The sequence below is a fragment of the Hypanus sabinus genome, chromosome 3, assembly GCF_030144855.1.
Source record: "Hypanus sabinus isolate sHypSab1 chromosome 3, sHypSab1.hap1, whole genome shotgun sequence".
NCBI lineage: Eukaryota > Metazoa > Chordata > Chondrichthyes > Myliobatiformes > Dasyatidae > Hypanus > Hypanus sabinus.
In genome coordinates, this window is record NC_082708.1 from 180,358,318 (window position 1) to 180,502,496 (window position 144,179).

A 144,179-nucleotide genomic window follows, 5' to 3' on the forward strand; every position below is an offset into this window, starting at 1 on the left:
GACCCTTGTCTCATGTTCTTGATGTTTATTGTATTTTTTTTCTTTTTGTATTTGCAGTTTGTTGTCTTTTGCACATTGGTTGTTTGGCCATCTTGCTGTGTATGTTTTTTTCTTAATTGATTCTATTGTGTTCCTTTGTATTTACTGTGTAAGCAAATGATTATCAAGGTTGTATATGGTGGTGTGTACGTACTTTGATAATAAATCTACTTTGAACTTACTGAACTTTGAAAGTAAGTGCAAAGTGAATTCATGCTAAGGAAACAATCCACAAAATATGCTGTCCCAGCAGAATCTGACCCAAATCTGCCTGTGTGGGTGGTGGAGGCAGGTTCTTTCAGAACTTGATTCAAGCAAGCACTTGAATCACCAAGCACAGAAGGGATAGGAGCATGAAGTGGCAAATGGGAAAAATAGGGTTGGTTCCTGAGCATAGATGATCATGATGGAGAAGGTGGGCTGAATGGCCTATTTAGCGTTGGATAACTCTATCACTAAAATTAATACTTTTTGAGAATTAGCATAAATTCTGTCAAGATCTGATGGCTAGGTACAACACAGAGAGTGCTATTCTGCAGTACTGACAATTGCAAATACATATTTAAAATATTTTTATTAATATTTATATTTGCCAGTCAAAATTTAAAGCCTAATTAAACTTTAATGTCCATTTAATATAACATTATGGGTTCTGATTGTTCAGGCTCATGTGAAGTTAGGGTCATTCATTATGAATATCCATTACGTGAGTGCTAAACTCGGTTCAATGCGGCTTCAATAGAACAGCTTCCCTGGTACAAGAAGTTCCTTTCATGACTATTTTTTTAACCACAAATGAATTACCGTCTGGAGGGCTCTGCTCTCAACAGTGGTTGCTTCCTGTGGCCTTCTCTAATCACCAGCAGCTTTGAAAATGAAAGATATAATGGTTTAAGATGATCGGACCTGTCAGAAACAAAGTGGCTCATTCACACACTTACTTTATTGAGTGGTATGACTGCGGGATACAGTAATATGTATCAGGTTTGATGGTTTTGTATAATGCACTGACAGACATCAAGGGTCCAATAATATCACTAGCTACGGATTAGAAATTGTATCTAAGCAGGGTGATGTCTGGTGCTTCGCTATGCCTTTGTCAACACATTTTCAATTTTAGGTACCGCCACGGGGAATTATGATGTTATGATGATCGTCTAGGAAGAGAGAATAGAGAGCTTTCCACTTTGCAGTGCATTTAGAATGTTACAGCATAGTCCTGGCCCTTCAGCCCACGATGTTGTGCTGACCTCTTAACCTACTCTAAGACCAATCTAACTCTTCCCTTCCAAATTGCCCTCCATTCTTCTATCACCCATGTGCCTATCTAAGAGTTTCTTAACAGTAAGTACTGTGCAAAAGTCTAAGGCATATATAGTCTTAGATATCCTAGCTATATATAGCCTCCACCATCACCTCTGGCATTGTGATCAACATCCCCATTTAAATGTCCCTAATGTATCTACCTCCAATATCTTTAATGTACCTGCCTTAAGTGTCCCTGATATATCTGCCTCCACCATTTGCGTTCTGCACACCCATTTGAGGTTCCAGTGTGGGAAGTGAGGGGAGGAAGGAGATGCAAATGGGCTGGGTGATCAACAGAGTCATTATCAACATCTGGAGTAATGGAGCAGTCTGATGGCATCAAAACACAAGCAAGGATAAAGAACACTCTGTTTTAAAACACAGATTAGTAGCAAACAAGTTCCTGGAGGAACTCAGTGAATCAGGCAGTATCTGTGAAGGGAAATGAACAGTTGACATTTACTATTAAGACCCTTCAACTGGTTATTCTCAAACTCCATGTTCCATAGAACTCATCCCAATTTTCCTGTTAGCTTATTACTATTATAAAAACAAAAACGTAGATAGATTATAGAAATAAGAACACTACAGCATGGTACAGACCCTTCAGCACACAATGTTGTGCTGACCCTTTAACCTAGTCCAAGATCAATCTAACTCATCCCTCACACATTGCCCTCAATTCTTCCATCATCCATGTGCCTGTTAAAGAGTGTCAAAAGCCATTGCTTCAAGAAGGCAGCACCCATCATTAAGGAAGCTCATTCATCCAGCACGTGCCCTCTTCCTGATATACTATCAAGGCAGAGGTACAGGAGCCTGAAGACACATCATCATTGATTTAGGAACAGCTTTTTCCCACCGTCATCAGATTTCAGAATGGTCCATAAATTCATGAATACTACCTCACTATTCCTCTTTTTTAGAACATAGAACATACAGCAGAGTACTGGCACTTAGGCCTGTGATTTGGTGCTAAACTTTTAACCAGTTCTAAGATCAACCTAACCCTTTCCTCCCACATCACCATCCACTTTTCTATCATCCGTGTGCCAATCTAAGAGTCTACATAGAAACTTAGAAAACCTACAGCACAATACGAGCCCTTCAGCCCACAAAGTTGTGCCAAACACATCCCTACCTTAGAAATTACTATGATTACCCATAGCCATCTATTTTTCTAAGCTCCATGTAGCTATCCAAAAGTCTCTTAAAAGATCCTATCATATCCGCCTCCACCACCATTGCCGGCAGCCCATTCCACACACTCACCACTCTCTGAGTAAAAAACTTATCCCTGATATCTCCTCTGTACCTACTTCCAAGCACCTTAAACTTATGCCCTTTTCTGTTAGCCATTTCAGCTCTGGAAAAAAGCCTCTAACTATCGACACGATCAATGCCTCTCATCATCTCATACACCTCTATCAGGTCACCACTCATCCTCCGTCACTCCAAGGAGAAAAGGCCAAGTTCGCTCAACCTATTCTCATAAGGCATGATCCCCAGTCCAGGCAACATCCTTGTAAATCTCTGCACCCTTTCTATAATCTCCACATCCTTCCTGTAGTGGGGTGACCAGAATTGAGCACAGTACTCCAAGTGGGGTCTGACCAGGGTCCTATATAGCTGCAACATTATCTCTCCGCTCCTGAATTAAATTCCATGATTGATGAAGGCCAATACACTGTTTGCCTTCTTACCCACAGAGTCAACCTGCTCAGCTACTTTGAGCGTCCTATGGACTTGGACCCCAAGATCCCTCTGATCCTCCACACAGCAAGAGTCTTACCATTAATACTATATTTTGCCATCATATTTGACCTACCAAAATGAACCACTTCTCACTTTTCTGGGTTGAACTCCATCAGCTGCTTCTCAGCCTAGTTTTGCATCCTATCAAAACTGTAACTGTCAGAGGCTGTAACCTCTGACAGCCCTCCACACTATCCACACTATCCACAACTCCCCTGACGTTTGTGTTATCAGCAAACTTCCTAACCCATCCCTCCACCCTCATCCAGGTCATTTATAAAAATCATGAAGAGTAAGGGTCCCAGAACAGATCCCTGAGGCATACCACTGGTTACTGACCTCCATGCAGAATATGACCCGACTATAGCCACTCTTTGCCTTCTGTGGGCAAGCCAGTTCTGGATCCACAAAGCAATGTCCCCTTGGATCCCATGCCTCCTTACTTTCTCAATAAGCCTTGCATGGGGTAGCTTATCAAATGCTTTGATGAAATCCATATACACTACATCTATTGCTCTTCGTTCATCAATGTGTTTAGTCACATCCTCAAAAAAATTCAATCAGGCTCGTAAGGCATGACCTGCCCTTTACAAAGCCATGCTGACTATTCCTAATCATATTATACCTCTCCAAATATTCATAAATCCTGCCTCTCAAGATCTTCTCCATCAACTTATCAACCACTGAAGTAAGATTCACTGGTCTATAATTTCCTGGGCTATCTCTGCTCCCTTTCTTGAATAAGAGAACAACATCCACAACCCCCCAGTCCTCCGGAAACTGTTCTGTCCCCATTGATGATGCAGAGATTATCACCAGAGGCTCATCAATCTCCACCCTCACCTCCCACAGTAGCCTGGGGTATATCTCATCCAGTCCCGGCAACTTATCCAACTTGTTGCTTTCCAGAAGCTCTAGCACACCCTCTTTCTTAATATCTACATGCTCAAGCTTTTCAGTCCACTGCAAGTCATCACTATAATCACCAAGATCCTTTTCCATAGTGAATACTGAAGTAAATTATTCATTAAGTACCTCAGCTATTTCCTCGGGTTCCATACACACTTTCCCACTGTCACACTTGATAGGTCCTATTCTTTCACGGCTTATTCTCTTGCTCTTCATATACTTGTAGAATGCCTTGAGGTCTTCCTTAATCCTGCCCGCCAAGTCCTTCTCATGGCCCCTTCTGGCTCTCCTAATTTCCTTCTCAAGCTGCTTCCTGTTAGCCTTATAATCTTCTAGATCTCTAACATTACCTAGCTCTCTGAACCTTTTGTAACCTTTTCTTTTCTTGACTAGATTTACTGCAGCCTTTGTACACTACGGTTCCTGCACCCTACCATAACTTCCCTGTCTCATTGGAACGTACCTATACAGAACTCCACACAAATATCCCCTGAAGATTTGCCACATTTCTTCCATACCTTTCCCTGAGAACGTCTGTTCCCTATTCAAGCTTCCAAGTTCCTGCCTGATAGCCTCATAATGCCCCTTACTTCAATTAAACACTTTTCTAATTTGTCTGTTCCTATCTCTCTCCAATGCTATTGTAAAGGAGATAGAATTATGATCACTATCTCCAAAATGCTCTCCCACTGAGAGACCTGAAATCTGACCAGGTTCATTTCCCAATTCCATTCAAGTACAGCCTCTCCTCTTGTAGGCTTATCTACATATTGTGTCAAGAAACCTTCCTGAACACACCTAACAAACTCCACTCCATCTAAAACCTCGCCCTAGGGAGATGCCAATCGATATTTAGGAAATTAAAATCTCCTACCACGACAACTTTTTTATTATTACAGTTTTCCAGGATCTGTTTCCCTATCTGCTCCTCGATATCCCTGTTACTATTGAGTGGCCTATAAAAAACACCCAGTAAAGTTATTGACCCCTTCCTATTCCTAACCTCCAACCACAAAGACCCCGTAGACAATCCCTCCATGACGTCCACCTTTTCTGCAGTCATGACACTATCTCTGATCAACAGTGCTATGCCTCCACCTCTTTTGCCTCCCTCCCTGTGCTTTCTAAAACATCTAAAACCCAGCACTTGAATTAACCATTCCTGTCCCTGAGCCATCCAAGTCTCTTATGTGTCCCTAATGTTTCTGCCTCTGCTATCACCCCTGGCAGGGCATTTTTGCACCACACATGTACCTGTGACAATCCCCTTTGATAGCTTCCTCCAAGCATCTTAATGTCATGCCTTCTTGTATCAGTCATTTCTGCCCTGGGGAAAAAGAAGAAGGTCTCCAGCTATCTAGAGACCGTGCTTCACAGTATGGTTACAAGAAAAACAAATTGTCCTGGGAGACAGAATCTGGCTCTCCACTTGATTCAAGTTTGTTAAAGAGTAGAAACTCCCTTTGTTAGGAATGACTGCAGGATACTGTCATTGGATTTCCCTGCAACACATCTCTCCCTGGTGAAACAACAGGAGAACCCAATGCAGAATTTACAAGGCAGACCTTTATTAGACCAGGAGATGATCTTTCCTCAGGGTAAACTTAAACACTCCACTAGCATTGACCTACTTTGAGAAATCCCCGTACCATGTACTGGACAAAGCATCCAAGCTAACAACCCCTAACAGGTCGCTAATGCAACTAACTGACATTGTCTTAAACATATTACACGAGATAGATTTTTGCAATCCTTGAACTGACAGAATGACGGTTTGGCTTTCCACAGCTTTGATGATGTGGGAGAACATTTCACTGGAAAGGTGTAGGCAGAGTAGTCCAGCATAGAAACGGGCCCAACTCATCCAAGCTGGTCCTATTTATCTACATTTTATCCATATCTCTGTTATTTTGTCAGATCCAAGTTTCTGTCCAAATGTCCTTTAAACATTGTACTTCAACTTGCCTCAATCCACTTTCTCTGGCAGTTCATTCCGTACACACACCACACTCTGCTTCCCCTCTGGTCCTGTGGTCCCTTTTGAATCCCTTGTGTCTGAAGTAATTGTATAGATAAATTAATGAAGATAATTAGTCAGATCTCAGAAAAACTTGTGAGGGTAACTTGTGCAATATATCTTTGTGAGGGCAACATTTGCAGATATTACAGATTATGCTCAATGTATTCTTTTGTTCAGTTTACTGTCATCCGGTTTCCCCTGCTGTCTGTCTTCTCTGCACTGTGGGAAGTATGGTTACCACACTCTCTGCGAAAGGCGGTTTCTCCTAAATCACCTGTTGACTCTGTGCTTATATTGATTAGGACACTTCCACATATAAGAAAGGAAAGTTTGCACCTTAATAGAACTTACCATGTTATGATGTGCACTGGCAATATCGGAACCCAAGTGCAGAGGAAAGAGAGACTCCGATGAAGAGACGTCAACAAGAGTTTATTCATAATAATTCCAAAAGAGCATCAGTGGCCTGGCTGAGTGGCACCACGAGACGTAACATTCTCAAAACTTGGACCCCGCGACTAATGCATTCAGGCATTCGCTTAAATAATACAAGTAACACAGAGTCCCTGAGCCTATCAACATAAACTTAACAAACTTAAACAGAAAACACCAGGAGACCGCATTACAAAGAGTGAACTTTAGGATGCAAGGAACTCTAAATGATCAATGACTCTCATTAACTCATAGACAAGAGAGCAATTTAGGTGCTCTAAAAACCACAGAGCCCAACACTCTCTGGCATCCTGCACAAGCCCCAAGAGCTCATTACTTTCCAACTCCTTTCCAGAAAGATCACAATCAGCAAAATACCTTAAAAGCTATTGTAGAGTGGTACAGTAGCTTAATGCTTTACAGAACCAGCTGTAAGATCAGGGTTCAATTCCTGCTGCTGTCTTAATAAGGTTGTATGTTCTTCCCATGACTGCTTGGAATTCCTCCAGATGCCCTGGTTTTCTCCCACATTCCAAAGACATGCAAGTTAGGGTTAATAACTTGTAGACGTGCTATGTTGGCCCCAAAAGCGTGGTAGCACTTGTGAGATGCCTCAGATCATCCAGGACTGAGCTTGTCGCTGACACAAACAATGGATATTTTACTGAAGGTTTCAGTGTTCACTGACAAACAAAGCTAATCTTTATTATAGAAAATACAGTCACCAATCTTTACACAGTTGGCTCTCACTAACAGCACTGTGAAAATGACCAGATAATTTGTTTTATATTTGGTTAGTAATGTAATATTTATACTTGTCAGGACACTTGGGATAATGTTTATTAAATAACACCATGACATCTTTTATGTTCTCCTGAAAGAGAGCAAATGCTGCCCTAGTTTAAGATCTTGTCCAAACGATGGAAATTCCAACTGCGCAATACTTCATCCCTATGGCTTTGCATTCTAAACCTTTGTCTTATCTAAGCCTTAGGTGAGACATGACCTTGTGAATCGGAGTAGTGGGTGTAATCATCTGTTCACAGCTAACACTGTTGATTTCAAATTAGAGGGGTTTCCTTTGTGACTCGGTTTTCAAGCTCTTCCACAAGTTGGAAGAATTCTTGTCAGGTCACTCTTCACTCTTCACTCTGACTTTGTCAGGACTCTGTTGAATTACTTGCCCTATTTTCTTCTGGCATGGTTTAATTTTAATGTTTGTTTTAAGATGCTGCAGTGCATTTGATAAATATTTTATAAATTCTGTCATTCCTTGTTACATTGAGTTAAGCTCAATCTACAAAGTACACCTGCAAGGAGACTTGCTGTAAGGAAACAGTGTCTATCATCAAGGAGTCCATCTATCCAGACTATGCACTCTTCTCTCACTACTACCATCAGAAAGGAGATGCAAGAGCCTTAGGCCCCACACCACCTGGTTCAGGAACAGTAATTACTCTTCAACCAGTAGCTGATAACTTCATTTACTGATTCTACAGCCTACGGACTCATTTTCAAGGACCCTACAACACATGTTCGTAGTATTAGTCCATAAGACCAGAAGACTAAAGCCTATAAGAGCATCATTGGGCCATTGGAGTCTGCTCTGTTATTTCATCATGGCTGATCTATTTTCCCTCTCAGACACATTCTCTTGCCTTCTACCCATATCGCTTCATGCCCAGACCAATCAAGAGTCTATCAACCTCTGCCTTAAATATACCCAAAAACTTGGCCTCCACAAGCGTATGTGGTAACGAATTCCACAGATTCTCCATTTTCTAGCTGAAGCAATTCCTCCTCATCTCCATTCTAAATGGACTTCCCTCTATTCTGAGGCTGTGTCACACAAGCAGGACTGCTATTCACCAACTGCTCATATGACTATCTGCCGTCTGCTCCCATGGCTTCATGTCGGCCTATCGGTTGGGGGGGGCGGGGTGGGGTGGGAAGGCTAAGCAGATGCTACACCTTGCTGAGGAGTAACCTGCAGACTAGCAGAGAGAAGGAAAGCCTTACACCTCCTTCAGTAGGGACGTATCTCCACCCCACCACCCAGATATTTATGTTCTTTGATAATAAATGTACTTTGAACCTTGAAGCTCAGTAAATTGTCTGGGAAACTTTTGCGACTTAAGTCATACAGTTACAGAGCCAAGCAGCATGAAAACATACCTGTTGGCCTAAATCATTCATGCTGTTCAAATGTCTATCTGACCGAGTCCCCTTTGTCTGTATTTGGCACATACAGCTCGAAGTCTTTTATAGCCATGTACCTGTCGTTGTGGCATCATGGTCAGCACAGACATCATGGGTCAGAGAGCCTGTTCCTGTGCCAAATTCTTTCATGTCTTGAGGATAATAGTTTTCACTACAGTTATCCTAGTCATTGCTTGGAACACCTGGTCCATTCTGCAGAACAGACACATCATGATTAATGGAAAGGAATAAAGAGTACTTGGCAGAAACAACACCCAATTGCGCACCTCGACTGGTGACGAGGCGTTTGTGGGCTAACCTCCAGGCATGGCAAACAATCCTACTACCAAACAATAAAGATTAGTCATATCAACTGTTTCTTTCACTCCACAGATCTGCCTGAACTGCTGACTTCCTCCAGCATTTTGTGTACGTCCCTCAAGATTTCCAGCATCATAATGAAGATTACATTGCATAACATTTTCTTTAGCCAGAAGGCATTGGATCTGTGGAATTCATTGCAGGCCATGTCATTGGGTATATTTATTGTTTTTATTTATTTAAAGGTACAGCACAGTGCCCTTCGAGCACACCAGCCAGCAACCCCCAATTTAAACCTCACCTATATTCATGAAACAACCTACAATGACCAATTAACCACTAACCAGAATGTTTTTGTCTGTGTGAGGAAAGCAGAGCTTCTGGAGAATACCCATTCTTTCCACCAGGAGAATGTTCGAACTCCTTACAGAGGAGGCTGGGATTGAATGCTGAACTCTGACGCTGCAGTCGGTAATGGTGTCACACAAACTGCAATGCTACCTTGGCTTAAGGCAGAAGCTCTTAGATTCTTCGTGAGTAAGGGTGTCAAAGGTTACAGGGAGAAGACTGAAATAAGGCGAGATGGAATAGTGGGGTAGACTTGATGGGCCAAATGGCCTATTCCTGTTCCTCTGTCTAATGGTCTATAAGTCTTATTACAACACAGCAACAGGCTCTTCGGCTCATGATATTTGTGTTGACCACACATTTACCTGCACAGATCCCTCTGTTCCTTGCTTGTTCATCTGATCATCCAAATCCTTCTTGTATGTTACTGTTGCATCTACAGTATTGTGCCATGTCTTAGGCACATATGTTATTTTTCTTATTTCTCACCCTTAAGGGTGGTGTGTATGCATGTGTATTTTTCTCTCACTCTCAAGTCCTTTACCAGAGGCCTGGGAGTTTGAAGTTTCAGAGCATCAGCCTGGCTGTTCCCAGTAGTTCACTCTTCTGGACTGAGATCTCAGATGTTCCTGCGATTTGTTGGAGCCACTCTCGCAGTCCACGTGTCACAGCCCCAAGTGCTTCTGTCACCACTGGGGTTACTCTGGTTTTAACCTTCCACATCCTTTCTAGCTGCTCTTTCAAGCCCTGGTATTTCTCCAGCTTCTCATATTCTTTCTTCCTGATGTTACTGTATACATGCATACAAGACTTTTGCACAGTACTATGCTTGTCAACGTGCAGCAGAAAGCAAGTTTGTAAATCTGGTGGGTGCAAAAGTTGTTGGGAATAGTGAGGATAGAGCACTGTGGGAGGGGTGTGGGACAGGTGGCAGAGAAGGAATACCAGGGGGTGGGGTTGGCACGAGTGCAGACACACCCAGCCCTGAGACACCAGGCAGGGTCATTTGATTCCGAACAATTGGTTTATTAATCATTACAGAATGTTTCTCCGGTGCATCCTGCTCCCTCCCCTTTTCCCAACCATGAATCTCCTCTCCCTGACCCCTTGCCATTCTCTGTCCACAATAGAGACCTATATTAGAATCAAGTTTATCATCACTCACATATGTCATGATTTTTCTTCGCAACAACAGTTCATTACATTAAATTACTACAGTACTGTGCAAAGGTCTTAGATGCCCTAGCTATGTATACGTGCCTAAGACTTTTGCAACGTACTATACTTCCAGTCACGTACCACTCTCCGTTTAAAACACTTGCCCCTCTTTATCCTTCACTCCCTCATCTTAACCTTTTGCTATGCTGGTCTTCTGCAGTCCTTCACCTTCAATTTTGAACCCCAAACCCTTTACTGGTAGAGGGCATACAGGAGTGAGATATGCCAACTAGTGGAGTGGTGTCGCAGCAACAACCTGACACTCAATGTCAGTAAGACGAAAGAGCTGATTGTGAACTTCAGGAAGGGTAAGACGAAGGAACACATACCAATCCTCATAGAGGGATCGGAAGTGGAGAGAGTGAGCAGTTTCAAGTTCCTGGGTGTCAAAATCTTTAAGAATCGAACTTGGTCCCAATATATCGATGTAGATACAAAGAAAGCAAAACAGCGACTATACTTCATTAGGAGTTTGAAGAGATTCGGCATGTCAACAAATACACTCAAAAACTTCTATAGTTGTACCGTGGAGAGCATTCTGACAGGCTACATCACTGTCTGCTATGGGGAGGGGCTTCTGCACAGGACCAAAAGAAGCTGCAGAGGGATGTAAATTTAGTTGGCTCCATTTGGGTACTAGCCAACAAGGTACCCAGGACATCTTCAAGAAGTGGTGTCTCAGAAAGGCAGCGTCCATTATTAAGGACCTCCAGCACCCAGAACATGCCCTTTTCTCACTGTTACCATCAGGTAGGGGGTACAGAAGCCTGAAGACACACACTCAGTGATTCAGGAACAGCTTCTTCCCCTCTGCCATCCAATTCCTAAATAGAGATCGAACCCTTGAACACTACCTCACTTTTTAAGTATATATTATTTCTGTGTTTTGCATGATTTTAATTTATTCAATTTATGTATACTGCAATTGATTTACTTATTTATTTATTATTAGTAGTATTTTATTTTGTGTTTTTATTTCTATATTATGTATTGCCTTGAACTGATGCTAAGTTAACAAATTTCATGTCATATGCTGGTGATAATAAACCTGATTCTGATTCTGGTGTTGACCTTTACACAACCATTTTAGTACCTTCTCTTTTGTTCAACCCAGATTTTAATGGTTGTACTTTAGTAAAGATAATTTCAACTGCAAAGTTCCACAATTCCTTCCATGAGCACTTCACTCCTTGATCCTGTCTTGCTCAGGACATTTCTCTTTCACCATGTTCTGGGTCAATTGAATGGTTCCTTACTCTTCATCCCTCTCCTAAGGTGAGAGGGGAAAAATTTCAAAGGGACCCAAGGAGTAACATCTTCACACAAAGTGTGATGCATTTGCAGAATATACTCCTAGAGAAGGTGGTTAGTGTCAAGGAGTACTGAACAGCTCATCTAGTCCTTTGGCCCATCTAGTCCACGCCAAACTATTATCTACTTAACTTGGACCATAGCCCACCACACCACTCCCAACCATTACTTATTCAAACTTCTCTTAGATGTTGAAGTCAAACCCATATCCATCACTTCTACTGACAGCTCATTCCACACTCCCACTAGGGAAGAAGTTCCCCTTAAATATTTTACCTTTCACCCTTAACGCATGACCTCTAGTTCTAGTCTCACCTAACCTCAGTGGGGAAAATGCCTGTTGTGTTAATCCTATGTACTGGAGGAGCATGGAAAGATGGCACCAGCAGCTTTTGCAGACCCAGGCGACTTCTTCCAGTTCATGCATAAAACGGCTCATTCTTCTCTTTGTCAGTTTGCTCTGATATGACCTGATTGCAGAGAGAGAGAGAGAGAGAGAGAGAGAGAGACATTGAATCAGGTCGATAGTTCACAGAGACTTCAATGCAAACAGGATTTTAAGGGAAAAGAAAACAATAAACCCACAGCCAAGCAGGGCCACTAACTAAAACTCTTAAATTGAAAACTGGATGCCAACACTGTGTCCAAAAGGAAGATTTAAATATAAAACAAGTACAGCTAGTCTTCAGTGTCAGTCAACACCATTGTCCATTTTCTCAGTCAAGGCCAAATGCAAACTTGCAGCACAGTGTTGCTGTACTTTGCTCAAGTCTATTCAAGTGCTACAATGAAATTAAGGGAGTTAAATACCAACATAATGAAATAATAATTAGCTGATGCATATTCATGAGTGCAATTGCTGGAACTGCTGCGCAGCCTACCCTATTGTGGTGACTCCTTCCATTTCATGGTGGCTGGGGTTCTGTCGGAGTCTGTGATCTACAGTGTAAGCTACTGTTCTTTGTAAGCAGTGGGTTTTCGGACCTAGCACTTCACTGTCTCCGGGAACAGCCTAGAAGACGTGCATCCTTGGGGAGCAGCCATGTGGATGACCCAGTTCCTCACCAATTTCACCGACTGAAACGTCATGGGAGGCTGAAACATCGAGATAGCAGGCGGTGGGTTTGCTAATTGCCCACTGCTGTCAGAAGGAGGTCCCTGTACTCGAATGATCCCCCTTTCTCTTTCTCTCTCTCCTTTGATGGCGAGTGAGAGCGGGCAGTTCCTGAGAGAGTTGGGGGCTTGGAGGAGCAACATTAGAAGAGTGCGTTCAGGTGTCTGCTCTTGCTGCGAGGGCGGCCGCTCTCTCTCCCTTGCTGGAGAGTGGGAGTCTGTCTGAGATTCCGAAGTGTTGGGTTATAGACGGTAGTTTTGATGGACTGTAGATTAAGGTCACTTTGGGGGCTTTTGCTGTTCCTTGCATGGTGGGAGGGGTGTGGGGGGGGGTCGGTGGTTCTGCCAGCATGAGTTTCATGCTTTCGCTGCTGTTTGTGCGAAGAGTGAGCAGAGGGGGCTTTGGGGCTTTGATGTTCTATCATTCATTCTACAAGGTCTCTTGTTTTGTAGATGTCTGTGAAGAGTACAAATTTCAGGTTGTATACTGTATGCATTCTTTTATAATAAGTTAATCTTTAATCTATAAACCTCATAAATTTGAATGCATTTATCATATCTCCCCTCATTCTCTACACTACAGAGATAAATTCCTAATCTATCCAACTTTTCTCTATAGCTCAGGTCACAAAGTCAGGTCCTTCTCCCACAAAGCCAATGTCAAATCCAACTTACTGGCCACCTCTTTTGAAGAGATGGGAGCACTCATTTTCCCTTTGTTAAATGCTGAGTTTTCTGGGTCAGACATTTTTCTCATCTTCAAGGAGCGATGCCTCAGAAACTATCATTAAGTGCCCTAACACTCAGGACTTGACGTCTTCTCATTGCCGCCGTCAGGGAGGAGGTAGAGGAGCCGAAAGGTACACACTCAATGATTCAGGAACAGTTTCTTCCTCTCTGCTATCAGATTTCTGCATGGACACTACCTCACTATTTTCTTTTCTCTCTAGATAGATGGATACTGATACTGATTTATGACTACTAATCATAAAGAAATCAATAACACTTTTCAAGATTTTTATAAATCTTTATATCAGTCAGAATTTGACGGCGATCTGTCCATGATGGATAACTTTTTTAACAATTTGAATATTCCCAAACTGACAGATGAAGATCGTAGCTTGTTTGATGCTCCTATCTCTCTGGCCGAAATAGGAGAGGCCATCTCATCAATGAATTCAGGGAAAGCTCCTGGTCCTGATGGTTTTATTATAGAATTTTTAAAAACTTTTTCTTCTTTGCTTTCCCCTTGGCTATGTGAAATTTTTAATGATGCATTTGTTAAGAAGAGATTACCTCAGTCTTTTTATGAAGCTACTATCTCTCTAATTCTTAAAAAAGATAAGGATCCCACTCTATGTGCATCCTATCACCCTATATCACTATTAAATGTAGATTCTAAGATTCTGGTCCTGATTTTGCATGCCATCCAGCAGATTATTTCAAAGAGTGCAAATGTAAACAATAACAGAATGCAGAATAAAGTGTTATGGTTACAGGGGAAGTGCAGTGGAGGCACTCAATACAATGAGGTAGACTGTGAGGTCAAGGGTCCATCTAATTGTACTGGCAACCACTCACTAGTCATTGATTATGCTGGCTGGTTTGCCGAGGGTGTAAGAAGTGTAGACTCAGTCCATGGAGAGAGTCTTGTTCAGCTGCTTGCTTATACCCCAGGGAAGCAAAAGAGAAGATCAGAATTTTCAGGGGGCATCTGAAAGTCATCAGTATGTGATGATGAATGCTGCCTCAGGAGTAACAGATTCATGGTTCACCTCATGCTGATCGTCACTGCACATCCATTGGTGAAAACGAAGGACACATAATGAGATCCGATAATCTATGTTTTGGGCTGGAAAATTAAACTAATTTGAAGAAGAATCCCTGGTGAGGTGTTTTCCTCCATTAGAACCTGTCACTTAGGTTCACTTTGAGTGCAGGATGGAGGCAAAGGGAGTCCATGTGGAAAATGCTCAGCTCAGTGACCGACCTAGTGACTCGGTCACAGTCCTTGTCAGAACGACAGTACTTCACAGTGGGAATACTAAAGCAGTAGACCAGCTCACTTCAACAGTTCTAACGCACTTGAAATATTGCTCTTACTTTGACGTTCAGAGTCTCCGGAGGCACTGTTAAATCAAGTGTTTGTTGTCCATCCCTAACTGTTGACCTATAAACTTCAGAGGGCCTGCAAGAGTCAAGCACGTGGATTGGAGTTAGGGATCACATACATGTAGGTCAGACTGGCTAATGATGGAAGGCGTCCTGTGAAAAAGATGTTTTTTTCCCCCAATAATTTGACACCGTTTTCAGTTTTGAAAGTTGTGTTATTTTTTCAAATCTCAGTTTATTTACTGATTTTAAATTCCACTTACTGGGATTTGAAATCCGATCTACAGATTGTTAGTCTAGCCCTCATGATTACTAGTCCAGTAATTTAACCACTTTAAATACATTCTAAGATTTGTATAACTAGATGAACATCTTGTGTATCTAAGTATGGTTCTGATAATTTGAGTTTTCAATTTCAAACCTCAAGGTTGTTTCAGAATTGGAACAGTTTCAAAAATAGCTGGAAATAAAAAAAAATACTCTAAACTGTCAAATTGTTCAAAAGGCTGAAAGAGTTTAATAATGTCCCTTAGGGAGAAAAACCTGTCACCTCATCAGGTTTGGCAACCCACAGCCACTCTAAGCAGTCTCTGAAATAGCCTGACAGCAGTTCAGGGTTCACACTATCTCAGGACATTGTGAGAAAGCTAATGAGCACCAGCCTCAGCACATGATCCACATCCATTTAAAGGATATACTCGCACCATAGTGAGCCAAGGGCGGCAGACCAGAATCAGAATCAGGTTTATTATCACCGGCATGTGATGTGAAATTTGTTACCTTAGCAGCAGCAGTTCAATGAAGGACATAATCTAGCAGAAAAAAAATGATAATAAGTAAATAAGTAAATCTATTACATACATTGAAAACATGCAAAAACAGAAATACTGTATATTTTTAAAAAAGTGAGGTGGTGTCCAAAGATTCAATATCCATTTAGGAATCAGATGGCAGAGGGAAGAAGCTGTTCCTGAATTGCTGAGTGTGTGCCTTCAGGCTTCTGTACCTCCTATCTGATGGTAACAGTGAGGAAAGGGCATGCCCTGGGTGCTGGAGGTTCTTAATAATGGACGCTGCCTTTCTGAGACACCACTCCTTGAAGATGTCCTGGGTACTTTAAGGCTAGTACCCAAATTTACAACCTTCTGCAGCTTCTTTCAGTCCTGTCCAGTAGTCCCTCCATACCAGTGATGCAGCCTGTCAGAATGTTCTCCACTGTACATCTATAGAAGTTTTTGAGTGTATTTGTTGGCGTGCCAAAACTCTTCAAACTCCTAATAAAGTATAGCCACTGTCTTGCCTTCTTTACAACTACGTGGATATGTTGGGAGCAGGTTAGATCCTCAGCGATCTTGACACCCAGGAACTTGAAGCTGCTCACTCTCTCTACTTCTGATCCCTCTATGAGGATTGGTATGTGTTCCTTCATCTTACCCTTCCTGAAGTCCACAATCAGTTCTTTTGTCTTACTGACATTGAGTGCCAGGATGTAGCTGTGGGACCATTCCACTAGTTGGCATATCTCACTCCTGTACACCCTCTCGTCACCAACTGAGATTCTACCAACAACGGTTGTATCATCAGCAAATTTGTAGATGGTATTTGAGCTATGCCTAGCCACACAGTCATGTGTATACAGACAGTAGAGCTGTAGGCTAAGCACACACCCTTGAGGTGCACCAGTGTTGTTCATCAGCAAGGAGGATCTGTTATCACCAATGCACACAGATTGTGGTCTTCTAGTTAGAAAGCTGAGGATCCAACTGCAGAAGGAGGTACAGAGGCCCAGGTTCTGCAACTTTTCAATCAGGATTATGGGTATGATGGTATTAAATGCTGAGCTATAATCGATGAACAACATCCCAACGTAGGTGCTTGTGTTGTCCAGGTGGTCTGAAGACATGTGGAGAGACATTGAGATTGTGTCTGCTGTTGACCTATTGTGGTGATAGGCAAATTGCAATGGGTCCAGGTCCTTGCTGATGCAGCAATTCAGTCCAGTCATGACCAACTTCTCAAAGCATTGCATCACCATCGATGTGAGTGCTACCGGGCAATAGTCATTAAGGCAGCTCACATTATTCTTCTTAGGCACTGGTATAGTTGTTGCCTTTTTGAAGCAAGTGGGAACTTCCACCCATAGCAGTGAGAGGTTGAAAATGTTTTTGAATACTCCTGCTAGTTGATTGGCACAGGTTTTCAGAGCCTTACCAGGTACTCCATCAAGACTTTCTGCCTTTCAAGGGTTCACTCTCTTTAAAGACAGTCTAACATTGGCCTCGGAGACGGAGATCACAGGGTCACCAGGTGCAGCAGGGATCTTCACAGCTGTAGTTGTGTTGTCCCTTTCAAAGCGGGCATAGAAGCTGTTGAGTTCATCTGGTAGTGAAGCATCTCTGCCATTCATGCTTCTGGGTTTCGCTTTGTAGGAAGTAATGTCTTGTAGATTCTGCCAGAGTTGCCATGCATCCAACGTTGCCTCCAACCTCATTCAAAATTATCTCTTCACCCTTGAAATAGCCCTCCACAAATCATACCTGGTTCTCTGGTACAGGCCTGGGTTGCCAGACTTGAAGGTCACATATCTAGCCTTCAGCAGAGCATGTACCTCCTGGTTCATCCACGGTTTTTGGTTTGGGAATGTACAGTAAGTCCTTGTGGGCACACACTCATCCACACAGGTTTTAATGAAGTTGGTAACAACTGCAGCATACTCATCTAGATTTGAAGATGAATCCCTGAATACAGACCAGTCCATCGATTCAAAGCAGTCCCATAGGTGCTCCTGTGCTTCCCTTGTCCAAACCTTCTTGGTCCTCACTGCTGGTGTTGCAGTCTTCAGTCTCTGCCTATACTCAGGGAGTAGAAGTACAGCCAGGTGATCAGACTTCCCAAGGTGAGGATGTGGAATAGCACAGTAGGCATTCTTGATGGTGGTGTAGCAGTGGTCCAGTGTGTTGTTTCCTCTGGTATTGCAAGTGATCTGTTGATTGTAGTTGCTTAGTGATTTTTTTCAGACTGGCCTGGTTAAAATCTCCCAAAATGGTGGTGAAGGCATTAGGGTGCACTCTTTTATGCATGTTGATCCCATTACTCAGATCAATTAAAGCCTGCTTGATATTGGCCTGAGATAACATTTAGTTTCACAATGACAGTAAATGAGCTGCAGAGGAGGTGGTTGAGGCAGTTATGACACAATTTAGCAGCAGGGAGAGGTAAATGGAGGGAATGGGGCTTTGAAAAATATAGGGCAAATGTAGGAAGCATTGCATTGTGAGCCGAAGAGCCTGTATTGTGCTGTAGTTTTTCTATGTTTCTATGAAATTAGGATTAACTGGATTGGGCATTGTGGTCTGCAAGGACTCATTGGGCCGAAGGGCCTGTATTTATGCTGTATTGTTCTAAGAGTTTAAGAACTCAAGGGATCAGGAGTAGGAATAGTTCATCAGGCCCCTCGAGCAAAAACCATTCAAGCATGAAGCCTCATCATTCAATATGATCTCAAGCTCAAATCTTCTTCCACGCCAGTTCACTAGAACCCCAAATTCCTGAATTATTTTAATGCATTTATCTGTCTCAACCTCAAACTACATTTAATCATCTGGAATCTATCACACTCTGGGGCAGAGAATTACAGACAGACGCTATCATCTGAGAGAAGAGATTTCTCGAGTTTATTATAGTATGCACAATAAATGCAGTAGCATCACAGGCACAGAGCATTCGATAAGCGGGTTATATAAAATTTCATTGACATCAATTTTTTACAAGAGGAAACACAATTAGAACAAAAGTAAACAAACTCCATTGTAATGCAAGGTAGTCATTTTGTTTTTTTTAAATGAAGCCATACTGCATGCATTGTAAATATCTGTTATGCTTGGACTGGAGCAGCACCACAATCTTCTTGTCTTGCGCAATGACGACAAAGTTTGATTCTATTCTAAAGATTACAAACACATACAACAAGCACATTCCTAGGTGTGTTGTTTGTTAATGCACTTTTCTGCATGTTTCGATGCACCTGTGATAAAATACACTTAGTGGCCACTTTCTCAGGTATGCAAGCATTCCTGCTCGTTCATGCAAATATCTAATCAGCCAATCATGTGCCAGCAACTCAACACATAGAAGCATGCAGACATTGTCAAGAGGTTCAGTTGTTGTTCAGACAAAATAGCAGAATGATGAAGAAATGTGATCTAAGTGACTTTGATTGTGGATTGATTGCTAATTGGTGAGCTCTCAGAAACTGCTGATTTCCTGGGATTTTCATGCACGATAATCTCATGAAAGACCCATCCCTTCCTGGACACTGTCTGTTCATTCTTTGCCATATGGCAGGAGATAAAGAAACATCTTAGCCAAGAAGGGCTGTTGAGCAGCTGAATAATGCTACATTCCGGCTTGAAAATGGCCTTTGAGTATTATGGACTTTCAAAGTCACTTGTTCTTTTTAAAATTAAGCCATGCTGTATGCATTGTAAATATCTTTTTGCACAGAGAAGTACTGTATTCTCGTTGCCTTGAGCAATGACAATAATGTTTTATTCTATTCTACAGTACACTGGGGTACTCAATGGGTTTCAAAAGTTTATTTCTTACTCAGAAATTCTTCTCCAGATAGACACAAAACCAAGAAACAAAAGAACGGTAGCAAGGTCGTCAATCCACAAATCCTCCTCCCCCCACACACAAAAAATTAGAAAGATCAGGCGAAAAACACAGAATATTAAAAAAAACTATAAGACTGAAAAAAAGTCCATAATCCAAGTCCATATCCAAAACACAAAACAGCTGGGTAACATTCTATGGGAAAAGTGGTAGGCCTTTCCCTCAGTGGCAGCGACCAACAGGCAGCCTCCCCTATCCCCTATTAGCGCAATTGCCCAGCAATCAAAAGGCAGTCTCCCCTCTCTGTGGCAGAGTGATCCCACCAGTGATCAAAAGGCAGTCTCCCCTCTCCGTGACAGAGTGATCCCCCCAGTGATCAAAAGGCAGTCTCCCCTCTCTGTAGCAGAGCGATCCCACCAGTGATCAAAAGGCAGTCTCCCCTCTCAGTAGCAGAGGTAGCCAGCGTTCTCCTTCTCCATTCTCCTTGATGTTTCAAACTCTCTCCTTACTTTAATTGGCAAAAAATGGAAGCTGTAATTGGCAAAATGGAGTTTAACATCAGCTCACACCCTGCAGTCATCCCACAGCTTTCTTGCCACAAGGTTTCCACACTCTGCCTTCCGGAATCAATTACTTTATGTATTTGCTTAGTTTTGTGTTCGAGACCTATTACTTGGTTGTGCTGTCTGTCTGCCTTGCACATTCTCTCTATGTGACCTTGTCTGTGATACTTCCTGCACACTTTTTCTTTGAACCTACAGTCATTTGCATCACGGGAGGATTTGCCACATCGATAACATTTTTGGCTTTTTGCATCATTCAGGGACATTTTGTGCTTTTCACGTTCTAACCTCCTTCTCTGTCGTTCTGCTGCATCCTTTGCTGCAGTCTCTAATGATATTCCAGTGGTCAATGCCCATTCTAAGGTTAGGTCTCTTTTGGAGAGTAGCCTCTTTTGATTGCTTTGACTATGCATAGAACAGACAAGCCCGTCTCTTAATGAATCAGAAAGTCCATCTCTAAAGTCACAGTACTGAAAGTTTGCACAGTTCTGCAATGGATTCAGAAATGCTTTCAGTTTTGACTGGTTCTTTTTGCACCCATTTGCTGCTATGGCATCAGCAGGTCAGGTAGTTTGTTGTTCATTCCTGACTCTGTTTCCAGGCGTCGTTTCCTCTATGACACGGGCGCTCAGGTGAGTGTCCTGCCTGCATCTGAATTGGATGTACGAACTGAGGATTATGGACGGTCTCTTGAGGCTGCGAATAACAGTACCATCCAGACTTTTGGTAAGCATGAGATGGCATTGTGCTTCAGCAGACAGAAGTTTTGCTGGAATTTTGTGTTGGTGGTGGTGTCTACAGCCCTACTGGGGGCTGATTTCCTCAGCGCCAACAGCGTTCTCGTTGAGGTCTAGAACCAGTGCCTTATCAACGCACAGGTTTTCTACTCCTTCTCCGTCACACTCAGCGCCACCAGCTCTTCAAAGTTGTCCAGCGCCCTTTCCACCTGTGATGACTTCCTCCACCTCCTTGCTGAGCTCCTGGACCTGACTGAGCCCAATCCGATTTCTCCTCCTCCACCGCTAAGCACGATGTAGAGCACCGCATCTTCACCACTGGCCCGTCCGCTCACGCCGATGCCAGGCGCCTCAACCCAGAGAAGCTCCCTGTCGCCAGGGTCGAGTTTGACACCATGGACCGCCTGGGCATTGTCAACAGCCAATGGGCTTCCCATATCCACATCGTGTGAAAACTGAGGGGCGGGTGACATCCATGTGGTGATTATCACCATCTCAGCGATGCCACGACCCCTGACCCATACCCAATCCCACACATCCAGGATTTCTCAGCCCAGCTGGTAGGGAAAATTATGTTCTCAAAGGTGGACCTCGTTCGCGGTTATCACCACATCCCTGACCACCTGAGTGACATTCCTAAAACTGCTGTTATTATGCCGTTTAGTTTGTTTGAGTTCCTTTGAATGCCACTCGCGCTGGACTTTGGAGGAATCCCGGACAGTTCGTCTCAAGCCTGCCCATTTTGACCTGGACTCTCCAGTGGAAAGAGGAACAGCCCCCACAGAGGGGCCGGCCTCCCACCTCCAGACCTTCTGACATTGAGTAGGATCGGCCAAGTTCTGTGGGCCCCTGTTCATTTGACTTTACCTGCTCGGGTGAATTCTGGGGGTGGGGGGTGTGCGGGGGTTTCTTAATTTCATTCAGCAGAGTTCACCAAGACTGTTAAAGGTTAAGTTCACCATGTAATTTATGTGTTATATTATTACGTTTTGGGGGCATTTTTGTTCTGATATATACACAACATCACCATTTGTTTGCGAGGCAAATGAAGTGTACTTTAGAAGTAATTACACTTGTGTCGATTTTTGTCAACACCCCTACGAGTGTTGTAAGTTACAAGCATGGCCCTCCACTTGCCTTCTAACCTGCTGATGTCCACTTTGCATTCTAGTACACATTAGCAACAACGCTGCGGAGTCCGTGTACCTCCGCTTTCAATTACATGTCGCACCAGCAGTAAGAGATTTCCCATTCTGTGATATTTAATATTCCTAACACTCTAGATAGTTCAGCTTTTTCTTTGTCTTCCACTCTACCTCTCTTTACACTATTAAATATGCAATTAAATAAGGTTTGGTCCTCAGCTCCAATTTGGGTCAAAACAATGACATGGTTTATTTATTTATTTATTGGGCTACAGCGTGGAATAGGCCTTCTTGTCCTTTGAGCCGTTCTGCCCAGCAACTCCCCGATTTAACCCTAATTGTGCCAATCACTACGCCCCATGCCACTACTGTGTTCAGTTTAACTTTGTGTACCTATGATTGCAGTTTACTGTTTCACTGTGCTTTGTGATTTGTTACGTACTCGTGACACATGACAGTGGTACCCTTGTCACGTGCCTGGGGTTGAAGCTATACTGGACTTGAGCTAATGGTCTTGTGATGGTGGAGTGATGTCATTTTCCCGCCAGTAGAGATCATGTGACACGTTTTTTTTTACAGGTTATAAAAGGAAGACCCCACCCTGTGAGGGGGGCAGTTCGTGACTGGATCTGCCATGTTGACTTCATGCCACTGCGTGATTTAATGTGATGATGCAGTTTAGTTGAAAGATGAAGTTTTATCTAATGCCTAAAGTTTAAAAGGTCATTGCCAGCACGTTCTTTACAATACTGCTAGTTTGAGAATCAGTGGAGAGTGAAGATTGGAGTTTGGGAGTTAAAGATTGAGGAGAATTGATTTACGACGGTGAAACGGGTTCGACCTTATTTAATCCTTATTTGGAAAGGAATTCTTTGACTGTTCTCGTGTTAATCTCTGCGGGATAGCAGAAGATTGAGGACAGTGTGATAAAGGAAAGGTCAGTGCCTTTAAGCTGTTTCGTTTCGTAAATTCTTCGTGGGAAAAGTTCGACGCCGGGGATCGAAGCAAAACGACGTGAAAGAGAATTTAAATCATCTTATAAAGTCTCTCCTTTTAAGTGGGCCATGAGCATTTAGTTGATTAATTTATGCACAAGTATATGTATGCACATGACAAAAAGAATTTACTTGCAGCAATATCGCAGGTACATAGCATCAGAATCAGGTTTAATATCACTGGCACATATTGTGAAATTTGTTAACTTTATGGCAGCAGTAAAATGCAATACATAATAATATAGGAAAAAACTGAATTACAGTAAGTATACAGATATATATCAAATAGTTACATTAAATAAATTGTGCAAAAACACAAAAACATAAATAAAAAAAGTAGTGAGGTGGTGCTAATGGGTTCAAAATCCATTGAGAAATTGGATCACAGAGGGGAAGAAGCTGTTCCTGAATTGTTGAACGTGTGCCTTCATGCTTCTGTACCTCCTTCCTGATGGTAACAATGAGATCAAGGCATGACTTGGGTATTGGGGGTCCTTAATGATGGAAGCCACCTTTCTGAGGTATTGCTCCTCGAAGCTATCTTGTGTCTTGGATATTATGGAAGCTTGCACCCACGATGGAGTTGACTAATTTTACCAGTCTCTGCAGTTTACTTTGATCTTGTGCAGTGTCTCCCCCTTACCAGATAGTGATACAGCCTGTCAGAGTACTCTCCACAGTACATCTGTAGATATTTTCAAGTGTTTTAGTTGACATTCCAAATCTCCTCAAACTTCTAGCAAAACATAGCTGCTGTCTTGCCTTCTTTATAACTGCATCGCTATTCTGGGACAAAGTTAGGTCCTCAAAGATGTTAACACCCAGGAACTTGAAACTAGCCACTCTCTCCACTTCTGCTCCCTCTGAAATGATTGGTGTGTTTTCCCTTGTCTTACACTTTCTGAAGTCCACAATCTTTGGTCTTACTGACATTGAGTGCAAGGTTGGTGATGTGACATCATTCAACTAGCTGGTATTTTTCACTCCTGTACACCCTCTCATCACCATCTGGGACTCTGCCAACAATGATTGTATCATCAGCAAAGTTTTAGATGACATTGGAGCTGCGCCGAGCCACACAAAGACATGGCATTCACATAGAAAGTATAAGCTGAACAGAAATTAGAAAAAATTTTGCAAGAAAGAGCATAATTAAAACAAAATATCCATCCAAGATCAATGGAAGCACCAATGTCTTTGAAAGTCCAGAAGTCCAGAAAGGGGAAGTCCAGAACAAGGGATCACAGTTTTCCAGAACGAGGGGTCACAGTTTAAGTATAAAGGGAAACCCTTTTAGGACCAAGATGAGGAAAAACTTCTTCACACAAAGAGTGGTGAATCTGTGGAATTCTCTGCCACAGGGAACAGTTGAGGCCAGTTCATCGGCTATATTTAAGAGGAAGTTAGATATGGCCCTTGTGGCTAAAGGGATCGGGGGTATGGAGAGAAAGCAGGTACAGGGTTCTGAGTTGGATGATCAGCCATGATCATACTGAATGGTGGTGCAGGCTCAAAGGGCCGAATGGCCTACTCCTGCACCTATTTTCTATGTTTCTATGTTTCTGTGAAAGGTAAATCCTACAAAAAGTAATGGATACGGCCCAGTCCATCACAGGTACAGCTGTCCCCACCATCGTGCAAATCTACACAAAGTGTTGTCGCAGGGTAGCAGCATCCATCATCAAAGAACTCCACCATCTGGGTTGTGCTCTCCTCGCACTGCTGCCATCAGCAATAAGATACAGGAGCCTCAGGACTCACACCACCAGATTCAGGGACAGTTATTATCCATCACTCAACTTCACCTGCCCCATCATTAAAATGTTCCCTGAACCAGAGGATACACTTTCAAGGACTTCTCATCTCATGTTCTTGATATTTACCGCTCATTTATTTATCATTATTACTTATTTTTGTTTGTATTGCACAATTTATCGTTTTCTGCACACTGGTTGAACACCCTAGCTGGTGCGGTCTTTCATTAATTCTATTATGGATTTAATTGGGTATGTCTGCAAGAAAATAAGTCTCAGGGTGGTTTACATACTTTGATAATAAGTTTGCTTGGAACTTTGGAGGACATGTAAGTTTGGAGTTTAACCTACAGGCTATGAGCGAACTGTGGGAGGATCAAATTGAAAGGGTTAAAGACAGTAGGCCAGAATGAGCAGGATGTTCCAAATGGCTTTCTTCTATGGAATAACAATATATGATTGTATGGAATCCTTTTCCCATCTGAACTTACCCAATGAATAAACCACATTAAACCATTACAAGTTATCTGCAAAATCTCTCAACTTTGATTCAAGGTGCAACAGTGACAGCTACTGAAACAGTCATTAGGGCTCACCCACGCCTTTCTGCAGCTTCAATATAACATGCCAGCTTTGTGTTCTTAAACCTGTCATTTTTGATTTCTCAGCATTAATGGAAAAATGTGAGGAGTGAGCTTAATGATCAGTAAAGACGGTCAACCTCATTGGAGAAGCGATGCGGAAGATTGGAACATCAGGACAGTGGGTTGCCGGTCTTCGCCCTCATTGTTGCAGGAGCAATCGCTGTCTCTCTCTTGAGAAAATCTGCTAATGCTGGAAATCCAAGGCAACACATACAAAATGCTGGAGGAACTCAGCAGGTCAGAAAGCATCTATAGAAAGGAATAAACAGTCAATGTTTCAGACCAGAGGAAGGGTCTCAGTCCGAAGCGTTGACTGTTCATTCCTTTCTATAGATGCTGCCTGACCTGCTGAGTTCCTCCAGAATTTTGTGTGAGCAACCTCTCTCTCCCTCCCTGAGAGCCAGTCTGAAATACCTCACTGAAGTGCTGGGTTATGGGGACTGTAGTTTTGATGGGCTCTGGATCAAGGTCTCTTTTGGGGGCTTTTGCTGTTGTGTGCATGGTGGGAGGATGGTGGGGTGGGTTTTGGTGCCTCTGTTGATGCGAGTGGAGGAGGGAATTGAGGCTTTTACTGCTGCTTGTGTGAAGATTGGGGGGATGTGGGGCTTTATATCATTCACTCTGTGGGATTTGCTTGTTTTGTAAGAATTTCAGGTTGTATACTGCATACATTCTCTGATACTAAATGAACCTTTGAATAAAGACTGCTAATCTCAGTCAATCAGATCCAAGAACATTATTGAACCTATTTTTTGCTGATTGGCAGTTTATGAACATGTTAAGATTTTTAATGCACAGTAAGTTTTATCTTCCACAAAACAAAGTATACAAACATTTGACAAGTTCAGAAGAGCAACACGGGCTGGAATTTTAATGCTTCCAATTAACACTGAAGTAAGTGACATTCCCTGTCACCCACCTCAGTGATGATTCCCTGTGTCGTACTAAAAGCTTGCATTGAATTTTCTTTATTCTCAATCTACAATGAGCTCCACATTGTCAGACAATGTAATAATTACTGTCAGGCATCCAATTTACTGAGGCAAGGGCAGAGGGGAGGGAAGTGACTTTGAATCAAACTGAATCTCATCTTTTGGTACTGACGTGTTTGCACTCTGATAAACTGAAGTTTTAAACCATTTCCAGTGGTAAGAAAGGCAACAGCAATGTTAGCATTTATCTTGAGAGGACTGGAATATAAAATGAAAGATACAATGCTGAGCCACAGACCCAAAACGCTGGAGGAACTCGGCAGGCCATGTGGTGTCTATGGAAAATGCTCTCTGGCCTGCTGAGCTCCCCCGGCATTTTGTATGTGTTGTTTTCTGTTTCCAGCATCTTCAGATTTTCTCAGGTATGTAATGCAGAGGTTTTATAAGGCATTGGTCAGACAGTACTTGGCGTATTGTGAGCTGTCTTGAGCCCCTTATTTAAGAAAAGATATTGTTACGTACTCGTGACACATGACGGTGGTGCCCTTGTCATGTGACTGGGGTTGAAGCTGTACTGGACTTGAGGTGATGGTCTTGTGATGGTGGAATGACGTCATTTTCCTGCCAGTAGAGATCATGTGATGGGTTTTTTACAGGTTATAAAAGGTAGACCCCACCCTGTGAGGAGGGGCAGTTCGTGGCTGGATTTGCCAAGTTGACTTCATGTCACTGCGTGTTTGAAGTGATGACGCAGTTTAGTTGAAGGATGAAGTTTTTATTTAATGCCTAAAGTTTAAAAGGTTAATGCCAACAGGTTCTTTATGATTCTGTTAGTTTGAGAATTAAAGGAGAGTGAAGATTCAAGGTTGGAAGTTAAAGATCGAGGAGAATCGCTTTCTACGGTGAAACGGGGGCGACCTTTGTTTGATCCTTATTTGGAAGGATTTCATTGACTATCTTCGTGTTAATCCCTGGGTTTACCAGAAAGGATTGAAGGTAGTGAGGAAGGAAAGGTCAGTGCCTTTAAGCCGTTCTGTTTCGTAAATTCTTCGTGGGAATTTCGACGTCGGGAATCGAAGCAAGCGACGTGAAAGAGAACTTAAATCGTCCTGTAAAGTCTCTCCTTTTAAATGGACTGTGAGCATATCGAACTTTTGGCAATATCACTTTAAAGAACTGTTTTGGAATATCACTTTACGAACTGTTTGAACAGCCGCTCAGCAGCTGTTTCCGGTTACGGTAGTGTTTGTTTACTTTTGGGGGGTTTGTTTTCTGTGTTTAATAAACGTGTTGTTTTATTATAAGAAACCCTTGCCGAACTCATATATTTATTGTTGCCTGAATACGTAACATTAAATATGGGGGCTCGTCCGGGATTGAATTTTTTGAGTTTACATGCTTGCTAGCTTTTAAATCGGTGTTTTGGAAACGGGGATTACTCGGTTCTTTTGTTTGGCTTGTTGTGGTATTCGGCAGCAATGAATATTGATGAGTTTCTGGCTTCGCCAGCTGCAGAGGTGTTGGCGAAGGCGAAAAAAACTGAGGTGTTTGAGCTAGCTAGTAGATTGCAACTTAAAGGTATTTTGCAGACTACTTCTAAGGCTGTGATACAGAGGAAAATCGCGTCACACTATGTGGATTCGGGTGTTTTTGATGAATCGATTTTAGAGTCGTTTCAAATAAGTAATCTGGAGATGCAGTTGCAAATCGAACAAATGAAATTGGAACAAAGTAAAGCTGATTTGGAGAGGTGTAAATTGGAGGCAGAACAAAAGAAGAGAGAATTTGCATATGCAATGGAGGAATTAAGGACTGGAAATCAGTCTTCTGGTTCTAAAAAAACGTTTGTTGCTAGTCAAGAAATTAAATTGGTCCCTCCATTTAGTGAAACAGAAGTGGAAAGGTATTTTCAACATTTTGAAACTATTGCTCGGATGTCAGAGTGGCCGAAAGATAAATGGTCAGTGTTGTTACAGAGTGTAATTAAAGGCAAAGCACAACAAGTTTACACAGCTTTAACAGCTGCACAAGCTCTTGATTATGATATTGTAAAGAGTCATATTTTAAACGCATATGAGTTAGTCCCAGAAGCATATAGGGAAAGATTCAGAAGTTTGAAAAAGTCTGTGGAAAAAACTTATGTGGAATTTGCCTATGATAAAGCTATGTGTTTTGAGAGATGGGTTTCTTCTAAAAATGTAAATGGGGACTATGATACGTTGAGAGAGCTGATTTTAATGGAGGAATTTAAAAGAAGCATTCCTGTTGAAGTAAGGACCTACTTAAATGAGAAGGATGCTGATAAATTGCAGGACTGTGCTAGATTAGCTGATGAGTATGTTTTGATCCATAAGAACAAATTTCCTCAAGGCAGAATTTTTAAGAGGAAAAATAACACGGAGACTCCAGATAAATTTGAAATTAAATCGGAGGTTAATGAGAAAGTTAATGAGAAAGGAAAGCCTGTGAAGGAAAGACAGTTTGGTCTTACTTGTAACTATTGTAAGAAGCCTGGCCATGTAATAGCTAACTGTTTCAAATTGAAAAAGAAAGAGAAGGAAGCAGTTCCAGATGCTTGTGTGCAACATACTGAAGCACATGTAAAGTTACAGGGTTTGATAAAAACAAATGAGGCTTTGTTAGAGTCTGACCAAGTTAGAAAGGGATATGATCATTTTGTAACTGAAGGGTTTGTATCCTTGAAGGAAGGATCTACTCTGGTGCCAATAAAAATCCTTAGGGATACTGGTGCTTCTCAGTCATTGATGTTAGACAGTGTGTTGAATTTTAATGAAGAGTCTGATACTGGTGAGGTAAATTACATAAGAGGTGTTGGAAGTGATTTTATGCCTGTACATTTACATAAAGTAAATTTAAAGTCAGGGTTAGTTACAGGATTTGTTAAAGTAGGATTACAGCATAGCTTACCTGTGAAGGGTATTTCTTTATTGTTAGGTAATGACTTGGCAGGTGGACAAGTTTTTCCTGAAGTAAATTTCACAATGGAGTCAGAGGAACCAGAGATGAATTCTAACACAGATTCTTCCTGTGTTGTGACTAGAGCTATGGCTAAAAAGATTGATGCGCAGAATGAGGTTGTTATTCAGGACTGTTCAACTCAGGATTCGAGTTTTGAGGATGTGTCAGAGACTTTCTTATCTTCGTTGTTTGAACAAGATTCTGGGAGTAAGTCTGACTATAAAGATTTATCTTTGTCTAGGAAGGAGATGATAGCAGAGCAGAATAGAGATTCTGAGATTATAAAATTAAAAGAGCAGGTTTTACTAGATAGTGAAATTGATAAAGACGCTAGGATGAGGATGTTTAAGCCTGGAGATAAGGTGTTGGTTCTTTTCCCAGTGCAGACAAATCCTTTACAAGCTAGATTTCATGGTCCTTATGAAATTGTGTCTAAAATTAATGATGTGGATTACGTGGTGAAAACTCCAGATCGTAGAAGGTCAACACAACTTTGCCATATAAATATGTTGAAACCATATTTTGAGAAACAATCTGATACTGTGACTGTTGTGGTTAGTGAGAATGAGTTTGATTTAACTAGGAACATGATAGATGATTCATCTGACTTTCATTCTAAATCCAACATTGTTTCTGTTAGGTTACCAAATTCAACCATTCTGGAAAATATTGATGAAAAATTAGCACATTTACAGTTAGAGCAGAGACAACAGTTGAAGGAGTTGATTTTTAAATATAGGGAGTTGTTTCCAGATGTTCCGAGAAGGACTACTATAGCTTCACATGATGTAGATGTTGGGGATGCCAAACCTATTAAACAACATCCATATAGGATGAACATGGAAAAATGTGAACTTGCTGAGAAAGAAATTGAATATATGTTAGAGAATAATATCATTAGACATTCTAACTCGAATTGGAGTTCGCCATGTGTTATGGTGCCAAAGCCAGATGGTAGTATTAGGTTTTGTACGGATTATAGGAAGGTGAATGCTGTAACGAAAACAGATGCATATCCAATTCCTAGAGTAGATGATTGTGTAGATAAAGTTGGAAAGGCAAAGTTCCTTACAAAGATTGATTTATTGAAAGGGTATTGGTGTGTTCCATTAACGGACAGAGGTAGAGAGATTTCTGCATTTGTAACTCCATCTGGGTTATATGAGTATAATGTTCTTCCATTTGGGATGAGGAATGCCCCAGGTACTTTCCAGAGGATGATTAACTTTGTGATTCAGGGATTGAAAGATACTGATGCTTATATTGATGATTTAGTGACAGGAAATGATACTTGGGAAGCACACATTATTGCGATGGAGAAATTGTTTGAAAGGCTTTCAAAAGCTAACTTAACTATTAATTTAGCTAAGAGTGAATTTGGACATGCCACTGTGACTTACCTTGGTTATGTTGTGGGTCAAGGTAAGGTAGCTCCTGTTCAGGCAAAAGTTCAGGCAATTTTAGAGATTCCCACTCCAACGGGGAAAAAAACTCTCAGAAGGTTTTTGGGAATGGTAGGATATTATCGGAAATTTTGTAAGAATTTTGCTAATGTTGCCCTTCCATTAACTAACCTTCTGCGGAAGAATGAGAAGTTTGTATGGACGGTGCCTTGTCAAGAAGCATTTGAAAAATTGAAAACAATGATATGTCAACAACCTGTGCTTAAGGCACCTGACTTTGGAAAACCTTTTTCATTGGCTGTGGATGCTAGTGATGAGGCTGCAGGAGCAGTATTAATGCAAAGGAATGAGGGGAATGAGCTTGATCATCCAGTAGCTTACTTTTCTAAGAAATTTAATAAGCATCAAAGAAATTATTCGACAATAGAGAAAGAATTGTTATCTCTTGTTTTAGCTTTGGAATATTTTGAGGTATATGTTAGTACAACTCAGAAACCACTTATTGTTTACACTGATCATAATCCGTTAGTTTTTCTGAGTAAGATGAAAAACAAAAACAGAAGGTTATTAAATTGGAGTTTGATGTTACAAGAGTACAATATTGTGATAACTCATATTAAAGGTAAAGATAATGTGGTTGCTGATTGTCTATCTCGATGTTGAATGTACACTGTAATTTTTTTTATGGAGTGGTTTTTTTTTCAATTGTAACACTCCTACTGTATTGTGAGTTATAAGCTGTTATATGATGGTGTTGTGGATTGTATATGTTATAAAATTTATACCTTTGTTTTTCTTGTAAGCAATTGTTAGAAATTTTTGTTCTTGTCAGACCAAAAATGTTTTTTTGGAGGGAGGTGTTACGTACTCGTGACACATGACGGTGGTGCCCTTGTCATGTGACTGGGGTTGAAGCTGTACTGGACTTGAGGTGATGGTCTTGTGATGGTGGAATGACGTCATTTTCCTGCCAGTAGAGATCATGTGATGGGTTTTTTACAGGTTATAAAAGGTAGACCCCACCCTGTGAGGAGGGGCAGTTCGTGGCTGGATTTGCCAAGTTGACTTCATGTCACTGCGTGTTTGAAGTGATGACGCAGTTTAGTTGAAGGATGAAGTTTTTATTTAATGCCTAAAGTTTAAAAGGTTAATGCCAACAGGTTCTTTATGATTCTGTTAGTTTGAGAATTAAAGGAGAGTGAAGATTCAAGGTTGGAAGTTAAAGATCGAGGAGAATCGCTTTCTACGGTGAAACGGGGGCGACCTTTGTTTGATCCTTATTTGGAAGGATTTCATTGACTATCTTCGTGTTAATCCCTGGGTTTACCAGAAAGGATTGAAGGTAGTGAGGAAGGAAAGGTCAGTGCCTTTAAGCCGTTCTGTTTCGTAAATTCTTCGTGGGAATTTCGACGTCGGGAATCGAAGCAAGCGACGTGAAAGAGAACTTAAATCGTCCTGTAAAGTCTCTCCTTTTAAATGGACTGTGAGCATATCGAACTTTTGGCAATATCACTTTAAAGAACTGTTTTGGAATATCACTTTACGAACTGTTTGAACAGCCGCTCAGCAGCTGTTTCCGGTTACGGTAGTGTTTGTTTACTTTTGGGGGGTTTGTTTTCTGTGTTTAATAAACGTGTTGTTTTATTATAAGAAACCCTTGCCGAACTCATATATTTATTGTTGCCTGAATACGTAACAATATACTGACATTGGACGGGGTCCAGATAAGGTTCACGAGAATGATTCTAGGAATGAAAGAGTTAATATATGAGCAACACACACAAAATGCTGGTGGAACACAGCAGGCCAGGCAGCATCTATAGGAAGAAGCACTGTCGACGTTTCAGCCCGAGACCCTTCGTCAGGACTAACTGAAAGAAAAGATAGCAAGAGAGTAAGAAAAGATGAGTCTTACTATCCGTTCTTTCAGTTAGTCCTGACGAAGGGTCTCGGCCCGAAATGTTGACAGTGCTTCTCCTTATAGATGCTGCCTGGTCTCTTCCCCATGTGTTTGCTGCCCTTGTCCTTCCAGCTGGGAAGGGTGGTGGGTTTGGAAGATGTTGTCTGTGGGGTCTTGGTGACTTGCTGCAGTGCATCATGCAGATGGTGCAAAATGCTGTTGGTGTACGTTGGTGGTGGATGGGGGTCTGCCATGCCCATTGTGGTGACAAGATTCCTGAGTGTTGTTGAAGCTGCTTTCATCTAAGCAAGTGGAGAGTGATCCTGACTCAAATCTAGCAGACGGAGGACAGGCTTTGGGACGGAGGGAGGAATATGAGGTCAGTTACTCACCCAGGATTCCCAGCCTCTGGCCGGCTCTTCTAACTACATTGAGTGTATGGGGCTCCTCCCGTTCAGTTTCTGGTGAGTGGTATCTCCAACGAACTTGCTCAGAATAACTCCGCTCACCATGTTCTGCTGAAGAAATTTCGGTTTGGTATTAATTATGTCTCTCCCTTTATGGACATGTCTTAACCTACTGGCTATCTCCAACACTCTCTGATTTTATCTCAGATTTTTAACATTGGCAATGTTTTATTCGTAGTTCTCCCATCACATCCCTGTTTTCTTAATGATCCTCCCATTTTAAAATTCTCATCCAGGCATGGCCTTGCCATCTCTTCAGCTCCCTTCAACCTGCCAATTTATCGAGATCTCTATGTGGCTCCAATCCTGAGTCACTCTGTTTTCATAAATTTAATTGTTTACATTACTAACTCTGCGTTCAGCTGTTCAGACTCCATGCTCTGGAATTCTTTCCCTGAAGTTCCTCAACTTCCTTCCTCTGCTGTTTTCAAATAGTCACTTAAAACCCACTTCCAATCATGTTTTCTGCGGCTCTGTGCTGCATTCAACCTGCTGGTGCTCTTACAAAATGTCTTGTGTGTTTTTGTTACGTTGTACTAGGTACCATATAAATGCAAAGCGATGTTCATCCGCTTGTGTCAGTGGAAGCTTTGAGTACACAAACACCAAGAAGGACGTAAGTTCATCTGGGAAACTACAAAAGTCCTGGCAGAAGTACAGAACAAGAAATCGAGAGAATTCTCAGAAGCTTGGTTCTCAATGGAAGACTCCAAAAACAAGCATATTGAACTGGACGCACTTTATGAACCTTTGCATCTGTGAGATCGGGACCGAGGGGTGAGCTGCAGACACATGAGGAACCAACGCTCACAATGACTGACAACCAGAGAGACCCAGCCAGTAGAGATTGCTCATCTATCCGTTTGGCTGGGATCCAGTGGAGGCTAGCGTGAGAGGCACCAATCAGAACAGTGAGTCAGACCAACGTAAGTGCAAGCACGCCACAGAAACAGCACTTAATTGCTCACTGATATCATCTCGGCTGGTGAGAAACGTTTGCAACCTAACCTGCAGGAACAGCAAACAACCTTACAAGCAGGTCTTGAGTTTCATGACTGCATTCTCCGGGCATTTGTCACTCTAAGCTTATCCCATCAATCTTTTAGCTCTAAGCACAAAGCTGCTATTAAGCGCACAGCTATTGTGTAACTGTAATGTTTTTGCTACATAATGCTAGGTCATGTGTAAAATTGTAATTATATTCTTTGGAGTAGAGAGGATTTTATTCTTCCCCTTCCTAGAGCTATAGAATCCAACAATTAAACTGCATGTGAATTACTATGTGGAAATTCTATTGAATAAAGCTGTGTTTTTGATATGTTGTGCTATTGAATATTATTTTCTGGAATGAAATTCAAGACCAAAAAGTCTTTCAAACAAAACTTTGGCAAACTTCTATAGATGCATAGCAGAGAGTATCCTGACTGGTCGCATCAAAGTTCAACATTCAAAGTCAATTTATTATCAAAGTACATATATGTTACCATTTACTACCCTGACCTTCAAGGGGACTACAACCTTGATCGTAGGGTTTGGAGGCTTGTGTGCATCGATGACCCAGAGAGTTATGTTGGCTGGAGTCAGGGCTTTATGCTTTGGCTGTTGGTAGGGTTGCTCATGCCTAACAGGTCCAGGAATGAACCCTGGAAAGATATCTCACATGTGAAGTGGCAATTCCAGATGAAACCTGAAACACTGGAGGATGCTCAAAAGCTGTGGCAGGGCTTGAATGCAATCACCTCCTACAAAGTGATACCAGACGACATAGGTGACAACCAGGTTTCACTTCCAGATGAGCTCAATGCCTTTTATGTTCACTGTGACTGTCAAAACATCGAGGCACCTTCGTTAACACCTGCAGTTCCTGTCGATCCTGTGATTTCAGTTACTAAGGCTGACATGAGAGCATCCTGTAGGAGAGTGAAAACACAGAAAGCATTTGGCCCAGACGGTGTACCTGGCCAATTTCTGAAGACCTGTGCTAATCAACTAGCCAGATAGTTCACTGATATCTCTAACCTTTTGCTTTGGTACTCTAAGGTATACACCTACTGCAAAGAGTTTTCAGTTATAGCAATTCCCAAGAAGAATTTGGTAATCTGTCTCAATGACTAGCATCCAGTAGCACTTAAACACATCGAGATGAAGGGCTTTGAGAGGCTGTTGATGAAACATATCAACACCTGCCTGAAGAGTGACTTGGATCCACTCCAATGTGCCTATCATCACAACAGGTCAACAGCAGATGCCATTTCACTGGCTCTTCACTCAACCCTGGAATATATGGGCAGTGAAGATGCCTACATCAGGATGCTCTTCAGTGACTACAGCTCTGCATTCAATAATATCATCACCTCAAAACTGATGAATAAGCTCTTAGCCCCATGTCTCAATACCTCCTTGTTCATCTGGGTCTTCGATTTCCTCATTTGCAGACCCCAGTCAGTTTGGATTGGCACCAACATCTCCTCCACAGTCACCATCAGCACAGCTACACAAGACTTTGTGCTTAGTCCACTACCCTACTCTCTTTATACTTATGACTGTGAGACTAAGTACAGCTCCAAGCCATATTCAAGTTGCTGATGACATTGCTGTCAATATCAAAGGTGGTAACGTTTCAGCATATAGGAGGGAAATTGAAAATGTGACTGAATGGTGTCACAACAACAACCTTTTACTCATTGTCAGAAAGATCAAGGAGTTGATACCGAATACAAGAGAAGGAAACTAGAGGTACGTGAGCCAGTCTTCATCGGGGAATCAGAAGTGAAGAGAGTCTATAATTTTAAATTCCCCGGCATGACCATTTCCGAGGTTCTGTCCTGGTTACAGCATGTAACTGCCATTACAAAGAAGGCACAGCGGGGCCTCTATTTTCTAAGAAGTTTACCCAGATTTGGCATGTCATCTAAAACTTTGACAAACTTCCACAGCCGTGCAGGGGAGGGTGTATTGACTGATTGTATCCCAGCCTGGTATTTGAACACCGATTCTGTTGAACAGAAAAGCCTACGAAGAGTAATGGATACAGTCCAGTCCATCACGGGTAAAGCCCTCCCCACCACTGAGCACATCTACATGGAGCACTGTTGCAGGAAAACAGTATCCATCACAAACAGGAGAAAATCGGCAGATGCTGGAAATCCGAGCAACACACATAAAATGCTGCAGGAGTTCATCAGCCAGGCAGCATCTACGGAAAAGTGCACAGTCAATGTTTCGGGCCGAAGCCCTTCAGCAGCACTGGAAGGAGTATTCATCGTCAAGGTTACCCCACTATTCAGCCTATGTTCTCTTTTCGCTGCTGCCATTGTTGCTTCAAGGGTCATGTCACCAGGTTCAGCAACAGTTATTACCTCAACCTCCAGGCTCTTGAACAACTTCACTCATCCCAAAATTGAACTGAATCCACAACCTATGGGCTCACTTTTAAGGACTCTACAACTCATGTTCTTGATATTTATTGCTTATTTATTAATTATTTTTTTGAGTGGCGAGGTGGAGAGGAGTCTCTACAAATGGAGGTGTAAGGTGCTTCTTCCCTCCGCTAGCGTGCAGGTTACCCTTAGGCAAGGTGAAGCACCTGCTTAGCCCCCTGATAGGGTCACGTGAAGTCATGGAAGCAGGTGACAGTCATATGAGCAGCTGGTCCATATCACAAGTCCTGGTTATGCGACCACTGATGCAGACAATCTTTGAAGAGTATTGACAATGGCTGGGGTCACTCACCTTGTAAAGACATTCTCCAGAAGGCAATGGTAAACCCCTTCTGTAGAACAATTTGCCAGAACAATCATGGTCATACATAGACCATAATCATTCTTGGCAAATTGTCCTACAGAAGTGAGTCCATGGATTGTGGAATCAGTTCAGTTATGATCATGACACCATGATCCCCTTTGTCATATGACACGGCACATAATGATGATGATGATTAATTATATTATTATTATTATTATTATTATTATTATTATTATTATTATTATTATTATTATTATTATTTTCTGTTCTTATTTGCACACTGGTCATTTGTCAATCTCTGCCACGTGCAGTCTTTCATTGGTTCTATTGTGCTTCTTTCTTGTTATTATGAATGTCCATAAGCAAGTGAATCTCAGATTTATATCTGATGATATATATATATTTTTTGATAATGAATTTACTTTGAACTATGCAGAATCACATGTATTTAAGCAAAGAGTGATAAATTCTTAACACAAAGTACACTGCAGATGCTGTGGTAAAATCAACACGTACAACACGCTGGATGAACTCAGCAGGTTGGGCAGCATCCGTGGAAACGAGCAGTCAATGTCTCGGGCCGAGACCCTTCGTCAGTGATAGATTCTTGATTGGTAAAGGGCTGAGGTCATGGGAAGGATGCAGCCGATTGGGGCTGAGGAACAGGAAGCAGCCATGGTGCAATGGTGGAACAGACTCAATAGACTACATGTCCTTGTGCTGCTTCTATATCTCATGGTTGAATGGTTTGGAATCCAGCAATACTTCAGCAGACGCAGATAGCTCTTTGCATGTGGATGTATTCTTTAATTACTTTCTGTAAGATGCAAATTTTGCTGAGTGATTACTTTAAAAATGAAAGGCTGAAGACGGCTTTGATAAATCCAGGATCTGCTTAGCAGATGTCTGGAAAGAAAAATTACCTCTTCAACTACACGATATTGAAGATGCATTTATAGTAACAAGGATCTTGATTTAAGGAGTAAATAATTGGAATAATTTGTATCACAGAACTGCTTTTATGACAGTGATATATCTCAAGATTCTTCATTTAATTAATAGTTTTTGAAGTGTGTTGATGTTATTGGACAGGGGAATATGACATTCATAATTGATCTGTAGAGCGTCTGTTGTTGTGAATCCCACTGCCTTGATTAGGGCTGAACTATCTGGCATAGCACCGAAATCAGTCAGACATTGGCTTGTTACTTGCTCTCAGTCCTGTCCCACCACCTCAATTCAGCCTGTACACACCACACTGCAACCCTCCTTCTCCTCTGAGGCTTCAATTCACACCTCAAAAATGCCAGGTCATACACACTGCTCAAGAACTCAACTCTGAAAGGGAAGTTACAGGCTATTGTTTGCAGAGATCATTTCTGAGAAAAAGTGTGATTGATGAAGTAATTTGTAGTTTCACTTACTGCCAGCATGTCAACGCCATGATTCACCAGGGCCACCTTAAGCTCCAACGTTTATCCTCTCATTTGTGATTCAGATGTGCCCCTGGTTTTCCAATCCCGCTCCAGTGTACCAATAATCAAGAGGGCACTCTGTATTGGGCTGCACTGATGAAGCTCTTATCCTTCAATGAGTGGGTAAAGATTGTCCAGCAGTCATACACCATCAGATAGTGATGAGTCGGGTAGATTGGCTGGTTGAATGATGTTGCATAATCAACTTTGCACTTACTGACAGTTAGGTGAAGCAAGTGTTTGTGGACTTCAGGACGGGGAAATCGGGAGGACACTCCCACTGCTCATTGAAGGGTCAGCAGTGGAATGAGTGAGCAGCTTCAAGTTCTTGGGTGCAAACATCTCTGAAGATAAATCCTGCTATTCTGCCATTAATGCTATCATGATGAAGGCCTGCCTGCAGCTATATTTCATTAGAAACTTGAGGAGATATGATATGGCACCAAAGACTCCTGCAAATTTCTACAGATGAACCATGCAGAGCATTCTGACTGGGTGCATCTCTGGTATGGAGCGGCCAATGCACGAGACTGAAAGAAGCTGAAAAGGGTCTCAACCAGCTCCTTCATGGGCACTTCCCTCTCTACTGTCAAGATCGTCTTCAATCGGCGCTACCTGAGGGTGGTGGCATCCATTATTAAGGACCTGCACCATCCAGGAAATGCCCGCTCAATCAAGAGAAGATCTGCAGATGCTGGAAATCAGACCAACACACACAAAATGAACTCTGCAAGCCAGGCAGCATCTATGGAAAAAAGTAAACATCTAATATTTCAGCCCAAGACCCTTCATCAAGACTTCTGTCTTTTCAGTGAGCAGGGACTGGAGTCATTCACTCGGTAGTTTAGAAATAGCTTCATCGCCTCTGATATTAGATTTCTGAACTGATTATAAATCCCACGAACACTGACTCACTTTTTATTCTCTTTTTGCACTACTTATTTATTTATTTTTCTAATTATACACTAGATTTCAATTGATTGGGCTGTTGGCTAATTGGGTTGCTTATTTGGGACCACTCTTTAAGCACAGAAAACTAATTGAGAAAATAGCTGGGATTCTCTTAGTTTATTTGGGACACTATGCTGCTTAATTGGGACAGAAGACTGTTGTCGAATAGTTTCTAACTACTATCAATGATGTGCACTTGTATGGCCGTTAGGCACTATACCACGCTTGGAGCAAACCGTTTTTAAATAGCCTTTGTTGTATGTGCTGGTATTCAAAAAGCAGTGAATTTTGTCACTGATAGTTGGCAAGAAATAAGCAGAAAGACAATCCCAAATTGTTTTGCTCACTGTTTCAATCATTCAGGCTTGGAGATGCCAAAATAGCCAGGAGTGAAACTGAAGCAATCTCACTACTTCACCGAATTAGGAACTATGAAAAAATTGAAGGTATCAACAATCATCTAGAATGTTACAACAAAAATGAAGATTTGGAAGATACAATCTTCTAAAGTATTGTATGTAGACTTACCATTATCTTCACTAGGTTTCAATATTCAAGAGTTAATAGTAAATTTGTTATATAAATACATCAACATTTACAACCATGAGATTCACTGTCTTGCGGGCATTCACAATAAATGCAAGAAACACAATAGAATCACTGACTGCACCCAACAGAGCAGACTAAAACCTGATGTACAAAAGACAATAAACTGTGCAAGTACAAACATCAAGAAATGATTATAATAAACAAATAAGCAATATATATTGAGAATATGAGATGAAGAGTCCTTGAAAGTGAGTCCATAGGTTGTAGGAACATTTCAATGATGGGGCAAGTGAAGATTCCCTCCTGTTTCAAAAGCCTGATGGTTGAAGGGTCTGCACCGATTTTGTTCACTTACAGTCAATCAAAAGAATACAGATGTACACTGGATGAATTCCTCCATCAATAACTATTAGGATCAAATATACAGTTTCATAGTATTGCAGTACTATTGGTAGAGTTCGAATTTGATTTATATTTCATTGAAATACGTAATTTGTTACTCAGTTAAATGGTAATTTGTCTTTTTTATATGTTCTCAACTATTTCCATGAAACTTCCCCTAATTGGGGCAGTTGCTTAATTGGGCCAAAATGTACTGGTCTCAATGAGTCCCAATTAACCAGAATCCACTGTATTTCTTATTGAGCTTATGCTAATTTTTAATGTTTTGCTCTAAGCAGGTGCTACACCTTGCCCAACAGTGACCTGCAGGCTAGCGGAGGGAAGGAGTGCCTTACACCTCCTTTGGTAGAGACATATCTCCACCCTGCTATATTGGATTTAAAGAGGTTCTTGATTCAAAGATTCAAATTACATTCATTACCAAAGAATGTATAAATTATGCAACCCTGAGATTTGTTTGCTTACAGGTAGCCACAAAACAAGAAACCCGAAGGAACCTAATTAATGAAAAAATGTAAAAGGCTGTTGGCCATAGGGATATATAGTCTACAAATTAGTGGATTTGATGAATCAAGGACAATGGAAGCAGACAAACCAATTGCCTTTGCTTCCCCCCATTTTGTGGACTCTGAACTGAATCTTGCTCTGGGATAATCTAATCAGAGCAACTGAATGTGGACACGAAGCTTCAGGTAATAATCCGCTAAACCTGAGACCATTCTCAGGCTATGTCCTCACTACACCGGATAAATCCGTAACCAAAACTTTTTCTCTTTGTTTTTACCCTCCATCCATACTAAAACAGAATTTTCGTCCCCCGAAACTGGAGATTTTCAGAAACGCTCTCCAGGGTGTGTAATTTTGAAAATGCTGCTTAGCCAGAGCAGTATGGATGGGTAACCAGAGTGGACTGGTTTGGACCAGTCAGAGTTGACAGACGCAAATTCACAAGGCTGGGGGAAGGTGCAAAAACATGCAACAGCATTGGTTGTAGCCCTGGACTAGAACCAGTAAGAAGGTGACCCAGGTAAGTCACGTGACCTTGGGCCGATGGGATGGAGATATACCAGTTCAACTGATGAGGAATACTATAAGAGTCAGGAGCTCCAAATACGCAATGGCGGTAACTCTGTAGGAGACCAACTATCGTGGATGTGAGGTGCTCCTGTGGAGATTCAAAATGGGACCACAAGAATCATGTGGCCAGCAGCAGAAATTCCTTTTGAATGGTAATATATTTTCTTTGACTGTTCCTGGAAGGTCAGGAAAACTTTGTTGCTATGCACACAGGTATTGTTTGTGTAAGTCTTGTATTCTTCCTTTGAGGCAATAAAGATACTCATCAGTAATTACAGATTCTCTCTTTGTGCCTCCCTGATTATTATCACAAGGGGTGATTCCTGTAGCAAGGCCTACACCCAATGTGCAAGAGAAAGAAAGAAAACACAAATCATGCAAGCAATTGAAGTGAACAACAATATTCCAAACAAAGCTGAGTCCTTGGATCCAGACTGCAGAGTAGCAAGGAGTAGGCCAAGTCTTGCTTATCAGTCTATTATATTAGCAGCATAAGTTAAGGCATCAAAAGTTATAGGGATGAGGCAGGAGAATAGGGTTGAGAACAATAATAAATCAGCCATAATGGATGAATGGAACAACTCAATGGGTTGAATGTCCTAATTCTGCACCTATGTTTTATGATCTTATGGTCTTATAACAATGTTATGCTACATGGGCTGGTCAACCTAAATGGTATCACAGTAAAACAAATGAATACAACAGAATGACTGAAGAACTACATACGATGACTAACAATGTGCAAAGGAGGACAGACTATGCAAATACCAAAAGACAAATAATGATAATAATAAATAAGTAAATAAATAATAATAACTAATAATGAGATCATAAGTTGTAGAGTTATTGAAAGTGAGTCCACATGTTGTGGAATCATTTCAGTGTTGAGGTGAGCGGTGAGTGAAGTTATGTCAGCCAAGGAGCTAGTCTTATTTTCCAGCACTTGACCCCCTATCCCTCAGTACCTTTCCTACTCATGTACGTGTCCAAGTGTCTATAAAATGTTGCAATTATATTCAACTCTATCATTTCCTCCGGCAGCTCTTTCCATATCAGCAGATCTTATTTATCCAGATCTTTTTGAAAGCACTTGGAGCAGGGCCTAAACTCATAAAAGATGCATTCTACCATCTAACACTCATTATGCAGTTGCTCCATTCTGTAAGCTTACTTGTCCACTCAAACTATTATCATTATAAATTTGCTACCCAGCTCCCAATTATCCTTGGGCATCTGTGACAATGAAATAATTCAAAACTTCATCATTAACCTTTCTGACTGTTTAAAATTAATATCTCAATCTGCAGTAGAATTAAATATTTGTCTTTATTCTCATTATCTAAAAGAACTGAACACATTATGCTTCCTGCAAGTTGAATGTAATGTAATTTCCTTTAATGCTGCAAATCTCATCGCATTTTAAATCTTGATGAAGTCTTAATTAACCACTGGCAAATTCCTATTCTCAAGTTGCAGCCTTTGCAGGTAATATTTTACTTAGACATTTACTGGAGAGTGAGATTTTATCTCTTAGAATAATTGTCTTTCAAATCTGAACAATCTACTTCCAATAACTTATGTTTAATTTCAATGGAGGGGTGGAGATACGTCAGGTTTAAGGCGCTCCTTCCCTCTGCTAGCCTGCAGGTCACCCTTGGGCAAGCTGCAGCACCTGCTTAGCTCCCCTGTGAAGCCACGTGAGCAGCTGATAAATAGTCATAGAAAGAGAAAAGCTATCAAATGAAAACCTTTTTTTCAAACTGATGAATTTTTCTAACAGACAAGCATTGTTTCCAGAACCACTGCAATATTAGGTTGAAGATTAGAGCAGGCAGAACAAGCTCTTCTCCAGCTCCCTTTTCCAAAAATCAACTTAATACATGGTACCCATATAAGGCAAAGCTTCATCATCATCATTATGTGCCATATTGTATGATGTAGGCGATCATCGTCTTTGACCATGATTGTTCTTGGCAAATTTTTCTGCAGAAGTGGTTTGCCATTGCCTTCTTCTGGGCGGTGTCTTTACAAGACAGGTGGTCCCAATCATGATCAATACTCTCCAGAGATTGTCTGCCTGGTGTCAGTGGTCACATAACCAGGATTTGTGATGTGCCCCAGCTGCTCGTATGACCATCCACCACCTGCTCCCATGGCATCACGTAACCCTGATTGGGATGGTGGGGGAAAGGGGCTAAGCAGGTGCTACACCTTGCCCAAAGCTGACCCGTAGGCGAGCAGAGAGAAGTGCCTTACACCTTTGGCAGAGACGTATCTCCACCCTGCCAGCTGTATATAAGGTATGTGCCAAATATTTACAAATAGAAACTACACTTGATCTGAGTCAAAAAAAGAAATATAGTGATACTCTATTTGTCTGGAAACTTTTGGAACCTGTTTCCCTCTACTCTTTGACATGAGGCTAACATACTTCCACTGCCTCTTTCATAGATTTGGTGCAATTTTGTACTTTAATTGATAAAGGCTACATTGTTCCCCTTTACAATGTAACGTCTTTATAGACATGTAAAATAGTTGGCATTCCACCAGTCAGGTGTGAGAATAGGTGCTGTCATGCACATGTCCATCACTGCCCGGATGACAGAGGGTCTCAGCTTGAAATGTCAACTGTTTACTCTCCATTCTAGGTGCTGTCTGACCTGCCCAGTTCCTCCAGCGTTTTGTGTGTGGTGCTCAAGATTTCCAGCATCTGCATCTGCACCTGTTACTGTCATATTCTGGTGTGCTAGATAGTTTCTTTCTCTGCTTTCTATTCTGAGTTTGCATTTTATTTTGTAACTTCTACACGATACTCTGAAGGATCAATAAGACATAGGGGCAGAATCAGGCCATTCAGTCCCATTGAGTCATTCGTACAAGAGTAAGATAGATCACCTATTTGAGTGGTGCTTCAATAATGCCTTGCATTTCCAACGCCAGTAAGACCAAGGAAGTAGTTGTGGATTTCAAGGAGAAGTTGAGAGAACGCGCATTAGTCCACATTGATGGAACAGAGGTGGAAAGGCTGAGCAGTTTCAAGTTTCTGGGTATCAACATCTCTGAATATTTATTCTGGGCTGAACTTATTGATACAATTCCAAAGACAATGTGACAGCAGCTATATTTCATTAGCAATTTGAGGAGAATTGGTACGTCACCAAAGACACTCGCAGATTTCTACCGATGTACTGTGTAGGGCATTCTAATTAGCATCACCATCTGGTGCAGAGGGGCCACTGCACAGGATTGGGAAAAAAAACCTATGGAAAATTGTAAGCTCAGCCAGCTCCACCATGGGTCCTAACCTCCCCAACATCTAGGATTCCTTCAAAAGGCGATGGCTTAAAAAGTTGGCATCAATCATTAAGGACCCCTCTCACCCAGGACATGCCCTCTTCTCATTGCTACCATCAAGAACATTTTGTGTGTGTGTGTGTATATATACTGCACTTGTAATGTATAGTTTTTAAGATTTATAAATTGTAACGTACTGCTGCCACAAAACACCAGAGTTCACGATAAATGCCAATGATATTTAATCTGATTCTGATTCTGAGTCAGCTCTGTCATTCAATCATGGCCCATATATTATCCCTCTCAATCCCATAATCCTGCCTTCTTGCCACAATTTTAGATGCCCTAACTAATCACAAACCTATCTAAAGGCAACAAACACTCTTTATACATTAACTCTTCTTTTCCTGGGATAATTCTTGTAAAGCTCTTCTGGACATTCCCCAGTACCACATCTTTCCTCAGATAGGGGGCCTAAAACTACTCACATGCTCCAAATCTGCTCGACTCAGTTCCTCAGCACTACATCCTTGCTTTTATATTCTTGTCCTCCAAGGAAACATCAGGCCTGCATCTAACTTGTTCACTCCCCTGGCAACATAGAACCTGGAGTTTGGTAGAACCAGCATGGGAAAAGTCCTATAGCCCACAATGTCTGAGCTAAACTGGTATTGGCACTGGTTTATTATCGTCGCGTGTTCTGCAGAAATGGGACTGAAATTGATTTGTTGCAGAAAGTCTGTATGGAATGATCCTCCGCTTACTGCATTTCGTTAACACGTTTACCCTGCTTTCACAAGGAGATTTTGATGCCATGTCTGGATGTACAGTACTGTTCAAAAGTACACACATATATACATAAATAGCTAAGTTACCAGTACTGTATCTGTCAATGTGGAGTCGAAAGCAAATTTGTAAATCTGGCAAGAGCAATGCATGTTGGGAATGATGAGGGTGCAGCATCAGGGGAGGGCTGTGGGACGGTTGGCAGAGAAAGAGTGCCAGGAACGGGGGTAGTGCAGCTGCAGATATGCATAGCCCTGTGACACCAGGTAATATAATTTGATTTCAAACAATTGGTGTACTGATCATTACAGAATGTCTCTCCGGTGCTCCCTTCCCCTCACTTCCCCTTTTCCCAACCATGATTCCCCTCTCCCTGCCTACTTCCCACTCTCAGTCCACCAGAGAGACACATAACACAATCAAGTTTATCATCACTCACATTCAGTATGTCATGAAATTTGTTTTTCTTGTGGCAGCAGTACAGTGTAATATATATAATTATTACAGTACTGTGCAGAAGTCTTAGGCACCCTTGCTCTATTTACAGTATGTGTAAAGACTTTATTGTACAAGAGAATGAAGATAGGGGAATCTGTAGCAACGATCACAGATACAATCTCTGGTTCTTCCATTCCTTGATTTGAATGCCTTCTCGGTTAACTGACTTCCCTCTAATCACTGGGGAAATAGTACTGTCAACAGAAGTTTTATTTCAATTGCAAAACAATTAAGAATCATGTAGTCAGTAGCTTTGATTTAGTCATTCATGTCAAAAGGATCCCTTGCTTCATTAATCATCTCTGGAAAGATATTTTGTCTCCACCACCACACCATTTCCGTCTTAGTGAGGAGAAGAAATAAACCAACAGGCAATATTTTTGATTCCATGCCTTTCACACGCAGTGGCACCTGCACACCTGCTCGTTAATGCAATTATCTAATCAGCCAATCACGTGGCAGCAATTCAACGTACAAGAGCATGCAGGTGAGGTCAAGATTTTTATTTATTTGTATATTTATTTAGACATACATTACTGAACAGGCCCTTCGGCCCAACGGACACCCAGCAACTCACCTTTTTGAAACGAGCCTAATCACAACACAAACAACAGAAAATCTGCAGATGCTGGAAATCCAAGCAGCACATACCCTAATGCTAGAGGCCAGTAAGCAGACCCTTGGTCTCGGTCCGAAACGTCAACTGTACTTTTTTCCATAGATGCTTCCTGGCCTGCTAATCAAAGCACAATTTAAAATGACTAACTAACCTACTAAATGATACATCTTTGGACTTTCAGAAGAAACTGGAGCACACAGAGGAAACACACGCAGTTTATAGGGAGAACATACAAAACTCTTAAAGATGCCGTGGGAATTGAACTCTGAAATCTGAACTCTGGAACACCTCAACCTGTGATAGCTTCACGCTAACCACTAGGCTACAGTGGCACCCTTGTTCGGTTGTTGTTCAGACCAAATGTTAAAATGGGGAAGAGGTGTTATTTAAGTGGCTTTAACTGCGGAATGATTGTTGGTGCCAGATGGGGTGGTTTGAGTAACTCAGAAGCTGTGACCTCCTGGGATTTTCACGCGCAACGGTCTCTAGAGCTTAGGGAGAATGCTGCAAAAAACAAAAATCATCCAGTGAGTGGCAGTTCTGTGGGTGAAAGTGACTTGTCAATGCGATGGGTCGGAGGGCATTGGCCAGACTAGTTGAAGATCATACTCATTTACTGAAATAATCATGCATTACAACAGCGGTGTGCAGAAGAATGCCCCTGTTTGCGCAACACATCACACATTGAGGTGCAAGGTTTACAGGAGCAGAAGACGACAAACATACACTCAGTGGTCAAATGAAAAAGAAGGTACCTGATAAAGTAGCCACTGAGAGTATATCCTGTGTGTTGTGTGTCCCAATGTGCTTTTGATACTGCTGCAATTAAGCTTTCCATTGTATTTTTAATTAACAGGGTGGGGTAATCGAAATTCTCCAAGAGAATCACAAACTTGTCGGAGGTTTCAAAGCCTCAATGGCCCGGAGAGCTGTGCTGGCTGGAGTCAGGGCCATGTGAACATAGAACTTAGAAAGCAACATGCACAACAAGCTGGAGGAGGGAGGGAAGCGGAGCAGGCGAGGAACATTGAGGAAGGTGTCTCCAATTGGTGTGCGGTGTGCAGTGCGATGAGGGTTGTGGTACGTGTGGGGGTTTCAGTGAACACGGGGGAGTGCAGTGTGGCGATTGAAATGTACACCAGGGTTGCAGTGTACGTAGGAGAGTGTGGAGTGTGGAGGGAGTGGGGTGTGTGTGGGTTGTGGAGTGTGGAGGGAGTGGGGTGTGTGGATTGTGGAGTGTGGAGGGAGTGGGGTGTGTGGATTGTGGAGTGTGGGGGAGTGGTGTGTGTGTGGATTGTGGAGTGTGGGGGGGACTGGTGTGTGTGTGGATTGTGGAGTGTGGGGGGAGTGGTGTGTGTGTGGATTGTGGAGTGTGGGGGGAGTGGTGTGTGTGTGGATTGTGGAGTGTGGGGGAGTGGTGTGTGTGTGGAGTGTGGGGGAGTGGTGTGTGTGTGGAGTGTGGGGGACTGGTGTGTGTGTGGATTGTGGAGTGTGGGGGGAGTGGTGTGTGTGTGGATTGTGGAGTGTGGGGGGAGTGGTGTGTGTGTGGATTGTGGAGTGTGGGGGGAGTGGTGTGTGTGTGGATTGTGGAGTGTGGGGGAGTGGTGTGTGTGTGGATTGTGGAGTGTGGAGGAGTGGTGTGTGTGTGGATTGTGGAGTGTGGGGGGAGTGCTGTGTGTTTGGATTGTGGAGTGTCGGGGAGTGGTGTGTGTGTGGATTGTGGAGTGTGGGGGGAAGTGGTGTGTGTGTGGAGTGTGGGGGGAGTGGTGCGTGTGTGGAGTGTGGGGGAGTGGTGTGTGTGTGGATTGTGGAGTGTGGGGGGAGTAGTATGTCTGGAGTGTGGGGGAGTGGTGTGTGTGGAGTGTGGGGGGAGTGCTGTGTGTGTGGATTGTGGAGTGTGGGGGGAGTAGTATGTCTGGAGTGTGGGGGAGTGGTGTGTGTGGAGTGTGGGGGGAGTGCTGTGTGTGTGGATTGTGGAGTGTGGGGGGGAGTGCTGTGTGTTTGGATTGTGGAGTGTGGGTGGAGTGCTGCGTGTGTGGATTGTGGAGTGTGGGGGAGTGGTGTGTGTGTGGATTGTGGAGTGTGGGGGGAGTGGTGTGTTTGTGGATTGTGGAGTGTGGGGGGAGTGGTGTGTGTGTGGATTGTGGAGTGTGGGGGGAGTGGTGCGTGCGTGTGTGTGGAGTGTGGGGGAGTGGTGTGTGTGGAGTTTGGGGGGAGTGGTGCGTGTGTGGATTGTGGAGTGTGGGGGGAGTGGTGCGTGCGTGTGTGTGGAGTGTGGGGGAGTGGTGTGTGTGTGGATTTTGAATTTTGGGTAGTGGAGTGTGTGTGGATTGTGGAGTGTGGGGGGAGTGGTGTATGTGGAGTGTGGGGGGAGTGGTATGTGTGTGTGGAGTATGGGGGAGTGGTGTGTGTGGAGTGTGGGGGGAGTGGTGTGTGTGTGGATTGTGGAGTGTGGGGGGAGTGGCGTGTGTGTGGATTGTGGAGTGTGGGGGGAGTGGCGTGTGTGTGGATTGTGGAGTGTGGGGGGAGTGGTGTGTGTGTGGATTGTGGAGTGTGGGGGGAGTGGTGTGTGTGTGGATTGTGGAGTGTGGGGGGAGTGGTGTGTGTGTGGATTGTGGAGTGTGGGGGGAGTGGTGTGTGTGTGGATTGTGGAGTGTGGGGGGAGTGGTGTGTGTGTGGATTGTGGAGTGTGGGGGGAGTGGTGTGTCTGGAGTGTGGGGGAGTGGTATGTGTGGAGTGTGGGGGGAGTGGTGTGTGTGTGGATTGTGGAGTGTGGGGGGAGTGGTGTGTGTGTGGATTGTGGAGTGTGGGGGGAGTGGTGTGTGTGTGGATTGTGGAGTGTGGGGGGAGTGGTGTGTGTGTGGATTGTGGAGTGTGGGGGGAGTGGTGTGTCTGGAGTGTGGGGGAGTGGTATGTGTGGAGTGTGGGGGGAGTGGTGTGTGTGTGGATTGTGGAGTGTGGGGGGAGTGGTGTGTGTGTGGATTGTGGAGTGTGGGGGGAGTGGTGCGTGCGTGGAGTGTGGGGGAGTGGTGTGTGTGTGTGAAGCTGGCCAAGGTGTTGAAGAGCTGGTAAGGATATTGGAGAAGCCAGTCGGGATGTCGAAGGACTCAGTTTGGGTTTGGAGGAGCTGACCTGACACTGTTTCAGGCTCACAACTTTGATTTTAATTTTTAGTAAATTGTTGAGAGGTTTTGGAACTTTTCTTTTTATTTTATATGACACACAATGTTTTGTAGATTAGCACAAAAATCCTACTTCAAAATATTTAGAAAGTGACAGAGTAAAACTTGATAGTACTATATCTGTGGGGACTGAATAGTATTTCAAGGCACTGTATGTCATCATAAGATTCATTTTCTCGCAGGCATTTACAGGAAGATGCAGAAATGCAACAGAATTTATGAAAAAGTTCCCATAAAGTCTGACAAACAAGCAAAGTGCAAAAGACAAACTGCAAGAAATTATACTGAGGACATTAAAAACAAAGTGCACTGCAGATGCTGTGGTCAAATCAAGACGTACAAACAAGCTAGATGAACTCAGCAAGTCTGACTGCTTCTTTCAACGGATGCTGCCCGACCTGCTGAGTTCATCCAGCTTTTTTGTACGTCTATGCTGAGAATATGAACTGTAAAAAGTTCTTGAAAGTGCATCATTCCTGGGATGATTCTTGTCAACCTCCTCTGGACCATTTCCACTATCAACAGATCATTTATTTTCTTCGATAAGGGGCCCGAAACAGCTGAGAGCACTCCAAGTGTCTCCAACTACTGTGAAACCTCATCCTTAATAATGGATTACAGCATCTTACCAACCACTGAAGTCAGGTTTGCTGGCTTATAATTTCCTGCCTTTTGCCTCCCTGCTTTCATCAATGTGGAGTGAACTTTGAATTTTCCATTCCTACAAAATTCAGAATCTCATGAAGGATCATGACTAATGCCTCCACAACTTCCTCAGCTACTTCTATGAGAACCATGGGGTGTAGTCCATCTGGTCCGTGTGACTTATTTACATTCAGACTTCAGTTTCCGAAGCACCTTTTGCTCGGTAATAGATCATTACTAATGGCTCCATATAAATCCTCATTCACCTGTTGGGACCCTGCACACCCTCCTTCCTCCAGCCAACACCCTGCATATCCTCATCTCCTTCCCTGGCCCATGTCAGAATCAGAATCAGAATCAGGTTTATTATGATGTGTCGTGAAATTCGTTAACTTAGCAGCAGCAGTTCAATGCAATACATAATATAGAAGAAGAAAAATATTAATAATAAATAAATTTACAGTTTACATATATTGAATAGATTGAAATTGTGTAAAAAAAGAAATAATTGTATATTAAATAAGTAAGGTAGTGTCCAAAGCTTCAATGTCCATTTAGGAATCAGATGGCAGAGCTGTTCCTGAATCGCTGAGTGTGTGCCTTCAGGCTTCTGTACCTCCTACCTGATGCTAACAGTGACAAAAGGGCATGCCCTGGGTGCTGGAGGTCCTTAATAATGGACGCTGCCTTTCTGAGACACCACTCCTTGAAGATGTCCTGGGTACATTGTAGGTTAGTACCCAAGATGGAGCTGACTAGATTTACAACCTTCTGCAGCTTCTTCTGGTCCTGTGCAGTAGTGCCCCCTCCCCATACCAGACAGTGATGCAGCCTGTCAGAATGCTCTCCACGGTACAACTATAGAAGTTTTTGAGTGTATTTGTTGACATATCAAATCTCTTCAAACTCCTAATGAAGTATAGCCACTGTCTTGCCTTCTTTATAACTACATTGATATGTTGGGACCAGGTTAGATCCTCAGAAATCTTGACACCCAGGAACTTGAAGCTGCTCACTCTCTCCACTTCTGATCCCTCTATGAGGATTGGTATGTTTCCTTCGTCTTACCCTTCCTGAAGTCCACAATCAGTTCTTCTGTCTTACTGATGTTGAGTGCAATATTGTTGCTGTGACACCACTCCACTAGTTGGCGTATCTCACTCCTGTATGCCTTCTCATCACCACCTGAGATTCTACCAACAACGGTTGTATCATCAGCAAATTTATAGATGATATTTGAGCTATGCCTAGTCACACAGTCATGTGTTTATAGAGTGTACAGCAGTGGGCTAATCACATACCCCTGAGGTGCCTCAGTGTTGCTCGTCAGCAAGGTGGAGATATTATCACTAGTCTATACAGATTGTGATCTTCCGATTAGGAAGTTGAGGAAGTCGAAGGAGGTACAGAGGCCCAGGTTCTGTAACTTCTCAATCAGGACTGTGGGAATGATGGTATTAAATACTGAGCTACAGTCGATGAACAGCATTGTGTTGGTGTGGACCATCTCTTGCACCCTCTCTCTCAGCTTACCGCTGAGCGACACCACCAACAGTGACAGCAGCTCAACCAATGCCATAGACACCACCACCCCCTCGCTGTACTGTGGCACCGTCTCCAACCCCGTCGGTAAGCAGAGCACAGTGGGCAAGCTGAAGCAGAACTGTACTGCACGTCTGGCCCTAGTTATGGATGGGATGGGGACTGAGGGAAGGTTAGGGAACGCTGGTCTACCCAGATCCGACCCATTCTGCTGGGAATGGTCAGCATGGGGATTTGGAAATGATTGCATGGGTCTGTTCCACTCTCATGGGAGTGGGGAATGTCCACCTGTGTCTGTCCCACTCTCACTGGGGACTGGTCAAGGTGGGGAATGTCCGCCTGTGTCTGTCCCACTCTCACTGGGGACTGGTCAAGGTGGGGAATGTCCGCCTGTGTCTGTCCCACTCTCACTGGGGATGGTCAGGGTGGGGAATGTCCGCCTGTGTCTGTCCCACTCTCACTGGGGATGGTCAGGGTGGGGAATGTCCGCCTGTGTCTGTCCCACTCTCACTGGGGACTGTTCAGGGTGGGGAATGTCCGCCTGTGTCTGTCCCACTCTCACTGGGGATGGTCAGGGTGGGGAATGTCCGCCTGTGTCTGTCCCACTCTCACTGGGGATGGTCAGGGTGGGGAATGTCCGCCTGTGTCTGTCCCACTCTCACTGGGGACTGGTCAGGGTGGGGAATGACCGCCTGTGTCTGTCCCACTCTCACTGGGGACTGGTCAGGGTGGGGAATGACCGCCTGTGTCTGTCCCACTCTCACTGGGGATGGTCAGGGTGGGGAATGTCCGCCTGTGTCTGTCCCACTCTCACTGGGGACTGGTCAGGGTGGGGAATGTCCGCCTGTGTCTGTCCCACTCTCACTGGGGATGGTCAGGGTGGGGAATGTCCGCCTGTGTCTGTCCCACTCTCACTGGGGATGGTCAGGGTGGGGAATGTCCGCCTGTGTCTGTCCCACTCTCACTGGGGACTGGTCAGGGTGAGAGCGGTCTGCCTGATCAGTTCCACTCTCTGCAGGGGATGGTCAAGGTGGGAGTGGGGAATGTCTGCCTGGGTCTGTTGTACTCACATGGGGGGTGGGGGTTGGTTAGGGTGAGGAATGCCTACCTTTCACTGGGGATGGCCAGGGGAGGGATGGCAAACGGCTGCCTGGGTTTTTCCCACACTCACTGGGGACAGGTCAGCGTGGAAAATGTCTGCTTGAGTCTTTCCTAAGTTCACTGTGTATGATAAGGGTGGTGGGCAGGAATGTCTACTTGGGTCTGTCCCAGTCTCACTGAGGATGGTCAGGGTGGGGTTGGGAATGTCTGGCTTGGCCTTTCCCACTCTCAGTGTCTCACAGAATAATCTGTTCTGTCCCTTACAATATTTAATATTAATGCCCTTTAGTTTGTTATTTATGGGTGATTCATCTGAGGATTTTATCCTTACCTTCTTTAATTGATGCACCATCAATAACTCTTGGAGATGGGAGGCGAACAATAGGCTTTTATTAGCTGCAAGAGACCACGATTAGCAGCAAGAGATCACCACACAACATCCTGAAGACTGAGGGGGGAGCAGTGCCTCCAATCGCCTTTATACAGGGGTCCGTGGGAGGAGCCACAGGAGCAGTCAGCGGAGGGCTGTGTCCAGACAGGTATATGTATTTCACCACATTAAGTAATTGTGTTATGTGCTTTACACCCTGGTTTGAAGAAATGGCTCATTTCCATATACGTGTGTAGTTAAATGACGATAAACCTCAGTCAACTTGAGGTGTGAGCAGCCTGAGATCAAGGTTCATATACACCCCAATGACAGTGGGAAGAGGAGTGACAAGTTTCTGCAGAGGGAGTTCAATAACTTCGGTGTGAAGTTTAAGGATTGGACTTTCAGGGTTATGATCTCAGGATTGCTACCCGTACCACATGCTAGTGAGGCCAGAAATAGGAAGATCATATAATTTAACAAGTGGCTAAAGAGTTGGTGTGGGAGGGATGCCATTAGATTTTTGGACAGGCTAGAGAACCCATCTAGTGAGGTGTTATGGGTGGAACTGAGGAATAAGGAAGATATGACTAAATTAATGGGGCTACGTTATAGACCACACAATAGTACACAGGATTTAGAGAAGCAAATCTGTAGAGATATCCCAGACAATTACTAGAAACATAAGGCTGTGACAATAGGTGATTTTAACTTTCCACATATTGACTGGGAATCCCATACTGCATAAGGACTTGATGGGATAATTTGTCAAATATATTCAGAAGAGTTTCCTTAATCAGTGTGTAGAAGTCCCAATGAGAGAGCATGTGATTCTTGATCTGCTATTAGGGAATGAGACGGGGCAGGTGACAGAAGGGGAACACTTTCCACCCAGTGATTGTAAAGGCATTAGTTTCAAAGTAAATAGGAAAAAGATAGGTCTGTTATCAAAATGTAGTTTTACTAATAATCTAGTCAACCAAGAATGTAAAAGCTCTCCCAAATTCATTGTCGTTGATCAGTTTTGACAGGACCCTTTGTGCACACCAGTTTTTCAATGAATCACTCATTATTTGGATCAAGAGATATTGAGGCTCTGGTTAAGAGATAAAAGGAGGTATACAGCAGGTAAGGGCAAGTAAGGACAAATGCAGTGAGACCATTGTGACACCCTGGGAAAGTTTCACTGCTGGTGTCATGGTTTCTCTGTAGCTGCTGTGTGTTTGGGTTCTGACTAGTTGGAGTTGGAGGCTTTGGAATGTGCCACATCCAGTCAGGGGGGTGGTTTTCTTTCTTGTGTGTCCAAGAGCGAGGGATTCGCAGGCTTTTGTTCAGTGGAAGATGGTGGGAGAATATGCCAGTATGGAGAAGTCCTAGGCCACAGGACTGAATGGATGTGGAATAGGGTCATGAGTTGATGATGCCCGAGGGGAATCGATGGAAAACGAACAGACGGGAAAACCGTGAGCTCCAATGTGAGTATTAGACTGTTTGATTAAAATGGGCCTCTTTCTTTTTGTTTTCTTTACTAACCCTCTAGTCAAATTAAGAATTATAAAGCTAAATCGTTTAATTTCATATGGTGTACGGTTTGTTATTTCGCGGTACTGATTTGAAACAGGGGAAAACATCACACAGCATCCAAACAAATGAGATTTCACAAGTTTGGCAGGCCAGAGAGACACTCAACCTGGAGGGTTACACTATAAAGGCATGAAGCTGTTCTAGTAGATGCAGTGATGGAGAATTCTAAGAGATATGGTAAAAGCAAAAGGATTGCAAGGGATAAAATTCGTCCTCCGAAAGGCTAGAATGGTACTCCATGTATAGAGCCAAAATAGTAGGGTGGAGTTCTTAAATACATTCTTTGCATCTGCATTTACTCAGGAGATGGACACAGTCTGTAGAAGTGAGGCAAAATGGCATTAACTTCATGGACCCTGTACAGATTAGAGGCAAATCAGCGTGGACAAATCCCCAGGGCCTGACAATGTGTTCCCTTGAAGGCAACTGTAGAAATTGCCAGGACCCTAGAAGAGATATTTAAATCATCCTTAGCAACAGGACAGATACCAGAGGACTGGAGAATAACCAATGTTACTCCACTGTTTAAAAAAGGCTCTAAGCATAAACCAGGAAATCATAGCCTGTTGACTCTGACATCACTTGTGGGAAAGTTTTTGGAAGGTATTCTAAGGGATCAGATATATAAGCATTTGGATCGACGCGGGGTGATTAAGCAAAGTCTGCATGGCTTTGTGAGTGGTAGGTCTTGTCTAACCAATCTTAAAGAGGTTTTTGAGGAAGTTACTGGGAAAGTGGATGAAGACAAGGCAGTGGATGTTGTCTACATGGACTTTAGTAAGGTATTTGACAAGGTCCCACATGGGAGGCTAGTCAAGAAGGTTCAGTCCTTGGCGTTCAAGATGAGGTAGTAAATTGGATTAGATATTGGCTTTGTGGGAGAAGCCAGTGAGTTGTAGAAGAGGGCTGCCTGTGACTGGTGGTGTGCCACAGGGATCAGTGCTGGGTCCTTTGTAGTTTGTCATCTCTATCAAAAATCTGGATGATAATGTGGTTAACTGGATCAGCAAATTTGTAGATGAAACCAAGGTTGGGGGTGTAGTGGACAGTGAGGAAGGCTATCATGGCTTGCAAAGAGATGTGCATCAGCTGGAAAAAACGGGCTGAAAAATGACAGATGAATTTAACGCAGACAAGAGTGAGGTTTTGTACTTCGGTGTAGGCAACTGGGGTAGTGAACGGTCGGGCACTGAGGAGTACGGTAGAACAAAGGGATCTGGGAATACAGGTTCATAATTCATTGGAAGTGGTGTCACAGAAGATAGTTATAAATCTGGTTTTCTGCAGATAGGCCTTTTTAAATCAAAGTATTAAATACAAGGGATGGAATGATATGTTTAAATCGTATGACATTGGATAGGCTTAATTTAGAATATTGGGTGCTGTTTTGGTCACTTACCTACAGAAAAGATGTAAACAAGGTTGAAAGGGTACAGAGAAAATTTACAAGGATGTTGACAATTCTAGAGGGCCTGAGTTATAAGGAAAGACTGTATAGGTTAGGACTGTATTCTTTAGAACATGGAAGACTGAGGGGAGATTTGACTGAGGTATACAAAATTATAAGGGATACAGATAGGGTAAATACAAGCAGGCTTTCTCCACTGAGGTTGGATGGACTACAACCTGAGGTCATGGGTTAATGGTGAAAGGTGAAATGTTTAAGGGGAACATGATGGGAAAATTCTTCACTCAGAGGGTCGTGAGAGTGAGGATTGAGCCGCCAGCACAAGTGGTGCATTCGAGAGTGATTTCAATGTTTGAGACATTTGTAAAGGTACATAAGTGGTAGAGATAGGGATGGCTATGGTCCTTGTCAATTGGAGTTGGCAGTTTAAATGGCTTTGGCATGGACTAGATGGGCTGAATGGCCTGTTGCTGTGCTGTATTTCTGTATGACTCTATATGAGCTGCTAACTTTGGTTGATGAGCCCCATCTGCCCAAAGCAACTGGTTTTAAGGCACTAGTAACGCTCCTTTGACATTCTTTCTGTCAGTAGAAATGGTTCACTGGGTTTAGTAGCTAATCCAAATGTGAGTTCCAGGAATTGGACTTGGTTGTCAGAGGCTATTTGAGTCAAAGGCCACTGGGAACATTTAATAGGTAGCAGGAGCTTGACCCCACAGTCCCCCAGCATCCTTAAGGATTAGATACTAATTGGATCTGGCCGATTCGATATTTGCAATAAAGAGCAGGTGTATAAGCGTACCTAATAAAATGGACACTGAATGTAAAAAAGGGTGTTACTAGTCCACTAAAAGTTCTGTGAGGAAGAAAGATACAGTTATCCTTCCAGTGTTATGCTGATTTCCTCGGACTGCTGCTCAGAAGAGTTATCTCAACTAGACTAAATTGCTGCAGTTTCCAAAGGCAAGTTGTGCTCTATCTGGATTGTGTTTGAAATAGAGTTGAAATTCATTTTGACATTTCTGCTTCTCTTGAACAAAATCTACCACAACAATGACCAGGAAAATTCATATTAACCACTTACAAATGTAACAGTGTTCATCTGCATCACAATGAATCATTTTTTTGACACCTCATTAGGATCTAGGAATTAGATATATTTTAGCAAAGCAGAATTTTAAAGAAACTGCATTGAGTACAATGAGGCAAAAGAGCAAAATTATAAAAACATAAATTACCGTATACTCCTGGTTGTTGCAGGTGAAAGGACGGTATCAAGGAGTTGGCTTTGTTTTTCTGTGTGGGATAGGAAATTATGAACAGAAGACTCTGTACAAGTGAATTCCACTGCAAGAACCATGTGAATGAGGGAAGGGTTGATAGAGCTTTTTGGCACCTTAGCCTTCGTAGATCAGAATATTGAGTACAGGAGTTCTGAGGTTGCACTGAAATTATACAAGATGCTGGCTAAGCAAAATCTGGAGTATTGTGTAACCTATTTGCAGGAAAGATTTCAGTGAGATTGAAAGAGTGCAGAGAAAACTCACAGGACACTGCCAGGACTTGAAGACCTGGGTACAGGGAAAAGTTGTATAGGCTTATCCTAGACAGAGTTCATGCAAGCAGGCTTTTGCCACTGAAGTTGGGTCAGACTAGAATTAGAAGTCATAGAATAAGGTTGAAAGGTGGGACATGAGGGGGAGCTTTGTTACTCAGATGGTGGTGAGAGTGTGGTACCAGGTGCCGGTTTATGCTGAAGATGTACAAGATATCACTGAGGCCTAATTTGGAGTATTGTGTGCAGTTCTGGTCACCTACCTACAGGAAAGATCTCAAAAATGTTGAAAGTGTAAAGAGAAAATTTACAAGGATTTGTGCAGGGACATGAGGATCTGGGTTATAGGGAAAGGTTAGGATGTTATCCCCTGAAGCATTAGAGAATGAGGGGAGATTTGATCGAGGTGTACAAAACTATGATGGGTATAGATAAAGAAAATGCAAAAAGGCTTTTTCCACTGAAGTTGAGTGAATCTAGAACTTGGGGTCATTGGTTAAGTGTGAAAGGTGAAATATTGAAGAACCAGAAGGGACTTCTGTACTCAGGATTTCTTTGAATGTGGAACAAGCTGCGATCAGAAATGGCGGATGTGGGTTCAACATTTAGGAGAAGCTTGGATAAGTACATGGGAGGGATAAGGAGGGCTATGGTCCAGGAGTGGATCAATGATACTAGGCAAAATAACATTTTGACATGGACTAGATGGGCTAAAGGGCCTGTTTCTGTGCTGTAGTCCTCAATAATTTTGACCTCTGCTTATTGGTGTTTGTGCTTTTATTATTGACCTTCTGCAATTCCATTGAGTTGAAGGGTCAAACATAAAAGTTAAGCATGTTATCGGGAAAACTCTGACATGGATGGTCCCAAGCCTGGCTGCAAAAGGAGGAGGGTTGGGCATGGGACTAGTAACCCTATCCCTTCTAAACCCAGAGCTACCAAAACACTAGCAGAAGCTCCGAGGTAACTATCTCAGGAAGAGGAAGGATCTTCGCTGACATATGAAGCTGTGTGGTGAAAGTGGAAGCCATGGTGCTGACTAACCTTCAGCCCAGGACCAAAGACTCCGGCGAGGGTGAAGGGCTTAAGAAGAAGAACATTATCAGTGAAGTTATGCTCTGGGACTCCCTCCACTCCCAGATCGTCTTTAGAATCCTCTCTGGTCCCATCAGCTCTCAACTTCAACAACAGTTTGAAGTCTGGAGCAACAATACCGTCCAAATCAACGAACTCTTCATGCCTCAGTCTTGGAGCTTAGAACATAGAACAATACAGCAATTATGTGTGTGCCAAGCGCAATATTAAATTCAACCATAACAGTTCAGTCTGTCCATGTCCTTCCAGTCCCCGAATATCCATGTGTCAATCCAACTACCTCTTAAGTACCTCGGTAGTATCTGCTTCTATCACCAACACTGTCAGCTTGTTCCACGTACCTACCACTTATTATGTAAAAAAAACTTGTCCCACACATCTCCTTTGAATTTGCTCCCTCACCTTGATGGACAGAATGGAGTGGTTTCCCAAGCAGTCGGTCCAGACCATGTATTGGGGTATAAATCCACATCTTCTTGAACATAACTATAATAAATAGATTCTGACTGTTTACCTTATTAATTCCTCTTATAAGTGTATAATGTTCCATTAGTTTTCTTCACAATCTCCAATTCTCCTGAGAAAACAACCCAAGTTTGTCTAACTTCTCATTCAACAAATCTGAAAACTATATAGATTCTGTGGAATGCTCTGCCACAGACAGCTGTGAAGGCCAAGTCTGTTGGTATACTTAAAGGAAAAATTGGTTTCCTGATTGGTCAGGGCATCAAAGGTTATGGTGAGAAGGCAGGTGTATGAATTGAATGGGATCTGGGATCAGTCATGATGGAATAGCGGAGCAGACTCAATGGGCTGAATGGCCTAATTGTGTTCTTATGTCTTATGTTCTTAAACAATCACTGGAAGAAAGGAATTTTTGACATTTCATTTCGGAACCCTGCACCAGTCCTGATACAGACTTTCAACCAAAATCTGGACAATTACTTCCCTCCCACAGATGCTGGTTGAACTGTTGAATTCCTCCAGTGATTGTTAGTTGCTCCAGATTCCAACAGTTGCAGTCACCTGTGTCTCCTTATAAGCGATGCCCTCTAGTCCTGGCAGCATCCTGGTAAACCTTTAAACCTTCTCTGCACTTTTTCCAGGTCCTCCATGGTTGCTCCTCTCCAAACCTTGTGATATATCAGACAGCAACCTTGCTTTGTTCCTTTAGCTTTTTTGTCTGTTTTTGAGGCCGAGTTGCTAGTTTGACGCTCAAATCAGCACAGTTGGAACGCATGCATGGAGGCAGCTGGAATCAAACCTGCGACCATTTGCCTCTAAGTCCCGTGCAGAAGCTGCTACTCCACCAGCTGGCCAAATCCTCTGTACCCTTCCTGTAATGAAGTGACCAGAATTGCACAGTCTTATAACAAGCTGTCCTTTCATGACCCCGGGGCTATTCTACAGCATTTTTACACAACTCTAACCTATAAAATACAACAATCACTAACTCCAATCTAATTGATACAAAAAAAACCTAGAGAGCACTGAGGATTGTAGTAGAACAAAGGGATCTGGGAATATAGATTCATGATTCATTGAAAGTGGTGTCGCAGGTAGATAGAGTTGTAAAGAAATCTTTTGGCACATTAACCTTCATAAATCAATATATTGAGTGTAGAAGATGAGATGTAATGTTGAAGTTGTATAAGACATTGATGAGGCCTGATTTGGAGTACTGTGTGCAGTTTTGGTCACCTACCTGCAGGAAAGATGTAAGCAAGGTTGAAAGAGTACAGAGAAAATTTACAATGGTGTTTTCGGGTCTGGAGGACCTGAGTCAAAAGGAAAGATTGAATAGGTTAGGACTGTATTCCTTAGAATGTAGAAGATTGAGAGGAAATTTGATGGGGGTATACAAAATTGAGGGGTATAGATAGGCTAAATACAAGCAGGCTGTTTCCACCGAGGTTGTGTGGGACTGCAACCAGAAGTCATGAGTTAAGGGTGAAAGGTGAAACGTTTAAAGGAAATATGAGGGGAAACTTCTTCACTCAGAGGGTTGTGAGAGTGAGGAATGAGCTGCCAGCGCAAGTGGTTCATGCAAACTCGATTTCAATGTTTAAGCAAGGTTTGGATAGGTACATGGATGGTAGGAGTATTGAGGGCCATGGTCGGTGCAGGTCAATGGGAGTAGGCAGTTTAAATCGTTCAGCATGGACTAGATGAACTGACAGGCCTGCTTCTGTGCTGTACCTTTCTATGACTCTAAAACTGATTAGCACGATTATTACTACCGTTGGCTGCAGTGAGAGATTTTCCATCCATTCATTTAAAATGTGCTCTTTAAAATGTGATTAATATTTGAAAGCAGCACTGTAAATTGGTTGAATGACATTGTTACATTTTGGAGGGTGTTAATTTGAAAAGTGAATGCCTTTTTAAATGGTGCCAAAGCCTTTACAGTAGGTAAAGCACTTTTGAAGTACAGCCACTATTGAATGAATAAACTGTGACATACAGGAAAGCAGGCTCCCACAATGTAACAATGAACAGAAATTCTGTTCTATTAACATGAAGGAAGAATAACTGTTGAATAAGAGAAATTCTGCAGATGCTGGAAATCCAAAGAAACACGCACATAATGCTTGAGGAACTCCACAGGTCAGGCAGCGTCTGTGGAAACAAATACACAGTTGACATTTCAGGCCAAACCCTTGTTCAGGACTGAGAAAGAAGGGGAAAGACACCAGAATAAAAAGATTGGGGGGGGGGGGGAGGGGAAGGAAGACATCTAGAAGGTGATTGGTGAAGTCAGATGGGTGGGAATCTGATAGGGGAGGAGAGTGGACCATAGGAGGTGGAGGGACCCAGGGGGAGATGATAGGCAGCTGAGAAGAGGTAAGAGGCCAGAGTGGGGAATAGAAGTAAAAGGGAGGGGGAGGGAAAGAGAAATCGATATTCATGCCATCAGTTTGGAGGCTACCCTGACAGAGTAAAAGGTATTGCTCCTCCACCCTGAGAGTGGCCTCGTCTTGGCACAAGAGGAGGCCATAAACTGACAGGTCAGAATGGGAGTGGGAATCAGAATTGAAATGTTTGGCCACTGGGAATTTCTGCTTGTTGCTGATTGGTTTCACGACTGTTGACCCATCACAAATTGGATAAAAGTTGGTTAGGATTCAATGTAGTTGTTAGCTCCCGCAGAAGCCTTTGACTTTATCTTTACGATTTTATCACAAAAATCCAGACAGATGATCCAGGGCAGGGCGAGGGATTGCTGTGCTTATAGGGGTGATGATGTTAGTTAAGAAGTGATGGAGACATCCGTCATTAAGAAGCCTCACAGTTCTCTTCTTTGCCCTAATGCTCTGGAGATTTTTTGCACCTTCCCAAGAAAATAGAAAGAGGCCTCAGTCTAAAATCTCTTCCAAAAGAGTCCTCAGACTCTTGTACCACCTCCTTGATGTAGTAATCAGGCAAGGGTATGTTCTGGGTAGTGAAAGTCCTCTGAGATAATGTAATCACTTCCAAAAGCACAACAATCCCTTGTCCTGCCCTGGATCATCTCTTTGGAATTGTGATCAGATCTCAAAGACTTAAAGTTAGAGATTTCTGGACAATTTAAAAGCTGGCCCACATAGACTGGAAAGGCAAGGGTTGGGACCAAAGGCAAGGGTTGGGCCGACTCTTGCACAATGTTCACTCCTCCCTCTGTGGCGCTGAGGCCGTGTCCTGCTCCGGCTGCTGCGCAATTCATGTCTGCAAGCTTTGTAGTGATTTGCCCCACTGTGTGAACTGAGACCAAGGCTATGGGTCTACTCTGACCGCTCCGGGCTCGGGGCCTATGGACTCAGTTTGGTTCAGAATTTTGTTGCTTGCTTTTATTGTTTGGATGATTTGTGTCCTTTTTTACTCTTTCTCAGCCAATTGGATTTTGGTCATTATTTTAATTGGATTCTTTTGGGCTTCTTGCTTTGTGGCTGCCTGTAAGCAGATGAATCACAAAGTTGTATAATTTATACATTCTTTGATAATAAAAGTATTTTTAATCCTTTGAATCCTTGAGCCAACATCTCAGTTACTGTTCTTGAGAACAGAATACTTTATCAACTCTTTCTTCCTCTTGTTATCAGAAATAATACTTGACTTTTCTTTATCTCTAAAGAAATGAAATCAGAAACTTATCTTTGGCTTGTTGGTTTTATGTCACTCACTATTTTCCAAAGGTAACTGAAGCACAAAGTATTACAACAACTCTGTCTCAGCAGAGAGCAGTAAGAATGACACAGTATGAATTTTTATAACAGCCAAGTAATTTCTGTGAATAATAAAAATAATGGTTTCGACTGCAGATCTAATTTTGTTTTTATTCAATAGATTTTTTTCCTATGTCTGAGTCACTGATGTTACTGGGCTGGCTTTCACTCAGAAAATTCAAGTGTTGTACCAACTGATGAAGAATAGTTTTCAGATGGTTATTGTGCACATTGGTTTGAACAAACTATTTATTCAATTGAACTAGTAAAATTAGCAAATTCTGATTTTTTTTTCTGCCTCCGATGAGAGAAAAGTATTTCAAGGATGTTCTAAGAACTTGAAAAATGCGACGTTGACACAGGGCGCTGCTGTGAGTCCCTCTTTGACGCATAAGGGGACTCAGCTCTTACAAAAATCAACATTCAAATTTCAAAGTAAATTTACGATCAAAGTGCATATATGTCTCCATGTTCAACCCTGAGATTTGACTTCTCATACACGCACTCTGGAAACTGATCTCAAACTTCCACTGCCTTGTGCCCATACCCACTCATGGGGAAGGCTTCAGGAGTAAACAGAGGGGATAAATTCCAGAGCTGGGGTCCCTAAGGCAGTAGTACATTGAGTTCAATGCTGATTGGCAACTCCTGCGATGCTGCTGGTGCCAAACCACATCAATCTCCGCTGTTCCTTTCTGCTCATCAGTTGAGTGCGCGGGGCAACATGTACGCGGACAACAGCTTGCTCTCCATATTGTACTGCCCAGGCTTGCGTACCTGGACAATTACGATGCAATATCCATGGTCGACCCTGACTAATCGAGGCCTCAGATGCTCTCTCAGTAAATCCAAGGATGATCATAATGAAAGACCTCACCCAATAGGATGGACAAGCAATCAATGTTCTGTACAACTCTGTGACAATATAACTCTGAGTTATGAACATCTACACACTTCTCAATTGTGCCATTTACCTTGGTGTACTTCAACATCCTTTGTGCAAAAGAGTATCTCTTTCACAGTATTAAATTTCGCCTCCCTCCTATCTGCCTCTGAGCCGATCTGTCCTGACCACTTGTAGTCTAGCACCATCATAAGTTCATGGAAAAAGTGCAGATACATACCCTTTGCCCATCCATTCTATTCTGTCCATCAGCCTCTTCACTGGTCTCCTGTGGGGGGGGGGGGATTGTCGAAAGTTGATTGGTTAGTTTAGAAACTGCAGCTGCTTTTCCCATTGGTTAGCTGTCTGGTGTCCAGTTCCAAATACCCCAGATATAAAATAGCAGGTGGGAGTGGCTTGCTCTCCTCCTTTCAGGCAAGTGGTGCACATGACCATTGAGAGGGTATTCCCCGGCAAACCGTTAACTAAATATATTTGTTGAATGTGTGTTCTTTGAATATTCAGCTTTGTAGTTTTTGTGACCTGGGGAACATGAATGTTTGGTCGAATTTTTACTATTTGTAAGTAAATGATATACTGATTCACAGTCAGAGTTTTCTGTCTCTGTGAACCTGCTTCACTGTTATATTTGGGCTCTGTGACCAGGGCATCACTTTTTGAACAGAAATGTATTTCTTTAAGAGGCTATTTAAAAGAGAATGCCCTCCTCCCCCCATATGAGAGATGCGGAGTCCAGGGTGGACAGATTATAGTGCAGGTTTTGGAAGTCTCACGATCTGACTGATGGGTTATGGAACGCTGATAGATTTGTCAGACCAGTTAGATTTCACCGGGATTGAAATGGAACACCACATTGATTCCATATTTAAATCGTTGGGTTTTCCCGGAGAAAGGATGGCAATTGTAATGCATCTGTATAAAACAATAGGAAATCTTCGGAGTGAATTGGAAAACCTCTGTCATTGCTGTGTTATTCTGAGAGAATCACTATTGATAGCCCAGACTAGAGGCTCAAAGTTAGAGGATACGGATACAGAGATAGATTGTCAGCTAATGAAGCTACAAGCAGGGAGTGGGTATCCTGCCTTATCCTGTAAAGCAACATGATGCACCATCAATAACTCTCGGAGACGTGAGGCAAGAGATAGGCTTTTATTAGCTGGAAGAGAGCACAACAGCAGCAAGAGACCATCACACAACGTCCTGGAGACTGAGGGAGGAGCAGTGCCACCAATCGCCTTTATACAGGGGTCTGTGGGAGGAGCCACAGGAGCAGTCAGCGGGGGGAGGAGGCGGGGGGGGGGGGTGCGTGTCCAGACAGGTATATGTAGTTCACCACACAACACACACAAAATGTGATGGAACACAGCAGGCCAGGCAGCATCTATAGGAAAAAGTGCAGTCGACATTTTGGGCCGAGACCCTTCGTCAGGACTAACTGAAAGAAAAGAGATCCTGCTTTCTCTGGTGGACAGAGTGTAGGAGTTCAGCGAAACGGTCTCCCAGTCTGCGTCGGGTCTCACCAATATATAAAAGGCCACACCGGGAGCACCGGACGCAGTATACCCCACCAGCCGACTCACAGGTGAAGTGCCGCCTCACCTGGAAGGACTGTCTGGGGTCCTGAATGGTGGTGAGGGAGGAAGTGTAAGGGCAGGTGTAGCACTTGTTCCGCTTACAAGGATAAGTATTCCCATTCCGGGCCCCAGACCTACACCTGCCCCTACACTTCCTCCCTCACCACCATTCAGGGCCCCAGACAGTCCTTCCAGGTGAGGCGACACTTCACCTGTGAGTCGGCTGGTGTGGTATACTGCGTCCGGTGCTCCTGATGTGGTCTTTTATATATTGGTGAGACCCAACGCAGACTGGGAGACCATTTCACTGAACACCTACGCTCTGTCTGCCAGAGAAAGCAGGATCTCCCAGTGACCACACATTTTAATTCCACGTCCCATTCCCATTCTGATATGTCTATCCATGGCCTCCTCTACTGTCAAGATGAAGCCACACTCAGGTTGGAGGAACAACACTATATATTCCATCTGGAATATATAGTTATTAGTATAATAATTAATAATATAGTTATTAATATAGTTATCCAACCTGATGGCATGAAAATTGATTTCTTTAACTTCCGTTAATGCCACTCCTCCCCTTTTTACCCCAGCCCTTATTTATTTATTCATTTTCCCTCCCCCTTTTTTCTCTCTCTGCCCCTCTCACAATCACTCCTTGCCTGTTCTCCATCTCCCTCGGGTGCTTCCCTTCCCCTTTCTTTCTCCCTAGGACTCCCGTCCCACGATCCTTTCCCTTCTCCAGCTCTGTATCCCTTTTGCCAATCACCTTTCCAGCTCTTAGCTTCACCCCACCCCCTCCTCTCTTCTCCTATCATTTCAGATTCCCCCCCCCCCTACTTTCGAAACTTTTGCTATCTTTTCTTTCAGTTAGTCCTGATGAAGGGTCTCGGCCCAAAATGTCGACAGTGCTTCTTCCTATAGATGCTACCTGGCCTGCTGCGTTCCACCAGCATTTTGTATGTGTTGCTTGGATTTCCAGCATCTGCAGATTTCCTCGTGTTATCCTGTAAAGACATGTTTTTAGTGTTGCTTAAAGCTGGGGTTCTGAAGGAGCAGGTAAATGGGGTTCCCGCCCCACCCTCTATGCAATGTGGTGAAGTATTGCCCAGGGAATCAAGAAAGGGAGACTGTTGAGGGGAAGAGTGGATGACCCGCCGCAAGATAACGGTTCCTTTTGTCCTCGGGCAGATCCTTGCATTCTGTTAGGGATTCCTGACAAAGAACTATGGTAAATGTTCACCAGCAGTGGGAATCAAGGGGTGGTTAGCGCATTCGTGCCTCATCTGCATTTGACCTGCATCCTTCTTCCCTGTGCGTGGAGTGTGAATGATTTGAATGCAGACAAATAAGACCATAAGATATAGGAGCAGAATTAGGCTATTTGGCCCATCGAGTCTGCTCCATTATTTCCTCAAGGATGATCCATTTTACCCCTCAGCCCCAGTCTCCTGCCTTCTCCCCATACCCTTCATGCCCTGGCCAATCAAGAATCGATCAACCTCTGCCTTTAAATATACATAAGAGTTGGCTCCACAGCTGCCTGTGGCATGAATTCTACGGGTTCACCACTCCCTGCTTAAAAATGTGAGGTTGTGGCCACAAAAATCAGTTTGCGCGTGTGTGTGTGGACTTTGCCTTTAAGAGACTCTGTAAGTGTGTTGGGCCCCTGCCCAGTTGCTTTTCCTTCTCGGTTGCTCTCTGATAAGTGTCCTATTTCCCTGTGAGGAATTAACTGTCTATTTGAGTTTTTTGCTGTTCCATGTAAAGTTTTAAAGAAAAGGAATACAGCCTGGGTTTTGTGTTTTGTATTTTAACCTGTCACTTTGTTAATTGTGCTTGTGTGGTCAGTTACTTTGTTTCTTGTTTTTTTAATCTGTTATGTGTTTATTGCTTCGAAATTTGGGCAACTTCATTTCGGATATGAGATGCCCATAATTGAGAGGGAACGGAGCATGCAGGGAGTAACTCTAGAAGTTTTTGTTCTTTTTCTAAATATCCATTGACTAATCAGGAGTGTGTGCATTTGTATCTCCCCGCATTACAGAGTGGCACAGTGGTGGATGCTGACTTGTGGTTGGAGATCCTATGATACGTTCCTGGGCATGTCATTTGAATTTTCACACTGGACCAACGGGTGCAATTTCTGAGCTTGTATGAGGACTCTTTACTACACCACAGGAGGTGATTTCACTGATATTGATCCCCTCTGACGAGGACAAGGCTGTGGGAGAAAATATCTGACTTCTCAGGTTTCGACATTCTGCTTTGAGGGAGCTGGGAGGGAGTAGTTTATTCCAGCCAACCTCAACACAGAGTATGCTAACAACCTTAAGGGCCTTGAGCCTTAATAGCCCTGGTGGAGGTAAGTACTTTCGGGACTTACTACGTACCATTAGTTTAACTGGAAGGTCCTGACTCTTAAAGCGATTTCCTCGCCTGACAGGGAACGTTGGTGTAGGTGATATGTTGAGTACAGGTGCAAAGTGCAAGGTGGATAGCAGCTGTAAGCAGGACAGTATCCTGCGATGGCTGTGTCTAATCCAGATGATTTTGTGAAAGTGGGAACTTGCTGGATGTTGAATGGCACCTGCTGGATGTGCGGTTCCTAGGTCTACCCGTGGCTCCCAAAGGGTGGTGCTGTCAGTACGTGCTGCCACCCCAGTGCCCCGGATGAACACCTTGTCCGTGCTGCTCAGTAAGAGGGCTATTACAAAGGAAGGGAGGAAGGTTTTGAATGATAGCCCTTCTCAGCATGGTGTGGCCAGACTGTCCCGGGAACTGATTTTGATGGCCTTAGATTACCTGCTCAAAGCGAAGTGGCACTTATACGGCACACACAAAATGCTGGTGGAACACAGTAGGCCAGGCAGCATCTATAAGGAGAAGCACTGTCGACGTTTTCCCCCTTTCTTTCTCCCGAGGCCTCCCGTCCCATGATCCTTTCCCTTCTCCAGCTCTGTATCACTTTCGCCAATCACCTTTCCAGCTCTTAGCTTCATCCCACCTCCTCCGGTCTTCTCCTATTATTTCGCATTTCCCCCTTCCCCCCCCCCCACTACTTTCAAATCTCTTACTATCTCTCCTTTCAGTTAGTCCTGACGAAGGGTCTCGGCCCGAAACTTCAACAGCACTTCTCCTTATAGATGCTGCCTGGCCTGCTGTGTTCCACCAGCATTTTGTGTGTGTTGCTTGAATCTCCAGCATCTGCAGATTTCCTCGTGTTGGCACTTATACAGTACTGCTATTGGGCAAGAGTGTTGCACCTGCATTCCTGACAGGTTGGGGAACATCTCACACCTGGTATTGATCACATCTGAGAGCCAGTGTAGAAGATTAAATGGGGACCAGCTCATCAGCTATTACAGGTGGGGCTGGTGGCCTTTTGGTGCACAGGGAGGCTGGTGAACTACTGTTCTGTACATGGTGACTATTAGGTTTACAGTGCTGGGTATTGTACCTCTGTGTTTTATATGTTCACAGGAGCTGTAATAGTCTGAGGGTTAGATCATCACATTCGCAACTTGTGAGGGACAGGGTGCCCTGTGGGATGCGTGACATTCTGATTGTTGAAACATTCACTTTGTTGTGATTGGTTAGTTTAGAAACTCCAGCTGCTTTTCCCGTTGGTTAGCTGCCCAGTATCCAGTTTCAAATATCCCGGATATAAAATAGCATGTGGAAGGGGTTGGCCCTCTTCCTTTGTTTAAGACAAGCGGTGCACATGACCACTGGGAGAATATGCCCTGCTTGCACTTTTAATTATGTTTGTTGAATGCACGTTCATTGAATATTCAGCTCTGCAGTTAATGTAACTTAGGGAACATGAATGTTTGAATTTCTACTGTTTGTAAGGAAATGATTAGTATACTTATTCATAGTCAGTGTTTTCTATCTCACTTGCCAGACCCGATTCAATGTTCCAACTGCTTGACACTCCAACTTTTGCGTCATCTGCAAATGTTGACATTCATGAGGGCAATTCATCCAAATTATTTAATATGATTTATAACAGCAAGTCACTGAGGAGTACCAGTGTCTGCTGTACTGTACCTTGGAATATGTAAATCTTCTGCATAAACTTCTACATTACTATAATGTATACAAATTTAAAAAAAACACAACAGATTGCGCAGTTGCTGGAAATCCAGAGTAACACACACAAAATACTTCATTAGTCCTGATGAAGGGACTCAGCCTGAATCATTGGCTGTTGATTCATTTCAATAGATACCGCCTGACCTGCTGATTTCCTCCAGCATTTTGTTACCTGCATATCTCCCTTCCCCCTCTCAGCTTAAAACTATATCCTCTAGTTCATGCTATATATTCCTCATTCCTGAAATAAAACAAACATTTGAGTGCACATAATCTTTTGTTAAGATTAAGGTAATTAGGATCAGAGGCCTCGCGTAGGCAAATTAATAATTTCTCCCTTTCAGACAACGCCAGGGTACATTAACAACAATTAAAAAAATGTTTTTTTCATTGATATGAAGACATTGAAAATGCCAATGGCTCTCTACAAAAGCAGTGTCCTCTTCTTAAGCAAGAATAACTGCCTTCCAGGATTGTTTTTGTGGGTTTGGTTGTATGTATCTTCAGACAGATGGCAATAAACTCGAACTTATTCCTCTCCATAGATGCTGCCCCACCTGCTGAGTTCCTCGAGCATTTTGTGCCTGTGTGTCTATAAATATACTTCATAGTTTGGAGTGAAATGGAACTCTTTGGAATGCTCTGAAGTTGCAAAAGACTTTTTTTTGTTCCATTTTTCTCGGAGTGAAGTTGGCTTATTCCCTGCTGTGTACCATAACAGAATGAAGAGGGTGATCGTGATGCATCTGACGAAGGATGTTCTGGCCTTGACTAATCACTTGGCACAGTAACCATAGCAGAAACAAAACCGGAGGCAAAAAGCAAATCAGCTGTCAACGACTTGAAGATTAATCACCTGGTCACAGTGTACGTAGTTCGCCTACTGCCTGACAGATCAGGGAATGTTACACAGTGAAGCATTTCAGCAACAGTGGATTGTTCCTCATCTCTGCTGTTTATTGCCTTCTCTACATCAAAGTCAGATTCAGCTTCAGATTTATCACTTGTACATCAAAACATCCAGTGAAGTGTGTATTTGCATTAACAACCAATGCAACTGAAGGGTGTTCTGGGGGCAGCCAACAGTTCTCGCCATATAGTCCAGTGCCAATGTAGCATGCCCACAGTTCTCGCCACATAGTCCAGTGCCAATGTAGCATGCCCACAGTTCTCGCCACATAGTCCAGTGCCAATGTAGCATGCCCACAGTTCTCGCCACATAGTCCAGTGCCAATGTAGCATGCCCACAATGCTCAGAAAGCAACAGCAGAAGATACTAAGTGACAAAGCAACAACAGCAAAACAAGCCCCATTCCTCCCTCCCACCAACATACGTGGTCATCTATCTCCAGGCTGACTTCGGCCTCCAATCTCCAGCGGACTCATGGAGTCACAAAGATGAGGCCTTTGGCTTCCTCAGTGGACTTGTGTATTCACCGAGACTGGGCCTTTACCCAGTGGACTCGCTGAGAATGGTTGCAGAATAAAAGCATTTCAGGATTATATTGTATATACTTCTCTGACATTAAATGTACCTCTGGAACTTTTGAAACTTAGGGCTCTGACCCAAACATTGGGGCTTGACTTCTGGACTTCCAATCGACTTTAGGGTTTCAGACTTCGGTATCAATCCAGGACTGGCTGATGACGATGAATGAGCACACTGGATGAGAACATGGACAACAGGCCTTGAACTCCTTTAAGTCATGTGCTTTGCAATAATTATACACGTCTTTACTCTGGAAAAACCCACCAGTCATTCACATTTTTTTTTAGAGGAACAGCACAGTAACAGGCCTTTGCCACCCAACAAACTCACACTGCCCAATTACACTCATGTGACCAATTGACCAACTAATCTGTACATTTTTAAGACCTCAGTATTCCATACATCGCCAGGGGTTTACTGCCCAGATACTTAAGAGTGTGGCCAGATTCTGCTCAAACTCCATCTACAAGTTTACCACTGTAGTGGGCCAAATCTCAAGTAATGATTACTCAAAGTGCAGGAAGGAGAGAGAGAGAGCCTAGGTGCACGGTATTGCAACAACAACCTGGCCCCTAATGTCAGTAAAACAGAGTTAAATTCCTTAAGAAAGGGGGCAGAACACATGTTCCTGTCTACGTCAATGATGCTGAAGTAGGAAGTTTGTTGCAGTGAACATCATCAATACCCTCTCATCCAATGGTATAGAAGCCATGGCCAAGAAAGTTCACCCATACCTGTATTTCCTCAGGAGGTTGAAGAAATTCATGATGTGCCCATTGGCTCGCACCAGGTTTTATTGGTGCATCATAGGAAACATCCTATCCTGATGCTTTGTGGCTTGGGATGGAAACTGCTGTGCCTGAGACTGCACAGAGTGGAAGCTCAGCACATCATGAGAACCATCATGGACTCTGTACACTTCATACTGCCTCAGTAAACCAGCCAACGTAATCCAAGATCCTACCTCTGCAGACCTCCCCCCTTCTACCACCCATGCAGATACAAGAACATGAAAGCAAGTACCATCAGGCTCAAGGACAACTTCTATCTTTTGGTTATAAGACTACCGAACAAACCTCTTCTATAATAAGATGGACTTCTGACCCTGCAATCTGCCTCATTGTGGCCTTGTACCTTATTGTCTACAGGCACCACACTTTCTCTGTAGCTGAGCTTTGCATTCTGGTATTGGCTTCCGTTGCACTACCTCAATGTACTGATGTGATGAATTAATCTGTATGGACAGCATGCTAAAAAAAAACCTTTTCACTGTACTTCTGTACATGTGACAATAATAAACTGATTTAACACACTTACCATTCCATTCCACTCTGAAAAGAATTACCATGGAGACCATAAGATATAGGAGTAGAACTGGGCCATTTGGAGCATCGAGTCTGCTCCGCCATCACGGCTGATCCATTTTTCCCTCTCAGCCCCAAACTCCTGCCTTCTCCCCAGATCCCTTCATGCCCAGACCAGTCAAGAATTGCTCAGATTCAAATTACTTTGCTCAATAAGTCTGAAGGATGGCTAACTTTAATTGGGAGGGCATTTCAGTGATCCAGCACAGGATCAGTGGGCAGCATGTGCGGTCGGCTGTTTGATTCCATGCAGGATTGATGAGCTGGCCAGTGACAGGAATCCGAAGGGATGTGAAGGGAATAGTGCTTCAGTGGCTGTGACATTTTCAGCTGCGGGCTTGGCAAGTCCTCCCAGTCACTGCTGCCGAATGATTCATTAATTACAACGATTCGGTATCCTGAGTGCCACACTTGGTTAGTGTTGAGTTTTATCCTTGTGAAGTACTCACTCAAAGCTAAAACTACCCAACATGGAGTTGCTGACAAGCCTTAGGGCTGAAATTGTCATTGTCTCTGTGAACAGTCACACAATTAAACCTTGAGTCTTTCAACACAAGATATTACAATGAACAGATAACTCAGCTGACAGCAATGAGGCATGATTTAAACCCAAACCAAATTTCCTCATAACTTTATAACTGTTTTTTGATATTTGTATCAATTGAAGGATTGAGGCTTGTCCTCTCCCTGGACATTCAAAGTTTTTGGATAAGGAAATGAGGAATACTATTTTAATCTACCCTGGAGTATTGACAGGGTAAACCTTGTTATGTCTCCTTTATTCCTCCAAAATATTAAATCATTATTAAAATGTATTTATGCAGTTACTGTTAATCTTGTTCCTGGGGAGTGCCTTGTGTTTGAGAATAACTTTATTCCTCTCCAGTTCTGCCAAGATAACTGTGCATCTCTACATGACTTTTTTCAGCTGAGGTCTATTGCATCCCAGCTACCAGACAGACTTGATAAAGTGGAATTTAAGTCCATTAGCAAGAGGATAGATGTGTTGTATGTGTTTGAGCAATTTGTGTATATTTATATGAGTGACAGGGTGGTGATTCATCTCTATCAAAGGATGTTTAAGGCGCTCCTTTCCTCTGCTACCTCACAGGCCACTCTTAGTCAAGGTGTAGCACCTGCTTAGCTCCCCAATAATGGTCACATGAAGCCAGGGGAACAGATGGTGGATGGTCATTTGAGCAGCTGGTTCATATCACAAGTCCTGGTTACACAACCACTGATGCCAAGCTGACAGTCTCTGAAGATTATTGATCATGGCTGGGGTCACCCAGCTTGTAAAGACACTGCCCAAAATAAGGTAACTGCAAACCATTTCTGTAGAAAGGTTTGCCAAGAACGACCATGGTCAGAGAAAGACCACGATCACCCTTGTCATTTGACAGTACATAATGAATGAACATAGTGTATTTATAACTGTATATGCTTCTGAGAATGATTCCGATGAAAGGGTTAACATATGAGAGTTGAGTCCAGGTCTGCACCCACTGGAGCTTAGAAAGAGGAAGGGTCTCATTGAAACCTATGAAATTTTGTAAAGACTAAATAGGGTGGATATGGAGAGGATGTTTCCATGGTGAGGAAGTCTCTGAGACCAGAGAGCAGAGTCTCAGGAGGAGAATGTCCATTTAGAACTGAGATGGTGAGCTGTTTTCTTTTAGCCAGAGGGTGGTGAATCTGCAGAATTCTTTGCCATAGATGGCTGTAGAGCCCTAAACATCGGGTATATTTAAAGTGGAGGTTGATGGGTTCTTGATTAATCAGGGTGTCAAAGGTTTGGGTAGAAATCAGAAGAATGGGGTAAAGAGGGATAATAATTCATCTGTGGTGGAACGGCAGAGCATTATAACTCTTCGGTTAGGCCTGCAGTTAGGGGCAAAAGGTCAGAGGCCAGTGGTCAATAACGGCAATGTCCATGTGTCCTCCCCCTCCAGGGACTGAGCATCTGACAGACAGTCTTTACCCCCACTGGGAATTGGTGCCAAAACCACCACCCTCTCAGCATCTCTGAGATCACCCCTTCCACTCCCCATCTCTGGGAACTAGTCCTCTCCCGTAAGCTTCTGGTGTTTTGTGTGCACGGAGGATAGAAGTGATCAAAGCAAGCACACACTCCCTGGGTCAGACAAAGAGTGAAGCTTCCTCTACTCCACCCCCTCACACCCTCCCCGGGTCAAACATAGATTGGAGCACCCTCACACATTCCCAGGGTCAGGCACAGTGTGAGTGTTACACAGATTCGGATTTGGCCCAAGTGCGGAGTGAGAGACACTGAAATGGGTCGATAGTTCACAGACTTTAATACGAACAGTGTGAAAGGGAAAATGAACAACAAATGCTGGGCCAACAGGGCCGTTAACTAAAACTCTCGAAAGGAACACAAAGCCTACACTGCGGCTGAAAAGAACATCTAAATATTAAACGAACACCGCTAGCCTTCAGAGTCAGTTGTATTGAAAGTCCAATATCCCAGGGAAGGCCGAAATCAAACAGCATCGAAGTGTTGCTATACTCTGACCAAGTCTCTGCAAGCTCTACAACGACAAGAATGGAACTAAATACTATCACGATTAAATAATAATTACCTGAAACTTGCAAATTCACAAGTGCAATTGCTGTATCTACTGCGCTGCCGAAGCCATGGTTGTGACAGTGAAGCTCCTTCTATTCCTATCCCACTGTCGAGAACATGACACCATGTCGGTCTTATTAATCAAGGAGACAAATGACTCCTTCACTCATTGCTTCATTCTTCAATGTCTGAGGAAACTTCTTTGATACTGTTCACGTTGTTTGTCGTTGACACTAAACCTTGTGGGAAAGAAGAGTGCGAGGAAGAACATCCTCCTCTTGACCCGTTCCCACTTGTGTACTCTCTGTGATTCTGATGGTTCAGCCCACCCCCTACTGTAACCACAACCAATGCAGAAACTAACTCCACCCCACATACGAATCATCAACACAGCAGATACCATATTGTATTTTATCAGGCTCCTGAATAGGTACATGGAACTTAGAAAAATAGAGGGCTATGGGTAACCCTAGGTAATTTCTAAAGCAAGTACATGTTCAGTACAGCATTCTGGGCCAAAATGCTTGTACTGTGCAGTAGGTTTTCTTTGTTTCTATGTTTCTACATCATACAGACCGACAGACGTACTTTATTGATCCCGAGGGAAATTAGGTTTCGTTACAGCCGCACCAACCAAGAATAGTGAAGAAATATAGCAATATCAAACCATAAATAATTAAACAATAATAAACTAATCATGCCAAATGGAAATAAGTCCAGGACCAGCCTATTGGCTCAGGGTGTCTGACACTCAGAGGGAGGAGTTGTAAAGTTTGATGGCCACAGATAGGAATGACTTCCTATGACGCTCAGTGTTACATCTCGGTTGAATGAGTCTCTGGCTGAATGTACTCCTGTGCCTAACCAGTACACTATGGAGTGGATGGGAGACATTGTCCAAGATGGCATGCAACTTGGACAGCATCCTCTTTTCAGACACCACCGTCAGAGAGTCCAGTTCCGCCCCCACAACATCACTGGCCTTACGAATGAGTTTGTTGATTCTGTTGGTGTCTGCTACCCTCAACCTGCTGCCCCAGCACACAACAGCAAACATGATAGCATTGGCCACCACAGACTCATAGAACATCCTCAGCATCATCCGGCAGATGTCTCCTCAGGACCTCAGTCTCCTCAGGAATTAGAGACGGCTCTGCCCCTTCTTGTAGACAGCCTCAGTGTTCTTTGACCAGTCCAGTTTATTGTCCATTCATATCCCCAGGTATTTGTAATCCTCCACCATGTCCACACTGACCCCTTGGATGGAAACGGGGGTCACTGGTGCCTTAGACCGCCTCAGATCCAATTTGCACCCACTCTAAACATGACTGCCTTGACTCCAAGCTTACCGGAATTCTGTTCTCATGGAGGGACCAAAAGGCTTTTGGGGACCAAACGCATGTTGCCCTGAAGGTGGGTCCACAAGCGGAGGGTGATGTGATAAAGAAGATACTCGGCATGCTTGTCTTTAGTCGTGTCTTTGAGTTCAAGAGTCAGGAAGTTAGCAGCTGTGTGAAGTTCTGCTTGGGATACGTCTGGAGCCTTGCCTTCAGTGCTGGTTGCCCAACACGGGAAGGAGTAGAGGCTTTGGAGAGGTACAACAGATCGATGCTAGATGTAGAGGGTGCAGAAGGCGTTCACCAGAATGCTGTCTAGACAAGAGTATTATTCACAAGGAAATGTTGGACAACTTGGGTTGTTTTCTCTGGAGCGATGAATGCTGAGGGGAGACCTAATAGAAGTGTCTAAGATGATGAGAGCCAGAGAGTAGACATCCAGAATCTTTCTCCTTTAGGGTGGAATTGTCTAATGCTAGCTATCGTGAATTTAAGGTCAATGGGTTAGGTTCATAGCAGACATGCGGGGCAAGTTTCCCACACTGTGGGAGGCTGGAATGCACTGCCAAGGATGGTGGTAGAGGCTGATATGATAAAGGAGGTTAAGAAAACTCTTAGATATGCATATGAATGTGTAGAGAATGGAGGGATATGGACACTGTAGAGGCAAAAAGGATTTGTTCATTTCGGCATTTTAATTAGTTCGTTATAACATTATGGGCTGATGGGCATGTTGCTGTTCAATGGTCCCCAAAGAGGCAATGGGATCAAATTATCCAAAGGTTCTACAGGCCGGATATTCTGCCTTGCCCTTCTAAACCAGTGGGAAATTACTCAGTCAAACTTCACTGCACCGTTGCTTGATCCTGCATTTACATAGTCCCACAATTTTTTTTTCAATCTTCCCTTGTGAGACTTGAGATAATGCCAGCTCTCCAACCAATACCAAACTTACGTTTATGAGAACACAATGCACAGTTCCGGACCCTGTACCCCTGAGTCAGACCCCAGCAGGAGCACAGTCCTAGTCGGTGTGACGATTCGGCAACATTGCGATCTCTTTCCACAGCGTTCCCAGTGCTGCTATACATCACCTGCAGTTCCTGAGGATGAGCAGCAGGGAGCTGGGACACGCCAGTGTTCCATGCCAGAAATCGCCCATGCTCTAGCTACCAGCATGCATAATGGAAGCAAGACACGTGCCCATGGAGTATCAGTTACAGTAATTGAGGGTTGGGCAGTGGGGTTGTTGAATGTGGGTTTAATCTGGAAAGGGCTGGATCAGACCAACACCGGTAATAACTTGCACAGTTCCCAACTCTGTATCCTTTAGTCACACCACCAACATGGGGAGCACCCTCATGGTCCTCCAACTACCTGGTTAGATACTGTGGTTATTTGAGTCACTGTCGCTTCCTGTCAGCTTGAACCAATCTGGCCATCCTCCTCTGTCCTCTCTCATTAACCACCAATCACTGGACGTCTTTTGGTTTTATGCATCATTCTCTAAATTCTGGAGACTATTATGCTCTGACAATTAAATCTGTATGCTCAATCAAGAGCAAATCTATACTAATCACATTTTATTTTACCCACATTCAAGTTCAAGTTTAATTGTCATTCAACCATACACACGAATACTGCCAAACGAAACGGTGTACTGGGGCCAAGGTACAAAACACAATACCAACGGTCACACACAGCACATATAATTATGATACCAGAAAAATATACAATGACAAAAGAGTAACATAGCCCACGTCCCTGAATGTCATTCCTTTTAATTCCCCACCCCCACCCCCTCTGAATCCAGCCCTTGCCTTCACAGCATTGGCAATTTACAGAGAACAATTAATCTATCAGCCACATATAGATGGATGTGTATTGAAAACTGGGGCATCAATACACGCGATTACAGGGAGTACATGCCAACTGCACACAGACAGCATTGGAGGTCAGGATTCGAAGCTGCAGAGAAGTGACTTTTGAGAACAATGACGAAAATATCGTGGAAGGACAATGTAACAAATGAGGAAGTGTTGTGAAAAGCCAGAACAAGAAGAGAGCTGATATCACCAATCAGGAAATGGCAGCTGGAATTTCTGGGACATGTACTGTAGAAAGAGAAGCTCGAACATCTTGCAGTGACAGTATAAAATGATGGCAGAAGTAGTCACGACTGACAGCACATAACATTCATGAGATATATCAAGGGATGGATAGACAAATGTTTTGAAGAGCTCACTAGAACTTCTCAGATTAAAGATGAATTGAAGACCATAATCAGCCCCATCATACAATATGGCACATAATGATGATGAATGTTACAGTTACAGATTCAAGATTGTTTAATGTAATTTCCAGTAAACAAGTGTAAAGAAGAATGAAATAATTGTTACTTCAGATCAATGCAGCACAAAAAGAAATAAGGCAAAGAACACAATAATAATAATAATAAAACACATTAAGTGTATAAGATAGCTTACATGCATAGAACAATTTTATGTCCATGAAGAGACACTAGGCACAGGAGTGTCAGTACATAAGGTCACTGGCAGGAAATGCCAGTGCTGGTGGCATGGAGAGGTGGGTTAGTGGGTGGAGGTGTTGATCAGCCTTACTGCTTGGGGAAAGTAACAGTCCTTGAGTCTGGTGCTCCTGGTGTGGATGCTACGTAGCCTCCTCCCTGATGGGAGTGGGACAAACAGTCCATGCACAGGGTGAGTGGGATCCTTCACGATCCTACTGGCCCTTTTCCCGGCACATGTCCATTTTGATGACGGTGATGTGCTGGGCAGTTTGACTAAAGATTGCAGGGCTCTCCAGTCGGCCTCAGTGCAGTTTCTGTGCCATGCAGTGATGCAGCAAGTTAGGATGCCCTCTCCTGTGCATCTGTAGAATGGTGTGAGTATGGACATGCGAAGTCCAGCTCTCTTCAGACTCCTCAGAAAGTAGTGGCAATGGTGAGCTTTCCTGATTATCTAGAATGTGTTCTGCAACCCTGAGAGGTTGGACAAGGTGTGTACTCCCAGGAGTTTGAAACTGCTTGCCATTTCCACCACTATGCCGCCAATGTAAGGAGGGGTGTCAGTGCTAGGAGTTCTCCCAAAGCCAATATCCATAAGACATAGGAACAGAATTAGTCCATTGAAGCTGCTCCGCTAGTGCATCATGGCTGATTTAATATCCCTCTCACCCCATTCTTCTGCCTTCTCCCCGTAACCTTTGACTCCCTGACTCATCAAGAACCTATCAACCTCCACTTTAAATACAGCCAGTGACTAGGTCTCCACGGCCATCTGTGGCAATGAATTCCACAGATCCACTATCTCTTGAGAAATAAATTCTAAATGGACATCCTGTTCTGAGGTTTTTCCCTTTGGTGCTGGATTTGCCTACCATAGCCTCTCCATGTCAACCCTATCTAGGCCTTTCAATATTCATTAGGCTTCAATGAGATATCTCATCATTCTTCTAAACTCCAGAGAGTACAGGCCCAGGACCACTAAACACTATTCGTTTGTTAACCCTTTCATTGCTGCAATAATTCTTGTGACCTTCCTCTGGAACCTCTTCAAAGCCTCAGCGTTACATCCTTGCTTTTATATTCTAGTACTCTTGAGATGAATGCTAACATTGCATTTGCCTTCCTCACTACCAACTCCTATCCTGGGTATGACTCTAAATTGCAACCAGTGAGGAGGCTCTGACTGGGGACTTTCAGAGCTTTGGAGAAAGTGGAGTTATCCCTTAGTCATTCGTTGCTCCCAGGGCCACTCTGACCTGGAACAGTAGCACCTGCAAGGGTTCCTGCTCAGGACACGAGCGAAGGCCAGTGGCAGATCCAGCAGGTTCAGTAGCTGAACTTATGACGGAGAAGGTGGAGGAGCTACGACTTCAAATGACAACGGTTATAGTACAGGCCAACGAATATTTGGGAAGAGAAATAGCAATTTCTTCAGTTCACCCAACGGAAGGCCACAGCAAACCACTGTTGCTAGATACTGGGTTTCCTAGAATCTATTTGCTGAGAAAACCATGGCCAAACTCACAAAATGTATCACACAACAACAGTGTCAAGAGGATCTTTAAGACAATTCTGAAGATGCTTCGCTCGGTAGGGTTGATTCTGCACAGCAGGGGATCCCCAACTGTCATCAAGCTACTGCTCAGAAAATTCAAGTAACACAAAAGAAAATTATTGCCACTTGGAATGTAAGAACCCTATATTAAGCAGGAAAATTGGACAACGTGATAAATGAAATGGAAAGACTAAAAATTAGCATCATGGGAATTAGCGAAGTTTGTTGGACAGGTGCTGGAACATGTCAGAATATAAATAAAACACTAATTTATTCTTGTGGAACATCCCATGCTAATGGAGTAGGAATTCTTCTGGATGAGAACATGGCAAAATGTGTTTTAGGACATTGGTCAGTATCAGAAAGAGTGCTCCTTGTTAGATTCAGAGGACAGCCATTTGATTGAGCAATTATACAAGATATGCACCAACAACAGGTGGAACAAATGAGGATATAGATAAGTTCTATGAAGAGCTTGAACAAGCAAAGAATTAAAGCAAATCTCAAGATATTGTTATTGTCATGGCAGATCTAAATGCTAAAGTAGGACAAGGTGCTGATGGAAATACCATAGGAAAATTTAGACTGGGGAAAGAAGTGGAAGAAGTGAAAAATGGGTAGAATGGTGCAAGATGAATAATCAGGTCATTATGAATACCTACATTAAAAACCACCCAAGATGCTTATGGATCTGGAAAAGTCCAGGTGATAACACCAGAAATCAAATTGACTTTATTACTGTAAACCAAAGGTTTAGAAACTCAGAAAACATATCCAGGTGCAGACTGTAATGGTGACCATAAGCCAGTAATACGTCACTTAAAAGTAAAACTTATAAAACTAAAGAAGCAAAAACCTGAGCAATTCCTTGACTACTTGCAATTAATTAAAGAAGAAAACTTAAGACAAAAATTCACAATTGAGATAAGGAATAGATCTCAAAGTCTAGAAATAGAATCTGTTGAAGATGATAGCAATCTGGTAGAAATGAAGTTTAGCTCTTTGAAGGATACCTTGGTAGAATCAGCAAAGTCAGTGATTCCTAAAAAAGAATAAAGCACAAAGAGTGAATGGACGACAGATGAAATCAAAAATCTCATGGAGAAAAGGAGACTGTGAAAAGCAAATCCTATAGAATATAAGTCCTTAGATTAAAAAGTTAAAAGCTTATGTCAAAAAGCCAAAGAAGAATGGTTAAAACAGGAATGTGAGCAACTAGAAAGAACCCCTATTACTGATACAAAAAGGTTACTTCAACACATCAAGAATATCACTGGTAAAAAGCTCCTCTGTTCTTCAGGTGGATGTTTGAAAGCAAAGGACGGTAACATTATCATGGAAAGAGATGAGATTATGAACAGATGGACTGAGTATATTCAGGAATTGTTTGAAGACGATTGAGGCGAAAAACCAGAAATTAAGAAGAAAATTGAAGGTCCAAGTATTTTAAAATCTGAAGTTTGTAATAGAATGAATAAGATGAAGAAAGGAAAGACAGCAGGACCTGATGAATTAGAAATAGAATAAATTATTGCCCTTGAAGATTATGGAATTGAAAAACTTACTGATTTAATCAATGACATTTATGAGACTGGAATAATACCAGAAGAGATGAAAAAAATCAGTATTTATCACTATTCCTAAGAAACCTGGAGCAATAGAATGTGAATTACATAGGACCATAAGTTTAATGAGTCATATCACCAAGATACTTCCAGGAATTTTGATGACAAGAGCTAAAAGTAAGATTCAAGCTGAAACAGGTAAAGAACAATGTGGTTTTGTGAAAGACAAAGATACAAGAAACACGATATTGACGTTAAGGATATTATCGGAACGAGCTATTTCAGTACAAAAAGATTTGTTTGTTATATTGACTACACAAAAGCATTTGATAAAGTGAAGCACAATAAGTTCCTCCACCTAATCAGAAATCTGTACTGGGAACAAACTGCACCTGTAAGAATAGATGGAGAAGTGAGTCCGTTTACAAAAATCAAGAGAGGCATTAGAACAAGGGTGTGTTTTCTCCCCTGATTTGTTTAATGTGTACAGTGAAACAATATTAGAAAAAAATAAGAGACATCTTGGGAATCAAAGTTGGCGGTGAAAACATCAATAATTTCAGATATTTGGATAATACTGTGTTAATTGCAAGTACGAAGGAAGAACTACAAAATTTAATTGATATAGTTGTTGAAGAAAGTGCAAAAATGGGTCTATCTATCAATTGCAAAAAGACAGAATATATGGTGATATCCAAAAGGAAGGAGAATCCTACCTGTAGGTCGAGAATAAATGGGGAAGACATAAAACAAGTACAGAACTTTTGCTACTTAGGAAGCTGGGTGACATCAGATGGCAGGTGCAACATGGACGTCAAAACAAAAATAGGGATGGCAAAAGACACCTTTACGAGAATGAAGAGTATACTGACCAACACTAAACTAGGCAAGAAACCCGCCTCAGAGAACTGAAATGCTACATTTATTCAGTTATGTTATATGGTTCAGAATGTTGGATAATATCTAGTAACATGAGGAAATGAATTGAAGCAGCAGAGATGTGGTTTTTGAGGAAGATGCAAACAATACTATAGACAAAATGAATATCTAACAAGGATGTCATGAACAAAGCAAGCACAAAAAGAGAAATAATGAATGAGATCACGAAAGGGCAACGTAATTTCATTGGACATTTGGTTAGGAAATAGGAGTTAGAATGCACGATATAACCATATAACAATTACAGCATGGAAACCGGCCATCTCAACCCTTCTAGTCCGTGCCGAACACATCTCTCACCTAATTATGGGAAAGATTTTAGGGAAGAAAGCAAGAGGAAGGCAAAGACAAATGATGATGGAGACATCAGCCAGAGAACTGGAAATGAATACCAATGAATTGATCCACTGACCTGAAACAGGAGTGTGTGGGCCATGGCAGTCAAAGCTCAGACTGGGCACGGCACCTGGTGGTGATGATGACCATCAACTCAACCTGCAAGGTAACCTTTAGGGAATCCTGTATGAGGACTCCCAAGTCCCTTTGTATCTCTACTTTTGAATTTTCTCCCTAATTAGAAAATAGTCTATGCCTTTTTTCATTCTACCAAAGTGCATGACCATACACTTCCTTGCACTGTATGCCATCTCAAACATGAGAAAATCTGCAGACGCTGCAAATGCAGAACAACACACAAAATGCTGGAGAAACTCAGCAGGCCAGACAGCATCTGTGGAAAAGAATAAATAGTCAATGTTTCAGGCCAAAACCCTTCATTAGAACTGGAAAATAAGGGGGAAGGAGTCAAACTAAGAAGGAGAGAGGAGGAAGAAGTACCTGGTGACTGGTGATAAGTGAAACTGGGAAGGGGGAAGGGGTGAAGTAAAGAGCTGGGAAGTTGATTGGTGAAAGAGATAAAAGGCTGGAGAAGGGAGAATCTGATAGGAGAGGATAGAAGACCATGGAAGAGAGGGAAAGGTGAGGACCACCAGAAGGCAGGTAAGGAGATAAAGAGTGAGAGGGAATCAGGAATGGGAAATGGCGAAGGAGAGGAGGGTGGCAATTACCAGAAGTTCCAGAAATGGATGTTCATGCCATCAGGTTGCAGACTGCCCAAACAGAATATAAGGTGTTGCTCCTCCAGCCTGAGTGTGGCCTCATTATGGCAGTAGAGGAGGCCATATTCTGACATGGCAGAATGAAAAGTGGAATTGAAATGGGTGGCTACCAAGAAATTCTGCTTTTTGTGGTGGAGGGTGATGGGGATGACTGGAAGAATTGGATCAGCCCGTGATTGAATGGCGGAGCAAACTTGATGGGACGAATGGCCCACTTCTGCCCCTATATTTTATATGGTCTTAATGTGCAAAGGTGCTCAATGAAGCAGTCTCCCAATCTATGTCAGTTCTCACCGATATACAGGAGGACACACATGGAGCACCGGACACGCAGATCTATACAATAATAACCATAGCAGGATCTGTGAAAGTCCACACCAGCTGGGTGCTCAACCAGCGTGTAGAAGGTAACCAACTGCAAATGCAAAAAGAAAGGACGAAAAATAATAAATAAATAAATAAATAAATAAGCAATAAATATCGAGATCATGAGATGAGGAGTTCTTGAAAGTGAGTCGGTTGTGGGAATGTTTCAGTGATGAGGCAAGAGAAGCTAAGTGAAGTTATTTCAGTCAGATGGTAATTTGATCAATTTAATTTTATCTTTATGACATTAAGTCTATTTAAGGAAAAAATTCTAGCCTGGTATGTTTTAATTGTTTCCTTGCCGATTTATAGGTGAAAAGAAAGAGGATTCATTACATATTAAAGTATTTTTAGACCCTAACTAATATGATTGTTTCTTTGTTAGGAAAACACAGCCTTTAATAAGCTCTCACTTAACAAGGGTACAATAGAATTTAATTGTTGTTTGGGGATAAGATGATTTTTAATGAATGAAGTTCTTAATGATTTCTGTTCACTATAGTTTTCAGGATGGAACAACGTGAGGCACTTTTCCAAACAGATGGTTGAAGTGCTCAATGTGGCAGATTTATCAGGAGCAAGTCATGCGACAAGGCATAAATTACTAGAATTAATTTCCAGGATGAGCCTGGTACAGCTGTGCCAGAGCGATGTTGCAAAAGTTCTGATGCTCATGAGAGGGGTTTAAAACTATGAGCTTCAGAAGGAGACGCTTGCTGAAAGGCAGTTAATAAAGGAACCAGAGCAATAGAGGCTCTACGATCTACACTAGCAAAATCAGATTTATTATCACTGACTTATATGAAATTTGTTGGTGAATTTCATGTCGCTTTGTTTTGTAGTGAAATGCAAAAACAGAAAAATGGATTAATTACAGAAAGATCAATATATGGATTAGAAAGTATGTTGTATGAGGAAAAATTGAGCGAGCTAAGTTTTTCTCTTTGGAGAGAAGGAGGATGAGACGTGATTTGATAGAAGTGTACAAGATGATAAGAGGTGTCAATTGAGTGGACAACCAGAGACCTTTTCCCAGGGCAGAAATAGCTAACTCATTATCATCATTATGCGCCATGTCATATGACATAGGTGATTATGGTCCCATGACCATGACCATGACCTCATGAAGAGGTTTGCCATTGCCTTCTTCTGGGCAGTGTCTTTACAAGAAGGGTGACTGCAGCCATTATCAATACCCTTCAGAGACTGTCTGTGTGGTGCAAATGGTTGCATAACTAGGACTCGTGATGTACACCAGCTGCTTATATGACCATTCACCAGTGGTTCCCATGACCCTGATCGGGGAGGCTAAGCAGATGACCCAAGGGTGACCCACAGGCTAGCGGAGGGAAGAAGTGTCTTAAACATCCTTTGGCAGAGACGTATCTCCACCCTACCACCCAAAGTGAATGCAAAGGGGCTTAACTATGAGGTGATTGGAGGAAAGTATAGTGGGGGGTATCAAAGCTAAGTTTTTTTTTTTACAGAGAGTGGTGGGTAAATGGACCACTTGGCCAGGGAATGGTGGTAGAAGCAGATATATTTGAAGCATTGAAGAAAATTTTAGTTAGGCACACAGATGACTGAAAAGTGGAGGGCTATTTAGGAGGGAAGGATTAGATTGATCTTGGAGCAAGTTAAAAGTTTGGCACCACACCACAGGCCGAAGGGCTTGTACTGTGCTGTATGTTTCATGTTCTATTTCGATAAAAGAGGCAGTGTTCATGTTTGTATGGAGCAAAGGAAAGAAGAGCTCTTGGTTGAGTTTTGTTTTCCTTCCCTCTTTCATATCTGCTCAGCTGGGATAGTAGAAATGCTAAGCAGGATAGTTGAATGCTCCACTTGCAAGATGTGGGAAGGCAGGAAGACATCCAGTGACCCTGATGACTACATCTGCGAGAAGTGCAACCAGCTACAGCTCCTAACGCTCTGTGTTAAGTAGTTGGAGCTGAAACTGGATCATTCAGGAGGCTGAGGGGTTGACTGATAGGACATCTAGAGTGGTAGTTATATCCAAGGTCAGAGACACAGGAAAATGGGTGACAGTTAAGAAGGGGAAAAGGGTTAAGGAGCCAGTGCAGAGTACCCCTATGGCCATTCCCCTCAAAAGCAGGTATATTACTTTGGATACTGAGGAAAGTCACAGTGGTCAGGTCTCTGTCACTGATTCTGCCTCAGTGACTCAGAATGGAAGGGGGAGAAGAGGCATGCTGTGGTGATGGGAGTTTCATTAGTTAGGGGAATGCCTATTCATCCCCATCAAAAATCTTCCACTTCCAACTTATTCAGGACAATTATCCCACTCTTACCTCTAAACCTGTATTTCAATGTATTTATTTATTTACTAATTTATTTATCACATGTACGTGGAAAATATAATACTATGCAAAACTCTTAGATGCATATCGCTAGGGTGCCAAAGACTTCTGCATGGCACTATAGTAATTTATGTATTGCACTGTACGTTGCCATAAAAAAAACAAATTTCATAACATATGTGAGTGATGATAAACCTGATTCTGATATGGCCCTCTATTGTGGACTGAGGGTAGGAATACGACAGGGAGAGGGGAATCATGTTTGAGAAAAGGAGAAGGGAGAGGGGAGGCAACAGGAAGCATCAGAGAGACATTCTGTAACGATCAATAAACCAATTGTTAGGAATCAACTGAACTTGCCAGGTGTCTTAGGGTTGGGTGTGTCTGCACCTGCTTCACTTCCCCACCCCAGCACTCCTTCTCTGCCACCTATCCCACACCCCTCCTGTGGCTCTCCACCCTTACCAACATTCTTTTTTCCCAGAAGATTTACAAGCCCGCTGTCTGCTGTCCGCAAATTCAATACTGATTGAAACCCTTAGGTGGGGTGCGGATAAGGTGGTGAAGGCGGATAAAATAGGGTCTTTTAAGATAGGTACGTGGTGCTCAGAAAAGTAGAGGGCAAACATGAGGAAATATGCAGATGCTGGAAATTCAAGCAACACTCACAAAATGCTGGTGGAATGCAGCAGGCCAGGTAGCATCTACAGGGAGAAGCACAGTTAATGTTTTGGGCCAAGACCCTTCATCAGGGCTATGTGGTAGGGAAATTCGTAGATTGTCCCAGAGCAGGGATCAGTTCAGAGTCCATTCCCTTCACATAATAAATGGCTATTTGTCTGAGAATGGTCTCAGGTTTAGCAAATCATTACCTGAAGCCTCCTGGGTCCACATTCAGTTGCTCTGATTAGATTATCCAAGAGCAAGAAACTGTTCAGAGTCCACAAAATGGGGGAAACAGAGACAACTGGTTTGTCTGCTTCCCCTCCTTGATCAGACTGCAGTTTCTTCTGGCCAACAAGAACAACACAAGCAACAGCAACAAAATAACAACAGAGTAACAACCCTCGTAGCTCCCTCTCCCCCCCACCCAAACACACACTCAGACAGTAGTCCAATTCAAGGACAGGCCATCGTCCTGCGCACCCCCCCCCCATCCCAGTCTGCCGCGGACTCACAGGTATTGGGCCTTCAACTTCTCCAATAGACTCACAGACCCAGAGCACCGGCCAACAGACCTTGACTCCCCATCAGCCTTCCCTCAAGCGTCCACCGACTTCCAAAGGGAATTTCAAGCCCTGGTTGTTTGCGTCAGCAGGGATCAGAGATTTGGCCAAAGAACCAGTGGAGACTGCAGAGGAGCTTATCTTCTATGGAAGAAGATGTTCTGAGCAGATTTGGAGGCAGAAATTCAATGACAATGATCTGCAGAAATCCAAAGGACAGAGTGGTGAAGGGAAACAAGTGTATGGAGGTGTTGTGGGTGAAAAGGTTGCCCCTCAGATTCAAATTAAGTCTCTCTCCTCTCCCCTGAGCCTACGGTCTTGATTACTCAACATTGGGTAAAGGATGTGTAGATACTCCGTGTATATGCCCTTACGATTTTGTACACCTCCATAAGGACACCCCTCATTTCTCTGTACACCAAGGAGTAAAGTCCTACCTGCTCAACTCCTTACTCCAAGGAACACACACAAAATGCTGGAAGCACTCAGCAGGCTCGTCAGCACATATGGGAAAGAGTACAGTCAAAGTTTTGGGCAGAAACCCTTACTCCATACAGATTCAGAGTTGGATTTATTTTCCACAAGTATGCAGAAACATACAGCGAAAAGGGTCACTTCAGTTGACAACTAACACGCCCAATGACGTGCTGGAGGCAGCCCGCAAGTGTCGCCATAGATCAGGATATTCACCACAACCTCTGCCGGGTAAGCATGCCACTCATGATAAGCGTAGTAGTTGGCACAACCCTATTACTTTTCAGGGCATTCCGGCATCTGGGGTTCAATTCTGGTGCCATACTGTCAGGAGTCTCTGTACTTCCTCCTGGTGGAATGCGTGTGGTTCCCCCAGTGCTCCGGTTTCCTCCCACAGTCCATAGACGTGCCGGGGAGGTTATTGATCATTGTACGTTGTTAGGTTAGGGTAGAAGGGGTTGTGGGATTACTGGGGTATTGGTTCAATGGGCTGAATGGGCCTTCTCCACACTGTATCACTAAATTAAAAAAAATTAATTACCGTATGAGCAGAGTGTGCATGACTGAATCCCTTTGCTGCATTTCATTTTATTGTAGTTGTTCTTAATGCAGGCAATTCAGAAGACAATGACTGATGATTGAGATTAATTATCCTTTCAGAAAGATCTACACACCTCAGTTCAGCATCCACCTGCTTCAGAAATGATTTATCTGTACGGGAAAAACATTCGAGGTACTGATCACTCTTTTTGTGAAGGAGAATTTACTTCAAGAAGTTTGATGAGGTTTTATTCAAGGCCTCTGTGTTTGGCAGCATGGCAACTATTTTTCAGTCTCTCTCTTTACCACCCTCCCCACACCTGAGTGTGTATAGCTGCCACTGAACTTGTCGGAATTGGCTGCTTTTTCTTCATACGCTTATAAAATATTAGTTGAATTAATGCAAGACTAAAATCATAGTTTTTACTGACAAACTCATGTATTTTTCACAGTAAGTGATGGTTCATTTCCACTTACTGACAGAAAGTGGTATAACAGTTACATAATGGTTTATCACTTTTCTCATTTTTCATTGGCTAAATGTTAGCATATTACCCACATGCTATGCTGTTGATTGGTTTATTCTTAGCGAAGGTATTTCTGTGAGCTGGATTATAAAGGTAATGGATTTTTCGAAGGCTCCATCTTCTCATTGGATCTATTGAATCTCTGCTTTGCTTCCCAGCTAACTTAGTTTCAAAAGCACTGTATCTTCGTTTAAATTTTAAAAGAAACAATCATGAGAATCAAAGTTTCTCACTCATTCCTGAAGTCCTAAAAGAATCCAGAGATCAGAAATAATCGAGATTCGATGAACTGGCCTGTCCAGGTGTGTGTCAGTCTTATATATATATATATATATATCTCAAAGAGGAAGATGTATTCTAAAGGAAAGATGATACAACCATGGCTAACAAGGGAAGTCAAACCTAACAAAAAAGCCTGAAAGAGGGTATATAATCGAGCAAAAATTAGTGGGAAGTTAGAGGATTGGGATTAAAAACCAATAGAAGGCAACTAAAAAAGTCATTAAGAAGGTAGAGAAGAATACGAAAGTAAGATAGCCAATAATATTAAAGAGGATGCAAAAAGTTTCTTCAGATACTTAAAGTGTAAAATGAGCCCCATCACTGTTGTGTCATCAGCGAACTTGACAATGTGATCACTCAAGCTTTTGGCTGTGCAGTCACGTGTGAGAAAAGTGAACAGAAATGGGCTCAGCCCTCAGTCCTGAGGGTACCTGTGCTGAGGGTGATGGAGAGGGAGAAGCGATCGACTATCTGAGGTCTGTTTGCTAGGAAGTCCAAACAGCAAGTTGCACAGTGGTGTATTTAGACCGAGGAGCAGGAATATTTTCACTGAGGTCTGTGGGGCAATAGTGTTGAATGCTGAAATGAAATCCAGAAACAGCATTCTGCTCTGTCATAGAGCAGTTCTGTCGATAAGCATGTTGGTAAGGCAGGAATGGAGCTTTTGATGATTGGTGTGGTAGTCATTCACTTCTGACTGTGTTGGGTTCTTTATTACAGGGACGATAAGGCTGATCTGAAACGTGCAGACAGCAGCCTGGATGAGTGAAGTGTTGAAGATGCCCGTGAAGACTTCAGTGAGCTGTTGGGCACACTCCCTGAGTACTCAGGCTGGGTTATTCTCTGACCTGGCCTCCTTACGGGGGTCGATTCTCTGCGAAGTCCTTCTCACGTCTGCTGCTGTTACAGACAGTGACTGCTCACCAGGTTGCAGGGAAACTTCCGTGCCCAGAGTGGTGTTGCATACCTCAAAGTGTGCATAGAAGTTGCTTAGAGCAACAGGGAGGGAGACATCACTGGTACAATCAACATTGTTATTCCTTGTGTAGTCAGTGATTAACCTACTCTAAGATCAATCTAACCCTTCCCTTCCATACAGCCCTGCATTCTTTGTTCATCCATGTGCCAATCTAAGAATTTCTTAAATGGCCTCAATGTATCTGGCTCTACCACCACCCTAGCAGGCACTCCGTGAACTCACCAGCCTCTATGTAAAAAAGCAGACCACTGACATACCCCCTATACTTTCCTCCAATCACCAAAATGATCTGGTAGTTGTAATCAGTGAACTGGAGTGGAAACTTAACTTTTCCAGAGTGAAACACAATAACATCTCATCCTACATTGGAAATGCTACCGGCAACGCTCACCTCTGATATGTATATATAAGTACATATTTGCCACAATATACAGCCCTGAGTTTCATTTTTTTGTGGGCATACTCAATAAATACATAATAGAATAATAACCATAATAGGATCAATGGAAGCCCACACCAACTGGGCATTCAATCGGTGTGCAAAAAACAAAAAACTGAGCAAATATAAAAAAAAGAAATAATAATAAGAAGAAGAAGAAGAAGAAATAAGAAATAGAAATCAAGAACATGAGATGAAAAGTGCTTGAAAGTGAGTCCATTGGTTGTGGGAACAATTCAGTGATGGGATAAGTGAAGTTATCCCCTCTGGTTCAGGTGCCTGACGGTTGAGGGGTAATTAACTGTTCTTGAACTTGGTGGTGTGGGTCCTAAGGCTCTTCTAAGGCTCTAAGGGTACCTTCCTCCTGATGAAAGCAGTGAGAAGAGAGCATGGTCTGGGTGGTCCATTGTCTCCCCAGTGCAATGCCCATTTCATATTTCCTTCCAGTCATGCCAGAATTTTCATTTAAATTAGCGGTAGAAAAACAATGAGCAAAATTTTATTTTGTATCCTCTGGTGATTTTTACATTTCATTATGTACTTGTGAATGCAAAGCACAAAGCTCCTATTCGCTATTTTAATGAGTATTCAGCATGTTGTCTGCTCCAATACTAGTCATGCAGTGCCTGGTTAAATCATCCTGATGTATTTCCTTGTATTTAATTGTATTTTATTTTACTTTTTTTTCTTTCTCCTTCTCAGAGCTGCCACCCCCACATCCTCTTCCCTGCTCATCTACTCACTACACACTCACAAGTCCTCCTCCAGTCATTTCCTATTGAAGGATGCATCTGTATAATTATAAAACAAAGAAACAGTAATCATTTACAGTAGGTCACATGTTTAATCATTCAAGGGTACATGCAAGTACTTCCTACTTACAGTGTTATCTTGAATTAAAACTGCTCCTGCTCTTCTGTCATGTTTAATGCCCCCTTCCCACTCAGCTATGTACACGTTCTCACAGCACATTGAAAGCAGGGCCTCTCTGAAATGGAGCACCCTGACAATGCAGACCACCATAACAGTTCAGCCCCAATTAGACCCAACAGTCTCAAACACATAACACCCTAAGACTGCTCCACCATTCCATCATGGCTGATTTATTATCCCTCTCAACCCCATTCTCCCAACTTCTCCCTGTAACTTTTGACAGCCTTCCTAATCAGAGTCAGGTTTATTATGTGTCGTGAAATGTGTTAACTGAGCACCAGCAGTTCGATGACCGTCTGCCTCTATTTTAAATATGCCCAATGACTCGGCCTCTACACCCGTCTGTAGCAATGAAATTCACAGACTCACCACCGACTGACTGAAGAAATCCCTCCTCATCTCCATTCTAAAGAGATGTCCTTGTTTTCTGAGATGGTACCATCTGGACCTAGAATAATGGGAAGCATCTTCTCCTCACACATTCTATCTGGGCCTTTTAATATTCAATAGGTTTCAATGAGATCCCCCCCCCCCACCTTATTCTTCTAAATTCCAGTGAGTACAGGCCCAGAGCCATCAAAAGCAACTCATGTGTTAACCCTTTCGTTTCCGAGGTCATTCACTTGAACAAAGCCCAGTTAAAAGTAGCAACAAGCGGAATGACTTCTCTTCATTTGCTGTTCTATTTGCAGGCGTTATTAGTTTAGAAAAAGGAAGCGCAGGCAAAGCAACAGAAAGAATTCAGTTTAAAACTTTGGGGTGGCACGGTAGCATAGTGGCTAGCATAACACTCTTACAGCACCAGGGTCTCCAGTTCAATCCCCACTGCTGTCTGCTGGGACTTTGTACTTTCGTCCCATGATTGCCTGGGTTTCCTCTGGGTGCTCGTTCTGTCCCACATTGCAACTACGTACAGGTTAGTAGGTTAATTGGTCGAATGTGTGAAATTGCACAGTGTGGGCCTGTTGTTACTGTGCCGCATCTCTAATTTAATAAAAAGAAACATTATTTTTTTCCACCAGGTAAAATGACCTGTGACATGCAGTGGAAACATCTCTCCACTCTTCACCCAGACCTGAGAAAGGATCCCTGACCCGAAATACTGGCTGGTTTCTCTTTCCACAGATGCTGATTGACTGTCTGAGTTCTTCCAGTATTTCTGTGACTTGTAAAATCATGAGAGGTAGAGATAGGATATACAGGCAAAATCCTTTTGCCAGGGTAGAAAAGCATCAAATGTGGGAAGATATGCAATTAAGGTCAGAGGGGTCAGTTTAAGGGAGACGTGTGAGGTAAGTTTTGTTTACACAGAAGTGGTGGGGGCCTGGAGCAGGATTCCAGAGGACTGTTGGAAGCAGATGTGATCGTAGGATTTCAAATGAAATGATTCAAATGGTTCAATTTAAAATCAGAGGATGTTTACAGTGTGCAACCTGAAATCTTTACTCTTCATAGTCATCCACAAAGCGGAAGAAAAGCCCAAAGAAAGAATGACAGAAAATGTTCGAACCCCGGAGTGTCCTCTCCCCCCTCCCACGCACAGCCAGTAGCAGAAGCATCAACCCCACCCCCCCACCACCACCCACCATGCAAGCAATACCAATCATCCAAAGATCATGATCCAGACTCCGTCAAAAGCCTCTGTCCATCCCACCACTTCGACATCTCAGACAGGCTCTCACTAGCAAGGGAGGGAGAGACATGGCTCCTGCAAGAATGAGAGGGGAGACCAACAACCTGCCATTTTGATGTTACCATTTTGCTCGTTGCTTCTCTGATCTGAGGCCCGACAGACTCTCAGTCACCATCAAGAGGGAGAGGTCGCTCAAGTGCAGGGGCCTTCTGATAGCAGTGCATACTGCCTGCAGTCTCGGTTTCAGTCTCCTGTGATGCCTCAGTTGGCGACATCAGCAAGGAACTGGGTCATCCGCTCCAAGGGCGCATGCCATCCGGGTGGTATCGAAACACCAGGCCACACAGCGAGTCCGAGCACAAGAGCCCACCATGTGAGGAGAACCGTAGTTTGAGCTGCAGCAGTAGATCCCGGACTCTGACATGACCCCAGCCACCCTGAAAAGAAAAGAACGACATGAAAAAGAAGAAGAAAACGGACGACCTGACATTCTAGGTCTGCAAAAAACTCTGATGCTATCTTTAAGTCCTCCCACTTGTAGGAGGTATAAAGGGTTTTCAGATCGGCACGTAATCGAGACACAACTGTGCAGGTGCATGGACTTCAGCAAGTTAGACTGGCAGGAAGAATTTAAAAAGAAGACAGCTTTACAGAGCAGGCACAGAGGGAGCGCGTGACCAAGTAGAGAGAGTCAGAGTAGGAGGGATTTGGCGATAATGGGTCGAGGCGATGTAAGAAAAGCTACTCTGAGACGTGAAGGCGAGATATCAGCTTTTATTGACTGGAAGAAAGAACAAGCAGTGGTTGACCACCATACTACATCCTGGAGACTGAGAGGCCGGGCTCAGGCTCAGGCCTCAGTCGCCTTTATACAGGGGTCTGTGGGAGGAGCCACAGGAGCAGTCAGCAGGGGGGGGGGGATGCGTGTCCAGACAGGTATATGTAGTTCACCACACTGGGGGAAGCAACAGTGACCACGCCTCTGGCCCTGGGGCTCAGAAGGGTAGGGAAAGGAAGATGGCAGCAGTGATAGGGAACTCTATAGATAGGAGGTCAGACAGGCGATTCTGTGGACACAGGAAAGACACATGGATGGTAGATTGCCTCCCAGGCACCAGGGTCTGTGTTGTTTCTAATCACGTCCACGGTATCCTGAAGTGGGAAGGTGAACAGCCAGAAGTTGTGGTACATATTGGTACCAACGACATAGGTAGGAAAAGGGAGGAGACAGACTACAGGAAGTTAGGAAAGAAGCTGAGAAGCAGGACCTCATAGGTAGTAATCTCAGGATTACTGCCTGCGCCACGCAACATAGAGTGTAGGAATAGAGTGAGGTAGAGGATAAATGTGTGGCTGAGGGATTGGAGCGGGGTCAGGGATACAGATTTCTGGATCATTGGGGCAGGTTTCACTTGTACAATAAGGATGGGATGGGTTGCACTTGAATCCGAGGGGGACCAATATCCTGGCAGCGAGGTTTGCTCAGGCTGTTGGGGAGAGTTTAAACTAGAATTGCTGGGGGGTGGGAACCCAACTGAAGAGACAGAGGAAGGGGCAGCAGGCTCACAAATAGAGAAAGCTTGTAGGCAGTGTGAGAGGCAGGTGATAGAGAAGGGATATACTCAGACTGATGTGTCTATTTTAATACAAGAAGCATCATGAAAAAAGCAGGAGAGCTTAGAGTGTGGATCAGTACTTGGAGCTCTGACGTGGCCATTACAGAGACTTGGATAGCTTGAAGCAAAAATGGCTACTGAAAGTGCCAGGCTTTACATACTTCAGAAAGGACAGGGAGGAAGGCGAAAAAGGTGGGGGTGTGGCACCTCTGATCGGAGATTGTCTCACGGCTGCAGAAAAGGAGGAAGTCATGGAGGGATTGCCGACGGAGTTTCTGTGGGTGGAAGTTAGGAACAGGAAGGGGTCGGTAACTCTACTGGGTGTTTTTCATAGATCACCCAATTGTAGCAGGGACATCGAGGAGCAGACAGGGAGACAAATTCCGGAATGGTGCAGTAATAACAGCGTGGTCATGATGGGGGATTTTAATTTCCCCAATATTGATTGGCATCTCCCGAGAGTAAGCGATTTAGATGGGATGGAGATTGTTAGGTGTGTTCAGGAATGTTTCTTGACACAACATGCAGACAAGCCTACAAGACGAGAGGCTGTACTTGATCTGGTATTGGGAAATGAACCCGGTCAGGTGTCAGGTCTCTCAGTAGGAGAGCATTTTGGAGATAGTGATCACAATTCTATCTCCTTTACCATAGTATTAGAGAGAGATAGGAACAGACAAGTTAGGAAAATGTTTAATTGGAGTAGTGGGAAATATGAGGCTATCAGGCAGGAACTTGGAAGCATAAATTGGAAACAGATGTTCTCAGGGAAATGTACAGAAGAAATGTGGCAAATTTGTGTGGTGTTCTGCACAGGTACGTTTCAATGAGACAGAGAAAGGATGACAGGGTATAGGAACAGTTGAAAATCTAGCCAAGAAAAGAAAGAAAAGCTTAAGAAAGGTTCAAAAAATTAGGTAATGATAAAGATCTAGAAAATTATAAAGCTGGCAGGAAGGAGCTTAAGAATAAAATTTGGAGAGTCAGAAAGGGCCATGAGAATGCCTTGGCAGGGAGGACTAAGGAAAACCCCAAGCTATTTACAAGTATGTGAAGAGCAAGAGAATAAGATGTGAGAAAATAGGATCAATCAAGTATGACAGTGGAAAAGTGTGTATGGAACTGGAGGAGGTAGCAGAAGTACTTAATGAATACTTTGACCCCAGGCTACTGTGGGAGGCGAGGGAGGAGATTGCTGAGCCTCTGGCAATGATCTTTGCATCATCAATGGGGATGGGAGAGTTTCCGGCAGATTGGATGGTTACAGATGTTGGTCCCTTATTCAAGAAAGGGAATAGAGATAGCCCAGGAAATTATAGACCAGTGAGTCTTACTTCAGTGGTTGGTAAGATCCTGAGAGGCAGGATTTATGAACATTTGGAGAGGTATAATATGATTAGGAATAGTCAGCATGGCTTTGTCAAGGGCAGGTCGTGCCTTACAAGGCTGATTGAATTTTTTGAGGATTTGACTAAACACATTGATGAATGAAGAGCAGTAGATGTAATGTATATGGATTTCAGCAAGGTATTTGATAAGGTACCCCATGCAAGGCTTATTGAGAAAGTAAGGAGGCGTGGGATCCAAGCAAAAATTGTTTTGAGGGTCAATAACTGGCTTGCACACGGAAGGCAAAGAGTTGTTGTAGATGGGTCATATTCTGCATGGAGGTCGGTGAACAGTGGTGTGCCTCAGGGATCTATTCTGGGACCCCTTCTCTTCGTAATTTTTATAAATGACCTGGATGAGGAAGTGGAGGGATGGGTTAATAAATTTGCTGATGACACAAGGGTTGGGGCTGTTGTGGATAGTGTGGAGGACTGTCAGAGGTTACGGTAGGACAGTGATAGGATGCAAAACTGGGCTGAGAAGTGGGAGATGGAGTTCAATCCAGATAAGTGTGAAGTGGTTCATTTTGGTAGGTCAAATATGATGGCAGAATATAGTATTAATGGTAAGACTCTTGGCAGTGTATAGGATCAGAGGGATCTTGGGGTCCGAGTCCATAGGACACTCAAAGCTGCTGTGCAGTTTGATTGTGTGGTTAAGAAGGCATACAGTGTATTGGCCTTCATCAATTGTGGGATTGAGTTCGAGAGCCGAGAGGTAGTCTTACAGTTATATAGGACCCTGGTCAGACCCCACTTGGAGTACTGTGCTCAGTTCTGGTTGCCTCAGTACTGGAAGGATATGGAAACTATATAAAGGGTGCAGAGGAGATTTACAAGTTTGTTGCTTGGATCGGGGAGCATGTTTCATGAGAATAGGTTGTGTGAACTGTGCCTTTTCTCCTTGGAGCAACGGAGGATGAGAGGTGACCTGATAGAGATGTATAAGATGATGAGAGGCATTGATCATGTGGATAGTCAGAGGCTTTTTCCCAGGCCTGAAAGTGCTAACGCGAGATGGCACAGTTTTATGGTGTTTGGAAGTAGGTACAGAGGAGATGTCAGGGGTAAGTTTTTTTATGCAGAGAGTGGTGAGTGCATGGAATGGGCTGACGGCAACGGTGGTGGAGGCGGAAATGGTAGGGTCTTTTAAGAGACTCCTGGATAGGTACATGGAGCTTAGAAAAATAGAGGGCTATGGGTAACCCAAGATAATTTCTAAAATAAATACATGTTTGCCACAGCATCGTGGGCCAAAGTTTTGTATTATGTTGTAGGTTTTCTACATTTCTATGTTTCTATGTGTATAAATATACATCAGATATAAGAATATGGATCAGGTACAGAAAGAAGAGAGTGTATTATCATACTTGGCAGAGATATTGTTCAAAGTCGAAGGTTCAAAGTACATATATGTCACCAAGGTGAAGGATAGGCCTGTTCATCTCGCTGCTCCACTCTGTGCAGAACAAATGGTCTGTGGACAGCCTCTCTTTGTGAACTTTAGTTCAGAATGCTATTTTCGGGCATTTATTGATTGTATGATTCATTTTTTTTGTCCTCTGCACATTGAGTGTTTGACGTGGTTTTCTTTTCAAACAGGTTTTTTCGGGTTTCTTTATTTCGTAGCTGCCTGTTAGAGGACAAATCGCAAGGTTGTATAACGTATTCTTTGATAATAAAAGTACTTTGAACTTTGATAGACAAGCTTGACATTCATTTACAAGGAAAAACACATACAACAGAATTTACAAAAAAAAAATAAACTAAGTCTGACAAACAATCAAATAAAACATAATAGTGAGAACATGTATTGTAAAAAGTCCTTGAAAATAAGTCTGTAGGTCGTAGAATTAGTTCACAGTAGTGGGAATGAAGTTATCTCTGTCAGCTCTGGAGCCTGTTGGTGGTAGAGTAATAACCTTTCCAGAACCTGGTGCTGTGGGATACAAGGCCTCTATACCGCCTTCCCTACCTTTGCTGGTAGCAGTGAGAAGAGGACATGGCCTGACTGGTGGCAGCACTCTATGTAAATGTATTCAGTAGGAGCAAGGGCTTTACTTGTGATGGACTGGGCTGTATCCTCTACTTTCTCCAGCATTTTCCATTCCTGGGAGTTGGCGTTTCCATACCAGGCCATGATGGAACCAGCTACAACACTGTGCATCTATAGAAGCTGTCCAGGTTTTTGGTGACATACCAAATCTATGTAAACTTTTAAGAAAAAAGAGCTGCTGTCATGCCTTCTTTGTGATGACACTTCCGTGCTGGTCCCAGCACAGATCTTCTAATCTGTTAACACCGAGGAATTTAAAGCTACTGACCCTCTCCACCTCCGTTCCCTTCTTGAGGACCTCATGGACCTCTGTGTTGGGCCAAAGGGCCTGTTTCTGTGCAAGACAGTTGTATGTTTTAGAAGCTTAAATGAAACATAGTGATTTAAAATTTCATATAAAAATTGTGTTATACACATATTAGGTAACACAGGGACACAATAGTTAAGGCCCTGCTTCACAGTTCCAACAATCGAGATTTAATTCTGGCCTTGGGTACTGTCTGTATGGATTTTGTATGTTCTCCCTATAACTTTGGGATTTCCTCCCACATCCCAAAGACTTGTGGGCTGGTATCACTGTAGATTTGTCCTAATCTATAGTTGACAAGTAGAGTCTTGAGGGAGTTAATGACAACGCAGAGAGAAAGGGTTAGGGAAGATTAGAAGGGAAAGCGATTTCTCTGTGAGCTGGCATGGACTCGATGGAGTGACTTCTTTATATGTCATGAAGTTGAAACAAAGGTTGTCTGGGTGATACTGGTGGGGTGGTCTTCACTCCCTGGAGTTTGGAACATTCAGAAGTTATCTTACCTGTGCTAAAATCAAAGGTAATCGTTGCAGCAACCTCTCCAGATCCAAAAAAAGGTGCAAAAGTGTGTCTTAAATGTTTTTATTGTGATTGCAAGACCCTGTTGGAAATGGGTAATATAAAATACTGCAAGTCGGGCTTGTTGGTTCATTGGCAACACTGATGGCAGGAGAGAGCCATGGTCCTGGTTGTTGCACAGACAAAGCATTCGTGCTGCAGCATTGTCTGTTACTGCCACCCAGGGCAGAAGGTGTCGGAGGTGGTGTGGGACAGAAACAGAGATGCAATGGGTCCGGTTCTGCACTCTAGTATTTGCTCCCTGCTAGACAAGCCGGATTGCCTTCAGCTGCAGCTGAGCCAGCGCGAGATGAGGAACTGCTATGTGCTTGTTCTTGCAGAAACATGGCTCCAGGACAACATTCCATCCCATCAATCTAAAGGCCAAGGCCACTCAGGGACTTGTGCTAATATTTTGTGACTGTGTATGTGCTGTGTGTTATGTGTGACTGTATGTACTGTATTTTGCACCTTGGCCCTGGAGGCATGCTGTTTCATTTAGCTGTATGGTTGAATGACAATTATACTTGAACTTGAACTGAAGTTGAATGTCTTCAGAAGGAATTCATAGTTCAAGGTGAACCAAAATTAACTAAAAATAGACCGAAATTCCTTTCCCAAAATGCGGTGGGCAACCCCGTTGAAGTGCAGAACTTTCTGTAAATTAAAATTTCTGAGAATTTCTTGATAGAAACGCATCTTATTCTCTGAGTTTCTCTCGGTGACAATGGCACTACACTTCCAAAGACATTGCACTAATGGATAGGTGTTTCCAGCGCAGTTCAGGCCGACCTCAGGCACGCTTCAAAGTCGAGAAGTTAGCAGAAAAATCTTATTAACAACTTTTTCGAATGCTGGTTAAAAAAAATCTTTTCCCCTTTCAAATGATCTTTGTTGTCTTTGTTGTGCTAATGTTTGGATACTGGAAGTTGGTGTTTCCAGAGAGTTTAATGAGACCATAAGACAAAGGAGCAGAATTTGATCATTTGGCTCATTGAGTCTGCTCCGGTATCCATTATGGCTGATTTATTATTCCTCTAAACCATATCCTCCTGTCTTCTCCTCATAACCTTTGACACCCTTATTTATCAAGAAGCTATCAACTTCCACTTTAAATATATCCAATGACTTGGCCTCCACAGCCATCCATGGCAATGAATTCCATAGAAATATCATCCTCAGGCTAAAGAAATTCCTCTGAAAATAATAATGGGAAACAGCATGGAGATCTTGTGGAAAGCTCTGATAAGTTTGCAGCTGGTTTCAGGTTATAGGATATTTAGAACCATATTTTCTCAATGTGAAATTTCACACTGCCTCCTCCAGTGAGCCAGTGGATCTGAAACGGGTCTCTGGAATTGGAACCCCAGTGAGACAAATGTTAACAGGTTTCAAGCACAGAACTATTGGGGTTTATGAACTTTTTGATGTTAGTTTAATAGAAACGCAAGAGATTCTGCAGGTGCTGGAAATCCAGAGTAATGCACACATAAAACAAAGGAACTCAGCAGGTCAGGCAGCATCTATGGGAAAGAATAAAGAGTCGACGTTTCGGGCTGAGACCCTTCACCACTGATTATTGGAGCTTAACCATGCAATTCAATGGAAAGGTTGCGACAAACAAATTATCTCTAATTCAAATTTAGATCACAGAAGCACAGAAATAGGCCATTCAGTCTGTCTACTATGTGCCAGCTTCATCTTCTGCATAGTCCCACTGACCTGTACCTGGATCATAGTGCTTCATACCTTTCCCATCCATGTACCTATCCAACCTTCTCTTATGTGTTTCAATTGAACCTGGATCTACAACTTCTGCTGATAGCTTGTTCCTTACTCGCACTACACTCTGATTGAAAAAGTTGCCTCTCAGATTCCCCTTCAGTATTTCACCTTTCACCCTAAACCTAAGACCTCTAGTTCTAGTCTTCTGTAACTTGAGGGGAAAAGCCTTCATACATTTATCCTATCTATACCCCTAATAATTTTGGATACTTCTATAAGATCTCCTCTCATTAGAAACATAGAAAACCTATAGCACAATACAGGTCCTTTGGCCCACAAAGCTGTGCCAAACGTGCCCCTACCTTAGAAATTACTAGGCTTACCCATAGTCCTCTATTTTTCTAAGCTCCATGTACCTATCTAAAAGTCTCTTAAAAGACCCTATTGTATCTGTTTCCATCACCGTTGCCAGCAGCCCAGTCCACACACTCACCACTCTGAGTAAAAAACTTACCCGACATCTCCTCTGTACCTACTCCCCAGCACCATAAACCCATGTCCTCTTGTGGCAAACATTTCAGCCCTGAGGAAAAAAGCCTCTGATTATCCACATGATCAATGCCTCTCGTTATCTTGTACACCTCTATCAGATCACCTCTCATCCTCCGTTGCTCCAAGGAGAAAAGGCCAAGTTCACTCAACTTATTCTCATAAGGCATGCTCCCCAATGCGGGCAATCTCCTCTGACCCCTTTCTACGGCTTCCACATCCTTCCTGTAGTGAGGCAACCAGAACTGAGCACAGTACTCCAAGTGGGGTCTGACCAGGGTCCTATATAACTGCAGCATTACCTCCTGGCTCCTAAATTCAATTCCACGATTGATGAAGGCCAATACACCATATGCCTTGATAACCACAGAGTCAACCTGTGCAGCTGCTTTGAGTGTCCTATGGACACGGACCCCAAGATCCCTCTGATCCTCCACATTGCCAAGAGTCTTACCATTAATACTATATTCTGCCATCATATTTGACCTACCAAAATGAACGACTTCACACTTATCTGGGTTGAACTCCATCTGCCACTTCTCAGCCCAGTTTTGTATCCTATCAAAGTCCTGCTGTAACCTCTGACAGCCCTCCACACTATCCACAACTCCTCCAACCTTTGTGTCATCAGTAAACTTACTAACCCATCCCTCCACTTCCTCATCCAAGTCATTTATAAAAATCACAAAAAGTAAGGGTCTCAGAACAGATCCCTGAGGCACACCACTGGTTACCGAACACTATGCAGAATATGACCCGTCTACAACCACTCTCTGCCTTCTGTGGGCAAGCCAGTTCTGGATTCATAAAGAAATGTACCCTTGGATCCCATGCCTCCTTACTTTCTCAATAAGCCTTACATGGGGTACCTTATCAAATGCCTTGCTGAAATCCATATACACTACATCTACTGCTCTTCCTTCATCGATGTGTTTAGTCACATACTCAGAAAATTCAATCAGGCTCATAAGGCTCGACCTGCCCTTGACAAAGACATGCTGATTATTCCTAATCATATTATACCTCTCCAAATGTTCATAAACCCTGCCTCTCAGGATTTTCTCTACTCCCTTTCTTGAGTAAAGGAACAGCATCCACCACCCTCCAATTCTCCGGAACCTCCCTCATCCCCATTAATGATGCAAAGATCATCGCCAGAGGCTCAGCAATCTCCTTCCTTGCCTCCCACAGTAGCCTGGGGCACATCTCCTCCAGTCCTGGCGACTTATCCAACTTGATGCTTTCCAAAAACTCTAGCACATCCTCTTTCTTAATATCTACATGCTCAAGCTTTTCAGTCTGCTGAAAGTCATCACTACAATCACCAAGATCCTTTTCCATAGTGAATACTGAAGTAAAGTATTCATTCTACTGCGCTCCAGGGAATAAAGTATTAATTTGTTTCACCTTTCCCTATAACTCAGGCCCTTAAGATGTGACAACATCCTTGTGTGGTTAAAAAGTCAGGATGACTTGTAGAAAGGGTCCAGTTCTGAAACATTAACTGCCCATTGCCTTCCATAGATGCTGCCTGACCAGCTGAGTTATCATCCATGACAACAACCCTGTTATTTTCACAGCTTCCGAATTCTGCCTGCTCAGTGTCTTGGGGCAGGATGTGTCTGCACCCATGCCACCCTCTGTCCTGGCACTCCTTCTCTGCCACCTGTCCCGCACCCCTGTCACGGTACTCCGCTCTCACCATTCCCAACATCCTTCGCTCCCACCAATTTTACATACTCGCTCCCTGCTCCATGTTGACAAATAGTTAGGGTACCTAAGACTCTTGAAAGGTCTTGGACCAAACTGTTGACAGTTTGTTCGTCTCCATAGATGTTGCTTGAGCAGCTGAATTCTTCCAGCATTTTGTATATGTTATTTTGAGTGCGTTGCTTCTCATTCAGTTGTTTTTTTACCCTGACATGCAATTTCATGAGTCAATTCATAAACAGCATTCACAGCTCATTGAAGTGATAATTGGCTAATGGTGACAATGCTTCAAGCAGAAAACTAGAGGCTTGTCTTGTGTTGAATCCAAGGTGGAAACTGGAAGCATCTGCCCTGTCATTATTAACATCTCACTGGAACAACTCGAAAAATGAAAGAAGGTCCTTGCCTAGTTACAGCTCAAAGCATTTCAGAGCCAAATGATACCTTTCTGAAATATAATCACTTGCAATGTCAGAGATGTAGCAGCCAATTTCTGTATCAACTTCACATTAACAATAATGTCTAAGTAATTTGTCTTCTTGCTGTGGCTGAAAGGTAAAATATGGCCATGGGCATTGGAGAGAAGAAACTAGCCCTTTCCAAATAATGTCATAGGATCAGGCAGTTCTGTTCACAAAGGTAGTCAGGAGCTCGACTTCATCTGTAAGATGGGTTCAATGTATTATCCCCGAGGCTGCTTCAGCAGCACAAATATTTCTGTCACATTTTGAAACCATTTATTTTAATACTTTACAGAACATTTGATGAGGCTCTTAGTGTAACATACTGCCATTTCAGGCCACCCTCGTACTGCATTACTACTTTACTCATTAATTTCTTGGGATCTGAACATCATCGATGAGCTAGTTATTGCTGAACCCTAATTGCTCTTGAGAGGGTAGTGATGAGCTATCTTCCGGGGTAAGATGGGGGTGCGCTTGGTCGCAGCAGCTTCTCTGGCCCCCAAAAGGTGGTGCAAAAGTTTGTGTTCAACATTTTCCTTCTGATCCCAAAACTCTGTTGGACATTGGTAATATAAAATACTGCAAGTCTGGTTTATTGATTCTTTGGTCATTCTCACTTTCAAAAGCACTTCATTTCATGTTCTCGATATTTATTGCTTTATTTATCTATCATTTATTTCATATTTGCACAGTTTATTATCTTCTGCACTCCGGTTGAACGTCTTAGCTGGGTGGTCTTTCACTGATTCTGTTATGCTATCCATTTATTGAGTATGCCCACAAGACCCTTTCTAAACTTTGGTATCTGAGCAACAGAAGAAATATTAAACAATTTCAGAGCTTTGAAATACATGCCTCCTTCAAAGTTTGATCAATAGATTAGAACTTGTTCTTCATTATTACATTCTCTGCGCCTGGTAATGAGCTCAGTGTTCCTGTGGCAACTCATTCAAGTCAAATCAAGTCAAGTTTATTGTCACTTAACTATATATAAATATAGATACCATCAAACGAGACCAGGGTGTGCAGGGTGTGAAGCACTGTAGCACAAAAGTATAACACACAATAACTTGGGAAAGTAGGAATTAGATCTACAAATGAATTTAGTGCAAATAAACAAAGTAAAGTGCATAAATTAAATATTGTAGGGTAGATTTAAAACTGGCTGTGAAGAATGAAGGAACGATAGGGGCAAGGCAATATGTGTGATGTGGTGCAAGTTTTGGATCAAGATCAGAATCAGAATCAGGTTTAATATCCATCGGCATATGTCAGGAAATTTGTTGACTTTGAGACAGTATGATACAATACATAATAGAAAAAATATGAAATACAGTATTATATATATACACACAATTAATTTAAATAAGTAGTGCAAAAATAGAAATAATAAAAGTTGTAAGATCGAGTTCACAAGTTCAATGTCCAATCAGAAATCAGATGGCAGAGGGGAAGAAGCTGGTCCTGAATCATTGCATGCATGCCTTCAGCCTCCTGCAACTTCTTCCTGATGGTAGCAATGAGAAGAGGTCATGACTTGAGTGATGGGGGTCCTTAATGATTTGCACACACATGCCACCTTTCTGAGGCATCGCTCCCTGAAGATGTCCTGGATACTACGGAGATTAGTGCCCAAGGTGGAGCTGGCCAAGTTTACAACTCTCTGTAGCTTATTTCAATCCTCTTCAGTGGCCCCTCAATGCCAGATGGTGATGCAGCCAGTTAGAATGCTCTCCAAGGTGCATTTGTAGAAATTTATGATTGTTTTAGATGGTATATCCAAATCTCCTCAAGCTCCTAATGAAATATTGCCACTGTCGCACCTTCATTGTAGCTGCATTGCTAAGTCAGGTCCAGGTTAGATCGTCAGAGATATTGGCACGCAGGAACTTGAATTTGCTCACTCTTTCCATTTTTGATCCCTCTATGAGGACTGGTGTGTGTTCCCTCATCTTAAGCCAGCAGTTTGCCGTGATACCTCACAGTGGAACTGCTTGACGACTCATGGTAGGTTTGAGGGAGATATTAAAAAACATGGAGGTACATATTTTCACTACACCTCAGTACATGTGAAAATAATAAACTAGTTTACCAACTTATTTACCAATTTAGTTAGACCTTGAATGTGCAAAGAACAATTGTGCATGTGATTACCCAAAAGTGGAAGGCATCAGCTGATTATGAATAAGATTATATGTCACATATACATTGAAACATACAGTGAAATGTGCCATTTGTGTCAATGGCCAACACAGTTAAAGGATCTGCTGGGGGCAGCCAACAAGTGTTACTATGCTTCCTGCATCAACACATAACTTATAATCCTAACCCATATCTCTTTGGAATATGGAAGGAAACCCGGAGCACCTGGAGGGAGTTTATGTGGTCACAGGGAGAACATACACATTCCTTACAGACAGCGGCAGAATTCATCCTAGTCTGGTGTTGCTTCAATCAATCAATACCAAATTCCAAATATCCTCTGAACTGACCCAGTGAGTCCTTCAGGTTTAGCTTAAAAGATAAATGCTGGTCTGGCCAGCCACATCCTTTTTCCCTGCAAAAGAAAGAAACAAAAGCTATTTCTAGAGCAACAGACAAATCAGCTGGCCAACTCAACCGCATCAGTGCAAAGGGGGAGAAATTGTCAATGTTTCAGGTTGAAACCCTGCACCAGGACCCAAATTCCTTTCATGTTTGGTTCTGGTTTCATGCCACATCTCAAGTCATTCTACTGTCCCAGCCTACTCCTCCTGGATTCCGCAGGATCCCCCTTCTGAGCTTCACTTTTGCTGAGCCCTGCTGGAGTTGTGTGCCACAACCTCTGCCCATTGTAATGACCCCTCTGTTTGCTTACTTGCATTAGGCAAACCCAGGATAGGCAACAGATCTTCTGCACAAGCAGGACTAAGTCATACCCCAAAGAACATCAGCACCTTTCTGCTCAGGGCACAGTTTCAACAGTAGTATTGGGAAGGGACATGATTCTGTTGCTGGTAAGGAGTTTGTACGTTCTCCCCGTGACCACGTGGGTTTCCTTTGTTTGCTCTGGTTTCTTCCCAGAGTCCAAAGACGTACCAGTTGGTAGGTTAATTGGTCATTGTAAATTGTCCCATGATTAAGTAGGTGGGATGCTGAGTGGCACAGTGCAAAGGACTGAAAGGACCTGTTTTTTGCTGTATCTCAATAAAATAAAAAAATAAGTTCCTGCTACTTACCTAATCCACGTAGTGTCCTTTATCTAGAAGAGCAAAGATTGGCGAAGGAATATCAAAATCACTCTGTATAGTGTCATAGAGCACTACAGAAAAGCACCAGAGAGGCTCTTTAGCCCAGCTATTCCACGGCAAACCTTCATTCTTCCTCATCCCATTGCATAAATGGAGTGATATGGAGGGCAGCTGGACCATCACCCTCTATACCCCTCCTATCCAGGCAGCTACCCAATTTTATCTTAAAGGTAGCAATCAAAATCAAACCCTCATCCACCACTTCCATGGGCAGCTCATTTCACACTCACACCACCCTCTGTGTCAAGAGGTTCCTGCTCAGGTTCCCTTTAAATATTTCACCCTTCACCCTTGACATCTACTTCTAGTCTCACCCAACCTCAGCGGAAAAGCCCTGCTTGCACTTACCCTATCTATACCCGTCATAATTTTGTAAACATCTATTAAATCTCCCCTCATTCTCCTATGCTCCAGAAAATAAACTCATAATCTATTCAACATTTTCTTATAACTCAGGTCCTCAAATCTCAGCAATATCTTTGTAAATTTTCTCTGTACACTTTCAAACATGTTGACACTTTTCCTGTAGGTAGATTACCAAAATTGCACACAATACTCCTACGTAGGTCTCACCAAGTCTGATACAACTTCACATAACATTCCATCTCCTGTACTCAGTACTATGATTCATGAAGGCCAATGAGCCAAAAGTATAAGACGTTCTGTAGATGCTGGAAATCCGGAGCAACACACACACAAATACTGGAGGAACTCAATAGTCAGGCAGCACCTAGGGAAATGAATCAACAGCCATGAAGAAGAGTTTTAATGAAGGGTCTCAGCCCAAAACAGTGACTGTTTATTCAGTTCTATAGATGTGGCCTGAACTGCTGAGTTCCGCCAGCATTTTTGTATATGTTACAATATGACAAAGGCTCTATTTAGGACCCTATTTATTTGTGACATCACTTTCAAGGAATTATGCATCTGTATTCTCAAATCCCTCTGTTCTATGGACTCCTCAGTGTCACTGTGTCAGTCTTCCCCTGCTTACTCTTCCCAAAGTGCAACACATCCACTTGGCTGCATTGAATTCCATCTGCCATTTTTCCAGCTAGTCCAGATCCCACTGCAAGCTTAGGTAGTCTTCCTCACGGCCCACTATACACCAGTTGGTGTCATCCCACAAATTTGCTGATCCAGTTTACCAGATTGTTGATACAGATGACACCAACAACAGACCCAGCACCAATCCCTGTGGCACACTAGATTGTCACTAGTCAGAGATACTATCCAGAGAGGAAATCTCTGGTTTCTCCCACAAAGCCAATGTCTAATCCAATTTACTACTTAATCCTAAACACCATGAGAATGAACCTTCTTGACCAGCCTCCCTCACACAAATTTGTCAAAGGCCTTGCTAAAGTTCTTGTAGACAACATCCACTGCCTTTCCTTCATCAACTTTCCTGGTAACTTCCTTGAAAGCTATGTAATTAGTTAGATAAAACTCATCAAACACAAACCATGTTGAATAGCCCTAATCAAGCCATGTTTATCTAATTGTGTCCTATTCTTATAAAACCTAACAGTAAATTTTATTTTTTATTTGTTTATTTTTTATTTTATTGAGACGCAGCCCAGATTAGATCCTTCCTTTCCTTTGAGGCATGCCACCCAGCATAGTATGGTAATATATCCACGGCTATTGTCAGGCTCAGCGGCCTATAATTTCCCGGTTTATTCCTCGAGCCTTTCTTGAAGAAGAGAACATTAACTAGCTGCTAGTCCTCTAGTACCACACCCATGATTCAGAACATTTAAAATCCCTTGCCAGGGATCCCATTATCTCCTATAATACATTGTACTAACCTGCCCACATCACCCAGGCAGACTGCACACAAGACTTTGTTATGCAAACACCACAGTTAACTATCAGTACCAAGCCATACTGCCAGGGTGAATGGATAAATACTGAAAATAATTAGCTTTCTAATTAGATACAGGCAGAAGTATTACAATCCCTTTTTTAATCACAGTCCAATTAGGCTGAACTGCACAAGTTTAAATTGAATTAAGTAGTAATGCCATATTTAGTTAATTACAATTTACATTCCAGCTCTCACCAGGCCTCTCTCTTGCCACCTGAGATATATTCCTCATTTAATGCCTATTGTATTGAAATTACCTTGGCATTTAGAATCAAAAAGGTTATCTGCTGCTGGTGATGAAATAAATAATGGATTCAATTTTCAAGGATTGAGAGATTGCTGAGAAATGATGATTTCAACAGGAAATCTAATTCCGAAATTAAAAACAGATTGTGGGAGGAGAATGAACCTAGTTATATTCTTTTTTGAAGTTTTATGAAAAGAAAGTTTGGACAGGTGTGTGAAAAGGGCCTGAAGGATCATTGGGGACCTGAGTCACCCCAACCACAAACTGTTTCAGCTGTTACCATCCGGGAAACGTTACCGCAGCATAGAAGTCAGAACCAACAGGCTCTGGGACAGTTTCTTCCACCAGGCCATCAGACTGCTCAATTCATGCTGATAGAATTGTATTCCTATGTTATATTGACTGTCCTGTTGTACATACTATTTATTATAAATTACTATAAATTGCATATTGCACATTTAGACGGAGATGTAACGTAAAGATATTTTACTCCTCATTTACATGAGGGATGTAAGTAATAAAGTCAATTCAATTCAATTTCCATACATTTTATTGCATCAGTACATTGGGGTAGTACAAGAGACAAGCAAGAATAGAATAAAGTGTTACAGTCACAGAGAAATTGCAGTGCAGGAAGACATTAAGGTGCAAGGGCATGATGCAGTAGATTGTGAGGTCAAGTGTCCATCTCATTTTACAGTGGGTCCATTCAATCATCTTGCAACAGCAGGGTACCAGCTGTACTTGAGCCTGCTGGTGCATGCTTCCAGGCTTCTGTGCTTTCCGTCTGGTGGGAGGGGTGAGAAGAGAGAATGCCTGGATTGGGGGGGGGGGTCTTTGAATGACGAATATCGAGGCAGCAAGAAGTACGGACAGCGTCCGTAGACGGGGAGTCTGGTTCCTGCGGTGTGCTCAGCTGTGTCCACAATGCTCTCCAGTTCCTTGTGATCACAGGCAGAGCAGTTGCCAGATCAAGTTGTGATGCATCCAGAGATGATACTCTCTAAAAAAATTATATATATAAATATGAAATATTTCTGAAAATGTGTGTCCTTATTTACAAAAGATAGGATTAAATATATAGATGCTCTGAAGATAAAATTATTGGTTATCTGGGGAAAGAAAGAAATATACATACTAAAGCTATTATGAACTCCATGGAGCATGTGGGGATCTTCCGATATCCAGGCATTCTTTCTTTCTTTCTTTTTTCTTCTCTTTTTTTCTTCTTCTCTTTCTACAGGGATATGTTAGGGGGGAAGGGTCAAGGGGGGGGAAGGGGTGATAATTTTTTTTCTTTCTGTAACCTATTTGAAAATTCAATAAAAAAATTTATTTAAAAAAGTTATATATATGTAGATCTATAAAAATTGATGAGGGTTAAGGATTTCCATAGCCTCCTGAGGAAGTAGAGGGGTGCTGGCGTGCTTTACCGGCCATAGCATCTACGTGGTTGGACTAGATTGAAAACAGTGACATGAACAGGAGATTGTGCACTATCTGGCTTCCTGATATCAGTGATGGGAATAAAGCAGCGGGCATGGAGGGGGTGGGTAGTGGTATTGTCAACTATCCCTCTCAACCCTCAGAAATTCATTTCCATTATTGTTGCTGAAGGGAAATCCTGAGACCACTCAGCTAACATGGGGTCAGAAATGTTGTTCATTACTAACTGCGTGAAGGAAACTCGGAATGGAAAATGAAATACTGATTTACAACCCAAAGAAACGAGTTCTAAGTACAATCAGTGGTCACTTTATTAGGAACACCTCATTAATCAAGTATCTCGTCAGCTAACCTTGTGGTAGCAACCCAATGCATAAAAGCATGCAGCTATGGTCAAGAGTCAAGGTTGTTGTTCAGACCAAACATCAGAATGGGGAAGAAATGTGATCTGAGTGACTTTGATCATGAAATGGCTGTCGGTGCTGAACAGAGTGATTTCATTATCTCAGAAACTGCTGATCTCCTGGGATTTTCACACACAATGTTCTCTATAGTTCATAGAGAATGTCGCGAAAAACAAAAAAAAAATTCCTACTGGAAATGTGTGTGAAAATGCCTTGATGACGAGAGAGGTCAGAGGAGAATGGCCTGACTGATTCAAGCTGACAGGAAAGTGACAGCAACTCAAATGACCACATGTTACAAAGTGGCTTGAAGGAGAACCTCTCGGAATATATAACCTTGAAGTGGTTGGGCTACAGCAGCAGAAGTTCATGAACATACGCTCAGTGGTTATTTTATTTGGTGCAGGAACTCCTTAATAAAGTGGTCACTAAGTGTAACTTTCTGCACATTGGCCAACCTCCAGTAGATAAGTTTCAGTCAGAGGTATCTCAACCAACGAGAGCATGGATCTTGACCTTAGATTTCCTTATGCTGCACACATCACTGTCCACAGAGAAGCAAACATCACTGAAAGTGTACCTCCAGCGGTCAGTGTAATACTTCCTGGCACCAGTGATGGGAAGAAAGAGGTTTCAATTTCTGTCACCGTCTGTACATTCTACCCGTGACCCTCCAGGTTCTCCAATTTCCTCCCACATTCCAGAGATGCACCAGTTAGGGTTACTAAGCTTTGGCCATGCTGTATTGGTACCAGAAGGATGGCAAAAACTATCGAATGTTGGAAGGCACAGATAGACTGGATGTGGAGAGGGTGTTTCCTATGGTGGGAGAGTCTACGACCAGAGGACACAGCCACAGAATTGAGGGGTGTCCATTTAGAATGGAGATGAGGTGGAATTTCTTTAGCCAGAGGGTGGTGAATCTGTGGAACTCGTTGCTACAGACAGCTGTGGAGGCCAGGTCATTGGGTACATTTGATAGACTGTCAATTAGTCAGGGCATGAAGGGACACGGGGAGAAGGCAGGAGACTGGGGCTGAGAGGAAAATGGATCAGCCATGATGAAGTGGCCGAGCAGACAATGGGCCAGATCCTCCTGCTATATCTTATGGTTTTATAGTCTGATGGATATTTGCAGGTTGCCTCCAAGCACTTCTCCAAACTGTGCTGGTTGTTAATACAAACAACACATTCCCCTGCATGTTTTGATGTCGTTGTGACAAACAGAGTGAACATTCGTAAAGCTGATCTCTGAACTGCCTCTGACAACTGGAACTTTTGCTTCTGTCTATCCTCACATCAAAAGGGTTAAAAAGTACAGGTCAAAGCACAAAGTAAACAGGAAGATCGATACCAGTGAAAATGCTTTCACCACTTCTCCAGAAACAAGAGGTGGATCTTGAACAGAATTCTCTCTAAGAGCATCATTTTTTTGTTAGGTTAACCTTTCCTTCACATGTCAGGCTTGTAAGATATCCTGCCGATCGCAGACGGAGGAACACCCACATACAGATGGGTCACATTAGCAGGGAGCACTTAACAGAGGGTTGCTGGGTTATTGTGTGGTTTTGCAAGGGGCTGTATAATCAAGGGTAGGCAGCACATAACTGCAGAGGAACAAGTCCAGCTTGATATTCAGTAAGTGAATTTTAAGGAATGGTAAGTGAACATATTGTGGGAATGTAATCAGTGGAGATTTGGTGCATTTTCGATGGAGCTCCAGTTTATATGAGAAGATAATGAAGAGCTTTAATGTAAGGTATAAATAATCCTGAATGAATCAACAGACAGGGCTGGAGCTTAGTAACAGATATTGGAAGGGTAGACGTGAACAGGATGTTTTCTACTGTGGTGGAGTCTAAGGCTAGACTCAGCCTCAGAGTACAAAGACGCTCCTTTAGAACAGAGATGAAAAATAATTTCTTTTAGCTAGAGTGCGGCAATGAATTCCACAGAGCTGTGGAGGCTGAGTCATTGTGTATATCGTATTTATAGTGGATGTTGGTAATTTTGTGATTAATAATATTACAGGGAGAAGGCAGGAGAATGGGGTTGAGAGGGATAATAAATCATTCAAGATAGAATGGTGGAGATACTTGATGGGCTGAATGGCCTAGTTCTGCTCCTATGTCTTAGCGTCTTATAATCTTATATTCTGGCCTGCTGCAAATCCTAGAATGGAAATCTATAGGGTCATCACTGTAGCAGAGTTGTTATAGTGCAGAAGAAGGCCAATCCCCCTATCAAGCCAATGCATCTGTAATACCACTGGCAGTAAGCCTTTTGCTGCCGAGCAGGTATCGTAGGTAAGAGGTTTAGGGAGATGGTCACACAGCGGATTCAACCAGATAAATAGGTGAACTCCGGGAGGGAAAGAAAGTTAGTGTTGGAGTCCCTGTGGATTAATCCCCTGCGCGCGCATGCGCGCGCACACACACACACAGAGTGTGGCTTGTCCTTGCTACCTTTCAAGTCAAGTCAAATCACTTTTATTGCCATTTCAACCATAACTGCTGGTACAGTACATAATAAAAATGAGACATTTTTCTGGACCATGGTGTTACATGACACAGTAAAAAAACTGGACTGAGCTACATAAAAAAAACAACACAGAGAAACAATATTGTTCTAATGTTAATGTTCTAATTTAGCAATAGAACAACATTAGCCACTTTACACTTCTTGGGAACTTCAGTGGCTAGTGATGAAGTAAATACTTTGACAAGGTCCTTAAGAGATTCCTCTCTAACCTCCCACAACATCCAAGGTCAGACCCTGGAGATTTATTTAAGGCTGCAAATACAACGTCCCTGAATGTCCTCCAAAACATCTTCTCTTATCTCTTGAGCAACTACAATTTTCTTCTCAGTAAACACAGAGGAGTAACCGGTAAAGGGAAATCTTCCCTGACAGATCCGTTAGAATTCCTTGAGGAAGAAACAAGTAGGGTGAACAAAGGAGAGGCACTGGATGTCATTTACTTAGGTTTTCAGATGATGTTTGATTAAGTGCCTCACATGAGGCTGCTTAACAAGATAAAATAATATGGTGTTACAGGAAAGATATTGGCATGGATAGAGGAATAGTCAAGACAAGTCAAGTCACTTTTATTGTCATTTCAACCATAACTGCTGGTACAGTACACAGTAAAAATGAGACAATGTTTTTCAGGACCATGGTGCTACATGGAATAGTACAAAAACTATACTGAACTATGTAAAAACAACAGAGAAAGAAAGATCACTCTCTACTTGAACATAGTTTTTTCCTTTTGCTTGGTTTTTTCTTTCCGCTCTTTTCTATAAGTGTATACCTCAGATAAATACTTTGTGGAGATTTGTGATATATATGATTATATGATATATATGTACAATGTCTGAAATACATCTTATGGAAATGTTTGTTTGATGATGAACTTCAACAAAAAAATAAATTACAAAAAAAGAAAAAAAAACTAAACTAGACTACAGACCTACCCAGGACTGCATAAAGTGCACAAAACAGTGCAGGCATTACAATAAATAATAAACAAGACAATAGGGACAGTAAGTTGGTGTCAGTCCAGGCTCTGGGTATTGAGGAGTCTGATGGCTTGTGGAGGGAAGAAACTGTTACATAGTCTGGTCATGAGAGCCCAAATGCTTCGGTGTCTTTTCCCAGACGGCAGGAGGGAGAAGAGTTTGTATGAGGGATGCGTGGGGTCCTTCGTAATGCTGTTTGCTTTGCGTATGCTGCACGTAGTGTAAATGTCAGTGATGGCAAGAAGAGAGACCCCGATGATTTTCTCATCAGGGTCTCTCGGGGTATGACAGGCAGGAGGCAGTGAGTGGGAATAAAAGGGGCTTTTCTGATTGGCTGCTAGTGATTAGTGGTGTTCCTCAGGAGTCAGTATTGGGACCGTTAGTTTTCATATTGTTTGTCAGTGATTTAGATAATGGAATTGACGGCTGTGTGGCAAAGCTTGTAGGTGATACAAAGATAGGTGGAGGAATAAGTAGTGCTAAGGAATCAATGCCATTGCTGCAGGACTTAGACAAATTGGAAGAATGGGCAAAAAAGTGGCAGATGGAATACAGTACTGGTAAATGAATGATAATGATTTTGGTAAAAGGAACAATAGTGCAGACTATTATCTAAATGGGGAGAAAATTCAAACATCAGAGGTGCTAAGGGACTTAACATTCCTCGTGCAAGACTCTCAGAAGGTTAATTCACAGGCTGAATCTGTGGAAAAGAAGAGAAATACAATGTTGGCATTTATTTTAAGGGGAATAGAAAAAAAAAACAAGGAGATAATGCTGGAGCTTTATCAAGCACTAGACAGGCTGCACTTGGAGTATTATCAACAGTTTTGAGCCCCTTATCTCAGAAAGCATGTGTTGTCATTGGAGATAGTCCAAGGGAAGTTCATGAGGATGATTCTGGGAATGAAGGGGTTAACATATGAGGTGAGTTTGGCTGCTTTGGGCCTGTACTCACTGGAATTTAGAAGAATGTATTGGACATCTCATTGAAACCTACCAAATGCTGAAAAGACTAGATAAGAGGATGTTTCCTCTGGTGGCGTATCCAGAACCAGAGGGCACAGCCTCCAAACTGATGGGTCACCTTTTAGAACAGATGTAAGAAGGCATTTTCTTTTAGTCAAAGAGTGGTGAATCTGTGGAATGCTCTGCCACAGACTGCGGAGGAGGCCATGTCCATGGGTATATTTAAAGTGGAAGTTGATAGTTTCTTGATTGGTGGTTGCTTCAAGGGATACGGTGAGAGGGCAGGTGTATAGGGTTGAATGGGATCTGGGATCAGCCATGATGAAATGGCGGAGTAGACTCAGTGACCTAATTCTACTCTTATGTTTTATGATCTTATGGCCTAACGTTGAAGTGGATTGGCTACAGACCATGAACATACATTCAGTGGCCACTTTATTAGGTACAGGAGGTAAGAATTGTGATAAGTAAATCTGAATTTGAATCTGATTCTCAATTTGAATTTGAGTGCTTTATACGTCAAGACTTGAGTATCTTCTACAAAATTAACATTTATTGCTCTTCTTTAATCGCCTGTGAACCAAACAGCCAATAAGAGTTGACTATGTTAGTGGCCATTGACTCAAAATAGATTTTCTTTCTTGCATGACCTTAGTAAAACTTAAAGGTTTTTATGGCAACCACACTATTACATGGCCATTATTACTAACTGGCTTCCAGATTATTATTTACATTATTCCACCATTGGCGTTTAGGGCAGCTATGAAGGTCCTCAGTCTCAAGTGGCATGCAGGGTTTCATTCATCATGCCAGCAGCTTCCTGTTGGTTTTCTCAACTGTCAGCCCACAAGTCTTGGCTGGAGACTCAGGAATACCAACACACTCAGATGTAGAAGGATTCTTCACTGCTGATTCCATAACAATTTTGTTTTACCAGTCAGGGTTGTTAGCCCTGAGCTGAACCCCCGAACCTGGAGGACTGGTGGACCACCCTTAGTCTGGCCTCTACCCTTTGACCTGTTTGGCATGGGTGACTCTAACAAAAGCCAAAGCATAAAGCCCTGACTCCAGCCAACATAGCTCTCTGGGTCATTAAGGCAAGCAAGCCATGACAAAATTGTGGTCCTTTTGGAGGTCGAGATTATTAGCTAAACGCAAATTCCACAGTGGCCATGTTGAATTTGGGTCTCTTGGTCACTGCAGTTAGGTGATTGCACTCATGTTCCAAAGGTCTTGGTTGCTCAAACATGAGTGTGAAAACTTGACTGCAGTGCCAGCACTATAATCCAAATGAATTAGATGTGAATGGCTGTTTAGTTTGATGCTTACACAGGCTGTAATGACGTTCCATACTCAGATGAAGGCACAAAGTAGACAGTGCACATTGTAATAATAAATTCAACAGTAATAGAACAGCACAGCAAAGAACCACATCTTTGGCCCAAGGTGTTCTGCTGACTAATTCAGCTGATGGTGCCTCATCCCTCCTACCTGCACATAGTCTAAATCTCCCCATTTTCTGCATATTCACATATTAAACCCCTGCCTCTGCCATCACCCTTCCGGACTCCCACCACTCACTGTGTAAAATGGTGCCCCCCCCAAAGGCCTCTGGGAATCATAAACACAAGAGACTCTGCAGATGTTGGAAATCCAGAGTAACACACTCAAAATAGCATAATATACCCACAATGTTCAGCGAACAACAACACAACAATAGCAACAAAACAAGACCCTTTCCTCCCATAGCTACATCTACAGATAGTCCTCTAACACTAGGATAGGCCACCTCCAGGCCTCCATTGCACTGTAGGACCTGCATTATTGGGCCTCAGACTCACAAACCCAGGGCTTCTGTCATATATGGAGTAGTTAGGCCTTTGGGAATCATTGCATGACCACTGGGAATTTTACAGCAAGGTCTAAAGAGATCACGCTACAGATGTTCTGACAAAGGGCCTAGGAATCGTGCTGCATACACTAGAACAATGCTGTAGGAATTATTCTACACCCACTTTAACAAGCTTACTGAAATTCTTGAATTCCCTGTTACTGCTCTTGCAAACACAGAAAAGTGGAAAGAAAGATTCTGGATTTAACATGCAAAGTTCAAAGTGAATTTATTATGAAAATACTTATTTGTCACCATATACAACCTTAAAATAATGCAGAATCAAGAATTACAGTTAGAGAGAAAGTGCAGTGGAGGCAGACAATGAGGTTCAAGGCCATAACAAGGTATATTGAGAGGCCAAGAGTTAATCTTATCTTACGAAAAGACCATTCAGAAATCTTAAGACAGCATGATAGAAGCTGTCCTTGAACCTACTGGTACGTGTGTTCAGGCATATGTATCTTCTGCCCAGTGAGGTGAGGAGAAGAGAGAATCTCCAGGGTGAGAGGGTTTATTTGCCTTCAACTGTCAAGCTCATGAACTAGCATGAATAACTTCACTCACCTCAACACTGAACACAACCTATGGGTTCACTTTCAATGATTCTACAATGCATACTTACAATATTTTTTCTTACTTATTTACTTTTTTTTGTAATTGCACAGATTGTCTTCTTTAGCACATTGGTTGTTTGTCCAACTTTGTGTGTAGTTCTTCAATGATTCTGTTGTACTTCTTTGTATCTACTGTGGATGCCCACAAGAAAATGAATCTCAGGGTAGGGGAGAAAAAAACCAGAGGCCATGGGCTAAGGGTGAAGAAGGAAAAAGGGGGAATATTGAGGGGGCTTCTTCACACAGAGAGTGGTGGGAGTGTGGAATGAGCTGCCAGATGAAGTGGTAAAGGTGGGCTCACTTTTAACATTTAAGAAAACTGGGACAGGTACATGGATAAGAGGGGTATGGAGGGATATGGTCCAGGTGCAGGTCAGTGGGACCAGGCAGAAAAATGGTTCGGCACAGCCAGGAAGGGCCAAAAGGCCTGTTTCTGTGCTGTAATGTTCTATGGTTCTATATGGTGATGTATAGGTACCTTGATAATAAATTAACTTCGAACTTTCCTTCATTATCCTGGCTGCTTTACTGAGGAGGCCAGAGTCCATAGAGCTGGTTTCAGTGATGTGCAGAGCTGTGTCCACAACCCTCTGCAGTTTCTTGCGGTCACAGGCAGAGCAGTTGCCATATCTCATCACCAATCCACCACTTGATGAGCTCTTGCTGATGGCCCTTAACTTGATGTCCTACCTCCACACACCTTGACCCTCAAAATGTGCAACTGCCTAGCAACCGGCAGGGTGCCACGGTAGCGTGGTAGTTAGCACAATGCTATTACAGCTCAGAATCAGAATTAGAATAAGGATTAACATCACCGGCATATGTGTGAAATTTGTTAACTTTGTGGCAACAGTACAATGCAATACATGATAAAAACAGAAAAAAATGGAATTATAGTAAGTATACATATTTATATATGTTCACTTATTAAATAGCTAAATTAAGATAAGTAATACAAAAACAGAAATTTAAAAAAAAGGTCAGAGTAACTACCTCGCTAGGTAATGTTCATGGGTTCAATGTCCATTTAGAAATCCGATGGCTGGGGGAAGGGAAAAACCTGCTCCTGAATTGCCGAGTATGTGCCTTCAGGCTTCCGTACCTCACTCCTGATGGCAGCAGTGAGAAAAGAGCGTGTCCTGGATGGTGGGGGTCCTTGGTGATGGAAGCTACTTTTCTGAGGAACTGCTCTTTGTCATGGATACTATGGAGGACATCAGCGTTTGGAGTTTGTACATTCTGTAAGGAGTTTGTACATTCTGCCCATGAATGCATGGGTTTCTTCCAGGTGTTCCAGTTTCCTCCCGAAGACATATCATTTAGTAGGTTAATTGAACTGAATTGATTTTATTACTTACATCCTTCATGTACATGAGGAGTAAAACTCTTTACGTTACGTCTCATTTAAATGTGCAATGTGCAATTATAGTAATTTATAACAAATATTATGTACAACAGGATAGTCAATATAACATAGAAATACAGTAGCGTCAGCATGAATTAATCAGGCTGATGGCCTGGTGGAAGAAGCTGTCCCAGAGCCTCTTGGTCCTGGCTTTTAAGCTGCAGTTCCATTTCCCGGATGGTAACAGCTGGAACAGTTTGTTGGGGTGACTTGGGTCCCCAGTGATCCTTCAGGCCTTTTTTACACACCTGTCTATGTAAATGTCCTGAATAGTGGGAAGTTCACATCTACAGTGGGCTGTCCGCACCACTCTCTGCAGAGTCCTGCGACTGAGGGAAGTACAGTTCCCATACCAGGCAATGATGCAACCAGTCAGGATGGTCTCAGTCATACCCTATAGAAAGTTCTTAAAATTTGGAGGGCCATACCAAACTTCATCAACCATCTGAGATGAAAGCAGTGCGATTGTGCTATTTTCACCACGCAGCCGGTATGTACAGACCGTGTGAGATCCTCGGTGATGTTTATGCCAAGGAACTTAAAGCTGTTCATCCTCTCAACCCCAGATCCGTTGATGTCAATAGGGGTGAGTATGTCTCCATTCCTCCTGTAGTCCACAAACAGCTCCTTTGTTTTTGCAACATTGAGGAGTTGTTTTTTGACTTCACTCTGTCAGAGTGATGAGTTCTTCTCTGTAGGCTGCCTCATTATTACTTGAAATTAGGCCAATCAGTGTAATGTCATCAGCAAATTTAATTAACAGATTGGAGCTTGGATGGCGACACAGTCATGGGTATACAAAGAGTAAAGGAGGGGGCTTAGGACACAGCCCTGAGGGGCAGCTGTGTTGAGGGTCAGAGGGGCAGAGGTGAGGGAGTCCACTCTTACTACCTGCTGGTGATCTGACAGGAAGTCCAGCATCCAGCTGCACAAGGCAGAGTGATAGCCGAGGTCTCTGAGCTTCTTGTCAAGCCTGGAGGGAATTATACTGTGAGAACAGCATTCTCACATAAGCATCCTCCTTCTCCAGATGTATAAGGACGGTGTGTAGGGCTATGGCTATTGAATTGTCCTTTGATTAGGCAAGGGTTAAACAGGTGTGCTGCTGGGTGGTACAAGCTATTGAAATGGAAGGATTGTTCTGTGTTACATCTCTAAATAAATAAGTATCTGTTTTGAATACCCTTGGTGGCTAACCATCGGCACTCTGCCAATGTAAAGGAATTCAAACAGCTAACATGTCTGAGTTATGAAAGATTGGGTAGTATATTTTTAATAAACTTTAATAAAATTTCTTGTTCTATTCTGATTGTCTGAATTGCATCATTCACCGGCAGAGAAGCCACATAGTGTATTGAAAATACTGAGTGGTTGTGAGAGCTTTTCCACAGCCTCCCACAGACTAAAGTAATGGCAACAAACAATGAAACTATGAAAGGACAAGATGCTCAACATGCATTACGGATAATAAGCGAGAGGAAAAGACAATTTTCAAATGTCAAGACTTCAGCGAGGTTAAAATTACAGCCTAATCCTTTCCATTTAAAATTCAAAGTGTCACCTAGGAGAATGAATGTAAATTAATGAGATGCCACACTCAGTTTACACTTGACATCTAATTCTCCCGTCATTTCTTTTTCTATTGCAGGACTCCATGCAGGGCAAAGATGTACCCCATGAAGTGGCCACTGAGTGTATGTTTGTGGTCCTCTACTGCCCAATCACTTCAAGATTTGACATGTTGTGCACTCAGACATGTTCTTCAGCATATCACTTGTAGCACCTGGTTATTTGCGATACTGTTGCCTTTCTATCAGCTTGAACCAGTCTGGCTATTCTCCTCTGAATTCTCTCATTAACAAGGTGTGCGCCACTCACTGGATGTGATTTGTTTTCTGCACCACCCGCTATAAACTTTAAAGGCCATTGTTCATGAAAATACCCCGGGAGCAGCATTTCCACCCCATCTGGCACCAGCAATTCTACGGCAAAAGTCATTTATATTATAGTTTTACCCCATTCCAATTTTTGGTCTGAGCAACAACTGAACCTCTTGACCATGTCTGCATGCTTTAATGCATTGAGTTGCCACCACATGATTGGCTGATTAGATATCTGCATTAATGAGCAGGTGTACCTAATAAAGTGGCCACTGAGTAGATGTTATCTCAGCATACCGATCAATACACTTATTGGAGAACTGTTAGACCATTTACCAAGAATTTTACAATAAACCGATCCAGTCCTTATAGAATTATATCAACAGATCAGCATAATTCCTCTCTGGGTGCTCATATTTCCTTCAGTTTTATGAGACATGTGGGCACTCCTGGGGACACATCCACTAAAGGGTAAAGGTCAAGGTTACACACAGGCTGCCTTCATAGAGATAGAGTCACCATGAGGTATAGTGAGATACCTCTAAGCCTAACACTGCCTTTAAGCTCATATTTTTAAACCTAGACCATAAGAAACAGGAGCACAGTGAGGCCATTCAGCCAATTGCTTCTGCTCTGCCATTCAATCATGGCTTTTAACCACAGTTTCCTGCCTTTTTGTCCCTGGGCCTCTTGTCTCCACTTGCCAGAGCTTTGTCCCTGGACCTTTTGAGCACACTAAATGGAGCTCTGCCTCTGGACTTCTGATCCCCAGTTTGCACAATTCTCCCCCAGCTCTGGTTTCCACTTGCTATAACCCTGCTCCTGGTTCTCTGATTCCAGTCATGGAGCTCTGCTCTGGGCCCATGAAACCTTCTCCTCATATTTCTTATTTCCTTAGAAGTTTGTGAAGATTTGGCATGACATCTAAAACTTGGACAAACTTCTATAGATGTGTGGTGAAGAGTATATTGACTAGTTGCATTACAGCCTGGTATGGAAACACCAAAGCTCATGAATGGAAAATCCTACAAAAGTAGTGGATACGGCCCAGTCCATCATGGTAAAGTCCTCCTCACCACTGAGCACATCTACAGGAAATGCTGTCACAGGAAAGCGGCATCCTTCATCAGGGACCCCCACCACCCAGACCATGCTCTCTTCTTGCTGCTGCCATCAGGAAGAAGGTTTCAGAAGCCTCAGGACTCACAGCACCAGGTTCAGGAACAGTTATTACCCCCTCAACCATCAGGCTTAATTTCACTGAATTTCACTGATCTGTTTCCAGAATCTATTGACTCTCTTTCAAGCACTCTCCATCTCATGTTCTCAATATTTATTGCTTCTTAAATATTTTTTTCTCAGCTCAGGCTAGTAGAACATGAGGTACAGGCCTAGCCAAGCACTCTCATTTCTCAGGAACTTTAAAACTATTCTAGTGGTGTTTAGTATTTTGGCTTTCTAAAGCTTGATATAGATATTGTTGTGTAGTCCAAACTGTTTAATGCTATTGTGTAGTGTCTTTGAAATAACATCAGTTGCAGATATTACTATTGGAACAATGTATACCCTGTTCATGTTCCATAGTCTCTCAATTTCCTCTTTTAATTCAGCATATCTCTGGTGTCTTTCACTTATTGATTTCTGTATCTTATGTGTGCTTGGAATGGCTAAATCTATTAAGTAAGTTGTTCTTGCTTATTTATCCAGTATTATTATATCTAGATATTTATTATGAATTGTCCTATCTGTAATAACTGATTGGTCATAATATAAGTTGTGGTGTTCTGACTATAAAACTGGATCAGGTTTGTATTTATAGTGAGGTGCGATTTCATTTATGAGTTTGTATTTTCAAGCAAGCTTTTGACGAATAATGTTTGCCATTTGATTTTGCCTGTGTAAGTAATCAGATTGAGTTAAACTGCTACAGGATCCTGTAATGTGTTGTAATGTCTTTCTTTCTTGGCATTTTCTATGTTTATAATCTTGAATTTGTTTTTTTTATTATTTATTTTTGTTAATTTTTTTTTTTGTATTATTCACCTGGTCCTGTATCGCCACAAGGAACCCTATTGTTTCTGGGAAGAGATCTCCAAATCTGAGCCAGGCATTTGAGGCTTCCTTGTTGGCATCTAGTCTGCTCAGTTTGTGAGGATGTCTTCCATGGAAGGTCATGCTTGTCCATTGGTTGACTTCTTCAATAGCGATAATGTATTCATTTTTCTGGGTTGTGCTTTCATTTCAGTTCAGTGTTGTATATTTCTTGTCAGAATTGCATATGCTCGTGTGGAGTGCTGATTCCTGTTTGCAGTGATGAAAATGTATCTTTAGAAGCTTTATCAGCCTGTTGTGTGGACTTTTAACGCCTGTTATTCCTCTTTCCCATTCTGTCCTAGGCAGCGTTAATCTCAGCGCATTCCAATGTACATAATGTTTTCTGAAATTTGTCATTACAGTTCTTACGTTTCTTTGAAAATTTTCAAGATCAGTTTCAGACCAAGATATTATGTCAAAAGAATACATTAATATGGGTGTAGTGAAAGTGTTTGCTATTATCATTTACTTTTGTATTTTAGTGACTTTTGCACATTGGTTGTCTATCCTGTTCGGTGCGATCTTTCATTGATCCTGTTGTGTTCCTTGGATTTACAGTGAATGCCCGCAAGAAATGTATCTCAGGGTTGTATATGGTGACATATATGTACTTTAATGATAAATTTACTCTCAACTTTGAACTTTCCCTGTTGCTACTCCCAAATGCAGAGGGCAAGCAGTCCACGCACATGAAGAAAAACTATCGATGTGTTAAAAAAAACAGATTCCGCAAATATAAAAAGAAAGGAACAAGATAATAATAATAAATAAGTAATAAATATTGAGAAGATGAGTTGTAGAGTCCTTGAGAGTCCATAGGTTATGGAATCAGTTCAGAGATGAAGACAGTGAAATTATTCATGATGGCTCAGGGGACTGTTGGTTGAAGAGTAATAACTGATCCCAAACCTGGTGATGTGGGAACTGAAGCTCCTGTACCTTCTTCCTGATGGCAGCATAGCCTGGATGGTGGGGGTCATTGATGGTGGATGCTGCTTTCTTGTAACAATGCTCTTTGTTGGTGTGCTCAGTGGTGGTGAGGGCTTTACCTGTGATGGACTGGGCAGTGCTGTAGGCCTTAAATGTTGCATTAATTGGCATGTTGTTGAATATATGCAGAGCTATGTCCTGTACCTGATAAAGTGGTCACTGAGTGAGGTTTTCTATTGTTATAGCGCATCCACTTCAAGGTTTGATGTGTTGTGTGTTCAGAGTTGCTCTTTCTGCACATCACTGGTGTAACCTGTGATTTATTGAGTTAACATCATCTTCCTGTCAGCTGGAACCAGTCTGGCCATTCTCCTCTGACCTTTCTCATTAACAAGGCATTTTCACCCACAGAACTGTTGATTACAAGACGATTTAAAAAAAATTATCGCACAATTCTCTGTAAAGTCTAGGGACTGTTGTGCGTGAAAATCCCAGGAGATCAACAGATTCTGAGATACTCAAACCACCCCATCTGGCACCAACAATCATTCCATGGTCAAAGTCACTTAGATCACATTTCTTCCCCATTCTGATGTTTGGCCTGAACAACAACTGAACCTCTTAACAATGCCTGCATGTTTTTATGCATTGAGTTGCTGATTAGATATTTGCATTAATGACCATGTATACAGATGTACCTAATAAAGTGGGCACTAAGTGTATTTCAGTCCCGTTGTCTGACCTACTTTCATTTTTTCTCTTTGTCAGGGCCCCACGATATAACTAGGAACATTTATTTATGCTTAAGGCCATGATAGAACTGGTTGAAATTCAAGAGCAGAGAGAGTTGAAAGTTTTCCAAAGCTCTTTGGGAGCTTTTGACTGTTGAGATTTTCTCTGGTTGATGATTCAATGACAGCGGGTCAACAGATTTTGATCATCGAAAGGAGATGAGAGAACTGTTTTCAGTGAGAAAGCAATTGCTTGTCACAGGGAGCCACTCAAGCAAAGACAATTACACACTTCAGAGCCAAAGGACATTTGAACCAAAACAAGGTACAAGACAAATCTAGTGTAATGTGAGCAGACTGGCGGAATTAACACAAGGTGGAGACACCAAACGGCACAGATAGTGGCAGAGATTCATACAGCACCGCAACACAGAAACAGATCCTTCAGCCCATCTCGTCCATGCCGAACTGTTAATCAGCATAGTCCCATTGACTCACACCTGGAACATAGCCCTCGACATCCCACTCATACAAGTGCTCACCCAAACTTCTCTTAAGTGTTGCAGTCACACTCTCCACACTCTTGTCACCCTCTGAGTGAAGAAGTTTGCCCTCAAGTTCCCCTTAATTATTTCACCTTTCACCCTTAACATATGACCTCTAGTTCTAGTCTTATCCAACCTCTGTGGATAAAGCCTAGCCAATCTGTACCCCTCATAATTTTGTATACCTCTGTCTAATCTCTATGCCTCAGGGAATAAAGTCCTAACCTAGTCAACCTTTCCCTGTAGCTCAGCTATAGTGTTGATGTGACAGAATAGGTTGGCAATGCCAATTCTGCCACTAACCTTGCTCCTTTGCCCCATTAGTCACTCCTCCTTGTTCTGTCCCTGGTCTAGTTTCCCCCGTAGTTCACACACTTTGCCCTCCCTTTCTGCTGTTCTTGGGAGTCCACCATTTACTGACACCAACAGTAAAACAAACACTAGTTTAGCCATTCAAAATGTGCTCTACTGGTTTATAACTCACAAAAATAAGGATTCTAGACACAGGCATTCCAAACAGTTTCATTCATTTCCACTCACACCGTTACATCAGTTTGTTGACAGCAGAACGCCCCCAAGAGACCCAAGGGGTCAGTTTGGCGGAGACCTAAAACAAATCCTGGGTTAATGGGAGCAGGCGCACTACACCCTACGCAGGCAGATTTAAACCCTTTTTTGGCTTTGTGGAGGTTGGATTTGACAGTTAGTGAATAGTTATATTGGAAAGTTAATGAAAACTGTCAGGGAGAGAGCTTCTGTCTATTTATAAATTTTTGTACATGTTTGTTTTCATTTATCTATTTGCAAGTACTTCTTTTCTTCATAAATTTTGGGCAGCTTTTGCTCTTTTTTTAACCTGGCACTAAATAAACTGCTTTGCACAGGTCTGCTGTTATGGCTTACCATCAGTTCTTTGTCCCACTGCTGACCCTCGTCGGACATGCTCACCCACACCTGAGAGCAAGGTGTGACACTTGGCAATATCCTTGTAAATTTCCAATGTCCGCTTTCAATCGTATTAATCTTTCCAGTAGGGAGGAAACCTGAACTGCACAAAGTATCCAAATTCGGACTCACCGACATCTTATGCAAGCTCAATTTGAACTTGAACATAACATCCCAACTCCTGTACTTTCACTCCTATTAAGGGAGTATGGCTGAAGCTTTAGAAGGCATTGGTCAGACTACAGTTGATGTGTGGTGTGCACAGTTTTTATCCAGGAAAGCGTCTGCTGGCATTGGAGAGGGTCCAGAGGAGGTTCACAAGAATTATCCTGGGAATGAAAGGGTTAACATACAAGGAGAGTTTGATGGCTCTGGAGCTTAGAAGAATGAATGGGGAATCTTATTGAAACCTATCGAATATTGAAAAGCTGAGCTAGAGTGGATGTGAAGAGGATGTTTCCTATAGTAGGGAAATCTAGCACCAGAGGTTACAGCCTCAGAATAGAAGGTCATCCCATTGGAACAGAGATCAGGGGGAATATCTGTAGCCAGAGGGAGGTGAATCTGTGAAATTGCTTGGCATGGATGGCTGTGGAGGCCAAGACATTAGGTACATTTAAAGCAGAGTTTGTCAGGTCCATGATTAGTAAGGATGTCAAAGGTAATGAGGTGAAGGCTGGAAAATGGGTTTGAGAGGCATAATAAATCAGTTATGATGAATTGATGAAGCAGATTTGATGGGCTGAATGGCCTAATTCTACTCATTTGTCTTATGGTCTTATAATCTATTGCAGGTCAAAAGCAATCTTATCGAGAGGCTCAATAGGTAGAATTGATATGATGAGCTGACTGGCTGCATTACAACCTAATATGGGAACGCCAGTACCTTTCAGCAGAAAACCCAGTTCACCATGGGTAACACCCTCCCAACCATACAGCACATCCACATGGGCGTTGCAGCATCCATCATCAAACATCTTCACCACCTAGTCCAGGGGTCGGCAACCCGCGGCTCCAGAGCCGCATGCGACTCTTTCATCTCTGTGCTGCAGCTCCCCGTGGTTTGTTAGTTTTTGAAATGTAATTCGAAATTTGAAGATTATGGTGATCTTGTACAATCTAAAAACGTTGTGGAGACCCCATTTCCTGGCACATCCGAACTGGCTCACAATTAACCGGCTAAGGGAGATAGCCTACGGGAGTTTGTGAGTACGTGTCTTTTGGAGCATCCGCGCCCACGGGGACGGGTTGAGGGAGGCTTTAAATCAAGGCTGTTTAGTTCGAATAAAGTTACCTTTGACTGCAGTGTCTTTATTTTAGCGCTGCGTGTAGCGCTACACCGCTACAACGTGTTTTTTATCACTATTAATATACATCACCACTGCCAATGCCTGACACCCGCCAGCGCGCGCTTTCTTTTAATTCTTCGATCCAAGGTAGGCTAACTATGGAGTAACCTTCAACCCAACGTCTTTTTTTCGGAATTCAAAACTGTTTTCGTTGCATGCAGAAATGTAATTTTGTTTTCTCTGCAGGAGCTCATCAATTGCATAAATGCAACACATTATAGTTTGTTTATACATAGCATAAAGGCAAAAAAAAACGTTGTATGCAGTGTTATTTCATTTTAAATGTCAAACGGGTTTTGTGGCTCCCAGTGTTTTCTTTTTTGTGGGAAATGGGTCCATATGGCTCTTTCAGTAGTAAACGTTGCCGACCCCTGACCTAGGCCATGCTGTTTTCTCACTGCTGCCATCGGGTAGAAGGGACAGGTGCCTCAGGACTTGCACCACCAGGTCCAAGAACGGCTATTACCCCTCAACCAGGCTTTGAGCAAAAGGGGATAACTACACTCATTTTATTTCTGGCATTCCCACAACTGATGGTCTCACTTTAAGGACTCTTTATCTTGTTGTTTTCTGCTCTCGTTATTTATTACTATTTATTTGCATTTGCACAGTTTGTTGTTCATTGATCCTGTTTACAGTTACTGTTCTATAGATTTGCTAGATATGCCTGCAGTAAAAGAATCTCAGGTTTGTATGTGGTAACATGTACAGTTTGCACTCTGATAATAAATTTTACTTTGAACTTTGAACTGAAGGGTTTATGTTCTGCCGTAGGCAATCTGAGTCCAAGAGATGCAAGTTGGGGACAGAATCCCTCTGAACAGTGTGACCGCGCCCTTTACTTAAATTTTCCATTCTACTGTCTTCTCTTCTCAGTCACTGCCACACAATGCAATCTCCAGGTCTGAGAACTAACCCTCTCACTGGATCTTCCTACAGTCCCCTGGACTCAATTAAGTTCACCAACTTCAGATAACCAACCGGTCTGGATTCCCATAATCCTATATGCTCAGAAACAGTTTCTCTATTTTTCTTCACTTCTAGGATGTTGTTAATTTGTCTTTTGGCAATTTAATCTCTCCCTTTTTCCTTCTTATTACACACTCTACTCTTTATTCTCTCTTCTTCTCCCTCTTCTCTGTATCTGTGAAACTATCTCTATCTTCTCCCAGTTCTGACGAAAACCTGAAGGATTCTTCTTCTTTTCCCTCCCTCCTCACCCTTCACTCTCTCTATCCCTCTATTACTATCTCTTTCTTCTATTCTATCTCTGTCTCATTCTCTCTCTTATACACTCACTCCGACTCTCTAATTTTTTTTTTGTCATTTTATCTGTCTCTCAAACTCTCTCCATCCTAACCCTTATGTGTTTCCTTTCTTTCGTCTCTTTCTTATCTATGTCTCTCTCTCTCTCTCGATCATTCTGTCTCTGTTCCTAAGACACTTTCTGTCTCTCTTTGCCTCTTTCTCTCTCACGTCTTTTCTTTCTTTCTCTCTCTCCTTCCCTCTATCTTTCTGTCTCTAGATTATAAAACCACAAATGCTGTATGACGTATAAGCTTTCCAGAATAATATGTTCTTATTTTAGATTTCCTTTGTCCTATTATGTTTAGAAAGGTTGATCCTAACCTGCCTCCCTTATGTTGTTACAATGTCCATACCCTTCCATTTCCCTCACATTCATGTGCCTAGCTAAATGTCTATAAAATTCCATAATTTATCTCCCTCTACCAGCAGCCCACCCAGTGCTTTCCAGGCACCCACTGCTCTCTGTGTAAAAAACTTATCCCTCACATCTCCTTTGAACTTTCCCCCTCTCACCGTAAATGCTTGCATTCTGGTATGAGACATTTCAACCCAAGGGAAAGATCCAAAAGGGTAATTTGGGGGAGAACAATAAATTTAAGACCAAAAGATATAGGAGCAGAAGTAGGTTATTCAGCCCATCGAGGCTGTTCCACCATTCAATCATGGGCTGATCCAATTCTTCCAGTCATCCCCACTCCCCTGCCTTCTCCCCATACCCTTTGATGCCCTGACTAATCAAGAACCTATCTATCTCTGCCTTAAATGCACCCAATGATTTGGCCTCCACAGCTGCTCAAGGCAACAAATTCCATAGATTTACTACCCTCTGACTGAAGTAATTTCTCCGCATCTCTGTTCTAAATGGACGTCCTTCAATCCTGAAATCCTCTTGTAGAGACTCCCGTACCATGGGAAATAACTTTGCCATAGCTAATCTGTTCAAGCCTTTTAAGATTTGGAATGTTTCTATGAGATCCCCCTCCATTCTCCTGACTCCAGGGAATACAGCCCAAGAGCTGTCAGACATTCCTCATACAGTAACCCTTTCATTCCTGGAATCATTCTCTTCTCTGAACCCTCTCCAATATCAGTATATCCCTTCAAAATAAGGGGCCCAAAACTGCACACAGTACTCCAAGTGTGGTCTCATGAGTGCCTTATAGCGTCTCAAAATCACATCCCTGCTTTTATATTCTATACCTCTAGAAATGAATGCCAACATTGTATTTGATTTCTTCACCACTGACTCAATTTAGAGATTAACCTTTAGAGCATCCTGCACAAGGTCTCCCAAGTCCCTTTACATCTCTGCATTTTGAATTCTCTCCCCAACTAAATAATAGTCTGCCCATTTATTTCTTCCAACAAAGTGCATCACCATACACTTTCCAACATTGTATTTCATTTGCCACTTCTTGGCCCATTCTCCTAAAGTATCTAAGTCTCTCCACAGGCTTTCTGTTTTCTCAACACTACCCGCTCCTCCACCTATCTTTGTATCATCGGCAAATTTAGTCACAAATCCATTAATCCCATAGGCCAAATCATTGATATATTGTAAAAAGCAACAGTCCCAACACAGATCCCTGTGGAACTCTACTGGTAACCGGCAGCCAGCCAGAATAGAATCCTTTTATTCCCACTCTCTGTTTTCTGCCAACCAGCCAATGCTCCACCCACGCTAGTAACTACCCTATAATTCCATGGGCTCTTATCTTGCTAAGCAGCCTCATGTGCGTTACCTTGTCAAAGGCCTTCTGAAAATCCAAGTACACCACATCTACTGTATCTCCTTTGTCTACCCTGCTTGTAATTTCCTCAAAAACTTGCAGTAGGCTAATCAGGCAGGATTGTCCTTTCAGGAAACCATGCTGGCTTTGGGCTATCTTGTCAAGTGCCTCCAGGCACACTGTAATCTCACCTCTAACAATCGATCCCAACAGCTTCTCAGCCACTGATGTCAGGCTAGCAGGTCTATAGTTTCCTTTCTGCTGCCTCCCACCCTTCTTAATTAGCAGAGTAACATTTGCAATTTTCCAGTCATCTGATACAATGCCAGAAACTATCGATTCTTGAAAGATCATCATTAATGCCTCCGCAATCTGTCCAGCTACTTCCTTCAGAACCCATTCCAGGAGATTTATCCACCCTCAGACCATTAATCTTCCTGAGCACCTTCTCAGTCGTAATTTCCACTGCACATACATCACTTCCCTGACACTCTTGAATGTCCAGTATACTACAGATGTCTTCCACGGTGAAGACTGATACAAAATAAGCATTCAGTTCCCCTGCCATCTCTATGTCTCTCATTACAATATCTCCAGCATAATTTTCTATTGGTCCTATATCTACACTCAACTCTCTTTTAACCTTTATATACTTAAAAAAAAACTTTTAGTATCTTCTTTGATATTAGTTGCCAGCTTCCTTTCTTAATTCATCTTTTACTTCTAATGACCTTCTTAATTTCCTTCTGCAAATGTTTAAAAGCTTCCCAATCCTCCATCTTCCCACTAGCTTTGGCATACCTGTATGCCCTCTCTTTTGCTTTTACTTTGGTTCTGACTTCACTTGTCAGCCATGGTCCTTCTTCCATTCAAAAATCTCTTCTTATTTGGAATCTATCTGTCTTGCATTTCCTTCATTTTTCACAGAAACTCCAGCCATTGCTGCTCTGCTGTCCTTCCTGCTAGTGTCCCTTTCCCGTCAACCTTGGCAAGTTCCCCTCTTATGCCATTTGTAATTTCCTTTATTCCACTGAAATATTGACACATCAGAATTTAGTTTCTCCTTCTTAAATTTCAAAGTGAACTCGATCATATTGTGATCACTGTTCCCTAAGGGTTCCTTAACCTTAAGCTCTCTTATCACCTCCGAATCATTGTACAACACCCAACCCAGCACAAGCGATCCTCTAGTGGGCTCAACAACAAGCTGTTCTAAAAAGCCATCCCTTTGACATTCTACAAATTCTCTCTCTTGTGTCCAGTACTGGCCTAGTTTTCCCAATCCATTTTCATGTTAAAATCCCTGATGATTATTATAACATTGCCTTTCTGACACGCCTTTTCCATCTCCTGCTGTAATTTGTAATCCACATCCCAGCTGCTGTTTGGAGGCCTGTATACAACTGCCATTAGGGTCCTTTTACCCTTGCTATTTCTTAGCTCAACCTATAGAGACTCTGCACCTTCCAAACCTATGTCATCTCTTTCCAATAGTTTAATGTTATTTCTTATACACACAGCCACACTACTCACTCTGTCTACTAACCTATCTTTCCAATACAGCGTCTGTCCTTGAACATTCAGCTCCCAATGGCAACCATCCTTTAGCCAAGTTTCAGAGATGCCCACAACATCATACTTGCCAATCTGGGGCTGAATTTCAAGATCGTCCAGTTTTATTTCTTATGCTGCGTGCATTCAAATACACTTTCAGTCCAGTATTTGTTGCTTTCTGTTTTAACTGCACCATGCCTCTATTGCCCTGTAACTCATCCCACTGGCTGTAATTATGCCTCATCTCCTGCCTGTCCTTTCTGTCATCTCTGCTGCATTCTATCTTTGATTTATTTCTATTTTCCCCTTCCTCAGCTTTATCACTCAGGTTCCCACCCCCCTGCCAGATTAGTTTAAACCCTCCCTAACAGCTCTATTAAACCTGTCTGCTAAGATATTGGACTTATTTGGGTTCAGGTGTAACCCATCCTTTTTGTATAGGTCGTACCTCTCGCAGAAAATGCCCCAATGATCCAGGAACCTGAGACCCGAAGCCCTGCCCCCAACATCAGTCTCTCAGCCATGCATTAATATGCCTGATCATGCTACTCTTGCACTCGTTAGCACGTGGCGCAGGCAGCAATCCTGAGATTACTACCCTGGAGGTCCTGCTTTTTAGCTTCCTACCCAACTCCCTGAATTCTCTCTTCAGGCCTTCCTACCTTTTTCTACCTATGTCATTGGTACCAACGTGTACCAAGACTTCTGGCTGTTCACCATCTCCCTTCACCCGATCTGAGGCATCGCGTACTATGGCCCTGGGAGGCAACACACCATGTGGATACCTCTATCAGACTGACAGAACCTCCTGTCTGTTCCCCTCACTATGGAGTCCCCTATGACTACCCCATTCCTCATCTTCTTCTCTCCCTTCTGACCACAGAACCAGGCTCAGTGCAAGAGACGCGATCACCGAGGTCATTCTTTGTCAGGTCACTCCCCCCAACAGCATCCAAAACGAGATAACGATTACTGAGGGAGATGGCCACAGGGGTGCTCTCTGCTGTCTGAGCTCTTCCCTTCCCTTCCCTTCCCTGACAATCACCCACTTATCTAACTCCTGCAGCCTCGGGGTGACTAACTCCTTGTAGCTACTATCTAACTCCTGCTGAATTTGGCCTACCTCTTTAATTCTGTATGTATACTCACCACCATGAGTATTGGTGCATTGTATGATGCGGGTAATCATGGTCTTTCATCTGTCTTTCTCTATCCATGAATATGATAGTTCTTGGCAAAGTTTTCAACAGAACTGGTTTGCCATTGCCTTCTTCTGAATAATGTCTTTCCAAGACAGGTGATCCCAGCTATTACCAATATGCTTTCGAGTTTATCTGCCTGATGTCAGTGGTCGCATAACCAGGATCTGTGATATGCACCAGCTGGTGATACGACCACCCACCACCTGCTCCCATGGCTTCATGGACCCTGATCGGGGGCTAAGCAGGTGCTGCTTGCCCAAGGGTGATCTGCAGGCTAGCAGAAAGGAGGAGCACCTCACACCTCCTTTGGTAGAGATGTATCTCCACCTTGTACGATGTCACCTGAGCCTGCATACTACACGTTTATAAAAACAAATGTAACATTGATTCATTTCAATGTGTTCAAATTTTTTAAATGTACGCCTGATGGATTTTCAGAGAGATAATATACTTTTAAATTATAGTTTGATTACATACTTCCAGCTATTTACATCTGGAAACTGTGCAGTGACATGGACAATTGTTATATTTGTTCTTTTCAGTTGTTTTTCATACATAAATGATCCTTCTCTGATGACCTGGACTAATTTTCGCCTCCGCTCTGTTGTCATAGCGACCTGAGTCAAAACTTCAGAAATGCAACCGTTTGTCACCAGGTTATTCTCTTTCTGAGCAATGTCATTAATAAGAAGGATCCACCCTCGGAATCCTGGTTAGTCCAGGAAATGTCCCAGTTAACTAGATCTCTCATCATCCATTTTTCATAAGAAAACTAGACTTTTCAGGTCTGAGAAGTTACTCTGTCAGGATTCAAGTTTATTTCTCACAGGTACTTCAAACATACAGGGAAATGCATCATTTGCATTAACAACCAACACACCCAAAGGTGTGCTGGGGTCAGCTGCAAGTGTCGCCACCTGTTCCAGTGCCAATGTCGCATGCCCACAATGCTCGGTAAACAACACTGAGCACAATAAGCAACAAAACAACATCAAAACAAGCCCCATTCTTCACTCACTCACTCTCCAGAACAGGCTTCTACTCTCCAGTATCGGCCTTCAGGTTCCAGGCTTTGATGTCCAGATAACAGCAGATGCACAGTCCTCTAATCCCAAGACAGTCTGTATTTTATGGCATCCAGCCTCCAGGGTTCTCAGATCCAGACGCAGACACTGGGCCTTCGAATGCTCCAGTGGACTCGCAGAGAACCGCAGCTCGGGTGAAAAGGCCTCGCCTCCTGGACTTCCAGTTCAGTTGTGGTCCCAACCAATCAATGTGCTGAGAATCAAATTACAAGTTATAAATGTCTTAATCTACTACTTGTGGTGTCTTCAACCATTAACATTAGCCTGAATCAGAATGAGAATTATTATCACTGACTTATACAATCGCTCTTGAACCAGAGTGGGTAGTTTCATTCACCACAACACGGAACAGATTCCACAACCTATAGACTCACTTTCAATAATTTTACAACTTCATGTCCTCAATGTTTATTATTTATTTATTCATTATTTTTATAATTTTTTTGTCTTTCTTTTTTGTATGTGCACAACATATAGCCTTTTGCACATTGTTTGTATATAAAGTAGTGTAAAAAGGCAAAGTTCATTGTCCTTTCAGAAATTTGATGGTTGAGGGGAAGAAATTGTTCCTAAAACAGCTGATTATGCACTTCATCATTTACGTACACTGCGGTCTTTCATAAAACACACGAGTTTCTGCAGACGGTGGAAATCCAGAGCAACATGCACAAAATGCTGGAGGAGCTCAGCAGGCCAGCTTGCATCTAGAGAAATGAATAAGTGGTTGACCTTTCGACTGAGACCCTTCATCAGGACTGGAAAGGAAGGGGAAGATGCCAGAATAAGTAGGTGTGGGAAGAGAAAGGAGTATAAGCTAGAAAGTGATAAGTCAAAGCAGGTGGGTAGGGGATGAAGTAAGAAGCTGGGAGGTGAAAGGTGGAAAAGGTAATGGGGTGGAGAAGAAGGAATCCAATAAGAGAGGAGAGTGGACCATGGGCAAAAGGGAATGAGGAGGGGCACCAGGGAGATGAAACAGTAGGTGAGGAGAAGAGAAGAGGTGAGAGAGGGGCAGAATTGGGAATTGAAGAAGAGGGAAGTGGGAGGCAGAAAAATGACCTAAAGTTCATGCCACCAGGTTGAAGAATATGAAACGTTGCTTCTCCAACCTGAGAGTGGCCTCATCAGGGCAGCATACAAGTCCATGTTGGGATGGGGATGGGGATTGGAATTAAAATTTGCTGCTGAGAAATCCCGCTTGTTGTGGATGGAGCAGAGGTGCTCACTAACGCAGTCCCCTAGTCTACGTCAGATCTCAGCACTGTAGAGGAGGCTGCATTGGGAACATCAAATACAATTGGCAACCCCAACTGATTTGCAGGTGAAATGTCACTCTACCTGGAAAAACTGAATGGCAGTGAAGGAGGAGGTGAAAAGGCAGGTGTAGCATTTCTCTCACTTGCAGGGATATGTTTCAGCAGGATGATGGAACGATGGTCAGAGTAATTCCTGTGGAAAGCAGAGAGTGGGGAACAGATAAAGATGTGTTTGGTGGCAGAATCCTGCCACTAAATGTTGCAGAATGATGTGCTGGATGCAGAGATGCATTGGGTAATAAGTGAGAGGAATTCTCTCCCTGTTGAGGTGGTGGGAAGATGGGGTGAGACAGAAATGGAGGAGATGTGGGTAAGGGCAGCTTCAATGACGGAGGAAAAGAATACCTGTTCTTTGAAGAAGGAGGACATCTCTGATGTCCTGGAAAGGAAAGGCTCATCCTGGGAATGGATGTGGCAGAGACAAATGAACTGAGAAAGGGAATGGCAATTTACAGGAGACAGAGATAACCATGAGAGTCAGAACACTTTTGCAAGATATCGGTAGACAGTTTGCCTCCAGAGATGGAGATAGAGAAAGGGGAAAGAGGTGTCAGAAATGGGCCAAGAACATTTAAGGGTAGAGTGGAAGTTGGAGGCAAAGTTGATTAAAACTAATGGGCTCAGCATGGGTGCATGAAGCAACAGACATATAGTGCAGAAAGAGCTGAGGAGCATTACTAGAGAAGGCTTGGAACACGAACTGCTCCACGTAGCCAATCAGAAGACAGGCATAGCTGGGGCCCATGGCCACTCCTTGAGCTTGAAGAAAGGGGGAAGAGCCAAAGGAGAAATTGGTGAGTGTGAGGACCAGTTCTGCCATACCAAAGAAACTGGTCCAGTGTATTGTAGAGAAAGAAGCAAACAGCATTAAGGCTAACAAGAGGAAATCTGCAGATGCAGGAAATTCAAGCAACACACGCAAAATGCTGGTGGAGCGCAGCAGGCCAGACAGCATCTATAGGAAGAAGCACTGTCGACGTTTTGGGCCAAAGGGTCTCGGCCCGAAACGTCAACAGTGCTTCTTCCTATAGATGCTGCCTGGCCTGCTGCGTTCCACCAGCATTTTGTGTGTGTTGAGCATTAAGGCTTTCTCGATCGGGGATAGAAGTGTACAGGGCCTGGACATCCATAGTGAAAGTGAAATGATCAGGGGCAGGGGTTGAAAGTTCTTGATGAAAGCAAGAGCATGTGAGTTGTCCTGGATGTATGTAGGAAGGGACTGAAGCAAAGGGGGCTGAATAAAATTGAAGTATGTGGATTCAAGTCCAGTGGGGCAAGAGCAGGCAGAAACAAAGGACCTACCCAGACAGTCAGGTTTGTGAATATTGGGTAGGGGATAGAAATGAGTAGTGTCGATTAATGGTACTGTGAGGTAGGTAGTAGTGAATGGGAGATCTACAGAGTTGATGAGGTTAGTGATGGTCCTAAATGGTGTCCTTTTTAAGGGATAAGTATGAGAAGATGCCCGAGAGTTGCTCTCTGCACTTTTTGTCCAGTAGCTTTTACACTTTATTCTGCATTTTTATTATTTTACCTTATTCTACCTCAATGCACTGTGTAAGGACTTGATCCACATAAACTGTATGCAAGACGAACTTTCCATGATATTTTGGTACATGTGACAATAATAAATCAATAAGCAAAAAAACTTCCCTGCCTGTAATGAAGGTCAATGTCATATGACTGTTCTTTATCCAGATGGAAATGATAAAATGGAGCATTTGTTGCCTGTGCACAATTTGTGAGCTATTGTCATTGAGAAATGAGTTCTTAATTTAAATGACAAGCTATCAGTACTTATCCATCAAACAATCTCATTAACTCAATCCCACCGCAGGGAGTAATTTCGCTAAAATTTAGAACAATTTAACAGAGCCAGCTGAAATGAAGGGTTTTAAATAATTGTACATTATTAAAAACCAACTGTTTTACATGTTCATTCTCCAAAGCATTGGGGGTTTATACAGATATTCTTTGATGGTATTTATAATCATGAGGCATGGACACATATTACAGGCTAAGATGAAACAAAAATACTGTACAATGGATGTAGAAAGCCTGAGATAAAAACAGAGAGCCCCATGTGTATCAGGTTTGCAGCAGACAATATCAACTCATAAATACTCATATGTCAATGACTTGGATGATACAATTGATGGCTTTGTGGCCAAGTTTGCGGATGATACAAAGACAGGTGGAGGGGCAGGTAGCTTTAAGGAAGTAGAGAGGCTACTGGGGAGGGGTTCAAAGGAGGTTCACCAAAATTATTCTAGGATTGAAAAGCTTGTCATATGAAGAGTGTTTGATGACCCTGGGCCTCTATCATTATCTATGTTTTTGAACCTTTCATAAGCTTTTCTTGGCTAGATTTACAACAGCCTTTGTACCTGTATCCTACACGACGACCCTGTTATTACTGCACCATTCAGAATCTGTCTCCATATCTGCTCCTCGATGTCCCTGTTACTATTGGGTGGTCTATAAAAATCACCCAGTAGAGTAATTAACCCCTTCCTGTTTCTAACTTCCACCCTCAGAGACTCCGTAGACAACCCCTCCATGACTCCCTCCTTTTCTGCAGCTATGACACTATCTCTGATCAGCAGTGCCACACCCCCACCCTTTTTACCTCCCTCCCTGTCCTTTCTGAAACATCTAAAGCCTGGCACTCCAAGTGACCATTCCTGCTCTTGAGTTATCCAAGTCTCTGTAATGACCACAACATCATAGCTCCAAGTACTGGTCCACACTCTACGCTCATCCAATTTGTTAATGAGAAATGGAAGGAGAATGGGCACTAGAGGCAGGTGAGGAGAAGGGAAGGCGTAAGAGGGGAACTATAATGCAAAATGGTAAAGGGGGGGTGTAGAAATTACTAGAAATCAGAGGAATCGATGCTCATGCCATCAGGTTGTAGGCTACTCAGACAAAATATGAGATGTTGCTCCACTAACCTGAGAGTGGCCTCATCATAACAGTTAAGGAGACCATGGACAGATATGTTGGAATGAGACAGTGAAGTAGAATCAAAATGGGTGGCTACCAGAAAAGCCCAGTGAGAAATACCATCTCTAACCTTTAAGGTCATGTGAGGAATTGCTTCCTAATTTTACTCAGAAGGGGCCAAATCCTGATCGATCAGCTTAAGAAAGACATTGTTCCTTATATTTCTTTATGAGTGTTTGGTCTACAAAATGTCTGCAATACCTTTCATCATAGACCCAGTGAGTTTATCCAGCAGGTTGTTTTTAGTTAGGCCTCACTGACTACAGGCCTGTTGCAATTCTACATGCTTCCCATAACAATGAGATGGGTGGAGCCTATTTTGTCCTTTTGGTGTGTTTGAGGTGGATTGTTGGTCAGAGCTTCAGGCTGAAGTGAAAGGACACTTTGCATTTCCTTGGATTCTCCTTCCCTGACCATATAACCATAACCATATAACAATCACAGCACGGAAACAGGCCATCTTGGCCCTCCTAGTCCATGCCGAACCCTTAATCTCACCTAGTCCCACCTACCCGCACTCAGCCCATAACCCTCCACTCCTTTCCTGTCCATATACCTATCCAATTTTACCTTAAATGACACAACTGAACTGGCCTCTACTACTTCTACAGGAAGTAGAAGTTCTGACTTTGAAGGATATGCTTTCCTGTGAAGTGACCTCCAGACATTTGAGAAACAAACTGTGTCTTTCTGTCCAAATCCAGGCTGCAGAAAGCTATAAACTCAGTTAACTCCATTATGAGCACTAGCCTCCGCAGCATCAAGGGCGCCTTCTAAAGGCGATGCCTCAAAAATGTGGCATCCATCATGAAGGGCCCCCATCACCCTGGACATGCTCTCTTCTCATCACTATCTTCAGAGAGGAGGTACAGGAGCCTGAAGACACACACTAAATGTTTTAGAAACTGCTTCTTCCTCTCCCCTATCAAATTTCTGAATGGATAATAAATCCATGAACACTATGAGTCCTGAAGAACAGTCTCCACCTGAAACATCAACTGTTTACTCTTTTCCATGATGCTGCCCGACCTGTCGAGTCCTTCCGGCATTTTGTGTGTCATTCAGTACTTTGTCTCTCATTTTGCATGACTCACTTAATTTTATATATATTTCTTATTGTTTTTATAGTTTTTCATTATTAGGTATTACAATGTCCTGCTGCTGCAAGACAACACATTTCACAACATATTAAACCTGATTCTGATTCTGATCACATACTTTGGAATCACACCTTCTTCTATATTATATATAAAACATTATGTACAAAGCAAAGCTTTTCTCGACATAACGAAGAGGAAATAAACCCTGAAAGGGTTTGAAATATCTTTCTTTGTTTTCTTTCCATTTAGCAATCCTTTGAGATATACTTTAGGCCTTGGAGACCAACATCTGCATGACAGATTGGAAAGCAGATGCAAGAACCCAAGATGGGATGTGTCACATTAGCTCAGACCGAAGGAACCAGATGCTTTGAGCCTATGTTCCTTTGTCAAACTTTAAAAGCATTCGAGGAAGTTGTCTGTCACTTATAATCACATCAAAAGGAGAAGGTTGGCACAGTTATCTCTCAGAAAGCACTGAGAAACAGAGTATAATACTTGTTTTTTTTCCAGGTATGGAAAACAAAATTAAGGGCAGCACTCTCTGGCGCTGTTTACTGGAAGGATGAATGACGGAGGTGACATTTACTTAGACATACAGCACAGAATGGGCCCCTTTGGCCCAATGAACCGCAACTTCCAGCAAACCACCTATTTAACCCTTGCTTAATCATTGGGCAATTTACAACGACCAACTAATAATCTTAACAATATATTTGTAGATTGTGGGAGGAAAGTGGAGCAGCCCAGAGGAAACCCATACGTTCACAGGAAGGACATACAAACTCCTTACAGAAGGCATTGGTATTGAACTCCAAAATCCAGCGAGAGAGAGAGAGAGAGAGAGAGAGAGAGAGAGAGAGAGAGAGAGAGAGAGAGAGAGAGGGAGAGACAATCCGCCAAGTGGAAATAAGTCCAGGTCCAGCCTATTGGCTCAGGGTGTCTGACACTCCGAGAGAGCAGTTGTAAAGTTTGATGGCCACAGGCAGGAATGACTTCCTACAACGCTCAGTGTTACATCTCGGTGGAATGAGTCTCTGGCTGAATGTACTCCTGTGCCTAACCAGTACATTATGGAGTGGATGGGAGACATTGTCCAAGATGGCATGCAACTTGGACAGCATCCTCTTTTCAGATGCCACCGTCAGAGAGTCCAGTTCCACCCCCACAATATCACTGGCCTTACGAATGAGTTTGTTGATTCTGTTGGTGTCTGCTACCCTCAGCCTGCTGCCCCAGCACACAACAGCAAACATGATAGCACTGGCTACCACAGACTCATAGAACATCCTCAGCATCGTCCGGCAGATGTTAAAGGTGTTGAGTTAATACGTTTTTTATCATATGAGGGTAGGTCATGCCTAGAATCAACTCCTGCCTAAGCAAGGATCTGGACCCACTTCAACTTGCCTACTGCCACAATAGTTTTACAGTGAATGCAATCTCACTAACTCTCCACTGGGTCATGGACAATAGCAATATCTACATCAGTCTATTGTTTATTCATCACAGCTCAGTGTTCAACACAATCATACCTTCAGTTCTAATCAACAATCTCCAAAATCTGGGCCTCTGTACCTCCATCTACAACTGGATCCTAGATTTTCTCACCTGGACACCACGGTCTAGCAAATCAGAAATAACATCTCCTCCTCACTGACAATCAACTCTGGCGCATCTCAAGGATACATGCTTAGCTCACTGCTCTACTCTCTACACCCACCACTGTATGGTTAGGCATAGTTCAAACATCATTTATAAATTTGTCAATGACACAACTATTGTTGGCAGAATTTCAGAAGGTGATGAGGGGGTGTACATGAGCGAGATAGATCAACTAGGTGAATGGTGTTGCAACAACAAACTGGCACTCAACATCAGTAAGACCAAGGAAATTATTGTGCACTTCAGGAAAGGGAAATCAAAGAAATACACACCAGTTCTCACCGAGGGATCAGAACTGGAAAGGGTGAGCAGTTTCATGTTCCTGGGTGTCAACATAGCTGAGGATCTATCCTGGGCCCAACATGTTGATGCAATTACAGAGAAGGCACCACAGTGACTATATTTCATTAGGTGTTTGAGGAGACTTGGTATGTCACCAAGGCACTCACAGATTTCTACAGATCTGCTATGGAGACCATTCTAACTAGTAGCATCACCATCTGGTATGGAGAGGCCATTGCACAGAACTGGAAAAAGCTGCATAAAGTTGCGAACTCATCAGTGCCCACTGGGAACTAAGGGCCAAGAAGGAGAAGTATAGCATACTTGTCTTCCTGCAGCAACCACAAAGAAACACAATAGAATCCATGAAAAACCCTCAAGTACGAATGGGATGACATATGAATTAATTGACTGTAAATGAGTTGATAAGTCTGCTCTTTCATTAATGGATATGAGGCCTCCATATCAGTACAGACTTTATTACACAGATTTATACCAAACATATTTCAAATACAACTCAATTCCTTATTTGATTCATGTGGTCACCACATTGCAGTCATGGTCCCAAAGACATTTCTCTCCAAGTGACAATTTTTAACAGAACACCATCATTCTACAAATATGCCAGCGTTTTTGATACAAGTACCATGTTATTAATATCAACCCAACTGGCCACAAAAAGTGGCATTTATGAAATCTCTTTCCTCCCGAAACATTTGGCTGTAAAATGTACTATCCTGGCCAATACAGAGACAACTCTATATTGAGGTGTGAAGGAGTTCATGGAGGAATGCCACAGTATGAGCAATATAGATAAGCTTCAGGCATAGAAGACATAAAAGCAGGATTAAGACATTTGGCCCATTGTGTCTACTCTGTAATTCCATCATGTCTGATTTATTATCACTCTCAACCCCATTCTCCTGCCTTCTCCCCTTTGACACCCTTACTGATCAAGAAACTATCAATCTCCACTTTATTCATAGCCAATGACTTGACCTCCACAGCTGTTGGTGACAGCAAATTCCACAGATTCACCACCTTCTAGCTGAAGAAATTCCTCCTCAGAGGAGATTGTTTCCATGCTGCAAGACCCCATGACTAAACACGAAGAAGCTACAGCTTATAAATCCAGCAATGGTGTTAAAGTGGTTAATGGTCAATAATACCAACCATTGGCGCCATTTTAATCTTTCCATGTGGGAAATATCTCCACTATTGCTGGAAAACACTTCAGGTTAAACACTGCTTACCCACAAACAGGGACTGCTGGACATTTGACTGCACACAACATCCTCAGTGTACATTGACCAACTGGGCAAACATTTGGATTGTCAAGGCATATATGGT